At 44.4% G+C, this 144,179-nt stretch overlaps 1 protein-coding gene and 2 long non-coding RNA genes across 18 annotated transcripts; 1 reads left to right on the top strand and 2 right to left on the bottom strand.

Moving 5' to 3' along the window:
- Positions 1-32,785: 32,785 nt before the first annotated feature.
- BCOR (BCL6 corepressor) lies at positions 32,786-101,486 on the top strand. Of its 15 annotated transcripts, none has more exons than XM_039535740.1 (15): positions 32,786-33,293; positions 53,526-53,655; positions 55,178-55,256; positions 56,401-59,226; positions 59,912-59,965; positions 60,369-60,552; positions 70,972-71,253; positions 71,691-71,942; positions 77,929-78,257; positions 78,842-79,111; positions 85,747-85,913; positions 97,405-97,550; positions 99,117-99,194; positions 99,432-99,582; positions 100,921-101,486. In XM_039535740.1, the coding sequence occupies exons 2-15, from the start codon at positions 53,570-53,572 to the stop codon at positions 101,213-101,215; spliced, it is 5,199 nt and encodes a 1,732-aa protein (XP_039391674.1). In that variant the 5' UTR covers positions 32,786-33,293; positions 53,526-53,569; the 3' UTR covers positions 101,216-101,486. The 15 variants fall into 15 exon arrangements, with proteins under 15 accessions (XP_039391674.1, XP_039391691.1, XP_039391664.1 ...); XM_039535642.1 differs by having other exon boundaries at positions 32,787-33,293; positions 71,589-71,942; XM_039535751.1 differs by having other exon boundaries at positions 32,788-33,293; positions 71,589-71,942; positions 78,974-79,111.
- Positions 43,385-47,777, bottom strand: LOC120403882. Of its 2 annotated transcripts, none has more exons than XR_005597777.1 (3): positions 47,418-47,777; positions 46,851-47,003; positions 43,385-44,270 (listed from the first exon to the last, which is right to left on the bottom strand). It is a non-coding gene; the product is annotated as an uncharacterized LOC120403882 (long non-coding RNA). The 2 variants fall into 2 exon arrangements; XR_005597778.1 differs by having other exon boundaries at positions 43,385-44,267.
- Positions 101,487-130,368: 28,882 nt separating the features above from the next.
- LOC120400318 lies at positions 130,369-136,281 on the bottom strand. The gene is made up of 3 exons (XR_005595723.1): positions 136,208-136,281; positions 135,294-135,349; positions 130,369-130,574 (listed from the first exon to the last, which is right to left on the bottom strand). It is a non-coding gene; the product is annotated as an uncharacterized LOC120400318 (long non-coding RNA).
- Positions 136,282-144,179: the final 7,898 nt, after the last annotated feature.

The raw sequence follows: 144,179 nt of genomic DNA, 5'->3' as shown, positions 1-144,179 counted from the left end.
GTGTGTATGGCGGTGTATTATATATACATAGAACGTGTGTGTGGCATGTACCTGGACCTGTACGTGTGTTTTGGGTGAAGGAGGTGCAGGCTTATGTTTGCCTGTGTACATTGGTGTGTAATACCATTGTCTGCCGTCTGAATTTTCTCCTGGCCATTCTAGCCTGTCCGTTGTATCCACGTCTGCCCTTTTGCTGCGGGCAGGAAGCTTATCGTCTGAACGCTGGCTGGGTAGGCGCCACTTTGTGAATAGCTCAAGGACTCCGTCTCTTTCTCTCGCTTTCTGTGCCTTATGTCCCCGCCGCCCCCACCAAATCTCTCGCCAGCATTCCCCCAAGAGCCGCATGCCACACAGCAGCTTTCCCTCCGCCATAGCTAAAAGAAGAGTGGTGTTCTCCAAAATAGATGCTCAAGCCTTTTCCAATGGCCGCCCGCAAAGCCTACTTTCAGAGGGGTGGCTATACTGCGCTCGCTTTATAACCCTGCCAGGGCGGTAGGCTTCATTTACTGGGAAGGAAACTTCTAAGCGGGGTGCTTGTAAGCGGGTTTTTTTGGTAAGAGAAGCTTAGTTACAAAAAAAGGCGTACCCCAGAGTAATGCAATAATTGTAAGCGCAGCCAGCGAGCCCTAAAGAGGGTGGAACGTGCTCGTGTCTGGGTGATTTTCCCAGCTAGCACAGAGAGAGACTGTGTACTGAGAGTGCCATTAAGAGGTATTGCTGGAAACTCGCAAACCGCAGAGTTATTTCAAGATACCTGATTATTGTATTTGCTGGAAAAGCAGCTTGGTTTGGTCGACTTTTCGATCTTCCCATCTGAGACGGAGAGGAGGCCGCTGTTGGCATTAGCTGAGAAGAGCACCGCTTAAAGAGGTCACATCGGACACAGGACCCTTGCACGGAGCTGGAAGAGCTCTGGCTATAGCGCGAAATGACAAGGGTCAGGTAGCTGAGAGTACAGCAGGTCAAAGGCCATCGCCCTGGGCTCTTTCTCTCGAGGCAAATGTCTGATTTCATGCTTGTATCACTATATGGCAGCGTGCTTGCTGGAGTGGGCGGATACGTTGCATGTTTCAGAAGCACGCTCGCCCCCCGCCCCTCCCAAACACACCTTCCCCCCTCCAAATCCTGCTCCTTCCCCGTGATCCCCGGAGCATAGTCTGTGCTGCCTTGGGAGATGAGGGCGCTGGGTGACTTTGTGGCACAGTTGAATTAGAGACCTGCCAACTGACGACGCTTAGATTCAGTTAAGTGTTGTGCTTTATGCGCGGTGCTTTCAGCTGCAGCGGAGCCTTTACCAAGCCATGGGCTTCAGAAGCAGGGGATGGCAAACGGTGGCTGCAGCTCTTCTCTCTAGACTGCCACTGGCAGCGAGGAGAATCGACTGGGATGTCCCAAAGCGTCGGCACTGATGCTGCACCCCCACCCCTCCTCCCTTTCCTGCAGGATGGCATTAACCCCTCTCTGTTTTAGGGCTTCTCTTGTTTCTTGGTTGGCTCTGCTAATTGGATCAGCTGCTTGTTGAATTTTCCAGATCGCAATCGTTTAGCCTTGTATATGCCCCCTCCCCCCCAGCCCATAATGAGCAACTTGTTAGCTGCTCGTAACGTCAATGCCTTTCAAGGGAAGAAACAGCCACCAAATCTCCTTCTCTCACACACACACAATTCCCTGCTGCAGCCCCCAGCCCGAGAAGGACCAAGAAGGCAACAACGTAATGGCAGGAAATAATTTGACTGGTCGGGGAAATAACCTAGTAAAGCCATGTTATAAACCTAGGGTCATAACAGATTTGTTATGGAACTACAGGGAAGAAGGGTTCATGCATATGACATTAGCCGTGTCTGTAACGTTTATAACAGCAACATAGCGATCTCCCCTGTTTCACCAGTGCACCCACGAACCTTATGTTCGATAATATATGTCAAAAATAAATGAAAATACGTGTGAATACTTTAATAAACATTGCTTTGTTGGTAGAAAATAAAAGCTCCGTGTGCTTGGCAGCCTTCTGTAATGGCCTCGGGTGGTGGGTGGGTAGGGGGACCAGTTGCAAGTTAAGATCGGAATAAAAGTTTTTATATCAAACCGGTTACCACTGTAGTTCCTGGAATAGCAAATTGACATGGTGTTACAACGAGCGTACCCACCGAGACTGCAGTCTCATATAGCTAGCGACCTATGCATGCAGGGGTGTTAATCCAGGGAGGGAAATGAGGGAAATGACTGTACGGTGCAAGAAAAGCAGAAGTCAAAGTCTGTAGCTTAATGCAAGATACTGGAGATAAGGAGCTGGTACAAAATTCCCTTCTTATGCCTTTGCAATTTTGCGCCTGCGCACTGCGGCTGTCAAGGAACGGCTGTGCTGGAATCGTTCACTTAGCTGGCAGAGCTGCCGGTCCGGCTCCGGAATCTCGCTCCATCATGGCACACCGTGAAACAGATTGCTAAACCGAAGTGAATTTGTCTCAAACGGGAAATAAGGTGTTCCTTGTTCTGATGCGTATGCACCTTCAAAACTTCCTGTAGTCCTTTATTAAACCAGTAAATATGGAATCACAAGAGATCCGTAGCAGTATTATTATCATGCGCTGTACGCATGGAGGTATCTACTCCCATGAGCCCAGGGGATCTGGATCGGCGATAAACCTTGTGTTTCACTTTTTGGACCACACGAGAACCATAACATTATAACCATTCCATTTACAAGTTTCTACTTTGCATTGGGAAAAAATGAGATAAACTACTGCTAAATTGCAAAGAACTGTGCCTGTGCTTGGTAAATACTTTAGAAATGTAGCAATCATTTTACTAACATATGTTTTGTCAATCTCCAAAGTTGCTGAGCAAGCATTTGAAAAAATTGTTCTGAGGGCAGAGAAACCCAGTAACCGTGTGTTGGTGATGGTGTTTTTTTTAAAGTTATTTCCTAAGTCGATCAGTATTGACTTGAAGTTTATTAGCATGAATACTGCACCTTGGCCGGATTGGTAATATATTACATTATAGTTTGATAGCAGCATATTGTGTTATGATTAAAAATGCAGCATGTTTATTTACATGTACTCAGAAGTTATTTGATAAGTGCAATATTAAGGTAACTGTTTTGTGCCTTACACTTCCAGATATACAGTGCTCTGTAGTTGTGCTGTCCAAATTATGCCTTAAATTTCAATATTCAGCTATTTTTAAAGTGTTATAATGTTCTGATCAAGCGAGCGCTAACTTGTGTATCCTGGGCTCTCAGAGGGATTATTTAAAAGTGTGCTAGGAGCCCATGACTTCAGTATTCCCCTATTTGTTATTATGTGTATGGGAGTAGTACCTAGGATTCCCAGTCAGGGAACAAAACCCCACTGTGCTGGGCGCTGCACAAGCACAGAACCAAAAGAAAGTCCCTGCCCCAAAGAGTTTACAAACTAAGTAGAAGACAAGAGGCAACAGCTGGATAAAACAGTCATGGGGAGCACAAGAAAACAATGAGACCATATTGGTCAGTATGGTTGGCAGGAGTCGCTGTTCACCAGTAGCCTAAACTGTTGTCAAGTTTTTTGTTGGCGTCACTGGCAAAAGAGAATTTTAAGGACGGCTTTGAAAGAAAAGGATGAGATAGCTTGGCAGAGGTTTAGAGGGAGCTCTTTCCAAGGGAGAAGGGTAGCGTTGGAAAAAGCACAAAGAGGCTTGTTTGAAATTTGAAGAAGTGGGCAATGAAGGCTGCTATCATGAGGGTATTGGAGAAAATCTCCATAGGGTCTGAGAGACGATATTTGGTGGGAATAGGCCAGGGAAAACTTTGAAAGTGAAAATAGTTTATGGTTGATGGGCTGGAGAAAGGTGAGAGTGAGAGAGGCAAAGGGAGGTCAGACATGGTCTAAGCTAGAGCTAAAGAAATGATCATTTGCAGTATTTTGAATGGATTTGAGCAAGCGGTATTATTGAGTTTGTCAAGGCCAGAGATTAGGATGTTGCAGCAGTTAAATGGCAGATGATGAGATTGTGGATGAGAGGGTAGGAAAGAGCATACACAGAGATTTTATGTGACTATCTTTTATAAAATCTGGATTCTACCTCTGGTGTCCATGTATGCCAATGTAGCAGGATTCTACACTTCCTTTTCTTGTAAAATGATGTAAACACTGCCTGATCCCTGCATTGCGATTTAGAACAGCATTCTGATTTTTAATAGGTTCTGATTCCTGTTCTGATGTCATTTTCCTGTGCACGGATAAGTCAGGTTATTCAGATTTCTGTTCTGCTATAAGGACATGTCAATATATTTTGATTTGATTTAACAGAATAATTAAAAAACAACACTCCATTCAGCTTTACTAAATTAGACACGTTTCCGGCAGAACTTCTATCTGGTGCCTGCACACTATTTCATTAACAATCCCCTTGATGTATTGATGTTTTAATATTTGTATTAAATGTGATGTAAAGTTGAACTCCTGGGTTAGAAGATATTGTGCAAATCACAAGTCAAGACTCTCACTTGATCGTTATGTTTCTGTCAGGAAACAACAGTTGGAAACAGGCCAGGAAGTGAAAAAATTCTCCATGAGGCTGGGGATGGGGGAGATGAAAGGCTGTATTTGGGGAACAGCAGGGTGTGTGTGTGTGGGGGGGGAACGGGACAAAAACACTCCTCCTTTCTGAAAACAGTGAGCCTGGCTGAGGCCCCCGGTATTTTCTATCTGCAGCCACCGCCGCGCAGCCGGAGTCACCATCCTCCCAAGATCAGGAGGCACGTAGACTACTTCTCAAACTTTCCTGACGCTCTCCCTGGCAATTCGTGCTCCGCTCTCTCCCCCGGTGCTGTCGCTCAGCCCCCCCCCTTCCCTCCATGTTGCCTCGCTCCCCGTTCCGTTCCTGTGCTCTCTTTCTCGCTCTCTCCATGTCGCCTCCCTCCCGCTCCTGCTCCATATGGTCTCTTCCCTCCTCCCCCCTCCATGTTGTCTCGGTGACTCTCCCCTCTCCATGTTATGTCTCTCACCCGCTAGGTAGTGTTTCCCCGCTGCTCTGCTGGCTGGCTGGCTGGCTGGGCGCTGCTAGCCGCCGAGTGAAAGTGACTAGAATTGCGAGCTGTGAAGCTAGCGCCTGCCGCAGAGCGCTGCCGAGCTCTAGATTTTAGTCAGTTTCACCCTGTAGCCACCAGCACACGCGGAGCCGAGCGGCAGGGAAACACAAAGCGGGGAGTGGAGCAGGGGGCAGAGAGGAAGGAAACAAGCGGAGGAGGAGGAGGGGGTATCTGGCAAAGTGTGTGCCGGGGGGAAGGGGATACGTTACATAAAGCTTCCAGCAGGAGAGTTGTATCGGGGAGATCGGTCTGAAAAAGTTACACCCCCTCTCTTTTTTTTTCTTGAACATGAACATTCGGAAATCAGCATCATTCACCTGGATCAAAACCTTTGCCAGCCGAAAACTAATGGCTGCGCTGAGAATAGTGTTTGGTCTTCCATGCATCGTGTGTGTCAAATAAATGCTTGACTGGGGCCCTCAGCGGAGGAATTAGCTTTCCTTGTGCTGGAAATGCAGAATAGAAAATGTGCTGAGGCGTCCTTCTTTCATAGTTGTAACTGATCCCCTATGCCTGGATTCGGTTCTTGATGTGTCTCTTTCTCATCTGCGACTCCTCTTCTCCCCCTCCATCAAGAAAGGGCGTGGAAAGGCGGCTCAGTCACAGGAGTGTCAAAGTGAACTACAACTCAATCTGTGTGGACAGAGGATTCAGTTTAATTAAACAGACAGCATTTGATCACCAGACTCCCACCATGGGGGGCCTAATCGCTGTACACTCCTTTAACCAGCCACAAGGCCAACGGGATGATAAAACTCAGCAGAAAATGGGCAGGACGTTTGAAAGTGTTACGCTGGGCTCAGAAAGGGAATCCCAGATGTTTTGATGGTGAATAAAATGAACATGCTATCTGAATATAAAAGGGGAGGGCCTCATTTAAATCCGTCCAAGCCAATAACCATTGGGTAAAGGTTTAGGATTTCATCTACTGTCCTCTGAGACTAGGTATTGCTCGGATCTTCCATTGTCTGCCCGAAGCTTGTCTCTTTCCCCAACAAAAGTTGGTCCAGTACAAGATATTACCTCACCCACCTCGTTATGTACCTTCTGCCTTTAATGGGACTGATGGGGCTCCATAGCAACTTACTTTTATTGATGTAGTGGTTTAAGTCAGATCTCATTTCCCAGAGGAAATGAATGCTCAGGTGACCTTAAAGGCACCAACTAGTTAATGTTATGTAAAGAAAAACTAGTTACTGTAAATTAACAGCTTATTACACGTATTTTTAGAGCCGAGGACCATCGCTATAGAACAATGGCTCCATGTGTATTGTCGAATCTTTGGTTTGTGGATTATTGACAAAGTTTGTAAGGGCTTCTAAGCCCCTTGTTGTCCATTGGTCCATGCATACCCCCAACTACAAAACAGTCGGTATAACTCTTCGCTTTCCAGTGCACCCAGACAACAATCACACGGATTAAAGAAATAATGCCTGGCGGGAAAGCAGCCCAAGGCACTGTGCAGCAAATGCTTTCCAAGCCCCAATATCTGTCGTTTCCAATGAAAAACACCGCACCCATCCACAATAGGCTCCAACGACCTGCACTTTCCTCTTCTTTTCAAACTGAAAAATAGCCAAACTAGTTTAAAGTTAACTTAGGGGCGCGGGCTGGGAGGTGGAGCGGGGTGAGGGTGGAAATCAGTCCGGGCTGCGATCGCTGTGTCAAGCTTCAGCCACACCGACATTTCTGGCAGACTTCCAAAGTCAAAGAAATTCGAAAATTGGGCCGGGGGGGGGGGGGTTGCACGGGCCAACGGGTCAGACCCCTTGGCAGAGAGGCAGTAGCGAGCGGGCGCTGTACGAAAGGGATGAATCAGTCAAGCCATCTGAGCGGCGCACAGGCATCTTCCGCAATCCATTCATTCATTGAAGCGCGTGAAAAGCTGCTGATCGCTGCCATTGTTACTCACAGGCGATGTGGGAACCGGAGCCTCCACTCTGGCGAGAGATAAATAGCCTGTGACAGCGCCTCTTCGCAAAGAGATCTCATCAAATTTCACAAGGCGGACGGTCACAGGTCTGTGTTGCTCTCTTTCATGTGAGTCCCTTTAAATCTGCATTCTCTCCCTCCCGCTCCCTCTCTGTTGTTCCGACCCCCCACCCCTCCGATCTCTCCATCCCTCCCTTTAATGTTTTTCAGTCGGGGCTGGGAACGATGTACAGTATTTGCCTTCGGAGGGCTTGGCGTGCCGGAGTCAGGATGGAACTAGAAAATGCGGTGTTAAAAGGCTAACCCGGCACGGAGCCCTTAGGGGAAAAAAAAGTCTCTGTTGAAATAGTTTCCGCAACCTCCGCGTTTGCAGACAGAGTATTGCCACTGGTCTTTTGTCTCGGGCCTTAGGGTAGGGCTCCCTGGTTATTGACAGATTTCTGGAAATACCCGTCCTTGAGCTAGATGGATAACGTTACCGTGGAACTATGTTGTAAATATTTTAAAAGTATTGCATGAGGCTGTTATCATGGCTTGTGCGGCGGGAGGAGGGGCGTTATAATTTCAGATGGCTCAGATAGGTACACCGGATTAGACTTTTTCGCGCCTTTAAACCAACTCCCGGACTAGCAGAGGTTAGTTATCCTGATTAGGAGTAAATCACACTTCCACGCAAACCCTGGAGTTACTGCTTGGCGGACAGCTCAGGCACATATTTGATTGCAAACGGAAATCAATGTTCAGCTTTACAAACCTAATGGTGCTGGGCGCCTTCCCTTAACATTTGCCATCAGCGCCGGGGGAAGAACACAGGGTTACGTGTAAATGGAGCTAGGCTGAGACCGGCCTACTGCACATCTCTCCCCAGGCGGGACTGTAGCTCAGGTAAACTACAGCATTACAGCTCTTCACCTCGGCCAGGGAAAGCAGGCTGCCCGGACTCCGCTTTGAAGGGGGGTTGGGAAATCACGGAGCCTGTGGGAAATCGCAGTCAGTCACCATCCTAGGCTGCGTTTCGGCTCGAGATCCCGTCTTTCTACATACTCTTGCGATGTAAAAGATGCGCCCCAGTCTGTACAGCCCGGGTTTGAATCGGATAATGGAAGAACATGTACTGAGGTGAACATCTGATCCCTTTCCTAGCTTGTGCTGCTGCCCAGTCCTCCCCCCAGCACATTCGCTGGCAGCCTTTGTATTGTGGCCAGGCAGCCAAACGTGAGCTTGGCTCCCGGAGTAAACCACTGCGTCTCTGCCTCAAAGCTTTTCCCACACAGGGAACTTTGAGAAGTCCAGAAGATGCGCTGCGATCCCGGCAAGCAGGCTTGAAAGGAGGTCTCTTAACAGGAGCTCTTTCCGGAGAGAAATTCGCTGTTCAGTTTCTGTCTCCTCTCGGGCTCCTTTAAGAGCTGGGCTAATCGATTCGACAATTGCTGTACAGGAGTCCCCGGGCATCAGGAAGCGCCTCAGATGCAAACCACAGAGGGGAAGATGCAGCAATGTCATGAAATATTGAGAAAAGGCTGCACTTTTGCAGAGAAGAAAAAAAACAAATAGGCCGATCTGATGTGAATGTGTAATGCAAGGTCATCGCGCATATCGAGTGAGTCATTATTTCCAGCCTGCTGCTTGGATAGCACATTTCAGGTACAACAATCCTGGGAGACAATACCTGGGCAAACAAAGCAGGAGACTGGGATCTTCTAAATGAATGGAGCCTGCTTTAAGCGGGGGACAACTGTCTGGCTCAGCTAGATTTTCTTTGCTTGCAGTTTTCTTAGGACAAGCGCCGTCCAAGGGACGCGGGAAAGTGTTTCTTGGCAGGATGTCAGAATGTGCAGGATTTGCTCTGTGCATTATATACCCACGGGAATGCAGGCAGGGTTTTCCAAACGCGTCTTTCCAGTTACCTTTAATATACTTTTAGGCGATTGTTTTCCCTTTTCACTTGTTTGTCTCACGCTAGTCTGGTAAACTGCCTAATGATTTATTGCCTAAACTAAGTGCTTAATTTGTGAATATGAAACAGATTAGAAGGAGATCGGCACATTTTAGCAGGCAAGCCAAAGCAAGACCAGCAGCTGTTTCAGATCTGTAAACGTTCTCAACCTCGTTTAGAATTTAAACTAGCCAAACTGGAGAAGAGGTCTATTCCGGTTCCTGTGAGATTGAAGGCCTAAGGGTCTCTTCACACCAATTTCTACACTGGAGTGACTCCATTGCCTTAAATGATGTCACTCGGATTTAGATCTCTGTGGGAGGAGAATCAGACCCCATCCGACTACAGGGTATTGAACTGGTTGCAGAGATCGCTGACTGAAAAAAAGACAAGCACCCAGAGGGTTAATGTATACACTGTCCTCTTCCACTCAGAATTAACTCGAGATAAAGTAAATACAGGGATCTGAGGGGTGGTTACTGAAAAAGACACATGGTACAAAAGTAACACAAGCACACTGGAGAACAAAGACAAAAATAATGAGAGTTAATTCTGCAAGTAAACTTTAGCAGCGATAATACAAAGAAGAACGGTGGAAGTTGCAGCCAAAAGATAATTAAAATAAATACCTTTGAGGTAGCCCAAGCTTGCTACTTTATGTATACTTCCTACTCTTAGCTACCTAAACAAGGAACTGGTACAATCAAAACTCTTCCTTTGAAAAGATTCCATGCACAGACAGTAGTTTGGCTTTCCTCATAGACAATGTCACACATCAAAGGATAACAGCATGTTCCTTTAGCTGCTTATTGCTATTCAACTCAGGCAAGCAGATATAATGTCCACAGACCGGACTTCTCTGGTTGTTGATTGATTATCTCGATAGGGCATCACTGAAAATCTAATGTTTTTATGGATTATGATGGGGGGGGGAAATCTAGGCCACTGGATCATTTCAGGGAAGTGCTATAGGGTGGTGGTGGGTCTTCTAATTTGTAATGTATCAGAGGGGTAGCCGTGTTAGTCTGGATCTGTAAAAGCAGCAAAGAGTCCTGTGGCACCTTATAGACTAACAGAGGTATTGGAGCATGAGCTTTCATGGGTGAATACCCACTTCCTCGGATGCATGTCAATTTGTAATGTTAACTTGCTGAGGCTTAAAGAAACTGTGGACAGAAGAAAAATATGGAGGGAAATAGACTCAGGGTCACATTTGGCTGGCTCCACTACTGCAAAGAATCACACTGGCTGCCGTAACGGGGGCAAGATTTAGCCTTATGGTTTAACTTGAACATCGTCAGAGAGTTGCCACTGGCCTTTTTGTCTGACCCAAAGGTTCCTGCTAACGTCCCTCCCCGGTCCCCGCTCCCATCTTTCCTTCCATTACAGTTTTATTAGTGAGCCTCTGTCTTTCCATATGCTAAGGTTCAGGAAAAGGCGCAGAACGTGTGAATTATATGTTCCTTGCAAAGTGACTTATCATGCCTGCCTAGCACATTGGAGGAGCTTGCTGGTTAGCTTCGCACTTGTTACAAATATCCTGTTTAAAATTCCTAGCTTTACTGAAACACATAAAGGTATTAAAACCTCTCCCGGCGTAGGAGAGGGGGCGAGAGAACGTTCTTGCACAAATTTGACACGTGGAACGGGTCCGTACAATTATTTTGGGCAGCGCTGTGCAAGTTCTGCAGCCTTCCCGGATTTTCCATCACTAAGTGCCCGAGGCGATCATTAGCTGTGAATGGACAACAACATTCTCTACCGGCTGGCACCCCAGCAGTTACCGTGCTGCGAGGAGGATTCTCTCCTTCCTGAGTTTCAGAGCCCTTTTCTAGGAAGGGGAGAAATCCCTGCCTCTTCATTGAAGGCTACCGATATAACAAAGGGCCCAGTTTAAAGAACAGAGGGTATTTATGGGTTGTGGGCACCAGCCTTTGACAAATCCTTGCAAACGAACAAACAGAAGGGTCTTCTGAGTACAGCTACTAAAGCCGAGAGAGAAAGGCAAACATTTATAACCAGCCCTATATCTCTATACATTGCTTAAGAACATCTAGCAAGAGTGGATCATCCTCAGCAGAGCAGAACAGAGGGCACTGGCTAAGAGACAAATGACTCAAGGGCCCTTGTGGCACCCCCAGGTTAGCACTTGTGCCACAGATGTGTCTGTGCCAGAGCTGTAGAAAGAGCTGTAATGGGAGAGAAAACTGACTTTAGCCAAAGCACAAGGACCAGGTGTACAATGTAACTGAACAGATTGCAAGAACAGTTGATCCTTGGTCATATGTTGCTGCCACTGACTGGGAGAGAGAGAGACTAAGTGCATCAGTTTAAGATAGAGCCATAAACACAAAAAAGGTGTTAAAATAACTGTATCTGGGATAAAATGTAATGTCATCTATGACATTGAAACCAACAGGTGTATGTTGACATGGAAATAGATGTGTGCATGTTAGAGTGTGAGAACACACACCGATGAGCAAGGGAGCACATGAAGAATCTGTAGGTAGAGTAAACAAGGAAAGGAGCATGTATCTGGCAGTGAACCTTCTTCAAGATGGTTGAAGACAGTGCCCCTCTTTCTTGTTCTTGGCAGTGTCCACTCCAAATCTCAGTGTTCACTGATAAGACAGTAGCTGAACATTTGAGTAATGAAAAGGGCTACGGCTGAGATTCACCTCTAGGGTCTATGCATCTTGTGCAGGCCTCCTGCAGAGAGCAGTTATTTTGCCATGGACATTCAACATCATGAGAAATAATTAGGTTTGCACCAACACAATAAAAATTGTCTATTTTCTTTTTAAATATTATAATTCTCATAAAGAAGTAGCATTTAGAAAGAAAATGGCAGACTAAGAGGCAGAAAATTTTCAAAATTCTTGCCCTGGCCTTAACAGTCCAACTACCCTAGCCTATACCACAAGGTCTACTTTGCCGAGAACCACATGATCCTTTTAGCACACTTGTAAAACACATCAGACCCACCCGGTTTATATGCATGCCAGAAACCTTTTGGATTAAACTTGCTTTCAACAGGGTGCCAGTTCAATCTGATCCAGTATCAGAGGAGTAGCCGTGTTAGTCTGATCCAATTCAGCCTGCACTGCTTTAATGCCAGTGCAGATTGTACTACAATGGTTCAGAACAGAGTGGTTCAGATAGTCCTCCACTACTGTCCCATGATGCCCTGGTGGCATTTTCAGATCTCCCTGGAGATTCTTCTGAGATCTGTGCAGGGAACTGTGGGCTATTACCTTCATTTTAATGCCAGATCCAGTCAGGAGTTTCAGATGAAGACAGAAACTCTGCAGCCATCCCCACACTGAGGAACAATGTGCTTCTTATCTCCTTCCCCTTTCCCTGATTCTTCTGCCCACTTGTCCCAGCCCAGCCCATTTTTTCCTCCACTTTAAAGTCTGATCTCAGCTTGAGGCCCCACCTACCCTCATGCTGAAGTGGTCTGATCTCACAGTACAGGGAGAAGACAGAAAGGAAGAAGCATGGAGATCAGATGTACACCATTTTGAGGAACAGATTATCTTCTTCTGATGCCCATGGACATTGTCTGGCCCTAAATTAAAGAAAAACAACTTAAAGTACAACCAGTCTCAATACAGGTGTTCAAAGACCAATGCTTCCACGGGCATAGAAAAACTTTGAACTTGTTGATGTGTATCTTAATTAATTTTTAAGATATATTGGAGTGCTATTTATTTATATAATATTTAATAGGAAAACACTGAACATTTTTTAAAATAAAGACAAGGTGTTCAGAGAGCAAGCGCATGACCTATGCATCTCTTAAATCCCACTTATACCTTCAAAACAGGACTTAAGTGAGGCCTAGGCCTAGTGTTAGTCTTCAGGGGTGAGCTTCACCCACAGGGAAGGATAAAGTTCTATGAAGTTGTATTGGCTAAGTGACACCTACATCAGCCAGCCAACAGCTTGCAGAGAACAGTACAGATCTGGGTTGGATGAGTGAGGCCTCATCCAGGCTGTTGGGTCTCTAGTGCTTTTAAAAAAGAAGCAATAACTTGTAGGGGAACAGTTTTGCTGGCCTAGGTTCCTGTGGGCCCCTCTGATGTAAGATATTTAAACAAGGGTATGTCAATATTGGCTTTAGACACATGTGAAACTGACAAAATCTCCAGAGAGTCAGATGGGAGCAGGAGCAGGCCCAGAAACAGCACATCAAATTAGAATAACTTTCCTCATAGCTGAATGGAAGAAAGAACATGTTGTAATGAGCAGTTTGGCTATGTGCAGCAATAGGTAAACTAGAAAGGATAGAAATGATCCTGAGCAGTGACCAAAAACCGCAGGTCTTCTTGTATTTAGCTCTTTAGCTTTATAAAATTATAAATTGTATTTTAATGCATTGAAATTAACGTGGAGCCCATGTGAGTTACCTACAACCCAATGGTGCTTTATAACAAAGGTGACTACTCCATGTCACTTGCTATAGAAAGGGCAAACTAAGAACCTGCTTTGAATGTGAGGTCTGCATAACAATCTTTTAGAGGGCAGTGATAACAACTGTGTGAGAGGACGTCCATGATCAGGGTAGACAAATATATCTATAGACACAAGCTTTCTCTTAGCTAGGAAAGTTTGGGCTGTATGTAGACAGGCCAAACCTGTATGATGTCAGTCATAAACTGTGAGTATCTGAATATACAAATGAATGATTGCTGCTGTTAGGAGCTGAAAGCTGTACCATGTGTCACTGCAAAAGTAATTTCCCCTACATGTGCAAATATAAGGGACCAGAACATCTGGGGTAGTTATGCTGCACAGAGCATTTTTCAGGTGTGTGTACAAAAAGGTGGCTTAAACCTCACATTTGCACTGCCCTGATCCTGGGGCTGTTCCGTGCTGGATGATCCCCGCTGTGCTGTGTTACAGCAGCCTGAGGCTCCTCTACTTTACACCAGGTTTTAAAGGTCACATGGGGACAAAGATGCATCTGGGGATTTGCATAATGCAGGTATAGCAGTGCCATGTCCCCTTTCCTGTAGCCACATCCCATTTACACAAGCAGCAGGGAAGATGAGTTGCAGAGGAGACCCTAGTTCTGTGCCACTGGATGATCACCCTTACATAGGGTGAGCTTTCCTGGGCCAGCTTTACTACCAGACCATGTGAGTGGTGCAGCCACACCACACCAGCTGATCTGGCCAATGTCTCCAATTCATACTATGACCTCTGACATGGTATATATGTATTATTGGTCCATTGTGAATATATGAACGATTGGTCTAGATTGCAATTCCTAGGTCAATAAGCTTAGTATTGATTGTAATCATCTCTCTAGGATGGTGTATGACCAATATAAGAGTGTATGCTCATTCCCTGAATGGGTACTTTTCCTAAAAAGATATAAAGAACCAATCTAGAACAAAACTTAGTCCACCGTCATATTTGGTAGAAAGGGTAATATAATATTAATGTATGCCCAAGCTGTGTATGCTAAAGAAGCAACATTTGGAGGAGGGCAGAGGGGAAGCCTGTTTAAGAGACTCAGGACAGGTAATTTATAAGAAAGCTCTTCAGGGTAGAGACTCTGTCAATGTACCTTTGTACAGTACCTAGCACAATGTGGCCTTGATCTCTGATAGAGTGGCTAGGAAATACTGTGATACAAATAATAAGAGGCAGCTGGAGTTCAGTCATAATTTATTTGATGTAGGTGAATCTAATCTTTTGGCATCCATTGAGGTGACCTGTTCAGCTGTCTGAGTTAAACTGCAGGTGTAGCTTGAGAATAAAGAGGGGAGTAGGGAAGTAGGTGCAGTGAAGTTAAGATAGCTATCCTCCGGGAACCTTTGACTGATATTCTCACATACTTGGACAGGCAAGTTGAGCCCCTAGATAGGGTCACCCTGAGCTCAAGAAGATGACCTAGAATATAAAAAGGATGAACATAACGAGGGTTTGTTGAGTAATGTCAACTATCGCCTCTTTTCTCATGTTTATAATTTACAGTTACAGCTGGATTCAGGTGTTACTGATGAGGAAAGGCAGAAAATGCAGGAATTCTGCAGTGGCTTCTTTGTGCTTCAATAGATTCACAGATCTCATGGGTTAGCACTAATCTGAAAGCCCTGTAAGTAGCTAGTTTTGAGAAAAAAGCACTTCACTATGTCTGTAAGACTTCTGCAGCCACTGTGAAAGTTTATGGTGGTCAACCGGTGTAAAATAATGCCTAGCTCGTAAAACAAATGCTCCTTAGTTTGATCAACGGATGTCCAATATGCTGAAAACAATATCCTACATGCAGATGGGTGACTTCTAAACAAAGTCAGTGTTTTTAATAGAGTCTATAGTGCTGAGAACAATTATTAAAGGTGATCTGTGAAGGATTTTAAACATGGATTTGGACTCATTTGCTTCTTTATCCTGGGGAAAGAAGGCCTGCATGACATCTTTACTTTATTTCTCAAAACAAAGCTTTTTTTCTGTTTCTTTGTTTTCTGTTTTTTTTTAAACCTTAGTAATATCAGAAAGGAAATATAAAATAATTGCTGGCAAAGTTTGCAGATGATACAAAAATTGTCAGAGTGATTAATTATTGTAAGGATGGGTCTTTTCTACACAGTAATCTGGATTATTTGGTAAACTGGACTCACTTTGAACTACATGTTTTAATACAGCCACATGCAACACCATACATCAAGGGACAAAAAATGTAGGTTACAGTTCCAGCATGAAGGAACAGTATTTTGGAAAGCAGCGACTCTGAAAAGACTTTAGAGGCCATGCTGGAAAACAAATGAACATTAACTCCTAGTGTGATAGTGTGGCTAAGAGTAACACTATCTTTGGGTGTGTAAAAGGGGAATATTGAGTAGATATAGGAGGTGCCTTTGTTTCTGTTTCCAGCATTAATGAGACCATTACTGGAATACTGTGTCCAGTTCTGGTGTCTGCATGTTAAAATGGATGTTGAGAAATTAGTATGGCTTCAGAAGAGAGCTCCAAAATGATTTGGGGTCTGGAAAACCTGTTTTAGGGTAACAAACTAAAGAAGTTCAATCTATTTAGTTTACCCAAAGAGGAGGATATGAGCTGTTTTGACATGGTATTTACGAGTATCTAGAGGTGGAGATTTCTGATAGGAGAGAGCTCTTTACTCCATCAGAGAAAGGCATAATTAGATAAACTGGTTAGACACTGATGATATGAATTCAGACTAGAAATAAGAGGCACATTTTTAACAATGGGGGTACATAACAATTGGAACAATTTACCTAAGGATATGGTGGATTCTCTGATGCTTAAAGTCTTTAAATCAAGACTGGATACTTTCCTAAAAGTTCAGGCAGAAGTTATGGGCCTGATGACTGGGTGAAATTCATTGGCCTGTGTTATGCGGTATGTCAGACTAGATGATCATAACGGTCCTTCCTGGCCTTCGAATCAGCTATTTCAAGTCTCTTAATCCCTGATATTCCCAAAGGTCTAAAAGATGTGTATTGTGAACACTCAGATCTTAATTTTAAATAGGCAAGGGTGTTACATCTGTTTAAAATAGACTCCTCTTTCAAACATTCATTGGGCAATGGAGTTAAATAGTGGTTAACAAACAAGACAAAGAATTCTAAAACACTCTGACAAAAACCACTTCCAGTTGCGCAGCTTTGTCTTGTGATGCCACAATTTCACTAGTTCTCTAACTGCCATAATATTACAGGTTACGTAAGAGCTGAAATGCTAAGGAAAATAAATAAATAAGCAGGCAACACCCCTGAGTGCCACCCCTTTGCCCCATAAAATCTCCTTTCAGCCCTTCTTTATACATCACAAAGAAGCAGAAAAAGGCAGAAGGCAATTTGACCTGTTTTAAAGATAGAACTCCATTCTCTAATAGGACTGGTTTCAGAGTAGCAGCCGTGTTAGTTATCAAAAAAAAAAAACAGGAGTACCTGGCAGCAAGAAAAGAAACACAAATTTATTGTAGCATGAGCTGTGAGCTAGCTCTCACTTCTTCTTCTTCATCCGAAGAAGTGAGCTTTAGCTCACGAAAGCTCATGCTACAATAAATTTGTTAGTCTTTAAGGTGCCACAAGTACTCCTGTTTTTTTTTCTAATAGGACTGGTATTTAGCCTAAAGAGCCCTGCAGCTTGTCTGAATGAATGGCAGGGGAAAGGGTAAGGGGGTTTAGAGAGACACCTAGATATTCTTGAGATTATTTAAGCTACAGTATTAACCTTTATGAGGTTTCATAAAAATACCTCCAGCCAATTGTCTTTACTAAACCACAATATTTTTCTGAAGGGGGAGGAAGGAGGTAAGTTTTCAAGGCACAGCTTGGTTTCTAGTCCCTAATATGAAGAGAACCTGCTATGACTCTCCCGGGTCTTGTAAATCATACCTATTGTTCTGTGGAGATACTAAATATAAGGTACATTCAGTGCCTTGTTAATCTTCCTAATCAAAAATGGAACAAGAGATGGTAATTGGTGCAACAAAACACTGAGTTAAAAGTGTCTCAGAGACTGAGCTCTGTTATTTGATGTCTTAAACACACACTGGAGTGTTTCATGTGCAAACAGTGAAGAAGGGAATGATGTCAGGGAAGTGTTGCAAATTCACTGGGCAGGCAGATGGAGCAAATTGTCCACTTTGGATAAAATTAATATGACTGACCACCAACTTCTGGTCAGCTTCATGCTCTCTAGTGACTTGTTCATGAGCTTCTCTTAGTAGATAAGAGGGTATCAACTTACACTCACTGCACATGGGAGAGATAGGGAGGTCAATGGTGATGGAAAACAGCCCAAGCAAATGTGAATTCCTAGCTGGATAGGGGCGTAAACCCATTAGTTGTACATAATTTGAGAACACAGATCAACTTGTCATAACATACTACCGTAAATCTATGCTGCTCTCAGAATAACAATGCGAGAGTCCACACCCTTTGGGATCTGGAGGAGTAAGCAGGAAGTAAAATTTACATCCAAGTCAATGACCTAGGTCAGGACACGATCCTTCAGTCCTTCCCCAAACAAAACATCCAGCGGCTGCACAGAGTGGCCCCTAACATAGTCATGGCAGAGAAGTCTTGTGGAAGCTTATTTCATTCAATTTCAAAGAATTTAAGAGAGCAGGGCTTGAGAGACTATTGTGAGGAATACAACACAAGAGGATGAAAGGAGCTCTGTAGTTCATTTTACATGTCCAAGAGGCATTTTCATACTCCGTAATGAGAAGGGATAATTTTGAGGAAGTTCACATCAAAGGGGAAAACATCCCGAACATTTGCATAATTGCAGGATTTTGGAGAATAAGAAGACAAGCCTGCTGCTTAAGAACCTGGCCATGACATAGGCCTTCAACTGGACTTAACGTCTGGGGCTAGTGGTGTATGTTCCCTTACTTGTTCTAAGACCTCCTTGGAGGCCAGAGAGGGAGATCTGGAGATGTGGCTATAAAAATAACTTTGACCTCATGGGACAAAAGGGATTAAACATAGACTCTCTTAGCTAGCTGTTCCTACTCCCAAGCACTCCAGGCCTGACTGGAAGAACTGCAAGCCTTCTGCAGGGCATAGCGTCAGGGCCCCAGAAAATGCAGAGAGGCTAGATCATTGAGAGAGCAACAAAGAATCCTGTGGCACCTTATAGGCTAACAGACGTTTTGCAGCATGAGCTTTCGTGGGTGAATACCCACTTCTTCGGATGCAAGAAGAATCCGAAGAAGTGGGTATTCACCCACGAAAGCTCATGCTACAAAACGTCTGTTAGTCTATAAGGTGCCACAGGATTCTTTGTTGCTTTTACAGATCCAGACTAACACGGCTACCCCTCTGATACTTTAGATCATTGAGGGCCATTGCCTTGTTGAAGAACCAGCTCCATTTGTTGCTAATGACTTGGAATGCCAAACCATAATCTGGGTGCTCAGGAAAAAGGCTCCAGGTTAAATGCACATAGTTTGAATTAGCTGCTGATAGCAGAGGGCGGGGTAGTCAGGAACATCTAGTGTTTATGCGGCAACAAATGCAGTTTAAACAAGGTGCATCATTTTCCCCAAGAGTCGCCCCTTGGGGCACAATAGAATTAGTCAAACGTTTTTCTCCGAACTCAATGGTGTAAGAAGTAGGCGAGAACCTTTAGTCTCAGGGTCCAACAAGGGGGGCTCCAAAGAGTCGATTCGTTAAGGCTCCGTGTTTCTAGAAATACGCAACAGAAGTCTAGACGTCTGAGTGTGTCAACTCTGTGCTGCCAACTGAGTCCTCCCTTTTCAGCGAAGACTGAGGCAAATGCCAGTCAGAGCCTCCTGCCCCAGAGTTAGAGGTAGCTATACACCACCCCGCTGCAAGATACATCTCTGCCAAGCCAGCGAGGACTACCGGTGCTGAAAGGACACTGGAGAACCCCCCTCCCCTTGGCTGTCACTATCCATTTGATACTTCTGTGGATTACTCTGTGCTCTGACTATGTGACATATGCGTCACGTAGCAAACACATTGCTTACATATAGTCTCCTCCCAGCCAGTGCTCAGAGCCTCCCAGTCCTCACCAACCACTTTGCTGACACAATCACAGGAAGACTTGTAGACATAGCTTAAATAGCAGGTTCGCTTTAGTACAGAGAAATACTTCGCCCAAGGATCTCTGCAACGTCAACGCCATACTGCCGCTTTCTTTAATCTCTTCTGTAACAATCTCCTAAATGCAATTTGTCCCATAACTGGTCTTTGAGCATCGCTTTATGAAGAAGGGTAGCGCTTACCTTAGTTTCCTCACCCCAGAACAGATATTTGGTAGGGCCCTACAGATAAGTCATTACACGCTTGTATAGATTTTTTGTTTTTGAGACGCAGCCCTGTAACACAGATATAACCCTGGCATCGAATAGTCAGGCCAGGTGACTTAAATGTGTTTATCCTTGCTTGGGAAATCCAGCCTGCGTGTAAAGCCCCATCCTGCTTTCATGACCCAGGCAAAACTGCCATGGCTACACACGGGGTTGGGCCCTCAGAGAGCAGAGCCCGTTTCTGTTTGCTCGCTGTAGCTTCAGCTCTTGTCATTTCCCTTGTCATTTATAATCAACCCCACCCCAGCCCCCCGAACCCGTCTGAGGAGGGAGTGAGTCGCAGGGAGAAGGGTAGAACGGTGAAACTAAAGGCAGCTGCGCGCAGAACAAAGGTGTTGGAGAGTGGCTTTAGGGGATAGAGCAGAGCCTTGTAAATGAGCGAGAGATTTCTGTCCAGAAAACTCCGCGTGCACCGTTTCTGTCCTGCCCTTGAACTGACAAGTGAATATCTGCCTCACAACCAGAAAGTAAATCACATCGAGCCTGGGTAAAGGGAGAGCGTACAACGCTTCCCTCGGTTGCTAAGTGCTAAGACGTGGAAGATTTCTGCTTTCCAACACAGTCTGTTTTCTATGCAATATTTACTCTGGGAGCCCGCAGAAATGCGTTCGCCGTGTATTATGGTGAGCGTGAGAGCAGCTCCCATTTTCCTGATTACAAATCAGCTGAGGAACCCCCGTGGCGACGAATATCAAAGTGAGATCGGCTTGGTAGTTCTCCCAAATCATGTTTTTACTGCAGCTCTCTGGGGACTTTTGAACAGGGTGGATCGTAGTTAAGTGAAGGTTTGGGCAACTCTTTCGCCTTCCACTTTACAGGCAAAACCTGCCTACCCTGTGCTTGCTTAGCAGTGTAAACTTCTGCCTATTTACTGCCACTGTTTCCTTAGGCGCAGAGAGTTTGATCAAACCTTTATGATATGCCGAGAAGCAAATGCAAATGGCATTTTGAACATTTAACTGAGTCAACAGACAACGCACTTGCCCCTGTAAGTGTATCGGTTCAGTAATATGGCTCCGAGGGTCAGCCTGCATGATTTTTAATCTAAAAAATTATCTAAAACTAGCTCTGCTGTAATCGTATTAGCCCAAATGCCTTTAAGGAGGAAAGTGCTTGGTGTCTGCCTTGCCAAAAGCAGACAAAGGTCTGAAAGGCAAGGCCTCCGGGTGTGCCCCAGGAGGTCGAGATTTGTTAATGTTCAATCTTGAATGAGAGACCAGGTTAGTGAAACGTCTGGAGATTTTTCTAACCCGCGCGTTATTAGACGGTGTAGAAATTTGCTTTCGATTAACAACCGAGTTTGCCAGTCAGGCTCTTGGCAAAATTTAAAATGGAGGAAGTAAAAACCCAACATATAGGACAAAGTATCCTCGAGTGCTGCTTTTCCTTCTGCAACTTGGGTATAATTTCTCTTTGGAAATTATGCTAAAATAACGTGCATAAGTAAACGATTTATTTGGCTAATAACGTTCACATTCTCGCTTGTATTTATCTAGGCTAAAGGACATCTGTAAAATGCCCCCAGCTGTAGCCAATGCTAAGAGTGCCTTGGAACCAGAAATCAATGTCCCTGAAATGAACAAGTGGACAAGTTATTAGGTTCAGTCACTCCACACACCATTTGATCACCAAATAGATGAAGTAGGCGTCGGAAACATTTGAAAAGGCCACATGCAAACCCTTTCGCTGCCGCTGATTTAGACAGGCTAATTTTACAAGTCACAACTGACCACGCATAAAAAAAATAAAAAATAAAAAACCTTTGGTCGGAAGAGGGGATGTGAAAGAAATCACGCTATCCAGATTTACACGACGATAAACCACAGAATTAGCTATGATAATGACGCCAGAAATCATTGATAAAGGTGTCTTATTTCTCTTCTTATACAGAAGGCAAAATACTGTGGACACTTTCAGTGAAATCACACTGTGGTACAAAGCCTCTGCCTAGAAACACCAGCACTGATTGCGCATTTTACATGGGGGGGGGGGAGGGAAGAGACTATGTGCTCCTTTAATGCAAATCATCATTACACAAATAGATTTGCAGACACACAAAGCCCCTGCAGACCTGACCTCTCCCTACATAATTCGTAGCTATAAGCCTGGGCAAGCGGCTAACTCAAAACACCACGTCCCTAGAGCAGATATTATCCGTGAAAACGCCTTGAAAATCAGTCACAACTCAGGGCTGTTTTAAGAAAAGTCCGATTAGGAAGGGCTGGAACGAGCCTGCAACTAATGGCCTTCATGCATCCCTGGCGAGCGGCGCCCCAATGCCATGTGCAATTAACAGAACAGGACTCGGAGAGAGCAACGCTGAATTTAATTTGCAGATACAAAAAAAAAAAAAGTTAGCACTTGGGCAACTCTGAGGGTGTCGTACAGGGGGAGAGAGATCCCGGAACTGTTAGATCAGCGAGTCTGTCTGCCCTGGAGGGTGCCACACTCCTGCCGCGAGTTCCCCCAGCAGAGCAGGTTTAACAGGGGCAAATGCAAAGCGCCAAGGCCGCCTTTCGTGTGCAGCCCCATAAAACAACTCCGGGCAGGTAAAACTCCTCCGGGCCTGGCGTGCCTCTTGCCATAGCAGGCCACCAGCGCGGCGCACCTCCTGCCCACTGCCCCAGGCGCGCACCCACGCACAGCACTTCTTTTCCCCGTCAGTAAAGGTGTTGGGAGACCATGGAGACGGGAGGAGGGGGAGCCCGGTCACATACAAAGCCCAGGGCAGCAGCAGCAGCAGCAGCAGCCCAGTGCGAGCCAGCTGGAGCCCAGCGAGGTCACGTTGTGTCTCAAACCCAGCCAGATCCCCCGCCAAAGGTTCCGGCCGCGAGGTCTGACCCCCGCCCTGTTGCCCGTGGGGCGAGGAAGGAAATAGGAGGCGCTGCTGGGAGAGTCCCCCCCCCCAAAAAAAAACCTGTCTCCCCGGGCAGAGAGCAGAGCGCCAGACAAAGGCGAACCCTGCCGAGAAAGGGGGCCGCGCCAATGCCGGGCTGGGAAAGACGGGGCCGCGCCGCGCGGCTGGGAGGCTAATGGGGTCCTGCTGAACAAGGGGGCTCGGAAACCTGCCCGGCTCAGCTGGCCTGGCGGGGAGGAAGAGGAAGCCGAGCGAGCGAAGGGGGGAGGGGAGACAGCGCCATCTTTTCCTGGCACAGCCACACAGGCAGCGCTCGGCTCGGCCACGGTGTCTCTCGGTTTCTTTTTAGCAGCGGAAAACGTGCGATTAGCAGGCAGCCAGGCGGAGCCGCCCTCCCCGCCCCGCGCCCACACAGCCCGCAGCTCGCTCCCCCCCTTCCCTCCGCGTGATCCCGGCGCTCAGCCTCTGGCTGAAAAGCCACATAGCAAAACAACGCCTGCCCCAGCCAGCCAGGCCCCGGGGTGGGGGGCAGCTGGGGGCCCGCGGGCCCCGACCTCCCTGCGTGGAACAGCGCTGCTGCGTGGGCACGCGCCCCCTGCTCCGCACAGCTGGCCCCGGGGGCGAGCCCGAGCCCTGCCGCACCCAGGGGTGGGCTGCGCGGTCACCGCTTCCGACAGCGGGGGCGGGGAGCCAAGGCCCCTGATTCCTCTCGCTTTTCACACCCTGCACCTTATCGCGGGGAAGCAGCTGGGCGATCCCCGCCCGCCCGCCGGGCAGCAGGGAAAGGAGGAGCCGGCGTTGCAACCCTAGAGCTTTACGCTCCCTCCTAGGGGAGGGGGAGCCAAGGCCCCGCGCCGGCTGCTGCCAGCCCTTCGCAGCCTTCTCCCCCGCGGGGCGAGGGTGGGGTGCGCTGCGAGTTCTCCGCCTCCGGGGCCCGACCCTGGCGGGGGGGTCTCCCTGGGCGAGAGCTACCGCCCCTGAGCCGGCAGCGCACCGCTGCCCACAGCCCCCTGAATAGCGCTTTATTATCCAGCGCTCAAACCCCGCATTGTGCTTGGCAGAATCACCTGCCTCCACTGGAGCCAGGCGCGGCAGCCCGGGGGGTGCGGGGCGCGGGCACCCTGAACACGGGCTCGCCGGGGGAAGCCTCGCGCAGCCCGCTCGGGCAGCGGCAGCTCTGGCTCCTGCTAGTCACACACAAGCCAAGCGCGCGGCCGCCTCGCAGACCTGCTGCTGCCTGGGGGTGGGTGGGGAATTTAAAGAGGGGGCTGAGCCTGGTGAGGGGATTTGATGGGTGGTTGGCTGAGCCGGGGGAAGGAGGGGGTTGGGTTGGCTGCGCTTAGTGATGGGGGATTTGAGAGCCAGAGAGAAGGGGAGGGAGGTGTTGGCTGCGCTTGGTGAGGGGGGGGGGGGACGGCTGCCGCTCATGCTGGGGAATTTTTTGGAGGGGAGGGCTGCGCCTGGTGACGAGGGGGATGTGGTGTGGGGGTGTTGATTGCGCCTGCCGAGGGGTATTTGATAGGCGGTGGGAGAGACAGCTCCTTGTTTCTAATAAAGGAAAGGACTTTTATTGAAGGATAAATGTGGGGAACGAAAGTCGTGTGGGTTGCGTCTGGTGGGGGGGATTAGATGGGGCCAGCCACTGCCCTTGGTGAGGGGGGATTTGGTGGGGGCAGGGATGTCTGGCCCTGGTGGGGGGGACTTGATAGGGGGAGGGTTGGCTGGCCCTGGTGGGGGGGATTTGATGGGAGAAGGTGGCTGGTCCTGGTGGAGGGGATTTGATGGGGGAGCATTTGATGGAGGGAGGGTTGGCTGGCCCTGGCAAGGGGGGATTTGATAGGGGGTGGCCCTGGTGGGAGGGATTCGATGGGGGGAGTGTGGGCTGCCCGAGGTTGGCGAGTTGATGGGGAGCGTGGGCTGCCCCTGGCCAGGGGCTGTGTGTGAGAGAGAGCTGGCGGGGGGGAGGTGTCGGCTGCGCCTTGCCGGTTGGGATTTGACAGGGGCGGGTAGGAGACAAGTCTCCTGTTTCTAATAAAGGAATCGGCTTTTATTGAAGGATAAATGCAGGGAACAAGAGTCGTGTGGGTTGCAGCCGCCGAGCTTCGTTAGCTGCTGATGTGACTGTGAAGATAAAACGCTTCGCAATCATTTGAGAGCGAGAAACGCCTGGGAAGGAGCCCAACACCCACTCCTGTCCCCCTGTATAGCCCCCCTCCTCCTCCTCTGTCGCAATCGCCCCCGACTCAGTAGCTGAGGGTGCCTGGGGAGCCAGGAGACGCAGGCCCTGCTAACGGCTGGGCTTGGGGGCTTGCCAAGTTGCTGTGACTTAGGGGAACTCTGGGGATGACTAATCGCCTAGGGCTAGGGTTTAAGGAGGTGGTTTTTTGTCATCAGCTGCTGACCCACTCGCTACGAGAAAATAACTGCGGCGGGTTTCTGAGAAGGAGGAGACTGGGGCCGCGCCTGGCCTCGGGGAACTCCCCTCTCCCGGCATGGAGATCAGCTCTGCGCCCTCAGCAACTGCCTCGGCAGAGCTGCTAAGCCGGCCGGGCCGGTGTGCTTCCGTGTGTGTCCTCCCAACCAGGAAGGGACGGGGTGCGGGGAGGGTATGTTATGGCGGAGGGCTGCGCCCTCTGTCTAGACTGAGCCAGGGTTTGGGAGCTGCACCCTGGGGGCAGGACTGGAGGGAGAGAAGTGAAGAAGGGCTGCTGAAGGCTGAGACTCAGCAGGCCCAGGCCATGTGGCCTTGGCTTCTTGGAGTGATGGGAGAGGGTGTCTTCATGCATGGGCCCTGTTCTCAGCATGTGTGGGAAGGGGAGGAGGTGGAGGAGATGCCTGGCGCTGGATGTGCAGTATGTGTGTGTTCCTGGATTAAAAATCTGGTGCTAGGGGATGAGTGAAGGGATAAACATGTCCTGCTTCTGTCCTGGTGGAAAGAGGGAATGGGGGTTGCTCTGAGGAGTGTCACTTCTTATCCCAGGCTGGTGGTCCTATGCCTGTGTGTCTGGTGGTGGGGGCTGGGGGCTGTATGTCCTGCTTCTTTCCTCACTGTCTGCCAAGTTCACAGGTGCTGAATGTCTCCAAAAGTTACACTGGATAAATTGTGTGTCTGGGCCCGTAGGTCTAGAGAAAGGGGCTGCGGTCTCTGGGGATGTACCCACAACAGGGAATGGGAAGAAGCCGCCTTCTGTTAGCTCCAATGAGAAGCAGATAGTATATACAATGGGGTGAAATTGTAGAACTTAACTAAAGGTATAAATCTGAGAGAGCCCTCTCTTTTGTGAACTTTTTTTAAAAATCCACTTCTGCACTAGTTCAATCTGCAGCCAGTCCTATGGCATTTCCCCCATTTTTAACTCTAAAAAGGCCTGTAAAAAGTCAGTAGAGGCTCTTATTTTGTATTAACAATCACCATATGTTGACACTGTTATGTGACCCTCCCAAATACAGCTACCTGTTTAGTTTCAACTCAGTGAGTGGTTAGTAAAACAAAGACAGGTTCCTTAACTACTAAAATAAAAGCCTGGCTTGTAGCTCAGTGTACTGAGTGAGAACAAGAGCTCTGATGCACAGTAAATCTTAATTATTCCTAGTTTTATTTAATTTAATCAATTACGTGAATAATTCTGGCTTCCAACAGACACATTTAGAAGAAAACCTTTACTGACTGAGCCACTGCTTTGTTTTTGTGAAGGAAACCGGTGGAAGGGAACTTGGTTATGAATGCCTTTTTTAAACTGAAAATACTTTTATTTTCCTTTGGCTTTTTGAAGCTGCTTTCGAAATGAACATTTTTGAGATAAGAGGTGACAGATCAAAATCGCTGGGGGGGGAGGGAGGGGGGGAGGTTGTAAGCGGACGTTTTGCCCCAGCTTACTGTTATCTTATCTTTCACACTTGCAGGGCGAAAAACGTGGTTTATCTTTGTACCCACCCCCCTCTTGCCTTACTTGCTAAAAACACTGCGAAGTGTTAAGTACAGGACTAAGGAATCTCTCGGTGTCTTCCATGAAAATAATTCTGTTTACAAATTTGGAGACGTTGTTCTCTGTACAAACACAGAAATCCTCGTATGCTTTCCCCCCATCGTGCTTTAAGGCTGCACATTTCCATCTCGTACGTGTGCATCCAAGTTAGGAAAACCGCTGCTGCTGGGCTTTCAGCTGAACTGAAAATCCAGTCACTTAATACCAGTCAGCCCACAAGGACGATTCATTGGTGCATTCGACTGACTCTGGAGGCCTCAATACATTCAGTCGTTTTCACGTTTAATTCTAAAGTGTGAACTTATAGTCACCTCTAAAATAGATAGAATAAACTCACCGTTTATGAAACCAATAGCAGAATTGTACTGGTTGTTCAAAAACAGGATTATCTCATGGCTTTCCTCCCCTCACCCCTTTAAAAGAAAAGGTAGCTGGAGGTGATTCACCGATTGTATCAAATTATTAACATACAAGCTAGTGTCTGCAAAAACACGCTTTAAAATAATGGCGTTTCCCCCTTCCATTGTATGATATTTAAACTCTGGAGCTTGGTGGAGATTTGGTCGTTTGTCTGTGTCACATGCAGGCCGCTAATGGCTGGGATTCCAGGCGCTGTGTATTGCGCATTACAGAGATGCCTGGTACATACTGAAGGGTCTGATCAGTGTTTCTAGTATAAAACCCCATCACGGAGGGTTTATAAATCAACTGCAAAAATTAGCTGCAGACTCAGACTTGAGACGCAAAAGGCTTTAATTTAAACACGAATTTTAGCAAGCGATTAGGGCGCACAGAGATTGAATTGCTCTGTTTAGAGCTCAGATTCTCTCCGTAGTAGTTTCAGTGTCTCCATGTACAGTTCGTGTATGCTACCAATATTTAGATCATTGCGTTCCGAACTAGAGTATAAAAAGGGCTGCAAAATCAAAATAGTGTATTATATTTTTTATCCCCTTTAAGAATTCTCAGCCCCCTCCCCTTCAGGGCCCTGCTTCGCAGCTGCATCTTCCTGCTAGGAAAACTGGACAGGATTTCAGACAGTAGTCCTTTCAGAACCTGTCAACATCGCTCCTTGATTGGTTGTCAGAGCACTGGGAGGCGAACCCTCCCCCTCAGGATGGGCATGCCGCTGCTTCTGCGGCACCCCAGAAGTGACAGGCAGAGTCTGATAACACAACTCTGCTTTCCAGTGTGCCAGCAGAAAAAGCTACTCCTTGCTCATCAGTGCCTTCCCTAACTATTTCTAGTGTTTTGAACCAAGCAAACAATCAAAATGGCTGAAATATTAAAGTTCAAGAGGTGGGTACTGTTCACTCGCTATATATGGTTTTGTTTTGGAGATATTAATCATGGTTTTTCCAATATGCTTCCTAAAAGAAGAACTCGAAGGGACAGCCTTCTTTCTCCAGGAAGCACATATTTTTATGTAATTTACCTATTCAAGGAGCTGATCAGGTATATGATACATAAAACTGTCTAAGTAGTGAGAATGGAGGGTTAGATGTACTAGTCTGGTGATTACAGAGTATTTCAGGAAGGTGGGAATTATTAAACTATAGTTGTTACAATTTTTTGTGGTTTGTGCCATGTACCAAAACCAGCCAGGAAAAAGACAAACAAGGCTGACATACTATCCTTAACTTTTTTGCTGGGTTTGTTTCCTTAATATTATAAATTAAGGATAGAAAAACAGCCTCAGCTTTGAATTTTCTCTCTGTTGTGGATGAGTGTCACAACTTTTACAAAACCTAAACTATTTTTCCTATTTGGTTATTGAATTATGCTGATCTGTACAAGCCATAGACGTTACCATTATAATAGCTATTATTCAGGATTTTTAACTGTGAGGTTCCAAGTAATCATACCTAAACCTGAAACACAAATTATAAAAGTGAATCTTTTGTTGTTAGTTAAGATGGTTTAAAACATAGCTGGGAGATGTCAAAAACATCAATACTGTTTAATTGGGTGGGGGAATGGTGTGAAGCAATATTTTTGTCACTTCCCTTTGGAAACAATCTCAGATGCTAGCCATAAGGAACTAAAAATGGATCTACTATGAACAGAATTGCCTTGTGCTACAAAATACAATTATAGTAGTTGTAATATGCAAACTCCCTTTGATTTCAATGGGAGTTTGTAGGAGTTTGTAACAATATGCTGGCGTTGTGTCAGGCCTGAAAGAACTACTGTACAGACCCTGCATAAGGCCGACTGAAGGTTGTCTTGCTTTGTTATTCAGATTTCTCCACTTCCATTTAAAAACAGACTTACAATTTGCAAGGATAAAGGTTTGGTTTAAGACACATACTGGCAGGACAATTCAAAGCTCAGGATAGTGATCTGTTATTTGTAGGCTTTTTCATGGCACTAATCATCATAGTTTCTGAGCACCACATATACATTATTTAATGTATCCTCACAGTACCTCTGTAAGGTGAGAAAGTATTATAATTTTGCCGATGGAGAACTGAGGCACACAGATATTAAAGTCCCAGTCTAGTGCACTAGACACAAGGTTTTCTTTGAGTGCTGGTATGGGATTTAACCATCACCTTCTAGTCTAGAAGTAGAGTGATAACAGAGGTACACACAGATTTCAGAATAAGGATTTGTACTATTGTGAACCATGGAATGGCAGGTAAATTAAAGAGGGAGTGAAATAATCCCCCTTTTCAGGCCTCATGTTAGAAGTCCCATTCTACCGTTAACAATGGATTTGTCTTTAGGAGGTTGTTAAGTGCTTCACGTTGTTGGAACAGTTGTGTTTGTGAACGTAGTCTCACCATACTTTATAAAAACATCAGCTCAAGGACCCCAGCGTCTGTGTACGGCGGCGCTCTCTCTAAGCTTTCATTGAAATCCTCCCTTCACTGAGTGCAGTGTACAGCGGCCTGACCTCCAGGTCAGCTCCCTTAAGGGCTTGTGGGAGGGGGGAGTCGGCCTGATAGTCTGCAGGCAACACTATGCTCCGAATGTACCGAGGCGTTGCCTTTATCGGCTTGAAGGAAATGCAGCCCTGTGTGTTCAGAAGAACCGAGCCAACCCGGTTGAGGGATTGAACTGCAGCTCCAATGGCTTCACAGAGAAGTGTAGATCACATCTGCCACTCTCCAATTGCAAAGCTTTGGGAGTGAAAAAAACAACAATAAAGCAGACAGAAGAACAAACACGTTTCTGTTCCTCTGAACAACGAACAAAGTTAAAGAAAGTTGTTTTAAAAAACCAAGAGTGATCAGTTTGGTCTTTTCTCAAGATAATTTGAACGGAATAGTTCTAAAAATATGTGTGAAACAGGGCCCTTTATAAACTAAGGGCGGGGGTAACTGTTTCATTACAACATGTAGAATTTATATACACTGTGAATTAGGAAATGTAAAGAAAGAAAATATTTTTGACAGACAATTAACTCAATCCAATAGCAGACTTTACCCACAAGGAGAGGGGAACCTATAGTTCTACTTTTCAAGTAAAAAAAAAAAAAGGCAATTTAATTAGGTTTTTCCCCGGGGGAACAAAAATACCAGAGGCCTTTCCTCCAGCTCTGTGTCTGTAACCACGTGTGTTCAGTCTAATAACTTTTAATGTTTAACCCTAAAACGTCTTTATAAAAAAAATAGCTTTACAACGTAATAGGCCAGGTGTCCTTCTGCTCGTTATCAGAGATTAAAAAAACCTGTGGGATAGTTTTCAGACGTAAACCCGATAAACCTGGAATAAAATATAGAAACTTTGTTCAGTGTTTGAACGTGAACTCTTAGTATCATCACAGCAGAAAACATCTCAGATGCTCAGTATATCTGTAAGGCACTTGCAACTGTTTCCTTAAGCCTAGGTATCTACCTACTGCTTAAAAATCCCATTTCATTTGCATCAGCTGTTTTTAAGAGGCTCCAGGGCAAGGCAATTCAGTTGTGTGTCTAGAGTTTCGAGTTTCAAACAGTTGATATTTCACTTCTGCTTTGAAAGGGACGATATTTTTTAAATAGATACATACCGAAAGCTAAAACAGTATGAATAAAACCTCACAGAATACCAACTCTATGGTCAGAACTTTTTTATTTTTTATCTGACGGGTAAAACACTGTTGGTAATTAAGATTCACAACTTCATTTGTTTTTTAGTCCAGTCTCCTTTAGGGAACCTCTGTTTTTCCACCTTTAAAGATAAGTAATTCCTGTCATTCCAAAATAAACCTTTATGAACCAATACCTTTTGTGCCCATATTGAATAGGCACCTTTTAAAGTCAAGGTTAAAGGTATGTAAAAGTACTAAGGTAAACACGTTATTAAATTTCTCACACTGAATCCTCCGCGTAGAGATGAAAAATATAATAGGCTAAATTGCCTATGTTAACCGTGCTCTATCTGGAAAGAATTAAAAACGAACAGTACTAATAAAGGCCAGATCCTGCTCCCATTAGATGCAATGGCAAAACTCCAAGTCACTTCTATGGGACCGGTATCGGGCTCCAAAGATTACTTGTGTAAGTAAAGCGAGCAGGAATTGTTCCTGAGCATCCTTAAATAGGGCGGGGGTAGGGCTATGCTGTAGTCTCTCTTCTACTGTTAATTTCAGCTACTAACGCTATGAAAAATTACCTAGCCCTTCATATAACTATACCGCTAACGCAGAGCAAGCAAATGTATGAGTATCTGTCAAGTCGGGCGTTAGGAACATGAAATTTACCAGCTGAGCTGCCTGAGCCGAAAGCTGCGCTGCCAAAGTAAATAGATGCAGTAGATAACCACCAACCCAGCGATTGAAGGGCTCCCAAACCCATGCAGAAATCTTAAATCAGCAGTAGAAAATCCAGGAAGGAGAACTGCGTTCTTCACGCGCCACCCCGCCGCACTATTTCCAAAACTTCACACGCTATGAAAATGTGTTAAGGGGTCTCAGACTTGGATCAGGCAAAAGATTGATAATCAGGGGGGCCGTAGAGAAACGGGAGAAGAAGGGGAATGTGGGGCTAAGCAGAGCAGTCCAGTGGATGGGGGGGGGTGTTGATGGGAAGGGGAAGCTGAGCGCTGCGATGTGGAGAAAGACATTTTTGGGAAAAGGCTGGTGGACGCAGTACGGGAAAGGCGGGGGGGGGGGGCGAAGTGGAAAGTGTGTTTCGGAGCGGGGGGATCCAGGCAAGCTTCCACTCGAGGATGATTGTGAATGAGAATGTAACGAGTGGCTGTGTTGTGGCGCTGGGGGGAGGGGGAAATACACTTGTGAGGGAAAAGAGGGGTGGGGGGCTGTGGCCGAGAATGAAGAGTCTGATGGGGCAGCGGCGGGCTTGCTAAGGAAACCGTGTACTTCGGGAGGGCCAAGGGGAGCGGGCGGGAGGGAACAAAGAGACACGCCGGCTGGGGAAGGGGTGCTGCGAGTGGGGCCGGGCCGGCTGAAGGAAAAGAGCGCTTCACCTGGGGGACTGGGCGCCCCCTCACCTGAGCAAGCGCAGGCGATTCGGAGTAAGGCTGGCAAGTGGGAGCAGGGAAGAAAGAGCCGCCCCTCCCCCAACCCTGCCACTCGGGAAGGGGGGTGCTGCGAGAGGTTCCGTGTCGGGAGCAGCGGGAGGCCGGCGAGCCAGGGGCTGCTGAGTGACGGGCGCTGGGGGCAGAGAGGAGACTGGAAGGTGTGCGGCGGGGGGAGCCGCGGAAAGGGGGCCCCAGAGTCCACGCCACGCGCGGGAGCGGAGCGGGGCTCTCCCCGGCGGCATCCGGCGCGCGGTCGGGCTGAGCGAGCTGCCGCCGCTGCCGGGCTTTGACAGCTTGGCGGAGCGGAGTGAGCGGAGCTTTATGGTAATTGCGGTTCTCCACTGGCCTTCTGGGTAGCGAGCGAGGGGAGCAGCGGCGCGGGCGGGGGAGCCACTTTCCTCTCAGCCGCCGCTGGCTGAGGAGAGCGCGGAGTCTCCCCGGGACGCCCTCAGCTTCGGGGCGGGGGCAGGGGGCCGAGTGCCAGCCCGCAGGGGCGGGAAGGGGGAGCGGCTGGCCGGGGGCTGGGAGAGAATCAATTAAGGGACGAGAGAAGCCTCGGAAGGGAAACGCGGGCGGGGGGTAACTTGCTCCGGGAGAGCGCGGTGGCGGCGCTGCTGCTGCTGGCGGCGGCTCCCTGAGCGCAGCGCCCGCCCGCGGGGGGGGAGGCGGCGGCGGCGGCTGGAGCAGGAGGAGGAAGGGGGGATGTGAGGGGAGCGCGGCGTGCAGCACACGGAGCCCGGGCTCCCAGCGGCAAGGGGAGGAAGAGCGGCTTTCCCGGCGGAGGGGGATTAAATCCCCAGCCACACACACAAAGCCGCGGCCAGGCCACTGGAGACGCCGGCCCCGCGGCGGGAGCGCGATGTAGGAGGGCAGCCGGCGCCGGCAGGGGACACTCGGCCCGGAGCAGCCAGCAACATGGCGCTGCCAGCCCAGCGCCCGCAGCCCGAGTGAGCCTCGCGGGCAGCGGAGCCCAGGCAGCAGCGCAGCCCTCGCGGCGGCCACCTGCCCTGCCAGCCTCTGCTGCCCCCTGCGCGGCACGGAGCGCCGCCAGCCCAGCGCCGCAGCGCGGACACACGCCCCGAGAGGGGGAGGGGAGCAGCAAACTTTTTGCATCCACCCAGCCTGAGCCTCCCTTCCGGGGAGAGGAGGGGACTACAGCCCCGGGACCTGAGCGGCCGCACTCGGCGCTGCTGCTCTCCCGGCCGGAGCACAAGGTCAGTGCTGCTCGAAACCTCGGTGCTGCGCGGAGTCCCGAGCGTCCCGGCCCGCGGGCGGCTGGGCTCTGGGGAGCGGCCCGGGCCGGCCCGCCCTGGCGCTCCCCTGGGGGACGTGGGGCGAGGGCTTGCTGTGTGGCGGGGCCAAAGGCGAGGAAAGGGGCAGCGAGCGGGGCGAGGGGGTGGCAGGCGGCAGGCGCTGGGGGCGAAGGGGCCTCCTGGGGCGCGCCTCGCGGGCGTGGGTGCCGCGGAGTGGAAGTTTGGCGGCTGTTGGCTTGTAGCGATGCCCCCGGGGAGGCAGGGTGGGGTAAGCGAAGGGGAAGCTGCCGGTCGCGCTCTGTCTGCTCCCCAGCCGGAAAGAGGAGGTGGGGGGTTCCCGTCGTGTCTCGCTTTCCGATCTGGAAAGGGCGGTGAAAGCCCCACCTCTGGCAGCCGCCACGGCTTGGCTCCCGGGGGAAGGGGGTGGGGGACACTTCTAGATCAGGGGAGAGGGAGGGCACGTATTCTGGGGCCTCGCGTCCGGCTTCCCCTCCACGCCAGTGCAGCTGGGGGAGAAGCCCGAGCGAGACTGGCCACATTCGTGGGGAAGAGGCTGGGGCTTTCGGGCGCTGTTTGTTCCACAGCCAGGTAAAGGGTGGACTTTTAACACTATTTTTAAAGGAGCTGCTGCTGCGTGAGGTTTTCTCGTTGATTTGCGAATGCAAAGGGGTTTTGTTCTTTGAAGCTGGGGCCCGCGGGGTGGGGGAGGAAAGGGAGCCAGTCACCGTGGTTACCCGTTCAAAGATCATTGCTGGTGTGGGGTCCAGTCTGATGTAGAAGTTTATTCATTTTAAAGCTAGTTTTTAGTGGAAAGAAAACTAGAGGGAGGATAGGAACTTGCTATCAAAGGCCGATCGGGGGAAGACAGACAGGTCTATTTTCTGCAAGCCCTCGTCAACTCCGTGGCTGGTCTGTGCAGCATATGGGTCATGTATTTGATGTTCGTGAAGCGAGTCCGGGGGCGATATTTGCGAAGGTTTCACGTTCCTCTTTTTTTTTCTCTCTCTCTCTTCCTTTCTTCTTTCCGCGATGTGTGTAGGATCCGAGGTTGCGGGCGGGGGGGCAATGACTGGTGTAACACTGACGAACGGTGGGATTGTGTTTAATGGTCTAGCCTCAGAGCTTGTTGCAGCATTAATTTCTTCTAATGAATCTTTTGCAGAAAGTCCGCTCATTGCTTTCATGTGCTCCGCGGAGCCTGCAGCTTTGCATTCGTGTTTTGTATTAAAAACGAAAAGAGCCTAGCCCGCCTACAATCTGGTAGCAGAGCCTGGTTGTTTCAAGGCTTTATTAACTTTTCCGTGGTGAAGAGGTCATCGCTCCCTATAAAGTGGGGATTGGCAAAGGGCTGCGTAGCCGACCCTACTAGTACGATCTGGGAACAAAGATAAAAAGGAAACCTCCCCATAAGGTGGTGTTAAGTGCAGTCTTGAGTATTTCTTGCCGTGGCGTTGGAAACAGACACCAGCCAGTGAAATCAATTGTTACTAGGTGTTTAATTCAGCTTTGCCAACAGAATTGCATTTTCCCCCATATCGCAGAACATTTACATTCTGTTAACCTTGGAGAATCGTGTCTAGCTGCTTCTGTCACGCGAGTCCATTAATGTGGCTTCTTCACTGAGACGTTGGTGCTTATATATTTGTCTAGGATTCGGTGCAATTGCATTGGTGTACACGGATTAATTTTCCTTTCAGTTTTTAAGTGGAAGTCGTCGGTTTTTCTGAGAGGAGGACAAGGCAACGGGCACCTTAACTGCTTTTAGGGGATTAGGAAGGCGGGTGTGTGTGTGTGGTTGGGTTTTTTTTTTTCAGGCAGGGGTTGCAGTTTATCTCCAGTTCAGCTCTTTGACTTGCTGTCACAAATAGGTGACTGAGAGTTAATTAGGAAGTATGCTCTGGATCAATGAGTTGCACAGCTCATTAGCTATTCCCCAGTTTTTTGCCGGATTGGACCTCCACCTCTAATACCGTCCCTCCTGAATACACAACTCCTAGCGAGAGCTAGAGACAGAGCAGCACTTCGGTTGACTATAGATGGGTGTGAAAAGGGCGTGATTAAGAAATATTTAAGTTTTCCGGTTAATAGGTTTGTTCACAAGGGGAGGGGGCTGTTCTTCTGCCTTCCACGCTGACCCTATCTTTCTCGAAGGGCGGGAAAGGCCCTGGCACTTTGAGCTAAGTATTATGATCGTGGAATAGAAAAAGTGTGTGTCGTAGCAAGCGCTACAAGAGCAGACAAAATCCTATTTGTCAGGCATGAAGGTGGGCTGTTTTGAAGGCTACACATGTACAGTGAAGGATTATGTTGCGGACACTGTTTCTTTATTTCCTTCGCCATTTCTAAGGTGAGTGGCGGAGGCTGAGGGACCGGGAAAGGGCTTCTCCTGGTATTGTTTGTCCGTCTGTGATAGATCGGTCTAGACAGCCGTTCAGGCTCCCTGCGAGCTCAAGAACCGGAGCCTGAAAGGGAGAGTGGGGGAGACCGAGAGGAAAAGGTCACCGCGATATTTTTTGTTAACCCTTAAAGATGAGGAAAATCTAGATGGCTGGTGCGGTTAATAGAACCGGAGAAGCGATTGGAATGAGCCCGGAGGGAAAGGGGGCAGCGCTGTGGATCGTGGGCTTACCCCCGTGCATCTAATTGCATTTTAAGAGCTGTTTCCCACAACAGGAAAAGAGTTTACGAGGCGAGTGCCAGATTATTTCGTTCCCAGAAGTTTCCTCTGTTTAGAAACTCCGAGGAGCGCGTTAACCCCGTGTCAGATTGGTGCGGGGCCAGACAAACACAGAGAGGCGCACGCAGGCTGAGTCTGGCGTGCAAGGGGCCCCGCGAGCGAGTGGAGCGCGCTGTTAGTGTTTCCCCATCTCGTCCCTCCGCCCCCCTCCCCCGGGTCACGATGGAAAACCCACCGCGGAGATTCACAACCACTCCGGGCGAATACCGAAAGGAAAGCGAGTTTCCGCGAGAGCTCTTCACATCGGATCATCTTCCCCCTCCCACCCCGGAGCCCTAATGACCTGGTGGTGGGGAGGGAGTCGACTTTGTTTTATAGCACCGGGCTGCCCTCGGGTTGTTTAATGTATACACTGAAAGGCAGGCGAACCTACCTCAGGTTGTTTTGAAGCACAGCGGACTTCACAGGGAGGGTCATACCTAGTGGCACGAAAAGGCAACCAGGGACTAAGGCTTCCGTTCCTGTTTGGGTTACTTTGAGTGGCGTATGGGTTTTCCTTTTGTCACAAGACATTGTCAGTGGAATACAGGCGATCGTGTTGTGTAAGCCTATGCGGTGCAGATTAAAAGGAGTTAAAGGCTCCAGAGCCGTAGATAAAAGCTGGTTTGTGTTGGATTTGCCTGCAGCGCAGACCATCCTCATTCCTCTTTGTCTGAGCCCTGGCTCCGGGCGCTCCAGCCTTATTGGAAATATTCCCGAGGAGTCAGCTCAGAGACAGGGCAGCAGGCAGCTCAGCGTTTATTTACACTTTACATCTAAATACATCTCTAATTAGATAGAAGCAACACCGGAAATGGTAGATTGGTTGCATATCTAATAGAGACGAGTAGCAATAGGCCCTACAGAATTTCCCTCTTCTCTCTCTCTCCCCCCCCCCCAAAAAGAGCCCATGAAAACCAAGTAAAAATTTGGAGACTGAACTGAAATAACCTCGTAATAAACCACACAGACCTATTTTGAGGTTATTCTAATGTTAAATAAATACTTAATGTTGGAGAAGTGAGGGCCCAAACTGCAGTGTGAGCAGTTATCGATGTATGTCTGGGGTCTATAGTAGGCTGGTGGACACAGGCTAGAGTGCTATGCGCACTGAGTCCCTATCCTTCAGTACCAGGATGCGATCCTTATCTGTAGACCTTGCGATTTCGCTAATTTCATAACAACCCTGCCCAAAACATTTCACTTTCTTCATAAAGAGGGGCTTTAAAAAATCGGGACGGTTCATAGCCATTCTAAACTAGTATTTAGAAGATTCAGCAGAATCATCCATGGATAATTTTGGTTAGTCCTAGGATTGAAAAACAATACACAAGGTTTAAATCCCATTGGTCCTTAATTTGTGGACATAAAAAATGTAAAGCCACCATTAAAAAAATTGAACAATACGACACTAAAGTCTGAATTATAGGAATGAAAATCTGTGACTTTTTTCCCCCCAGAGAACCTTACAACTTTGAAAATGGAGTGGTTAAAGGACAAATTCAGTCTAAAGGCCTCATCTTGAGCCTGGCAGCGGGGGTGTAAAAATACTGTAATTCCATTGACAAAGGAGTTAATTCCTATTTTACTCAGGCCTTTTAATGTTGGCTGATGTACACAAAAGGCCACTTCATTACACGGATGACATGTGATACTGTCTCTTACGTCTACATCTATAGCACATTTTAGTGTGGGCCTTTAAACAGCAGTACATAGGGTATGAACAACAGGCTTTACACTTTCTCCTTAAACTGATGTTGTTTAAAAATAAATGGTAGCTAGGATGAATGTTATGCTTCTTGCTTTTTGCAGTAATCTAACCACTTAAAGATCAAGTAGATTCCTTCCAGCGAGCCAGACTAACCCCTTTTAACTACGTAGAAAAGCTCTCGCTGTGTGTATAATGAGAGGCAGAGGAGGCCTCATCTGCAGATAGGGGGAGTTCCCTTGTCCGTGAGCAGCACTGGCTACATGTAATCCGTGTGTCTTTTCACCGAAGAGGCTGATAGGGAGTATTACTCTGAATCGACCTTTCCCTCAGACCTCTTTGGCTGTCAGGACTTGAACCTTTAGCTAGAAGCCTGAACGATCTTTCAAGCAGAAGTTAATGAATGTTTCACAAGGGTTTCTCCTCATGTGTAGCACCTTTTAATGGATGAGTTGACTAGTTAGGGACAGAAAGCAAGAAGGCCACCAGCTCAGAGAAAACAGTTCTCTTAGAGAAGTTCTGTTCATTTCCAGGACGTGGTTCTATTTTTTTTCTTTTTGCTGCACAACAAAACAATCTTCAGCCAGTATTAAGATTTTCCTATATATCTTTCACCAGTGGGACAAGTTAAGATTTTTGCATTACTACCTCTCTCTCTCTAAATAGCAAACGCATACTAAGATGATGTAGGGGTTATTTTGGTGCTGTTTTTCTGTATGAAATTTACCTTTATATATTAATAGATTTGGTGCCCTATGATTAGGCATGCAAGGAAGTCCGCTTGGAGAAGACCCTGGCAGCATAAAATATAATTTGTGATCTGAAAGACAGTTTCCAGTATAATCTCATTATGCACCACAGACTCCCGGTGTTATTTTGTAGAAGGCGGACAATGATCAATTTACATTGACCTGGGGCTGGGCGAGCTTTTAGATGGTAATTGCCATATTGATTTGCATGCAGAGAGGAGACCTGCTAAAATTAAAGACCGGAAGCTAAATTAAACTAAATTTATTGTCTAGGTGCAAACTAAAAGACCTGCTAAAGTGTAGGGTAGAGTTTAAGAATCTGAAACTTGGAGAGGAAAGATGTTTACATTGCTAGTCCCTTTAAAAATTACATATTCTTAAAAAGTGGAATGTAAATACCTAGTTTTGACAGAAAGTATATATGCCAATTCTATGTCATGTAAGCATTGCTACTTTAAAAAAAAACCTGTATAATAAAATCCTTGCTTTTTTTTAATCCCCTCCCCCCAAGTCCCTTTGTGATTTGTTTCCTTAGTGTGACAGTAAACCCACACGTGCTTTATTTGAGTAGAACAATTAAAGTAGAAAGTACAGACTCCACCAACTACACTGGAAATTCTTTGTATAGAGTTGAGTGCAACCCTTAGGAAAGAGAGTAGGCTAGAAGTTCCGCTCTACACCAGCACTCACACCAGTAAGTACTTCATGCATGTATTATCACCTTAATTGATCAGCAAGATCACTTTTAATACTAGCTAGTTCTTATGTAGTGTGTTTTATAAGTAGATCTCAAAGCACTTTACAAAAAGGTCAATATCCTTATCCCCATTTTACAGTTGCGGAAACTGAGGTGGGAAAGCAGTGAAGTGGTTTGCCCAAGCTCACCTAGCAGATTAATGGAAGAGACAGGATTAGAGCCTAGGTCTGCTGAGTCCCACTCCAGTGCTCTATCCAGTAGGCCACAAATTAAACTTTCCCCTTAAATTATGCTTAGCAAACATGTGGAACTCTCATGCCATTAAAAACTGCAATAACATAAAGCTCTATGCTGTCATTCACTTTACAGATGTCTCAATGTATTTTAGTATGGCATAGGTATGTCAATACTGCCATTTAGCAGTTACTTGTAAGAGTTCTGTCTCAACTTTTAAAATAGATTAAAATTTAAAAAAATAGATTAAACTCTTATCCTAAGTGTTCATTTAAAATACTCTGGAATATATCACCTAGTGACCCTGGCCTTTAAATAGCTTTATACCACAAAATACTTAGGCTTATGTTCTTAGTTTTAAAAGTCCAGGCAATGGGACAATTGAGCACTTCAAAGTAATTGATATTTGCATTTACACATCATCAGGAATCATATTTTTGTACAAGTCCAACCACTCAGTAGTTCTGTAGTATAGGCATTAAACCCTATAGACATTTTACCTAAATAACTAAGAAAATATTAAAATTACATCTAGGTTCATGTTTTGTGTTAGAACTAATACCCAAAGAAAAACACTACCTGTGTGAGGGTTTCTTGTGTACCCAACGGGAAGGAGGAAAGAATTAAATTCATCCAGTTTTATATTTGGTTAGTTGCACTCCCTCTGCTGAGGTTGGATATTAGTTGATGTTAATCTGTTTTTTGTTATGCTGCAGCATATAGACACATGGAAGTGAATTAAGGATTGAGAGGCAGATTCTCAGTGTTGCTTTGAATTCTCAGAAAACTTTTTAATGGTATTAGAAGGGAGAGAGACAAACCCATTTTCACTGGAAGATCTGATGCTGCTGTGACCTAAACATCTTCCACATGATAGTTTAGGATTTTGGATAGGTACCACCAGGGTTCCTTAATCCACCCACTGGTGCTATAGAATCTAAATTTATAGAGACCTTTTAATGCACATATTATTGCTAAGACAGACAGTAACATGTTTTTAGAGTCACACTATTGAACATTTAGGAGGGTATTTAAAATCACCTATAATCAGGGTACCGTAGTTCACAACTATTTTAGAAGGTAAACAGATGTGTGTGTGCTTGCACAAAAACTGCACTCCGAATCTCCCTACCTCATTCATCCCTATTAGCTCTCATTGTGGGAACTACTTTTAACATGTCACTCCCAGCCATTATATGTTGTTAGGGTCAAATTTAATTGGCCCCTCAGGAAGCAGTACCTTTTACATACATCCCCGAATATATCAATCAAAACACTTTACAGGTTTATGTAGGGGCTTCATTAGCACAGTTAACTATAGAGGTATCAATTTGGAACTCAAAAAAGGCCCATATACTGTACCTTGGCTTTCCAAAGTTTGCGTGGATATAAAATCTGGGGAAATAACACTTCCCAATTCCAGCCAAAGCAATTAGGTAGATCAGAACGGCACTGTGCAGCAGGAAGTGGTCTTCCCCTCATTTCTCCACTTCTTCTGGTCCAGTGAATTGTGTCCTACCTATGTGTGGCCAACATTTGCTTCAGCCATTTTAGCACGTCCTCCACAAGGCCTATGTCTTTATCGGAAGATGGGCAAGGTCTGAGCTCCCACAGCTTGGCCAGGGGGCCTGAGTGGAAGGTTGGCATAGGCATGTTTGAGGTAGACTTCAGCTAAAGCTGACCCAAAGTACATCTGCCTTTTTAAAAAAACCAAACAGCTGTAATGTGTTTAATAGTAAACATTTTAATGGCTATGTGACTTGACCTTAAAAAGGCCCATTAAAAAGTATCTTTTTGGTAGATGAAGTCAGATGATCCAGTCAGAGAAGAAAATATGTGAGATGTAAGTTGTAAACTATCACTTTCCCCATAAGTTAGTGAGGTTGGGAAAGAGGAGAGGGCCCTCCTCAGCAGACATTTCAGGGTTGTTTTATTTTAGCTATAGAAAGAACCCCTTACTATGAGATCGCATTTTCAATAAACTGTATTGGCTCTCCTCTTTATACAAATTGCTGGTATGAAAGAAAAGCAAGCCTATATGCATGGAGGCAGGCATAAGCTAGTGAGATCAGGTTTCCGACTGAGCTCCCGGAGGAGAAGTGAGCATTTGATTGAAGCTACACTTGGTTCTTGGTTCCCAAGGGACAGCAGCCCTGAAACACGAGAGCTCTCCCTCCCTCCCGCTCTCTTCTTCCTCTAAAAGCCTTTGTGCTGAAAGAGCTTCAGTAGGCACGAATCGCTGGTCTCTCACAAGAATGTGTTGCAGCCTTTGCTGACATTGTTTTGTTAGCAATGGGTTTTACCAGGCAAGCAGATTTTTAGCTCCGTACAGGCAATGAATAGTCGATGCCACCAACCTGCAAATACCTACTGGAATAATTTACAGGGGAAGCTGGCTGGGAAGTTCAGTGCAGACCCACCATGTCAGTAGTAGCCACTGTGCCTGCCTTGAGAAACGTTAACCTATAGCAATAGCTGGGCCGAGATGAAAATGCTCTTTAAAACAAAACAAAAAATCGTCAGTCTTTTCTTGCAGCCTGTCACAAAGCTATATATTGTGCATCCGGGAGCTATATATTGTGCATCTCAGTGCCGGTTCTCGTAGTCTCTTTATCACATTTAATCTATTTTTAAACTCTTAGGCAAAATGGCTCACTGTTAAACATTTCTGTAAAGATATACATTCCAATTAATCATACATACTGTAGCCAAGAATAAATTAAAGGGAGAAAATATATTTTGTCAGTTCTAGCGAAATCTCCACCTTTCCCTTCCTAATAGAAAATTTACACAGAATGGGAGAGATACTAGCACAAGTGTAATCAATGAAAAAGCAGGCAACTTATAGCTAACGTGATGTTTAATTATTGTACAGAGTATTTCACAAGTAAAGTCTGATTTGCATCAGAATAGTAGATTTTTAAAGTAGGACAAGAGAAACTGCACGTGCATGATTTAAGATTCAGTTTAGAAACATTCTTAAGACTTGAGTGGAATCAGTAGAGGTGACAGTTTATTTTAACTGGACATATGCAGATAGAAAATAAAGTACTTCTTCTGTTCAAGTGTTTGGGACAATAACGGATGTCTATCGTGGGATAATCAATATATGTGCAGAGCTCAAAGCAAGAGGGAGGTGAAAGGGTGCAGGAAACCCAAAGGTAGTCATGTAAATAGGAGACACAGCCCGTTTCATTTGCTATGTCAAACTAAAGGCAAACAGATTTGACTCGATATCTTAAAATCTAATCGTAGTTGCCTTACTCGCTCCTAAAGTCACTGGGGATATCTGGAATGGTCCATTATGTAGAATCGGTATTGTAATACAGCAAAAGAGGTTTGTTCTTTACTGTAGGCCTTCATGATGGGGAAACTTTATAACAAAAATATTTTAAGTCATAAAGTGAGGTTTATACTTAATTAAAGACGAGCTGGTGTGCAATTTGCTCCGATACCGACGATTATGGAAAGTCAGTCTAATACAAAATAAAGGAAACGTATCCTCACCCCCCGCGCCCCACCCGTATGGGGGGCAGTCAGTGGTATTCATTCAGTCATGACATTTCTGCAGCAGAACAAGGGGCCTTCAGCTTCCAAGCGCTACAATGACCGAGACATAGTAAGGGGCACGGCGTACTTTACACGAGAAAGTCAAAGCTGCAGCTGTACTTTGAGGCTTCTTTTGACGGGAAATAAAAAAAAAACAATTGTAGTTGTGACACAACTTTGTTATCAAGGAGAAGAGTGTGTGCGCGTGCCTGGTCTGTCTCGAGTTTGGAGAAAAACCGAAATACCGTCTGGTGGGGAAATTAATAAAAGGAACTCCACTGTATCGGACAGCAGCAAGATTCTGTTTGAAAAATCGGATGAAACAAACACGGTTCTCTCCACAGTAGGAGTGGGGTAGAGGGGGTTCCTTGTTTGGACTAAACCAGCTGCAGTAGTTGATGCTACAGCACTGAAGGCAGACACAATGCTGCTGTTGTTGGTTTGATCTCGAACTGTGGATTGTTAGTCTGGATTTAACTATGCGTTAAGGGGAGGGGGGGAATGTGAAGGCTGTTTACAGCTAGTGCAAATAATGTGACAGCTGTTGGAGCGCGAGTAGCCTGCGCCTCTTCGGCACCTACAACAAAGCTCTCACTATGCAGGCAGCAGTTGCACTTCAGAGCGCTCGCACAGATAGCGGCCGCGCGGATTAAGAACTAATAAGCTGAGCTGGGGTGTGTGTGTGTGTGTGTGTGTTGCTTTTTAATGTAATAGTTCGAGAGAGGTGTGATTTTTTTTTCTCATCATAACTTGTGTGCACATACCTGGGCTAAATTTCAGACAGACCCCCTTGATATCGGAGTTGAGCAATACACCTGTAGGGGAAACGCTCTTCCTGGAGTTGGAGGGTCTCTCTAAAACAAGAGACTAGATAATGACTTCAATTCATTTTCTTAAGCTTGAGAGTCTAAAGGTCAGATTCTGCCCTGGCTGTCAGCAAGGGCAAACGCAGGGACAACAGCAGGCTGCTTGGAGTCTAAACCAGCTCGGAATTTGGCCAAAAAAAAAAAAGTTGGCTACTAAACCCTGCTCCCTTTCCTGGAAGTGGGTAGAGTGCTGAAATTTGCATATACCAGGCCAGATCCTATTGAAGGCAATAGCAACGTTCCCCTTGAATTCCGTGAGAAGAAAAGCAGGCCCTGTGGTGCAGGGGATTGTACACATGGGATGATGATGTTCTGAATTTCCCATGGACTGAGCTGATAATGGGAGATGACTTCAACTTGGACAGCATTTCTCAAATCAGTATGGTGAATCGCATCCTTTGTTTTTAATGCAGGTGCTGCTGTAAAACAAAGTTGTTATCCTGAGATCAGTTGTAGGCATTTCTCTGATCAACTAGACAGTATGTTGTCAGGACGGTATGTAAGATTCTGGGTCAAAAACAGCTCCAAAAAAAGTAAAAAGGAGAAAGTAATTGGTCAGGCTAGATCTCTTAAAACAAAGGCTTTAAAACTTAAAGAGAAATTCACTACCTGATTCTGTCTGTCCTTAAGATTTCCTTATGTATCCAAACCTAGCCCGCAGCCTTTATGGAAGTCTCCCAAAAGTCAGAGGGAGTTTTGTATGATTAAGAACTGTAGGATCTGGCCTATATTTTCAAATTAGGTAGTTTTAACCGCAACAGAGAATTGTTATGTTTTTACACACAAAGTAACCTCTAAAATTTATTTTCATTTGGCCCGGAACTCTTTAGAAAGACAAAATTTCACATAGTGGCTATAATCTTGGTTTAAGGGTGACTGCCTTTATTATCTATCTTCAGTCTTTCCCCCCATATACTGTTGGGTCTTTATGAATAATGTGCTGTTGACGGCGGAAGTTACTCCAATAGTAATTCAATAATCTTAGCGTCAATGCTATAAATTAATCTTTTATATGATGTATGTCATTTCTGTAGGAACGTTGCTTGCGAAACTAGTTTCGCCTTGAAGCTAAGGTGGAAAGATAAACAAGTCTAGATCGCCAAAATACTGGCACTCTCTTCCTTCTTCCAAATCTTTTAAAGTCACGGAGCAGTATTTCCAGGATTATAGTGCTGCCTCTGCGGTGGGACTGTCACTGGCTTTAAAAAAAACTAATGCAAATTAGAGAAAAATAATTTTCTTTCAGAGATATGCAATGTATTAGTCACTTGTTATCGTGCTTAGAGGCAGACCTCATTTGCGCGTCTGCCAACTCGCTCACATCTGCTCAGAGCTGTTCAGGGCATTTTAACCTTGGCGGTGTAGTGTCGTAGTCCCACGGATCAAGAGCGAGTAATTAAAGCTCTAAGCAGCAGCAAAAATTCATAGCCGCCCATCTGCATAGCAGTTGCTTCAGTGCTTTGTTTCGGTGCTGAGTTCTAAGATGAAAAAGCAGAGATTGCAATGGTCCTTAGTCTTTCCCTGTACGACCGATGTCTGTGCGAGTCTTCATACAACTGGGGGGTATTAACCCAGAGGAACATCGCAAAACTTTGTATAGAAAGCCTGACGTTGCTTTTACAGTAACTTTCGGATTCACGTGATAAACGTACGTTTCTGCTGTTTGAACAAGAGTTGTAAAATCAGATGACCGGTACATCCCTACCTGCTCTCTATAGGATAACTATTTCTTTACACGGTCTGGAGAAGACGATGTGAGGGTTTGGGACCAGTAGTTATGTAAAAACGTATAGCTGTGCGCGCAGCTCCTTGTTTATAACCGTTGTCTAAAATGTTCCGTGATTTTCAGAAGTACTCGGAAAGTATTTCCCAGGAGAGGGAAACAGTCGCACTGGAAACACTATTTATATTTTGAGGCGGGGCGGTACTCTCCAAGTATTGCTAAGCATATGCCGACTGAGTTGTTTATAAGTCGCTCCAACTTCCGAAGCGCATGTCTTAAATGATCGCTGAATATAACTGTCTATCTTGTGCCTAAAAGAGTGCATTTAGTTACGCCCCCCCCCCACAAACCTCGCTGCACAGACAAAGTCCTGCAGGGAGCAGACGGACCCCAGGCTAGTTAAGCTAGATATGCTAGACAGGGGACCAAGTTTAATATCTCGCTGTCGGCGCGCCGGCCATTTGCTGTATAATGAGGAGCTGCTTTACTCTCCGGAGAGAATCGCCTTCAAACTGCCTCCACTTGGTGATGGGTTGTGTGTCTGTCTGGGGAAAGGGGGGGGGGGAGGGGGCTGTTCCTAATCAATCAGCCTCTCAAAGCTGTTGCTCCGTAAATGAGGGAACCACAGGCACTGTCAGCCACAATTATGCAAAATCAACTCGTCCCTGATCAATATCTGCTAAAGTCCCCCGTGGATACTGCGGAGGGAGGGGGGGTCCTCCCCCACCGTACGGTACAGCTTGAGCTGGTGACTGCGAGAGAAAGCAACGTGGATCAGGGGCGGTCAGAGGAAAACCAAGGGCGTATGTCCCATTAATCATTCTAGCAGGGGGTGCTGTGTAGGGAGAAGGGGCCCAGAACGGTGGTATTTATAGCCAGATAATGCTGCGGAAATGAGTGCACCATTTCGCTCGGCTCTCACAGAAACAGGCGGACTTATCTATTCAATGTGTGGGGGTATTTTTTTTCCAACCTGAAGTTTCCTGTCAGCAAAATAAGCGGGGAAGGCGGGGGGGGGGGGAGATGGAAAATGCGTTTGTACAGGGAGCGGAGTTAGATGTGCGCAGCGAGCCTCGCCAAAGCCAGTGGTGTGTGTGGAGGGAAAGGTGGCTAAAGGTGTTTTTTTATTCTTCAAAGCAATAGCGATACGAAATCAACCCAGCATAGAAAGCTCTTGAGCTGTAAGGACTCTGAAGGGTTAAGGGGGGGGGCGGCCCTGCGCGCTCTCCATTCTCCCCGAGACTGCGCTCGGCGGATGCAATGTTAGCTTAATTACCTGAAATGCACATTTGTGCCAGGCCGGCTGTATCTATCTCTCTTCTCCTACTGCTCCTCCTGCGCAGCTCAGGCTTGGCTGCTGCCTGTTGTCTCTGGCAGCAGCAGCGGAAACCCTCGCTCCTCTGTGTGTCTCTAAAATGGCGCGGACGGTCTAGGAAGTGAGAGATGCAGAAGAGGGGGTCGGTGGCACAGGGAGCCTAAACTATCGCTTGGAAAGGGGGGGCCAGGAGGTGGCTAAGGGCCATCGATAAAAGGGGTTCAGATCTAGTGGCTCTGTGGCGTATGGTGCAGGAGCTCCCTTCTCTGGCATGTCCGCCTAGCAGCCTCTCTCCCCAGTCATCTCCTCCCCGCAGGAGGAGGAGGGGGCGTTATTAATGTCGCTGCTGGAGAAGTGGCAGGATGAAATGCGAAGCTGCCCTTCGCGATTTATACTCTATAACCCTCCCCTCCTCCGCGTGGAGCCGAAGCCTTTTCCGCTTCAGCTCCGCCATTCACGCAAGGGAAATGTGTGGCGGGGGCGGGGGGAGAGACGCAGAAGCGCAATGGAACTGGTATCGCCACTTACCGCTTGCCAAGTACACGTTTCGGCGGTGACCCTTATAACACCCTCACAGGGTGGCCCGTGGAGGGTCCGCTCCCCTGTGTCAAGGCCCCTCTTCACCCTAAACAACCCCAACTTGGGTGCTAGCCGTGTCTCTGCTTCAGCAAATAAAATGTCCTCCCTCCCCCCACCTCCTCGATGTTTGTCAGTGGGGGGCTCAAGCATGTGCTTCATCATGCTCCAGATCTAATAACCTGCAGACATCGGCACCTCTGTGAACTCTCCAAAGTGAGCCGGGTGCTCCCTTCCCCGCCCCTTTTGCCGCGGGGTTCCCCCTAAAATAGGTGCGGTGGTTCCCCAGCTCTGGCAGAGAAGGCTGGGACTCTGTCGCGTTACGTGGGCGAGACGGCCAGGGTTATTTGAAGGATCGCCAGCCATTTTAACTTTCCCTCGTTGGCCTCCTCTCCGCCGCCCTTCCGCCGATCCCAGGTTTATTATTAATTTAAAACTTTTGTTTGCAAATGGCGGTGAGAGCGCGGCACCGCTTCGCCTGGTAGCGCAGGCAGCGGGGGCGGGGGTAGGGGCAGCGGGGCTGCCGCCGCGGAGTTACTTTCTGTGGGAGGCTCGGACGCTCGAGAGAGCGAGCGGAGCGGACGCACGTGAACCAAGCGCTGCTGCTCTGCCTCCTCCCGGGCGCATCTGGCGGTGAAGGGTCCCCCTGCCCGCGCCCCTGATCACGCAGAGGCGGAGGAAGGGGTGCATGCCGGAGGGCTCCCTCATGGGGCAGGGAATCGTCACTGGGCCGGGCAGGGGGGACAGTGCCTGGCCGTGAATGGGGATCGATTGAAGTCCTCATTGCCTGTCTGCCTTCCCCACGTTTCCCGCCCCCGGGAGCCCCTCCTAGCCTTCGCCTCAGTGGGAAACACCCTCCTCTGACCCCCAATGTCTAATCCTTCCTCCCCCCCCTTTGATCCTCCGTGTCTGTCCCAGGGGCGGGGGCTTGCCCTTTGCGGCCCTCCCCCGCGACTCCAATCGCTGGCAGCTGGAGAGCCGCAGACAGAGGCCACAGTCATCTCTGCCTCCCCACTTCCCCCTCCCGCGGCTGCAGCGTCTGTCTGTCTGTCTGTGGGTGGAGTCCCTCTGGGCGCACCCCTGTCCCCGTCCTCTTCCCAATGTAGCTGATGCCGAGTAGCAGCTCTGGCTGCCCTCAGATGGCTCCGCCGCGTTTTGTTTACACGGTAGAAAGTCCTGATAGCCTCTCTACACGTGACTGTGTGGGAGCCTCGGCAGGAAAGAGGAGTCAACACGCAGAGGAAAGAGGTTGTTTTAAAATCTTAAAATAGTCACCGACCCTCGTGTGTGTGTGTTTTTCTTAAACCGAAATGCACTAGTGTTGTGCATGACTCAATGTGTATTTTAAATCGGTTTAGAGACCTAGCAGGCACATTGTACTTAGCTTTATGGTTAAATGAAATGCCACACGTCCCGGGTAAAGGTCAAACTTCTTTTTCTAATCCGCAGATCCATGCGGCGGCTACTTAGCCTGCTGCTTCGTAGCCTGGCTTGCAAAATGTGTGTCAAATCAGTGATGCTGTGTAGATCTTGCAAAATATACCTTGGATATTTTTTATTTTAAAAAAAAAACCCTCCCCTTTAACCGCCTGTCTAATATTGGACCGCCGATCCCAAAGCTGTACACTAGTTATCCTAAACTGTGCAATATGGTGTCTTTAAAGTAATTTCTAACGTCAGTAATTGTATAATTTGTAAATATATTAGCCATGGGTATAAGAGAAACGAGGTGGCTAAACACGTTTATAAGTAGCTGTGTCCCTGTTTAAGCTTATAAATACTGTAGGAGTTCTGCCCTATAAATCAAAGTCCGGCTGAACAGTTTGGTCTAATCGAAGTCGATTGCTGTGAATCCCCAATTGCTTTTCACTTCTCTTAGGGATTTTCACAAACCTAGAAATGATCCTTCCAGTGGCCTGGAGACAATCAGGACGGGGTAATTTATTGCACTATTTTCATTTCCGAGGGCCAGATTGTTTGTTTAACTACCTCTTGCTCTGTCGGTGCCACTCGCTTACTACATTACTCGCAAACTTTAACCCATGCAGCTTTCTAGCCGCTTGCAGTCGCACTGAGGGTGGGTCTGTGGCTTTTGCAGTGGAAACTGGCGAGCTGCCAGGAGCTGGAGGTGGAAAGAGTAAAGGCGCCAAAAGGGAACTCGTGCGCCGTTGCATTCTCTCCCCTTCCTGGCTCTTTGCAGCTGCCTGTCCCCAGCCGGGCTTCCTCTCCTTTCCTTACCCTGCTTTCACCTTTTCCACTTGTTTCTAATCAAGAAAACGTCCTCACAATAGTGACTCCAGGGAAGGCGGGGGAGGGGCAAGGCGCTACCACTTTGCACGGGCTTCCCTGCCCGAGAGGCAAGAATGAGCGGCGGCGTCCCCTGGCCCCCGGCATCGGGCTTTTCTAGTTTCCAAGCCAGGAGTGTGTTAACAAAACTTTGCTGCTGCTGGCGTCAATGGCTGCCAAAAATCTGTTGACGTTGCGAGGGAGACCCAAACGTTTCCCTTTTTTAATCAAATGCCCAAACAGCGCTGTGTGTGTCTGTGCCTGTCTCTGCATCGCGGAGCTCTGGCTGCGTGCGGAGAGCGCCGAGAACTGGGTGTTCCGGGCACCAGCGCTGCCCTGCAAAGCGAGCACGCCTGGCAGGGCAGGGAGGGGAGGGGGGCAAGAAGGCAAAGGGGCAGCTCAGCGGTACGCTTGGAGCCTGGTTAGTCTTTGCAAGTGGTTCTCGCACGCCGGCATTGCTCTGAAATTGTGTGTGTATCACGCGCTATATATAGCGCCAAAGGGCTCGCCCAGCCAGACACCTCCGGGAGGAAATTCCGTGCTCGCTCATATTAGGCAGAATTCTGCTGGGCACCCCTCCCGCAGCAGGCTAGTTTGCGAGGAGTTGGCGGAGCAGCGCTCGGTAATTCCTGCCCCCGAGGGGAACGGGTTTTCCAGTCCGTGCTGGTACGTACGTGAGTGCGGCATGGCAGCAGCCAGCAACTGCAGCGCTGACTCTCGTGCGGAGGCGGCGGGGTCTCGCACCGACTGACTCCGGGCTGGAGAAACCAGCTTGCAAATAGCCGGCCGTGGTTTAGTCTGTGGATGGTTCGGAAAACTGGATCCGAGGCGGGCGGGCAAGGGTTTAAACGCGTCCTTTCCTGCCCTGGCTGCAGTCCCAGAGGCGCACCGGGCTGTGTTCGGAGCACGGCCGCGAACGCTCCAGGTTAGAGATCGGGGCGATCCGCGGAGGAAAATACCAAAAGGAGTCGGATTTCTCCCTCTCTCTGCGGGGAGGGTGGTAGACCCGCTGTAAATGGAAGGCAGGAGACCCCCCCCCTTGCGTATTAAATGCTTCAGGGTTGGTGGAAGCGATAGACGTTTTACAGAAGGATTTGCCTGCTGATAATGGGGTGCTGGGGGAGGTGGATTATTTGTAACGCTGAGGGGAGCCATCCCCCAGGGCTGTGGGTCACCTTCTTTCATCTTGCGACCCCTTGTCCGCAGAGGGGAAAAAGGAGTCGTAAGAGTTAACGTCTCTTGCTTGTTGCAATGAAATTATGGCTGGCAGTGGCGCCGCTGTTTGTTCAACAGACCTCCACTTTTAAACAGTTCACAAAAAGTTCATCAGGGCGGCGATTATAAATACAGCCACACGTACGTATCCACAGCACAGCTCGACCCCGAAAGCGATCGCAAAGCCACTGCCTCCCCCCTCCGCTCCGAAAGGATAACTGGGATCAGTGTAGCTCTGTTAGAGGGCATTAATATTGCACGCCTCGGAGAAGCTGCTCAGTTGCACACGCAAAACGATTGTGTGTGGGGGGGGGGAGGGGAGAAGACGTTTGTTCGCAGGCTCAGGGGACTGCAGTGCTGCTTCGGAGAAGGGATTGCAACATTTTTCTTTGCAAGCGCTCAGTAGCAGGTCTGTGCTTCCAGCCGCACGCAGCCTGCCGGCACAGACACCTCGGCCTCAGGCAAACTTCGTGCAGCTGGCGGAGGAGGGGAGGTTCTTGGCTTGCAGTCGAAACGTAGGTTTTTTTTTTTTAAGTTAAATATTTCGGGCGTTGGCTGCCTTTTTATTGGGCACTTTCAGTTTGATCTCTCGTGTTGCCCGATCCAGCGAGCCATTGAACCTTTAAGCCGCGAACGTAATTTTTAGTATTTCATTATTTGCAAATGGCAGGGGCTTGACAGGCTTTAATTCAGGCACCGCAGCTGATGTTAATGATACACTTCCAGCGAGGAAACGAGGAGCATTAGCAGTTCCGCTAATGAGTAATATCAGTCTGCCTTTCGTGCCCTCCGTTTAAAAAAAAAGGGAGAGCAGTGGGCCCCTTTACACACAGCCCTATCTATTTGGACTTTGTGTCCATTCCTTACAGATGAGGCAGCGCACGGGGCGGCTACTAACCGTCTGTAAAACCCTAAATCACTCTCTCCATGCTGCTGCTCTATTGAAAACATTACGAGCCGTGCATCTGGAAACCAGTAAATCTGTCCAGAAACCGTCTTTCCAGTGAAATAACTCCTTTTGAGTGATAGTGCGCTATCTAATCTCTACAGATTTTTGTGTCCTCAGCGCAGTTTTTGTGGACTTCATTATTGAAAGCTAACTATTCTGGAGGGAGGAGGGGGAACGTGTTATTGCATTAATATACATTTGTTCCAGGCATGGGGCTTTACACAATAGACTTCTCTAAGGGGGGGGGGGATGTTTGAGAACACGGGGCTTTCCTGCCGTTTTATTTCCTGAATCTCGCTGAACTGGTGTGAAGTGTTGTGTTAAACACACAATCTGGGATTCTTCCTCCTTAAATAGCAAAGTAATCATTTGCATATCGTGGACTCTGACAAAGGAAATGAGTTTACTCGAGAAGCATATATGCTTTGGGAAACCATCCATTACTGGCTTGTATGCATGGGTAAAAAGAGTGCCGTGCCTCCCGTTTGAAGGACTCTATTTTTGTAAGAGAGGAAGAGCTGAGGGATATCCTGTGCATTAAAGTCTCCCCCTACTTATTAACCCAGCATTTAACAGCAGGATGCAGGCTGAAGCTCAGTCAAAAGAAACGACTCAACCTCCAAAGAGCAATTAAAATCCTGCACTGGAATAAATCATGCGCCGCGATAATCCTGTTAATAAAACGCAGCTTGTCCTGACACTTCACTCATGCAGCAAACTAGAATTTAATGGGGGTGGCGATGGCATAAGAAAGGAAGAAAAGGCATTTCCCCCTCCGCGACAATCCGGTTACCTTTCACCTGCCTTTGCTTCTGCACCACACAGCGCCTATCCTCTCGGACTGCTAATACTCCTCCAGCGAGCCCGCTAATGATTTCTTTCCCTGGAGTAAGCAGGCGTCATTTGAATTACTGAAAGCACTCGCAGCAGCTCCAATGCAAAAGCCATCAGGGTTTGGTGCTTAATCAAATCAAGGGGTAGGGAGCTCAGAAACCCACTTGCTATTTTTAACCCATGTGCAAACTTTAGAAGGGAGTTTTCCTTTAGATCCGTTTCACAGAGGCACCTCTTCAGTTTAACTCGTACTGTACAAGCTTTCTCAGCAGTTAGTAGGGTGGGTGATAGAGAAGGTATATACTAGTTATTGTAATGCGCTTTCTGCTATTGTGTATTCCTAATGTAGATTTTTTTCCAGTTTAAAACGCACTACCTAGTGTGCAGAATCTCTCCTTATTTGGGTGTACGTAAGGTGCATGAGACATGTTTGGGACTCAGCGTAGACTTTGCCAGTCCAATCGTTTCTTAGTTCAAATTAAATGCATTGGAGAAACTTTTTTTTTTTTTAAATTGTCGATAGCCTGGAATGATTCTTAATTTTGTGGCTGTGCACTAGGGAAAAGATCCATCTCCTCTGACCTATAAATGCCCTCAATTTGCTCCTTTATTACAGGGTATCTCTCCCTTAGCATGTTTAGCCTAGGCAGCTCACTCCCTACACCAATCCTGCATTCATTATTAATTACCCGGAGGGAGGGAGGCTGGCTGGCTGCTCCACTGTGCTGTTTGCCCTTCCTCCTAGACTAATCTTCTCAACTTTTGTTTTTTAATAGAATATAAAATCGTGAAGAAAAAACAGCGCTTTTAAGACGACGTCATGCTTTCTGCAACTCCCCTGTATGGCAACGTTCATAGCTGGATGAGCAATGAAAGGGTCCGCATGTGTGGAATTAATGAAGACAGGTAAATATTTAAGCTTCTGGCAAGTTAAACCAGGGTGAGATTCTGTGATGTGAGATTTCAGAGTTCATTCGCTTTCCTAATGCCTGAGTAGATAGCTGCCTTCTTGCATCGAGATCAGGCCAGCATTGGGGGGGAGACATGTGCGTGACAGCAGTAGACCAGCTAGTGATTTACTGTTTAACAGGCAACCTGGTTCAGTGAAGCAGTAGCGCCCTTTAAAAAAGATTACTCCCCTAAGCAGCCTTTAAATGCACTTTTACACTTAATTTATTATTTCGTTCTTATGCAGGAGTATTAATCCAAATACATATTCTTTAAACTCTAAGTGCTAGGCATGCCAGTACCATGTGATTTGTCTCTCAGTGCCTTAAAACAAATGGCTTGCCCAGTGATTAAAAATTGAAACAATGGCCTTTTGATCTAGGTACTGGATTCCTTATTGTTACCCCATATGTTATTTTTTTCTCCTGATACTATTAATTCAAGACTTAGTTATGCTTCTTAATACATATTTTCCAAGTGGACTCTATGGCTAAAGGGACACCACCAACTTGAAACCTAGTTTATTTAAAAACAATAAACCTCAGTAGTACTTTCAGAGGCTACACTTAACTTTGAGTAACCCTGCCAACTTTTGTGATATATATTTTTTTACAATAAAAATTTTCCTGTTTCTTCCCCGCTCCTCCTCTGTTTTTTAAACAACTTTCTCCTTTGTTGCTGACTGGCAGCCCCAGAAGCAGGGTGTTTGTGATATATACAGGGGAAAACAGCGAAGGTGACTATGTGCTAGCTCTGTGCAAACACAAAGTAAACAAACTGGGTTAAAAAGTTTTGCTTTTGTTTTTCCTAATTGTTTCCAGGTATAGTAATATTAGGCGTATTTGTATCATTAACAGATTTATAAAATCAGACGTGTAATTTTAATTTTTTTCAAGTTATTGTTAGTTCTTTAAATATCAGATGATTGAAACTGTCTCTTCTGGGTAATGATGAAACTTTCATTCTGCTTCATGTCAGCTGTTTTATTCATGGGATTTGAAAGTTGGCACTAAGGTATATTCTTGGTGCTTTCTGTGGTAACAAGTCCCAGCCCTGCAAAACTGGTATGACGCAGATGTGGAGCTTACTCTTTAGCATGGACTAGGTGATGCTTGTATGATGTTAGTGTGTATTTAATTTTCTCTTCTCTAACATTTAGAGATGGTATGTGAATATGGTACATTAAATTACATAATTGTCACTACATATGAAGTTTTAAAAAAACTAACAAAGAAGCCACTTGCCTTTGGGATAAGTTCTTTTGAAGTGGACTAAAATTTTCTTAATGTCAAAACCTCTTTTACCTTGAATCTGTTCTCAGGCAGTATTTAAATATCATTTTTTTTGTGAGTTAATGTAGAGGATGGAGACAATTTCATATGGGATTGTTATGGGGAAATTGAAATATAGAGCCTCACAATCTTTTATTAATATTATATGCAAGGAATATTTTCAAATAGTAAGCTTACATTTTTAATAGGAAAATTCCAGTAAATGATGGCGATGCTCCGAAAAGCAGACTGGAATTGAGGGAAGAAAATCACCTGAATCACAGTGTGGTAAGAGATTAATAGCTTTAGACTGAAATAGCATCTGATTATTTTTTATTTCATTTTTGTATGATGACATTTCACTTAAAGAAATTATTAAAATATCTTGAGTGCAGCTAGGACTACAATTAAGACACAAGATGCTTCAGGTAAGAGGCCTTCTTCAAGCTGTAGTAAAATATTTTTATTTTTTAAAGATGTGAAGAAGTCCTCATGTTAGAAACAATTTCCTTCAGTCTGTTCTGTTATCTTGTTAATTCTTTTGTATGCAGAGTGGTACACCACCAGCACTGTTATTTCTAAGCCATTAGGAATAATGCGTTGTGGCACATTTGTGATTTGGCAGGATTAGTTTATAAAGTCACTAAATAAATCAAAACACCAGCTAATTGGCTCTCTGTTTAAAAAGTCAGAAGTGGAAATAAAAAAAATTTCAGCACGGTTTCATTGATGTACTTTTCATAGAGACATAGTACTGGAAGAGACCTCCTGGGTTATCGAGTCTATCCCCTTGCTATCATTGTCGACCCCCTTATATAATCCTGTTAATAAATTTATTGAGCTCCATCTCCAAACAAGTCAGATTGTTTTCCCCCCACTACTACTGTTGTAGAAAAGGGGTGGTGAGTTTGGGTGTGGAGCACATGTAGCCTCCTATCCTGGATTTTCCCTTGCAGACAGACTTGCAAAAGTGATGCCTGTTGGATATTTCAAAAAGCTTGTGCCCCTGAAAGGATTGCATTTTTGGGATGACCTAGTTGCTGTCTTCTGCCTTGTAGTAAGGGTTTCTGCTGAGAAGTGGAAATTTAAGGAGATGATTATTTAAAGGCAGTAGTAACATAGTTAGGTTCCAAGTGTGAAAGGGTCAACACATCTCCTCAAATTATTCATTTTTAAAACTTGTTTTACTAAATAGTGCCCCTTTACAGCTTGTCAGGTTCTCCAAGACACACATGAAGCAGCCAACATCTTAATTAATTAGATTTATTTCCGGCAGTCATGTTCACCAGTTCAATCAACCTACATACATTTTAACAATGAACAGTGTATTTGTATTAGTATTGTTTCTCTTTGAAATTAAAGATGTGTTTATAGTCTAGAGTAATGTTGTTTTAACAACATGCAAAAATAATACATTTCTTATTCTACAAAGGTGGATGCAACTACAGCACATCGCATTGACAGTCTCGCAGCTCTGAGCATGGACAGGTCTGGACTTATGCGGGAAGGACTTAGAGTTCCCAGTAGTATTGTCTATTCCAGTTTATGTGGACTTGGCTCAGAGAAAGGACGGGATGCTACAAGTTCTATAGCTGGTCTTGGATTTACTCCTGAAAGAAATCCAGAGATGCAGTTCAAATCAAATCCCTCTGAAGCAATAGAAAATGCAGCTGTCTCTGGAAAACCCCCAAATGGCTTCAGTGCTATATATAAAACACCACCTGGAATACAAAAAAATTCTGTTCCAACAGGGGAAACACTAGGCTTGGACAGAGCTTCAAGTGACAAACAAAGTCCTCTTAATGTCAATGGTGCTAGTTACCTAAGGCTTCCCTGGGTAAATCCTTATATGGAGGGTGCAACACCTGCTCTATATCCTTTTCTTGACTCACCAAATAAGTATTCATTGAACATGTATAAGGCATTGCTACCTCAGCAGTCCACATACAGCTTACCACAACATCTGACGTATTCACCTGTATGTACAAATGGTGAACGTTTTTTATATCTGCCGCCTTCTCACTACGTTACTCCCCACATTCCATCATCTTTAGCTTCACCAATGAGGATCTCAGCTGCTTCAGCATCTCCAGCAATTCCCCCACTAGTACACTGTCCAGATAAAAGCTTGTCTTGGAAGATGGGCGTCAGTCCTGGAAATCCTGTTGACTCTCATGCCTATCCACATATTCAGAACAGCAAACAGCCCAGAGTCCCATCTGCAAAGACAGCTGCTGGTAATATGTCGACAGACCCTGCTATCTTGTTATCTCATTCACCGAGACCATCTCCTAGAGTTCATCTGCCCACACAAGTTGGGGATACCTACTCAGAGTATCACAAACAGTTTTCCAGAATTTCGACGTCCCCTTCTTCAGTTACGCTCTCAAAGCCATATGTGAGTGTAAGTAATGAATTTCCTCCTTCACGACTATCTAATGGAAAAGTTCCCAAAACACATGACACTGGTGAAATTTCACAGCAAGCTACAACACATGTAAGAAAAACAGGTCACGATAGAAAGGACAGCCGGTCACCTCTGCCACTAGAAAAACAAACAACTGCCAAAGATGTCATAGACAAGCCGTTAGACTTGTCATCAAAAGTTGTTGATGCAGAGACAACCAAATCTGACCTTATTAAAAAAATGGCACCAACTGTTTTAGTTCATAGCCGAGGTGGAAGTGGATTAGTTTTACCTGGCAGCGATGTTCAGAAAGAAACTATTTTTCCTTCGGGAAATGGTTGTCCTCTCTATAGACCTGAAATAATTAGCACTGCGCCCTCATCCTGGATTGTTCCTGGTCCAAGTCCGAATGAAGATACCGGTGGTAAAAACATGCAGTTGAAAAACAAAGCATTAGACTGGGTGATACCACAACAGAGAAGTTCTTCTTGCCCCAGGATGGGTGGAACAGAAGCAGTAGTCAGTAATATTTCAGGGTCTGTGTCAAGTGGAGGTCGGCCAGCATCTGCTTCACCAGCCCCAAACGCCAATGTAGATTGCACCAAGACAAACAGGAGTGCTATGGAAACTACTGCATCTGTCATACAGCATATAGGACAACCTTTAGCAACATCTGCAAAACATAACAGTAAAGTGACTAAATCCAATAATCAGGAATCTAGTTTCAAAGCAAATGAGAATGCCCTTGCATCAAGTTCCATGTTTTTACCTCCAAATGAGGCATTCCGATCTCCACCATTGCCATATCCAAGAAGTTATCTCCCATTTCCGGTTCCAGAGGGTATAGCTATAAGCCCTTTATCTTTACATGGAAAAGGACCTGTGTATCCTCATCCACTTTTGTTACCCAATGGCAGTCTTTTCCCTGGGCATCTGGCACCAAAACCTGGCATTCCCTACACCCTGCCAGCTGCTAGAGGAGAGTTTATGACCTATCAAGATGCCCTGGGGATGGGGATGGTACATCCTATGTTGTTACAGCATTCAGCTTTGGAAATAAATAAGGATGAAAAATCAGAAAGAAGATCTAGATCACACGAAAGGCTCCGCTATGAGGATCCTGCTACAAGAAACAGATTGCCAGAGATGCTGGAAACCAGTACAAAGACACATTATGAAGTACCTATTGATAAGAACACAAAATTACACCAAAGTTCAAGTCATAGTAAGAACGCGGCCAAAAGTGACAAACACATCTTTTCAGATTTTCTGCGAGACGAACAAGATGTGAAAAGTGAAACAAATGTAGCAAAAACTGGCTTTACTACTGAAAGCAGTAATCAAACTAGTGACGCCACGAAGCGCAAGGTAGAACAAGTGTTTCAGCGCAGAGATTTTATTGTAATGAGAGAAGAGTTTGGAAGAAATAATGATTTCCACGAAACCTATAATTTTAAACAGGCCCAGAATTCATCACTGTTCAATTTAAGGAAAGAGGATGTATCAGGAAGCCAAAATAAAGAAAGATTACCAGTTCAGCCTTCCTCTGCTTTCTTAGAAAATACTCATGGAAGTGATGGTCCAGCTATGTGTTTTGGCAAAGTACAGGATGGTGCAAAACAACTTTGTATGGGAAATATACAGTCAAATATTGAGTCTAATCAGACATATACCAAAGATGGAACTGATGATCTAGAATCTACAGATGGCAAAATTTTGAAACCCAAGCCGTCTAAATTGGCAAAAAGAATTGCAAACTCTGCTGGCTATGTAGGTGATCGATTCAAGTGCGTTACAACTGAACTGTATGCAGATTCTAGTCAACTCAGCCGAGAGCAGCGGGCACTGCAGGTGAGTCTGTGAGGTTTAACTACCAAAGCATTTTTTGTGTTTTTGTTTATAAAGTCACAGTCAAGTATTAAATTTGATATATCCTACACAGGTGGGGAATATGTTATTTGGTCTAGATGTTGCCAGAAATGGTAACAATAATTTGTTGTTTATAAAATTGTGAAGCCAGGTTATGTGAATAGTAATAGATGTGAACTATATGTATTCACTAGTCAGTTTAAAAAATGCTTTAAATGAGAACTGATAAAGTGCTGATAACATAAGTATTAACTATTCTGCAGTTAGGGGAGCTGAAGAATGCATGATATGTTAGACTAGTGGTTGCTTTAGCTTCTCAAGTAGGTCTGTACTGTAAGATAGCAAAGGGTATCCAGAAGTTCTGATTGCTATACCATACATGACATTTGATGGAGAGGAGAAGCAGCCATGTGTTGGTGGGTTTTATGCAACTTCTATGCAACCTTTTCACCAATCAAGAATGTAGTAAAGGAATAGAAGCAGTATTGAATTTGATGTTGAGCGATGACAGATATTGTGTAGGAATTTCCTTAAGATACTTTACTTTTAATTAAAAGATGAGTTAAACCAAATTGTTGTGCATTGTTAAGAAAAGAATTGGTTTATGCTTATAAAAATGGATGAAATTATTTAAATGATCCATTGAGTGCCCATTTTAATTACATAGATGGAAGGATTACAAGAGGACAGTATTTTATGTCTACCTGCTGCTTACTGTGAGGTCAGTTCTTCAAATTTTTATTACTAGAATCTTACATAAACCTTTGAGTTAAATTTCATTTCCAAATACACAAAGGGAAGTTTGTGGGCCATGGTCGTCTTTATTCATTGTGCAGTTTCTGTTTTTATGTTTTTGTTTTGTTTCTTATACCTCCAAAACAGAATGTTTTTGTTTATATACAGTATATCTTTATATATGAAAGAATTGTGTGGATTTTTACATATAGATACTAGAAATTTTGAATATTTTTATACAACTGAGATATTTTAAACTTTATATATTAGATATCTATCTCAAACTTTGGATTTGAGCAGATTTTTCTTTGGAAATACTTTCATATAAGGTAAGGTAAATAGAGTAGCTTTTATTGTGAGATTTTTTTTCATATCAATTCTCTTTCTAGCGTGCAATGATGCGCTTCTCAGAGTTGGAGATGAAAGAGAGAGAAGGCCACACAGCAACCAAAGACTCAGAGGTCTGCAGATTCAACCAGGCAGACTGGGAAAACTTGAAGGGAAATAATGAAAAGAAGCCAAAGTCTGTCACTCTGGAAGATGCCATTGCTGATCAAAATGACAATGATAGATGTAAGCACATTAAGATGCCTTTTTGAAGTGTATGTGCGTGTGTATGTATGTATACTATAGCAGTTTGTCCTAAAACTACATAATACATGGAAACTAGTAGAATTTTTATCACTACAGAATGTTGTAAATAAGAATGATTAATAGTGACAGCAGTAACTAATACAAATTTACATAACAGTATCCAGTCACATTTTCAGATATAGAGTGGTGACCTCTGCTGTTTTCCATGCATTTTTTGTTTTTTTTTATCTATGAATGTCTGTTGAAAAGTTGTACCTTTCGGCAGTGTCGCTTCTGTGAAAATAGCAGGTTATTGTCATAGCACTTATCACCCTACACGGATCTACTTTGCAGTAGATGAACTAGTACCTTAACAGCTGAAACTAAAAACTCAGGGTCTTATTGCACCATTAGTTTTTAAGTAGAACTTTCCCATGTTCCCTTTGTGAAGTTCTGTTTAAAAATGGGTGGCACTGTTAAGTTCCAATAATGTAGCTTTCCTTCACTATATGGAGGCAGGCAAAATGGAGGGGTTGCAAGGGAAGTCAAGTAAATAATCTACCACATCTACTTATTTATAAATAAACTGTGAAATTGAAAATGCATTTGTAACTATCTCATCCCCTCCACTTATTACTGTGGCAGGGTATGTATGTGTTAGACCATCAGAAGTCCTGAAGGGCAGTCACCATGCTGTGAAACTGTCTGTTGCTGATGTATTGTTGTTTGGGCCAAGGGAAAGAGGTTTTGCAGTAGCGTTGGACAGTGCGTGGAAGTACTGTCATTGAGCTCTATTGCAAAAGGCACAAAGCACTTTTTTCCTAAGTCATATTACTTTTTTTAATGGATATTTGTAAAATTAGTTCTAATGCATAGCAAGTAGTCTGGGTTCCATCAGTCTCCAAACTGTTTTCCTTGCAACAGCTTGTAACAAAGTAATTAAGGAGCAGATCACTGTTTTATTCTGTATTTGCAGAAAATTCAAAGTTGCAATTCAAGAAAAATGTTAGTAGAACACTGGATGGTCTATGTATATGTATAATTTATTGGGTTGATGTGCCCCTTCATAGTCGAGAATTTAAGAGTAGGGCTGGTAGAAAATGTCATCTAAGCAATTTAATAATTGTGAGTTATTGTCCTGGTCTTTGTTTGTTTAATAATTTTGGTGGACAGGATGATGATCTGCACCTGCTCAGTTCCTCACCTCAGTCAAGTTACTATGGTGCTGTGGCCACTAAAATAAAAATATGTGACCAAAAAGGTAGCTTGGCAAAGTAACAGCAAAGATTTCATTGTTAATCTACAGCGAGTATCAAAATGGCAACCAAGCTTAGCTTCTAGAACCCTCAGCCTTCTGTTCCCTTCAAGGTGTATTGAGTGAGTTTCCAAGAGGAAAGAGGCTTGTTGTTCTACAGTATCCCATTGCCTGGTCATAAGCATGATAGACTTTCTACAGGGTGCTACTGCTAGAGCTTTCTTCAGTTCTCAGCACTACTCACACCTCAGAGTGCACTGCACACTTGTAATGCCCTCCACGAAATCCCCCACACTTTCTGAAGTATCAAAGTGTTGTAAGAGCAGCAGCATCTGGGTCCTGCCACCTGGATGCCACTGTTGGAGGGAGGGCAGGTCACCTAAGTGCTCACAGGGGTAAAGTGAAGGGAAGAATAGGCTATTGCCAAAAGAAGATCAAGTTGATTGAGAGAGAAAACAGGGAATAGTCTGGAGGGTGAGGGAAGGAGAGAAAAAAGTTTCCTCAGATGCACTTGTTTTCAGATTCTCGGACTTGTTTGAGGATTATCCCTCACTATTATAATGTAATCTTAAAATTACACTTTTGATTATGCAGAAAATAGCAAAAAATGAAACCAAACCCCAAACAGTACAATTTGCACTTTTCTCAAATCCATAACTTAGCAGTGTTCTGGCTCATGAGACTCCATTGGGTGAAATGCATTTGGAACTAATAAAGAATTGTTGGGAGTGGGAAGGGTATTATGACTTTTTGTGAGTATGTTCTTGTGCGTAATTAATTAGCTATGAGTTGATGGGAAGTTTTATAGGCTTGTTAAAATTGCTAAATCTATCAACTTTTTAAAATGCAGCTTTCTTTTAGTAAGGGAGTTTCTCTTGCACATGATGGGCTTTGCAGCGACTACACTTGCAGATACTAATTCGGTTCTCAAGGCAGGTCTGCACTTAGTCTTTGTTTACACTGCTGAGTTAGGTCGACGTAAGCTGCCTTGCATCAACCTAACTCTCTAAGCATCTACACTAAAATGTTGCTCCTGATGATATAACTCGTCCAATATGCCAACCAGGGCCGGCTCCAGGCACCAGCATTCCAAGCAGGTGCTTGGGGTGGCAATCTGCAAGGGGCGGCAGTCCATGTGTTTCTGCCACCCTAAGCAGCATGCCGAATTGCTGCTGCGGGCAGCGGAGGCAGTTCGTGTGCCCTTAGGGTGGCATGCATGTTTCCGTGTGTCGGAAATTCGGCGGCAGCTTCTATGTTCAGCTGCCCGCAGGGGCAATTCGGCGGCTTGTCTTCCGGCTGAAGACAGAAGCTGCCGCCGTGGAAACGCTCGTGCCGCCCTAAGGGCACACGGACTGCCTCCGCCGTCCGCAGCGGCAATTTGGCGCGCTGCTTGGGGCGGCAAAAACAGTAGAGCTGGCCCTGATGCCAACTTAATAACTTCACCTCTGTGAGAGGCGTAGCACTTAGGTTGACGTACGTAGGTCGACGCAGTGTCACTACATTGCTTACATGGACTGTTGCTGGCTTTCAGAAACCATCCCACAATGCCCCACACTGATGGTACAATTGGTGCAAGCGCTCCTGGTGAGGTGGTGCGCCACTGACACGAGCATATGTGGCTATGCAAAAGTGATTTTAATTACTGCAGTGGTTGTACGTCAATGTAACTTAAGTCAACATCATTTTTGTAGTGTAGACATGCCCTTCAAGTGCTGCAGTGGCCTAGCCGCGCTGTTGTAGAGCTTCAGTGAAGATGTTACTAGCTGACAGGAGAGTTTCTGCCATTAGTGTAGTTAATGCACCTCTGCAAGAGGTGGTAGCTATATTGATGGGAGAAGCCATCCTGACAACATAGCATTATCTACAGCGGGGGTTAGGTCAGTGTAACTGCGTCATTCAAGGGTATGGATTTTTCATACCCCCGAGTGACTTAGTTATACTGATGTAAGTCTATAGTATAGACTTGGCCTCAGTAAAACTTTTTACTACCCTGTTTCACCTTCTGCTCCTTGGTATAGCAGCTGATTAAATCAGGGATATGAATTTTGCACTTCTTGAATGCCTCTAGCATAGTCTTTTTGGTGCTCTGGTGCAGCTTGAATTGCTGGGAATCCTGACACATCTCTCTAACAGAATAACAACTGGCAAAGATGTGATAAACCTTGCCTAGTGTTCTCCTCAATTTACCAGCTGTGGCTTTCAACAAGGATGATCACAGGAGAACATGTAAATACTTTCATTCCTTTCCCCCCACCCCCAATTCCTGATCTCTGGTGAAAGGTTTAAAATTGAATAGAACTCTAAACAGCTGTATTTCAGAACTTCCCCCAGCTTATGTTCTGCCTCCTATGTTGGATCTTGATGCTGAAAAGATGCTACAATTTTTTTATACATAAATTGCTATCTAATATTAGGCAGTAGACCTTCCTGATGCTAGCAGGAAATTCATGAACAAAATTAATTGATTAATCAGTAATTTCTGGTAAAATGTTAAATTTGCACCCTGCTGTGAACCTTTAGCTGGCTAACGTGCATTTGAAAGAAAAACAAATACAATTTAAAGCCTGATCCTGTAACATGTGGTATGCAGCTTGACTGCTGTGACCTTGCAAGGCTCCAGTCATGTCAGTGGGGCTCTGTGCTGGGTTCAGTAGTCTTTGTGCATAGAACATAATACAGGATCATTGCCTTAAGATCTAGTGGCTGTTTCAGACATTACTTCTATAACCCTTGCCTCTTACAGCAATAATAATAGTATTATAAATATTTTTGCCACTTTTCTTTTTCTAAGAGAATTAGTACAGCCATCTGATAACCCCAATTTTTTTTTCCTGGGCTGTCTTGGGGATTTAGTCAAGTGGCACATGGATAAAGCCTTGCCCTCTCAAAAAACCCTATGATAACTTAATAAACTGGTCCACATTGTCTAATGACTTCTAAAATATTTCTTCAGTGTTTAGAATGCAGACTATTGCTAGGAATAGTCTCTCTCTCTCTCTCTCTCTCTCTCTCTCTCTGCAGAAGGGTACAAAGATTCAAACTTGGTTAAAATAGAGGGATAAATTGTAAGTGTCTTAATACTCTTCCATCTTGTTTAGGACTCAGTGGGAAATATGAAAACAGTAGTGAAGCTGCTTTGTTGCTAAGGTGACTAGTAAATGTTGCTGTGGCAATGCTTCTATGGAGCATTTCCATAGCACAAACACGATAAATTATGGGATGCATGTGTCGTGAGTCATAGAATTGTTCAGTGATCAAGTGATTTAAGCATACAGATACATTTACTTCAGAGTAGGTCATGTGATGCAAGCATGTTGGTAGATAACCACAATTTTTGAGCAGTACTAAAATCATACAAAAGTATGTAAGAGTAAATAAATTCTACAAGCTGCGAATGTCTTGATAGACAAACTGGTAATTATGCTCCTCTAATATTACAGTAGAGAAATACTGTTTGATCCTTAATAGAGAAAAATAAAAACTGGTATGTTAAAGGCCAGAGATTTTGGGCAATGTGGGTGTGAGGAGGAGATTATGGCAATTCTGTGCATAGAAGTATAATGCCTTTATTTGCAAGGAGGTTAAAAGTCAGATGTTAACAACTGATCTGCAGTCTTTTTGCTAGGTGTCTATGTTCCTTAGCACACAGCATAGGTAATCCTTCAGTTTCTTGCTTGTATGCATGCTGAGTAATGAAAGATCAAAATGGCAAACATTCTGTTGTTGTCATTTGGCCTGGTCAGAATTACCTTGCTATGACTGGCAGTGGTGCAAAAAAGCATCAGGATTCTGAATATAATGGATTTAGGTGAAGGAAACAAGGATGGAAGACATCCGGGAAAAGACTTCCAGAGAGTGAAAATGCAAACTTTCCTGCCCCTGTGGGATAGTCAGAACACTACTTGTTTTATCCTGACAAGTGGCTTGGCTGAAATGTTCTATTTTTGTTGTGATCTTGGTGACAAATGCTAGTTCATGTTCAGATAAAGTGTCCTGTGAAGAGTTGGGATGAGGACTAAAAGGCATCTTACTTAAATACCTGTAGTGAGAAGTCACTGAAGAGGAGAGGAAAAGCTGGTTCTAGTTGCCACTTTATCTATAAAGAAAGAACTGCAGTTTAAAAACTAAAGTATGTGTTTCCTGTTCATATCGTATGGGAGATGTGTTGTTAAACAGTATTTGTGTTGGCAGGAAAAGGAAGATGGAGAAAATGAAGAAAAGTTTTTAATAATAATTTCTTCCTCACAAAATGTGACCAGTGCACTGGGGATACTGCTTCAAGTAGAAAACAATACGTGTAGAGTGGTCATTCTTTCCAGTTTCCAGTTTTACAGGATAGTAAAAGGTGGTTTTTGTTGCTGAGTTAGTATGACTGGACTGAGGTTAGTAAATGATGTCAGGAACGTGTTGCCCTTCACTGTAGCAGCATTTTCTGTTTTAGAGTGAACCTTCTTATGTGATGTGTTGATATGAAAACTAGCATTTACTATTCTATCAGTCTCTTTCTGCTGCTTATTATTTGAATAGTGATAATGATTTGAAAACTCCGAAGTGTGTGTGCTGTTTGCTTTCTTAACAGAGTAAAAGGTACAGGGGAGGAGTGAGTGCCTGAGGAAGACCAAACTCTGTGTATGGGCCCAAAGAGGGAGACTGTCCTTGTGCTAGTGCACTTCTGTTTGATATTCATACCTGGATTTTGGGAGTCCTGTGTCTTTGATCCAGATGGCTTTCCAAGCCAGATTCAGGACAGAGTGGAATCTGGTGGTAAAATATGAATAGAGTTGTGTTCTGTGAAACTACTGCAGTTTTTCTGAGCAAAAAACAAAAACCAACAACCTCTCGGCATTTGACATAACTAGACCTCGTAACGATAATGCTTTGATGCAGGGTACATGCCTGAGAAGACTGTGCCAAACTGTGGGCCATCTGACAGCTCAGACTTTTGTTTCTGGTTTGTCCTGTGGATTTGTCATTCACTTAGGCACTTGTAGAAAAGTGTATTTTTGGTAGTCTGCAAATACAGTATAGTCAAGATGCTTTCCAAAATATTTTAATAACTTTACAGTTCTGCCTGAATATCTCTTCCCTCACTTTGCAACATTGGTATAGGCAGATTATAATGTCACACGTTTTATATACATTGAGCATCTAATATTCCTAATCTTTTAAAATGGGTCAGTAAAGGACTGGCCTGCTAGCTTGGCAGCAATAGGATGTCACGCTCCCATCATGGGGGCATTTACTGAGTTTCCTACTGCCCATGTGGTAGAATCAGGGAGAGGACAGGAATGAGTGGAACTACTCCCATCAGCTATTTGCTACAGACATTGACTGGTATTGGTAGTTGTTTTGCTCTTCTCTCTAGAAACAATACACCAGAAAAACTCTATGAATGAAGGACTAATGATAATGAGACTAAATTGAACATCGCCACTTCTTCATTCTTGGGGCTATCTTTTGCATGGCATAGTGGGGCATTCTGGGTTTCTAGGTCAGATCCTGATTGGAAAAAAAAGAATTAGGGAGTTGAATTAATTTGATGTCACTTTGTTTCATTAGTAACAAGGGGGTGCTAAATGGCTGTTCCCTGCAAATCCTATCTGCAGTCTCTGGATGGTCACAATAAGGACTGCTGCTTCTCCAGGTCCTTACAAGGATCTCTAGGAAATAATCAGGGTGTTCCTCCTCTTTCTCTTTCCAAAGTGCATTATCAACAGGGAGACCGTTCCATAACAGTGATTTTTCAATTTGAAAAATGCTACATAATTTGTGGTATTGGTGAGCACCTTAAAAAATGTAACTATTAGAAATGTGATGAAATTCCCTCTGACTTTGTCTGTTCATGGAGTTAAATATAAAATAAGAGTGTAGATCACTTTATCAGATTTTATTTTGTTTTTAGAAACATTTTTGAAGTGATAACTTAAAATGTTGCCGGTCCAACTTTTTTTAAATTTGTGCACAACAAATCTGATTAATACTGATGTGCTGCTGATATACAAGGCTGGATATTGTTAGTACATTGTTACCAGATGTGCAGGGGTCTAATATTTACAAGTGCATTTTGATTTTGGACAGTATACTCTTTCTCCAAAAAAAGTTAATAAACTAAGGTAGCTGCTTCACTCTTTGTATTTTGTTAAAAAGAAAAAGACGTATCAGTGTTATGTATATGATGAACAATCTAAAAAATGGGTTTCACTTAATACCAAACAGCCACAGAGAGGTATAGTTTGGGCATGAGCATTCCATAGGACAAATATAGTGCTTTCTTGAGAAAGTGCTTCTGGCTTTTACCTCTTGTCCTTTTATTGGTTGAGTTGGTAACCGTCTAAATGGAGTTTAAACTTTTTATGCAGTGTTTTTTCTGGAGCCTGCAGACAGCTGAAGTGCCCTAACTGCTGCTTAGAGCTTTTCCAAGTTGCAGTAAGTGGAAACTGACCAGAAGCAGCTTCACTATCACTGCTGCTAAAGGAAACCCTAAGGGCAGCAGTAAAACTGACCAACATGAGGTCAATTTAGCTTTGCTTCAGCTGGGAAAAACTGTGGTCAGCAGGGGACAGTAGCTTTGGAGCTGCTCAGTGGTGTGGCAGAACATAGACAAAGGCTAAGTACGAAAGGATTTGATACCATCCTTGTAGTAGTTAGCTCTGAGGTAGAGGTTGGGGGAACACACACACTCTCTCTCCCCCACCTTCCTTCCAACAGCCAGACTATTTGGGTGCTTGGCTTTGTCAGGAACCTATTAGATCGAGGCTACAAAAGATGATGTCACAAGCAGGGTCCAGGTTCCTACCATTCTGGTAGGAAAACCAGCATAAACTCCTCAGGGGGGAAAAAAACTTTCTCAAGCTCTGTTCACTTATGACACACTATGATGGGGTAGTCAATAGGCAGACCGTGGGTGAAATCCAGACCACCAGACTGAACAGACCATTAAATACTTTAATTTACTACTACTTATTTATCATAATCATTTTGGGTTTTTTTATTGTTTTCTCTGGAGTCTGGACCTTGACTATACCTTGACCAAAAAATTTGGACCTTGACAAAAAAAAAAAAATTGGCTATCCCTGCACAATGAGATGCTGCTTGTAGAATACCTTTGAGATTTTCATAATAGGATAGTCCTCCTTTGTGTGCTTTAAACAGCAGTAAAATAGTAAATAATGAAGACCATGTAAATGTCAACATTAGACTTCAGCACCAGCACCCATTTAAGCAAATAGTGTGCGCTACACATCATTATTTCATTCAGTCTGCAGATTCAGGTAGACATGATTGAGTTGGTTTATAACTGATTCACATTTTGAAGGTTGTCTTTGCAATCATGAGAGCTAGGAACTAAAGGGCTAAGCGTTCATTAAAAAATATATTTAAGTTCAGGAGCAGAGGAGGCAGGAACCAAGGAGATGTACTGGCAAATGGAATAGTGGCAAGCCAGCTCAATTTACCCTCTGCCTTTCCCAGTCAATGGGGCCTGGCTTTGCTTCTTGCCTGGGCATCGCCAAAAGGAGAGTGAGGACCCTTAATCTAGTTCACAGACAGTTGGGTTTCTGGAAAATGTGTCAAGCCCTGTGTAAGAAGGGGCAAGCATGAGTAAGTAGATGGGATGGGTGGGGATGAGTAAATGGGGCCAGGGTGAGTGTAAGGAAGAGGGTAGTGGGTGAGCAGATATGGTTGAAGAGAAGAGATTGATAGGATAAATTAGAAACTAAGTGGGCTTTGTGTGTGTACATGAGAGCAGTTTTGAGGGGAGAAATGAGAGAGACTGAAAATAGAGGGGCTGAGGAAGAGACGACAATGTATTTGGAAGCAAAAGGGATGTGAAATGTTGGGAGATGGGGGACAAAAAGAGGAAATGGACTGTAAACAATACGAGAACAAAAGAGAGTGAGCCAAGAAGGGTAAGACTTATGAGAGACCTAAACTCTAATATATAAAAGTGTGTGTGTATATAATATAAAAATTCAAAGTTGATTGACATGTTACTTATGTATAGTGCATAAGCAGTAGTATGCACCTATTTTGTTTAGGTCCTGTTTCAAGAAATAATCTCTTTTCAAAGAATTCCTGTACAATGCTTAAGCTGATCTTGAATCACGGTTCTTAAGTTTGAAGGGGCATGGTAGCACAGGTGTTTTTCTTCTTGGCTAGTAATCTTACTCAAGTAGTGTCAGGTAAATTTTACAAGGCTTATATGGTCACTGTAGCTGGAAAGCTTCATGGAATAAGTGAGTGCTGGATTTTTTTGAAGGAAGAGATGAGGGAACTTTGCTATATGGTGACTGGGAGATTGTTACAGGTATACAGGGCTGCATATAACCTTCACATAAATTCAGGTAGCATTTTATCATTTCACAGCTATTCTTGACGTGTTTTTCCTATCAAAGAGTGAGTGCTAGAATCTGCATTCACTTGTTTCCCATTTGTACATCCAAGGACACACAGTAGCGGGGTTGAATTCTTGTAATCAGGCTCTGCAGTTTGGCATGATTAGTCTTGCATTGACTTAAAGTATCAGAGCTGCTGAAATTAATTTTATAAAAGCCATTGCAGAAATGAAGCTAGCATTGCTATCTGATTTTTAAGGTTACTTTTGAGTATGTGCTTTTGATATCTAAAGGTGATTCTTTAAAGTCATGGAAAAACCCTGAATTAAAAAGAAAGGTGAGTATACTGTGGCATTTCTATGGCTACTTGTATGGTGAAGTGCCTGATTGGATGTTATCTAAAAATTGAAGGCCAAAAATTTGAATATGTGCTTGGTTTTCAACTTGACTGCTGGGAAAGTTCCTAACTGTCAGGGTGGTTAAACACTGGAATAAATTGCCTAGGGAGGTTGTGGAATCTCCATCTCTGGAGATATTTAAGAGTAGGTTAGATAAATGTCTATCAGGGATGGTCTAAACAGTATTTGGTCCTGCCATGAGGGCAGGGGACTGGACTCGATGACCTCTCGAGGTCCCTTCCAGTCCTAGAGTCTATGAAAGTTGCTGTTTTACAGCTGACTAGCAAAATTAGATCTAAAGTAAACTATTTCTTGTTTGGTTCAGAAATCATAAGGATATATTGTTAGGAGATGGACATTGAAGAGATCAGAAATGAGAGTTATTTTACAATAGACTTTTTTTTGTTTTTGTTTGTTTTTTAATTATTTTTAGGTGATTTTAATAGTGCAGAAAACAACCAAGATCATTTTCTTGAAACCTCAGAGAAAAGAGACCCTCCAACTGAGAAATATTATCTGGAGAGACATCCTCTCTATGAAAATATAGGGGATCAGTCAACAGAAGATATCAGTCAGCATCCGTGCCCACGTCTGGATAGAAAGCGTAAACACTCTGGCGAGAGAGTACAGAATGAGGGCAGCCAAAACGAAAACTCTGTGGATGACCTGCAGGATGAAGCTGTGTCAAAGGCAAAAAAGAGGAGAAGCTCCAAAGGTAACCCCATTGCTTTGGTGTCCCTTAAGGAATTTCTTGTGAAAGGAGTATCCCTATGAATTAATGTCTCCATTTATTAACTTGATAGTTACCAGTCTGAGCACTGTCATTTCACTTAAAATAATATCTTGGTATCTGAGGGTAAAGCACTAGTCACTGGACATGGTAGCCATAGCATTGGAAATGACCCTAGTGCATGTGACCCTTAATGACCAAACCTTTTAAAATGCATAGTGTGGTGGTAAAGCTGAGACTATATGCCCCGCAAGTGAAATGTAGCTTTTGTTTTAAGTTGAGGGGGCTTTTTGATTAATTTTTAGTTATTTTTCCATTAGATGACTGGCCTGAGAGGGAAATGACAAACAATTCCTCTAACCACTTAGAAGAGCCCAATTGTAATGAGGTGACCAACCTGAAGGTGTGCATTGAATTAACAGGGCTCCATCCCAAAAAGCAGCGTCACCTGCAGCATCTTAGGGAACTATGGGAGCAGCAGGTGTCACCAGAGAGATCCCCGTCCGGCAAGTTGGGCCGGCAAAGCAGGAAAGATTTAGCTGAGACTGTTCAGCCAGAGGCCACTGCAAAGGTCAAAGACTGCACAGAAGAAAGGCACACCAGGAAAAGGTCAGAGGTCAAAAGCAATAGAAGTTGGTCTGAAGAGTCCCTCAAAACAAGTGACAATGAACAAGGTATGCAGAGACTACTAGGGAAACATCAGCTGGCATAGCATTAGTAGTGATGCATGCTGCCACCACTGTTAAGGAATTGTCAGCAGTTTTTATAGAAGTCCACGTGTATAAGGACTTACAGCTCCACTATTTAAAAAAAAAAAAATCACTAGCTAAAATTTGTCAGATGGGTGTGTATGTGGGTTTTTTTGTTTGCTTTTAAATTGTGGTTTAAATGACTTTAAAATTGAAGTTTTGTGTCTGCAGATGTTTTGGCATTCTTATAATTCATGAATAGTTCTGATTTAGAGGAAAAAAAACCCTCAGGTTGTTAGTCCATGTAAGAATACTTACTGCATGTATAGCTAAATGGATTAGTGCCTTTTGGGTATAATTAAAAACAAACAAGAAGTCCAGTACGAGTAGCATGAAGACTTTGATTCTCTATCATGGGAATCTGCTGTTCCATCAGGTTAAGAACTGCTGAGTTTTTCTGCTTTCTCAAAGGCTTAGAGGCAGTCAAGAGGTTACCCCTGTTTTTTCCCTTAGTGCAGTCTGCCTGTCTGTTTTCTCTACAGACACGCCTGATGAAGAGCCCTGATGTTGCTCCCCAGTGTTCTTCCATGTGCACGTGCAGAGCTTTCCTCAGTGACTCACTGAGGGCTCTGTTCTTCAAGATATTTTGCCAGGTTCTTTCTGTCTTTCTCTCCTGCTTCTCTAGTTCACTCTCCATCTCAGGCCGGGTCTATGCTGTAAACTTACATTGGTATAACTACGTCACTCGGTGTGGAAAATCCACACCCCTGAGTGACACAGTTATATCGACCTCACCCCTGTGTAGACAGTGCTATGTTGATGGGGGGGATTTTCCTGTCAATATAGCTACTGGCCTCTCGGGGAGGTGGATTAAGTACGCCGGCAGGAGAAGCTCCTCACTGTATCACTGAAGCATTTTAAGTGTAGACCTAATCTCAGAGGGCTCCTGGGAGGTTGTGTGGAGGGGCTGGGGGTGTTGAGTGACTCTAGGGATTCCCCTTGACTAGCAGTGTGATTCCTTAACACCCCCACAACTGCTTCAATAGCTGAGCAAGGCCCAGCCGCATCAAAGGCTACTGTTCCTGTGTTCAGCTCCACATGCTGGCAGTCTTCTCCCACAACCTGAGCTTCTATTACTTCATTCTGGGGGCTTCTCCTAAGCAGGACTGTCTCCCCACTTACTCCAGTCTGGGGCTTGCTCGCTTCTGTTATTTCTGCTCCATCACCATGGCAGCCAGCAAGTGTTGAGCCAATCGGTGGAAGAGGTGGGCTCCCTGGGACCTCCCCCAAACTGTCACAGTGGCAAGCTCCAGCTGCCCACAGTATTCCAGGGAGGGGCCAAGCACGAAGGCTCTTTCCCTGTTTTGCTGCCCCTCCCTCCCACCATTCACCTGCTGCTTCATTTCTGTCTTCTCTCTCCCCTTCCCCGGCTCTCAGACCTCAAGTGATTAGTTACCTCAGTCACTTGAGGAGGTATCACTCCCACAAACCTACGCAACTTAAAATCTCAGCTGCACTCAGATATCCTCAACATGCTTTGTGCTGTCTTGACTGGCATCCTGCAAACCCAAACCATGTGGCTGTTTCTGCTCACAGAGCCTCCACATCATCTCAGATAGCTCTTCCTTCTCCCTCCATCCCATTCTCAGAAGGAGAGGATGACACTCTCCTTCTCCCTTTCAGGATTTGCAGATCAAAGGCTATAAGCAGTCTCCTTCTCCTCCGCCCTCCCCAAAGCAAATTTAGTCTGTTTTTTTCTGAGGACTCCCCTGAATGTAACTAAGGCCTGGGTTACATGAGGAAATTAGGTCAATATAACTATGTTGCTCAGGGGGTTTGAATTTTTCACACCCCTGAGCGACGTAGTTAAACTGGCCTAACCTCCAGTCTAGACAGCGCTATGTCGACGGGAGAATTCTGGCATTGACCTAGCTACTTACTGCCTCTCAGGAGGCGGATTACCTATGCTGATGGGAGACTCCCTCCCATTGTCGTCGGTAGTCTTCACAGAAGTGCTGCAATGGTGCAGCTGCGTTGGTGCAGTGTTTTACATGTAGACAAGCTCTAATATTTGCCCCAGTTCTTGGAGGATGAAGAGGAGCTTCGCACCTGCTCTGAGCACTCTGAATCAGATGTCCCAGGTTGCTTGTTCGCTAACAGACTTGGTTGATTTGATACATTTCACCCTCAACATAGCCAAACCTGCAACTCAACCAAGCCTCAGTCAGAACCCCGTCAAGATGAGGCATAGGTAAAGCCGCTCCACTTGCCCCATACCAGAATCTCTTGAGAATTGCTGAGGCCAGGTGGGAAGTCCAGTCAATAAGGTTTCTAAAATGGTATCCAGTCCAATTGGATAAAGTTACCAACTACAATTCATAGAATATCAGGGTTGGAAGGGACCTCTTGTCCATCCTTCATCTCAGTCAGGATTGTTTGCAGGGGGGAAAGAAAAAGATCTTGATGGTAAATCGATGGGGTAGGTTTTAGTGGACCTGCCCCACAGTGTCGACAGCTGTCTTAGAAAAGTCAAAGACTCTTTTCTATTACTTTGCGAGCTACCATGGTGTGTGTGGCACTGGCTCAGACAGACCTGTTCATCTTCTGCTCCTTCTTGTGCTCTCAGAAGAAGAGGTCTTGTAGAACTCAAAAGAGGGGAGGCCAGACAACATTACAGAATCCAGCTGATGCGAGCTTTCCTTTGCAATGCCTGATATGATATTGCCTGATCTTCTCTTCTCTTTTTAACATGTTGGCTCGAAGAAATATGTGGTTTTAGATTCCGATGCTATTTCCAGAGGCATCCTGGCACCCTTTGACAATGTGAAACAAGAATAAGCCCTTAATAGCACCTTATACCTGTTTTAAATTATCCCCGGCCAACCCATTCTCGAGAGACACTTAATGGCTTTCAAGTCATTTTGCTGCAACTGCTACTTCCATCCCCACTGAACTGTAAATTCTTTGATTTGTTTTTCTCCATTTACCAGGACTTGGAAATTCTTCCCCATCGTTATCTAGATAGGCCTCTCCATGCACAGAAGTTGCATGAGGAGGAAGTCGGCCTTAGCTCTTCTGATCCAATAGTCCCCCAACTTTTCTCATGGTTCATAGATCTCAAGCAAGTTTATCTTATATGTCCCTGTGACCCAGTGGCTTCTATGTGTTGCAGTGCTGGGGCAATTGGGAACAAACGTATCAGCTCCAGGCAGTGCCCTTGGACATGTCATCCTCTCTTTGGGGATTTGTAATGGTGATGGCCATCTAGGGAGCTGGACTGAGACAACAGGAGCATCTAGATCTGCCACTACATGCACAACCTGCTGGTGACTGCTCAGTCATATGAAGTGACAATATGCTTGCCAAATTTGGTCCTGGAACATCTTAAATTCATAGAGAATGACCAGAAGAGCTCCCTTATCCGATCTCAAGACTTTTCCATTTGGGAGCCCTGTTCAAAATCAAGCTGGGCCTCATGGTTTTGCCAGAGGAAAAATTTGACCAAATTTTACCCCACATCAAGCAATTCCCCAGTGCCTTCCAGTCAACAGCACACCAGTACTCTCAGCTGGTTAGCACCAGGTGGCCTATAGGGCAGTTCCCACTTCCTGATCAGGCACTGGAGCTTCCAGACTTAGGATATGGACTGTTTATTGACAGTCCTTCCAGGCACGAGTCCCTTTTAATGATGGTGTCCACTCCATTGTCTCTTCAGGGGCGGACCTGTGCCAGAGCTATTAGCAATCTGCATGGTGACCAATGCTGGCTTCTCAGGATAGGGAGCGCAGATGGGTCCTCATGTGGCTGAGAGCAAGTGGTCTTCCCAGGAATCCCAGCTCAGCTTTAGCCTCCTGGAGTTGCAGGCAGTGAGGAATGAAATAGACCTTGTCCCAAGAGTCCTTCTGGGAATTGCAGCCACTCATATGCAGGATAACCACAGAACCACTATGGTTTATCACTGCCACTAGGCAAGACAAAAAACAAAAGCCTGAATAGAGAGAACAGAAGGATTCTTTTGTATCTGGAATGCCAGCATCTGCCCCTCAGTCATGTACATCCACAGCAAGTCTGCCTGGCTCAGCAGTTCTAAGATGGATGCTAAACAGTGGCCATTCAGTCAGATTACACAGAGGTGGTTCCTTCCACAAGCAGACCCATTTGTAACTCAGTCCACCAAAAAGAAAACCAAAATCTGCTCCCAGCATTGGCGCCAACATAGGGTCAATGCCTAGTTATTCCCTTCTATGGGTGTCTGAGGATATTCCTATCCACTCTTTCCCCTCAAATTCAGAGTGGCCAGAAAGATCAGACAAGATGGAGAGAAGGTTATAGAGTGACTTGATTACAGTCTGTAAGTACCTGCTTGGGGAACAAACATTTAATAATGGGCTCTTCAGTCTAGCAGAGAAAGTTTTATGGCTGGAAGTTGAAGCTAGGCAAATTCAGACTGGAAATAAGGTGTAAGTTTTTAACCATGAGAGCAATTAACCATTGGAACAATTTTCCAAGGGCTGTGGTGGCTTCTCCATCACGGACAATTTTTAAGTCAAGGTTTGATGTGTTTTCTATAAAAGATGCTGTAGGGATTATTTGGGGAAGTTCTGTTCCTGGTTCTATACAGTTGGTCAGACTAGATGATCACAATGATCATTTCTGGTCTTAGAACCTGTGGATCTAGGAAGAAGAACTGCAATCTCTCTCACTTCCCCCAGTGACTCAGAAAGTGGTTCAGTATAATCTGACTGAAGTTTTCCTTCTTTGTAGCCATCAGGATGGGAAACTTTTTTGTCCCCTTTCATCAGACAGCTTTGCTTTAATTTTTTTTTTCAAAGAAGATGGTTCAGAAGTCAGCCCCAATTCTGTTTCTTAAAAGAAATTCAGATTTCTATTTAAAATTATCATGTTCTTTGTCCTCACTTTATCCTAGACCCCCTTGTATCCTACACACTTTACATGTGGTCAGGGCTGTGAAATTCTACTTCTGTAGAACTAAACCCTGGAGGAAGCCCAATGCTCTGGGAAATGTAGAAGGGGTATAAAGCATCAAAATGTTTTGTATCTAGATAGTTTATTTAATTCATCCTCCAGTTTTCCAAGGCATCTAACCAAAGTAGTCTTGAAGATATAGTTGCTCACTCCACTAGGAATCCATCTACTTTGTAGGCAGAAAGTCACAGCAAGCCTATTTCAGAATTATTTGGAAAGCATTAAGAAATTGACCTGGTGCTTTCTCCATCCTTTGTTGTCTTTGAGGATAGAGTCCTTTCAGTCTTCCCTCAGTGCTCGCCTCCAACCATCCTCTCTGACTGCTAGATGCTTGGACTAGATGATGGGCTGGATCGCTTGATAATTGTTCTGTTCATTCCCTTTGACGCATCTGGTATTGACCACTGTCAGAAGGCAGGATACTGGGCTAGATGGACTACTGGTCTGACCAAGTTCTTATGTTCTTTAACTAGAACACAAAATATCTTTCCCTTCCCATATACCTCTTGCCTGCCACTTAAACTTAGAAAAGGCAAGAAAAAAACAGGAGTTCCCAGCCTGAAGAAGAAGGTGAGTTCCCATTCAGATAAGACAATTACAGGTAAGGAAACTAATTTTGTCATTTACACCCACCAAACCAGGAAATTCACAGTTGAGACTTTCTGCTCCTTGTTTTGCCCATTGAGGCTAGAGGTTCCAGTGTGTAGGTTGCATATCAGTGCACTGATAGGCCTCTGCAGGACCTAGGCACAATAGTAATAGAGAATTTCCTATAGTAGTTTTATCAGACAATTACAACTACTTTAAACTTAACATCTTGTGAGTTCACATATTTACATTTTGAATGTAGAACATTTAAAATATTAATGACTTGAAAATGTAATTGGTGAATCTCTTAAACAGGAAAGGAGTTAGTGTTAAGTGTTAACAATGTGTTTTCCTCTCAACACACCATGCAACATGTAATGCCTTTCCTCCCATTTAGGATTGCCTCTATTCATGGTCTCTCCGCCCGCGAAGAGCCTTTCATCCACCAATGCAAACAGCAAAAGGCAGACTCAGCCAAGCTATACTCCAGCCTCGAGGTTGGCTGCCAAACAGCAGAAAATTAAAGAGAGCCGGAATACAGATGTGCTGTGCACAGATGAAGAGGAGGATTTCCAAGCTACATCCCTGCTGCAGAGATATTCTGAGTGTGAGAAGCCATCAGGGAAACGTCAGTGTAAAACAAAACACTTGGCACTACAGGAGAGGAGAAGGAGGTCATCCCTGACAGGGGAGGACACCACAGATATTGAAAATGCTGAAGATAAGGTATCTTTATTTAGATTTAATCATCCACTAACCTCACAGAGTGTACAGCAGAGCCAGCCTACTCAAGCTGACACATTATTGTGCTATGTAGCAATACAGGACACCCTCGCTGTAACAAACCCATTGGGATCCAAACCATTTGTTCATTAGAGCTAGGGGTTTGTTATAGCGAAAGAGTCCTGCCTCAGGGGCAGGAGGGCGGCTGACAGGTCCTTCAGCCTCGGGGCTGACAGCTCCTCCAGCTATGCTGTCAGCCCTCGCCACAGCGGTGGGGGTCAAGGTGGGATCTAGGCATCGGGGTTGTTTATAGCCAAAGGGTCATTATTATGAAGGACGTTCTAGCGAAGGTGGACTGTTATTTTATTCAAACTCCTCCTCCTTTTTACTATTTGCATATTCTGAATTTGTTCTCTTAGTCTATCTGAGATAAAACCTAGTGCGGACATAAAGACTGAGGAGTTGTAAACTTAGTAACAGTAGTAGATTTTTGTAATGAGAACAGAAATGTAATTCTTAACTGGCAAAATATATTCCCATCAGTGTATTGTTAAAAAGAGGGGGAAATCCAATAATGATTTTGACAGGTCACAGTAACAAGAAGATTCAGAAAGCGACCAGAGCCTACTTCAGACTGTGACTCTTCACCAGCCAAATCATATGAGCAGAAGCTGTATGATTGCCTGCAGCAAACTTCCTCATTATTACCTGTCTCTCAGCCCTCGCAGTTGCAGATTGCAAGCACCCCTCAGGAGACCACCCCAAGTCGTCCCATGCCGCCTGAAGCACGAAGACTTATTGTCAATAAGAATGCTGGCGAAACTCTTCTGCAAAGGGCAGCTCGTCTGGGATATGAGGCAAGAATCCCTTTAAATATTCTGAATTGAGATGCGGGAGCTGTTTGCCCCCTTTTTTTTTTTAAATCTTATTTGTACACAAGATTAAAGTCACTTTGTAATTCTAGTTTATGTAATCCTGGTGCACTGATGAGGTAGCTACAAACAGATTTGTAGTTTATGCATTTCTCATCTTCGGGGGGTTATTTTTTTTTATTATTTTAATTAAAGCGTCATTTAATTTGAATGTTTACAGTGGTGAGGGGCAAAAAACTTGATAACTCTCTTGGTTATAGTGTTCAATACCGGCCTAAATCTGTGGTGCTGTGCACCCTGAACTCCTGTTATAGCTGTTGGGAGTGGAGGGCGTGCAGTGCCTTGAGAACTGGACTCCTACATAGGAAGGTTTTATAAGGGGTTGAAATCCCACCACTATATTGTCTGACACTGTATAAAATCACAAATTAACGTTCCGTGTGGTGTATGGAGAGCTTTAATGAGCTGTGGTTTTGCTTTCCTTTTATATTAAGGACATGTAATTTACAAAAGAAAATGGACAGTTTTGATATTTGAGCCTGAACGTAATGTTTGGTGTGTCCACTTGCGTGTTTGGATATATTGCAGAAAGTGTTCTAAATGTTTTTAGAGTTTGACCCTTCTCAGCATCAATACTGCTCTAAACAAACAGACCTGGCTTCTACAAAAATCAGTAGTTGCTGAATCCACCAGCTCTGCTGTCTCACAAACATGGTTTTATTTATTGGGGGAGGGGATATTTTGTAATATCATATTAGGGTCCCAATCCTACGAAGTATTGCTGTGACAAAAGTGGTTCATCATGAGTGTGATTACTGATTTTGATGGTATTAGTCAGAGCAGGGATAAGGAGCTATAAAACTTGCCCTAACTTTGAAAGAGACAGTTTGGCCCGGGAGCTGGGGTTAGACAGAGGCCTGCTCCAGTTTTGAAGATTGAGTCAGCCTGGAAGTCAGGTTTCAGCAGAGGCCTGTCCAGCTTGAAAGATTTGCTCCAGCCCATAAAGATTTTGTCTTATTTGGAACCCTAGTTTAGGCAGAAGCCTGTTCCAACTTTGGAAGGCTGAATTTAGTCTGGAAAATCTTTTGTTTAGCCTAGACCAGTGATTCTCAAACTTTTGTACTGGTGACCTCTTTCATATAGCAAGCCTCTGAGTGCGACCCCCCCCGCCGCCATAAATCAAAAAAACTTTTAAATATATTTAACGCCATTATAAATGCTGGATGCAAAGCGAGGCCTGGGGGGGTGGGGGGCTGATAGCTCACAACCCCCCATGTAATAACCTCATGACCCCCTGAGGGGTCGCAACCCCCAGTTTGAGAACCCCTGGCCTAGACAAACACACATTCTAGTTCTGGGTTTTCTTACTTTAGCTAGGAGTTATATTACTATGCAGTTGCTGTGGGAATCTTTATAATTTACATTATTTCTGTTTCCATGGGACCTGAAATTTAAATGTTTTTAATGCTCCAGAGTCTTTCTCCCTCTTGCTCCTTCACAGTAGCTAAGTATCTGACCCACAGTTCCCATGTCAGACTGCTGTGTGATGCTCATGTGCACTCCGAGTAGTCTCATTGATGCCAATGGGACTACACACAGTGCATAAGGTTAAGCACATGCATAAATCTAGGTAGAACCAGTTCCTGGCCAATGGGAGCTGCGGGGGTGGGGGTAGTGTGGGGAGCGGAGCGGAGCAGAGCCCCCTAGCTCCTGCTATGTGTAGCAGCCGGAGAGGGGACATGCTGCTGCTTCTGGAAGCCATGTGGAGCGCCGGAGGGGGGCAAGCCCCAGGCCCCGCTCCCCAGCTGGAGCTCGAGGGCCAGATTAAAACAGCTGGCGGGCCGGATCCGGCCTGTGGGCTGTAGTTTACCCACCCCTGATCTAGAGAGCATATATCCAAGTATACTGAGAGAGCTCAGTGTAGCATTCTGTGAGTCACCAGCAAATAACTCCAAATATAAATTTAAAAGACACTTCATCTGTCTCTCTAGGCAGGACTAGCTCTGTGATTTGCAGAGCTCTGTGCAAAGCAAGACAATGAGGCCCTTTTCAGCTTCCTCTCCACCTAGGACCAGGTCCTCCTATTGTAGTCCTTGCTCTGGGGCTGCATTTGCTGAAATAAATTATATGTGCATGCAGGGAGCCTTCAGTAGACATGTAGTTGAATGATGCATAGCATAGGTCTAAGAAGAGCCCCATTATGCTTATGTTGCATCTAACTGTAATTTGCTCTTTGTATCTAGTGAAACAGTAGGATAGACTCATTGGAAAATGGGAGTTTAGCTTCATCCAGAGAAATTACTGGAACTCCCTATTCAGTGTCCTTGTAGATAGAGGCTCTCAGTAGTTGTTACTCATTCCCTTGCCAGTTCTGCACACGAACATGACATTGAAAGTGGGGAGGATTCCTTGGAGTTATAATGGTATGTCTACACTGCGATGATAAACCCATGGCACTGGATCTCAGAGCCTGGGTCAGCTGACCTGGGCTTGGGTTGCAGGGCTAAAAATAGCAGTGCAGACGTTTGGACTCAGGCTGGAGCCCAGGCACTGAGACCTTCTTCCCTTCGTTAGGGTCTCTGAGTCCAGGCTTCAGCCCAAACCCAAAAGTCCAATTTTATAGCCCCACAGCCTGAGTGTCGCAAGCCCTATTCACCTGACCCAGGCCAGCCGCGGCCATGCTATAGGTTTTTTACTGCAGTGTAGACAAATCCAAATAATCCTGAAGAGGGTACAACACTGATGTAATGTTTTAAATGAAGGCAATGTATTTGACACAGCTTACAAGTCTTTGATAAAACTATTCTCTCCCTCTATGCTTTCTTACCAGGTAAAAATGTGCTTTTCTCTCCCCTCTCTCCCAAAACCTTGCCATTCTGAATGATGATTTGTAATCCTGCCATCAGACCCCGTTGTAGGTGGCTAGTATAAAGAACATGCCTGGAATTTCAGAAAGTTTAGTGGTTTATGTTTGGTAGTAAAGGGGTCTCTTTCTGCAATAGGGCAGAGGAGCACTGGAAGCTATAGAATCTCTGCAGGCCCCCTACCCAGGATGTCCATTGACTTGTCTTTAAATGAAGCCTTACTTTACCTCCTTGACCATGTTTGAACATTTTCAATTCTAATTCTTGTGTAGTACAGTGTAGATGACTTTGACAGTGTCACTTTCCCTAGATTGGAGCATTTGTTTGTGTTTGTGAGTGGGCGTAAAAGCTGAAACGGGGGTAAAGTATCTAGTGATAAATCTGGCATGCATCTATGCAGATGTGTAGCCTGGCTGCAGCCAATAGGGCTACGTAAACAAGTAAGATGGAGTAGACTTTGGCCCTGTATGTCTTTAGGGCCTGATCCAAAGCATGTTGATGGGAGTCTTTCCATTGACTTCAAGGCGGTTTGGATCAGGCCCTCAGTTAACTAGGATATTAGTATTACAAATACATTCTGTACGGGTCCATTATTTAAATATTTATTTAAATGACTTAAGTACAATTTTAAACACACACTTCTCACCCCCCCCCCCCCCCCCAACCTACAGGGAGCATAAAACCGCACACTAAAGGCTTGCATACTGAATTTGATTTGAGCTCAGCTGCTACTTTTCATTCTGCTTGGTGCTTTTAATTAGTGTTTGTACCTGAAAGTTTTCAACAGTCTTTGCCCTAAGCCAAATCAGGATTACATCATGCCAGGAAAGGCAGTGGCATTAGGGAGACACCTGGTAGCTGATGAGGGGAGGGCAATAAATGCAGGAGGAGCCTGGGAGAAGAGGACTGAAATTCCCCTCAGGGACTCTACCCATTGTTTCAGTGGAGACAGAGGGTGGGGTTTGTCTCATGGATCATGCAAGAGGTTTGGCCTGCACAATCCATGGATCCCCGTGATGCCCTGAGGATAGGGTCATCTTCCCAGAGCCTTGTGCTTCTGTGCCACCTCCCAGCCACATGTTGCTCTCCCCAAGTCCCCTTTCCACGAGGCTGCATTGGAGCTGCACTGGCTGCTTCCCCTGGGTTTCCTTCCGTTAGGTCAGGAGGAGGCTACCTCCATGGTGCAGAGTGGCTCAGCAGAAAAGGAAATACAGACTTCAGCTGTATTATCTTATCCCATGGTTTCCACACTGGATTGTATGGAGGATAATCCATATAGTCCGTGTGTCCAGGGTGAGAAAGCATGGTGCACAGAGAAAGCTGACCTGCATTTTCATGTGGAAAGGGAGAGATTTCCATTTAAGAGGGGGGAGGTGGAGGAGAGAGATCTGCCCTCATTATTTTAAATATGTTAAAGTTGTGGTGTGCATCTTACTTACACTTTATAATTAGGATGGAATTAAAACCTAAAGCTTTTTAAATGTGTGGTGGTTTCCTTACCATTACTGTTTACTAGTTAGCTAAAGAAACTGCAGGCAGTGAAAACAGCTATGGTGTAGCTTTTGCTGGTGGCAAGCTAGCTGGTTCTTTGGATTTATTAAGCATGTGATGTTCCGATCACTGCTTTAAATGGGCCATGTGAATATATCTAAATTGACCCATGCGAGCTCGCAACCTTTCTCTAAGGTTAAAGAGGGGGGAGGCTTATGAATCCAAAATGTTTGTGCTGCCACATGTTCATACATTTCAGCAGTGATGGTTAAATTTTCTACGAATTGAGTAAATCATGTTAAAAAAATGTTAATGAGGCATATAATTAATTAACAATGTAGTTTTATGGTCTTCATGCTTACATTTTGTGGTTAATAACCTTCTTCTTGTTGCCTCTTAAAATGAACTTGTCCAACAAAATTAGCTTTTGGTCCAGTAAATGTTTTGTCCTAGAAAGTCTCCTTTCCTTTTTACAAAAATAAAAATAAAATTAATAAAAACTAAATTTGGAGGCTTAAAAATTGTTTTAAAGAGTAACTTCATTTTAAAACTACAGCTCAATATTATAGGAAGTGCTGTTAGCAAAAAGGCAGCTAGCTTGCAACCAATAAGGGCTTTATACTTAGTCCAGTAAGTGGGCTACATGCTACCCATCTTTTAAAGAGGATTGTGTCATATTCCACTTTCAAATAAGCACATGCAAATCTGAGTGCATAATTTGGCCCATTGTGTTTAACTATATACAGTTGAGCAGTATTATATTTGAAACCAACATTATTGAATCTTTACCTGTTACAGTGAAAAATTACTACCAAAGTAAAAATCCGTTAGTCTGAAAATTTTCAATCAACATTTTTTATGTTTTAAAGCAAATTCATGTGCCAGAATTAATTATACAGACCCTTTCAGGTAGACATGGGGGAATTCAGGTAAAACCATAGTTCTTTGATTTTGGCCTTCAGAATTATTAATAGGAACAATAAAGCTTTTGGTTGGTGAGACACCAGACTGCTGGAATCGAGGTAAATTGATCGGTGCACCAGCAGTAAGTGGCTGATGCACTTGATCCCAATGTCATGTGACTGGGTTTCTTTCCTGGGCTGGGATAGACAGCTCATTAGCTTGCTGCTATCCACTTTAGTCTGGTTAGTGAGGGCCTGCTAAAAGAACAGCTTCATGCTGTATCCTAGATACCAATTCTCAGGTCAGGTATACCAAGAGCACAGATTATTGTAGGCTTTCCGGTAGATTTTGAAACTGAAAGAATATATGCATTGCACCCAGCATTTTATTTCTTTCTGTCTGAGAAAGGAAACAACCCCACATTGCTTGCAAATAAACATGCAGATACTTCACTGCTTGACCTTTAAAAGTAGAGAATACAAAATTAATGGATTGCAGCTAATCTTAGAGCACGTGAGCTATTTTACGTATTGCATCATTTGTTTGTGCATCCCACAAAAATAAATGAAACTTGCCCCAATCCCAAATTTTTGGTTGAGTGATGGAGCAGTCATTGTTTCAAGGTTGCATGAGAGCACAGAGCTGAGGATGGCCTAGGCCTTCAACCATGGTACATTTGACTGCAAGATGAATTGTGTTAAATCCACATGGCTTCCCACAATGATTGGTTATTTATTGGAAACGAGCATCTGGCTCTAGTTCTGAATGAAGAAAATCACTGTGAGTGAAATTCTGGCTCCATTGACTTCATTGGGGCTAGGATTTTCTTATGATTAGTTTTCTAACAGAAACCATTGTCCTTCATGTCTTTAAAAACTTTTTTTTTATCAAGCTAACATTGAATGCATTACTGCTGTGCTTGGAACATTTTCGTATTAATATTTTAATACATGGGGGGTAAGATTAATAGCCTTTCTAACAGTTTACACCAAGCAAATTCTGAGGAAACAGGCCAAAGTTTAGTGTGAAATGGGTACATCCTTTCTCTGTGTTTTCTACCATTATTTAATGCAGAAAATCCCACTAGTGTGCATAGAGATCTTAGTGCTGCGCAATACAATGCTGCCTTGATTGTGAAAAAATAGCAGTCTTTGACTTTCAAAATGATACTTCTATGGGATGAGAGCCACATGATTCTTTCCCCTCTGCACCCTCCCCCCCACCACACACACACTTACTTTTCTTTCCAACCTGAGACAGCCCATTCAAAGAGAGATAACACAAACATGTTAAAGGTATGCACATCTCCACAGCAACAAATAACATGACCTATCTATTCTCTCCCCCCTTCTCTATTTTCAGGAAGTGGTTTTGTATTGTTTGGAAAACAAGGTCTGTGATGTAAATCATCGTGACAATGCAGGTTATTGTGCCCTCCATGAGGCCTGCGCCAGAGGCTGGCTGAGCATTGTGCGACATCTCCTAGAGTATGGGGCTGATGTTAACTGCAGCGCTCAGGATGGAACCAGGTTAGCAATGTTATAGTTACTAAGATAAAATAACTAGTGCTTTGTGGCACATGAACGAAATAACACATGGTGGGATTAATGTCACATACATGGTATTAGCTGTTTTGAAAGAATGATTAAAGGAAATTAATTTCTCCAAAAGTTGGTGTCCTTTCTAGATCTCTCACTCTTTGGTCTTGTAAGTTCTGGAGTTAGCTGAAGTTTATACACAGGAAAATTTAGAACTCCTCTGAAATAGTTGCCATGTTTCTGTAGCACATATAGCCTCTGACTGCCAGTTCATTTTTTTTTTCTGTTGTCCAAAACTGACGAGAGAATCTTCACTCTCATATCACTTTCTTTTGCACTGTGGGAAACACATTTTTGTATTGTGGCTTGAGTTTGATTTACTGCCTGTTCTACCTGTGAATTTTAATAGTGTTTGATATACTGATATTTTTCTAGGAAATAGTATACTTGCTTTTCTGGAGCTTTATGAAGTTTCTTATTGAACAGCCAGAGGAAAAAATACCTGAAGGCTATGATCCTCTTTATACGTTCCACATCCTTTATTTTTGCTAAAGTTGTGTTTTTCCTCCATTAAAATTTGTGCTCAAGAGAGCCCCTCTTGAGTTAGCTGTATTTGTGTGTGTTGATACTCTAATTTGATTTATTTTTAATTTAAAACAAATTGCGTTTAATTTAGCAAACACGACTCTTTTTTAAAGGAGGTCTGTTCCTTTGGTGTTTTGAGTTGATGGTTCCATATTTTGCCTTCCTCAGAATCCCCGTATGCATTTAGTTCCTGTTTTGAGTAGATGTTGAGCCTTTTTCTCTAATGTGGGGTTGAGGAAGTTACCATGCATGATTTCTCAAGCTTTGAATGTATATCTCTTTGTGCTAAGAAAGTTCTTTATCTAATTTAATCATAAATGGTTCATCCTCTACTGTTTTGGAGGAACTGATCTGATGACAACTTTTCTTAAATGTATTAAGGAGCATGATTTCTTGGGGGCAGGTTATTTTATCAGATTTGAAAAATTTTATTAAGATGTTATAAAAAAAAAGTGAACAGTACAGAGTTTAAGCATAGAAGTTTCTGGTTATCAGGGAATAACATACAGATTATCGAGGGTGCAAAGTTTGGTTTAAGATTGGGTGGCATAAGGAATACATAATCTGCAATATCTAGTCTTCTACTTTTAAAAATCTAGGGGGTAAGGTGCTACTGCAGTTAGTTAACTTGAATATTTTATCAGATCTCACCTTCTAGCCAGGATATAAAATTAGCATAACTGTGAATCTGTCTCTTTTGTTTTTAAAGTTTTTGCATATCAACTTGAAATTGTTGGAGGGAGGATTCAGAAAAACAAAGCTCCAAGAGTCCTGCTAGAGATGGTCCATTAGAAGTCCATGATGGTCTGTCATTACCAGCCCATCAGTTTGGAAAGATGTTTCTGGAGAAACATTGAATCTAGGGCTGAATAGTAAAAATTCCTTTCCCATGACCCACCTCTTAAAAATACAAAGGGGAGAGAAAGGGGGAGATCTTAAAGATGCAAACAAAAAACCCTCCACCAAACTGTTTCCTATCATCTCTGGGACTCCCTAAATCAGTCACGCATAAGTAAGGTTGCCATAAAAAAGAATTCTAAATGGTTTCTAGCTCACTTGCCAGGATAATCCGTATAGAAAAATATCTTAAGAAAGTTTCCAAACAGTTGTTAGTATGTATAAATTCAAATTCACAAATGGAGATTATTCCAGTTATGTCAGGGAAGAAATATTACTACATATGCACTCAGGAGCCAATCATATTTCTTTGCCGTGTTTTGGAAAAAATGTGTCTTAAAATACAATTTATCATCATCTTGTCTAACAGCTCACTCATAGGCGTTGCCCTCAGAAATCATCTTGTGGTTCCCTTTGCTTCCTGGTGGCAGAGATTCTCTTAGCTTTTTCAAAGGCTTCTGAGTAGGATAGTGTATTCCAAATCAGATCTGCTTAGGTTGTTTCTTGGAGTTCAGCAGGATACAGAGAGCAGGCTTCTGTGAAGGATTCCTTGAGGAGGATCATCATCTCCTCCTTTTTGGCTCGTATAGCCAAGCTTGTATCTGAGTATAAGATAAATACCATTTCTCCTTTGGAGCCTTAACTGTATTTTTCCCTGTAAGCTTGTATGTGCGCAAAAAAAAAAAAAAAAGTTCTCTGCCACCTTGTGTTTTTCATCTCTTCTGCTGCTGAGTATGTTCTTCACTTATCAGACCAGGAACAAGAGTCAAATACAAAATGTTGACTGCCTTATTTTTTACTGAACTAAATTATGCATCATTGCCCTCTGATGGGGAACGCTGTTGTTGCCAACCAATGATTCTCAGAGTTCCATCACATTGTTGAAGTGAGTTCGTTAAGGCCAACCCACAGTGACACATCTACGTGCTCTATCTGTTTTTCTGGTCTGCCTCTCTTGGCTTTCAAATTGATCCCTGTTAACCAAATGTAGGATCTGAATTAGTTATTGCCTTCTACCTTTGGTCAGGTCTGTTGGTTGCCTCTGTCAATGAAAAGATGTGACAGCTGAGGTTATTGCTGGAGTCTGAATGATATGATATTTTCTTTGTGTCTTCCTGAAATCTGAGGGTTTTATGAAATCACTGTAAAGTCTGCTATGGACAATTGTCATGCATATAATTTCCCTCATGTTCAGTGCCTGGGTACTATAGTGATGTGCACTTTTAAAAATAACTTAGGTTTGATAAGTCACTGGGTGGTCTCTTCTTGTCTCTGGCATTTTTAGATATACATATTTAATATAGAAAATAAGGCAAAGAACATGAATGGAAGAAAGTTTCTTGAGTAATACTTGGGTGTTCTTGTTTATTACTTATCTATATATTTTTGAAGGGTCCAAATCCTTTGAAATATTGCTGAACTAAAGAAATCTGAGTAACAGAAGAAATTAGATGGTGCAACTGCGTTTTGGTGTCATGAGAGGGCACAGTCATGTTACTCATACTCCGACTGAGTAGTAATTTAAATCAGTGATACTGCTTGTGAATTAAAGTATCATTCAGTGAAAACAAAGGTGGCAGAATCTAGCCTGTATTGAATACAGTGATTTTGGATGTTAAATGTGGTTTTAGAAATCCAGTGCTATGTGAATGTTCACTAGAATACTTGTCTTTGCTGTAGTGTGTAATACATGTCTATTTTGTTGCTAAACTATTGGCTAATCAAAGATTATTGTAGAAAACGTTGAGATCTTTAAGTAATGTCTCAACTACACTCTTAACTGTATTCCCTGTAAATAATAGTAGTAGAGAGACTATGCGTAAGGGGTTCTGATGAACACTTTCTTTCTCAGATAGGAATATATTTGCTCAACAATGGATGTAAGACAGCCATCTGATATTTGCAAGTACCATTGTTGGCATGTTTGGCCTTATCTCATCCTTCTTATTTGTAAGAACCTATGTGCACTTTTCCATTTTTTCATGAGGAGCAGATATTCTTCAGCTGAGATGCAGGCTGTTTTAAACCTAAAAGTTTTAGGCTTTGGATGTTGAAGTTTGATGCACATTGCAACCATACATCTCTATTACCAGGCTCTATCTCTTATCACAGATTCTGTGGTCAGTTCTTTAGGACATTAGATTCGCTCTTCACAGCTAGTTTTTTGTTGTTGTTTTAGCAGCGGAATTTAGTCAGTCCTCTTCCTAAGAGGACCATGCCAAAACTGGTGTCTTCCTCTGCTTTTTCCTGTGTTAATCTTGACAAGATGATCTCCTGTAACAGCTAATTTTACTAGAGGAACTTCAACTGGAATAGCCACCCTCCAAGCAGGTTGCACCTCTCATATGCTCTATAGGGCAGCCCCTTATATAAACGTATGTATTTAAATAAAAATCTGGCACAGAGACACTACAGTGCCTAATAAAATAACAAACTGCTAAATTACAGAGCTATCATTGCAGCAAGGGAATTCTGATGGTGTCATAAAGACTGAGCACAAAATTTGAATGGCTTGCATATTGCCAGAACCCAGTGATGGAATTATAAGTCCCTGCTTGCAAATTTCCCTTTAAGAAGAGATAAGAAGAGGTGATACATGGTAGAGAATTTGAATCCATGCTTTGTGTAGGATGTTACTGCTTTGGCAGCCCACCCCTGTTCCCAAGGAGGGGCCTCCTGCCTTTGTAAGGGCTTGTCTACACACAGGTTGTACCACTTTAATTGTACTTGTAGGTATAGGTAGCAATTCTTTTTGAAATTCCCATAAAATAAATACTTGGAGGAGGTAGTGAATAAAGCCCTGTATGGGGATTCCAAGGGAACTTTTTTTAAAATAACTATTATTTCATGTAGTCTGGTGTATCTTTATGGACCAGAGGTAAAAGTTGTCATCCCTGGCAGAAGGCCTTTAGCAGCTTACAGAGAGGGCAATAAACTCCACTAGAAACAGGAAATCTCCTTATATCTCCCCTTCATCAGTATAAATATTAGTACCTGCTTGTGCCTTTACACTGTTTTGGTAGGGGCTTCATTTACTAACCCCATATGCTGACAGTGTTACAACTGTCCATATTTTATTCGCCCATCTTTCCGCCTCTTAATTTTCCTTTTTCTACCCTGTCTCTGGGTATATTTTCCTCTTGTTCTGAGTGTTGTTCTCTTTCCTTTTCCTGTGTCTCTCGCTCTCTCTTCCTCCTCCTGTGTCTCTCGCTCTCTCTTCCTTTCCCTGTGTTGTGCCCTCCCCTTCTTCATGGTCTTTTTTCTCCCATTTTTTTTTCTCAAGCCACCTTGACTTGTCACTCCTGCTACTTTTTTTTAAAAAGCAGCATCCTCACCTCCCTCACTCAGGCACACTCTCTCACCCAACTGCAGACAGCTGAGGGAGACAAAAAAGAGGCGCTTCTCGGTGGCAAGCAGGGAGGGTTAGGAAGCTCAAACAGTTCTATTTGCCACTGGGGTGTGTGTGCGTAAAAAAGATAGGGCTCTGAGGTGCTGAAGAGCAGCTGCTTCCTGTGCAGGCTTCCTGCAACACTAAAGTAGGGGAAACCGTTCCTGCAGGTCACTTGCTGGTGTGGGGGAAGTTAGACAGCTGCTTTGCACAGCAAGCTGCAGTCATCACAGGCCGGTAACTAAGGAGGAGATAGAGGAGCAGGGCTGGTCCTCTGAGCCCATCTCTAGTGGCCTGAGCCAAGCCTGCCCCCAGAGGAGTGACAACGAATGCTGCAGGTGTTCTGATCTCGCCTCTGCTGAGTCAGACCTGCTGTGACAGACCTCTTCACAATCTGGGTGACCCATGGAGCAGGAGCGGCATGCTCCCATAGAAGATACAGCAGATCTGTGATACTGCTTCCCCTGTGCAGGCCCTCTCAGGGCCACTACATTAATTTAGTGACACTAGTGCAACTTTTGGACAATGTTCCTTATGTAGACAGGCTTTCAGGGACATCTCAGACAAATCACTTCTTTAAAATGTAGTTAAGATTGTAAATAAATATCACTTCAATAAAATCATTGTTAGAAAATCATAATGATAAAAGCCACTGAAAGCCAAAGAATTCAAAGTTTAAGGCTCCAATAAATTTCACTAATTTTATACAAATAGAAAATTTGTACGTAATGTCTGCAAACAGCGTGACTCTGACCTGCTATCAGGGTTCATTCTCCCCCCCCCCCCCCAGGCAACAAGTATCCGCTTTACTCCCCTACAGGTATCAGACCTTGTGTGCATTTTCATCATAGTTCAGAGGTTGTCCCTTCTGCTATTATCAATATAGATATACACAATAGCTCAACAATCACATCTGGGCCAGTGACTCAGACTTCAGCTTCTCTTCTATATACGTTCTTATACCAGGCTCGTCACCAGAGTATTGGAATGCCTTATAGTAGTACATGAAGCCACTTGGCTATACATCTGTCACATGTTGTTTGTTCTCTCATCCTCCCCAGCAGGAAAAGCATGGGTAGTGGAGTGTCTTGTTTTGGTAGGGTTTTACACTTGGTTGTTTCTTTTTAATGCATGTTGCTATGTGTTTGTGTTGGAGAAGGCAAGGTCAAAGAAATGTGCCTTGTGCTTGGAGTGGAAAGTGGTGAGATTTGTGGTGATCCTTGCTTTCTGGGCGAGCTCACTCCACTGTCTCAGACCAGCCCTTGAGAAAGTTCTCTCCAGCACAGACAAGCTTTGCCCTTATTGAACAGAGTTTCGTTGTGCCAGAGGAGCGTAGAAGCAAGAAACTCCAAAATTTCTTCTTCCCCATAGTAGCCTCAGCTGCATGGGCCACCAGAAGCATATTGAACTGGTTCTCTGCTCACTACACTACGGGCTTGAAGTAGGAATTACTGGGTGATGTTCTATGGCCTGTGCTATGCAGGTCATAGTTGGTGATCATAATGGTCCCATCTGACTTTAAAAATCTATGATATGACATAAAATACCATATCAACTTAATGGTCTTAATCCACATTTTCAAGGCATTCATTGGTTTGGGACCAGGATATCTTAAAAGATCTCATAAAGCTGTGGGAAGAGGACCAGAGTTGACAACTCGATTCCTCCGGCACAATTTGTTTGTATAGTAGAGGCAGAATTTTCTAAGTGGCCTGTAAAAAAAAATAAAATAAAATAAAATTAAAATAAAAAAATTGTGGGACAAGTTTCCATAGGAACCAAGAACCACCTCAAACCTCACCAGCTTCTACACCAAGTCTAAGGTGCATATCTTCCACTTCCTTGTCTAATATCAACACACAGAATAGTGTACATAACATTTATAAAAGTAAGACACCACACTAACACAATTTTCCATCTGGGGAATGAGACAGAGAATGAATCACATGTGACGGATGTTAGTCAGATTGCATCGTGTGCTTCTGGAAGGTACTTGGATGCTACCGTGATGAGGGCAGTATAAGACACTGTATAATGTAGAATTGAATAAAAAGCGCAAACAGTTTTGGTAGTTACACTCTAAGGGCTTGGCTACACTTGCAGATGTGCAGCGCTGGGAGTTACAGCTGTCTTCGTACAGCTGTTTAGGGAAAGCGCTGCAGTGTGGCCACACTGACAGCTACCAGCGCTGCAGTGTGGCCGCATTTGCAGCGCTGTTGGGAGTGGTGCATTATGGGCAGCTATCCCAGCGTTCAAGTGGCTACAATGTGCTTTTCAAAAGAGTGGGGTGGGGTGGAGTGTGATGGGGAGCGTGGGGGAGACAGAAGAGAGAGTGGATTTTTGGAGCTGACACTGTGTGAGCTTCCTGCCTTGCAAGTTCTAAGGACTGGAAGATACACAGCACCAACCTTCAACCATTTTAAAAGTTTGAACCCTTCCCCTACCCCTCTCTTATTCACTAAATGCAAATAGCCTTCAGACCAGATAAGCAACTGCTCCAAAACGGACTCCCCCTCCCCCCGCCCGCCATGTTGCTTCTCTCCTCAAGCAAACACTAGCCGTGAACATTCCAAAAGAATCCCCCTGCCTGCCTCTGCTGGGGCAAACAGGAGCTGTGTTTGTTTTTTAGATAAGCAGCTCCGGGAGCCCGGAGTTCACAACAAAACAGCAGAGTGGCTGAACAGGCATTCTGGGATACCTCCGAATACCTCGGAGGCCAATTACAGCGCTTTTGGTGGCCACACTTGTGGAGCAGCGCTTCATCACCAGCGCTGCAATCCTTATACCCCAGGCAGAGCAGGAATACAACCAGTGCTGCAGCCAGGGAGATGCAGCGCTCTATGTGCCTTGCAAGTGTGGACGGTGACTAAGTTGCAGCGCTGTAAACCCACCACCAGCGCTGCAACTCTCCAGTGTAGCCAAGCCCGAAGATGGACAACTCAATTAACTTCATCCACCAGAAAAACTATGGAGTTGCTGGAAGACACCACTTTACCTTCCTTTTCCAGCACTTCTGATGCTACACCATTATGATATAGCCACGTCCTCTCCTGAAGTTACTTAGAAACTGCATCATAAGATGATTATTAATTCAGGAAGGACTTCACCCCTGTGTGGATGGTTAGCACAAGACCTGTGCATCACCAGGGCCCCATTTTGAGGATGTAAATGGCCCTCAGCACTTTCGTTGGCCCTCTGCATGGGGGTGAATTTCATACTCAGTTACTAGTGAGGGGTGCACAGCAGGTCGGGATGCAGAGTCAGAGTTAAGAATGTTTGCTATTTTTCCTGGTTTCACATTTTTTTTAATTACTATAATCTTCTGAGGGTTTTGGAAAGTAATGATTATATGGAATACTAATTGTAAACAGTATCTTACTTTTTCTTGTCTGGAAATACTTGAGTTTGAAAGCTTAAGTTCTCTTCTGTGTCATGTTTAGTAGTAACAATGCTCCTACCTGGGAGTCTAAAAGTGGAAGTCTATAAAAGGACTCTTACTTTTTGGAGAAAGCGAATTTACTCTGCTCTAGAGTCTGTTGAATGTAAACACCTCTTCTGGATCCACATGCCTCCTCTACCTGCTTCCTTCTAAAAGCTGGGATTTTAAGACATGTTTCTCATTAGATGCTATGGTGTAGTATGTTGACTTAAAATAACTCCAGTTACATGTACTCAATATTTTTAAAGACAGAAATTAATTACAATTTAAGAGGGGTCTTAACTTAGAATTACGGTATATGCATGCATAATAATTACTGCATCTGTAGGCTCAAAGGGTATTTTTAGGTTTTTTCACATTCTTAGGCCTGGTCTACACTACGCATTTAAACCGAATTTAGCAGCGTTAAACCGATTTAACCCTGCACCCATCCACACAACGAGGCCCTTTATATCGATATAAAGGGCTCTTTAAACCAATTTCTGTACTCCTCCCCGACAAGAGGAGTAGCGCTGAAATCGATATTGCCATTTCGAATTAGGGTTAGTGTGGCCGCAAATCAACGGTATTGGCCTCCGGGCGGTATCCCACAGTGCACCATTGTGACCGCTCTGGAAAGCAATCTGAACTTGGATGCACTGGCCAGGTAGACAGGAAAAGCCCCGCGAACTTTTGAATTTCATTTCCTGTTTGCCCAGCGTGGAGCTCTGATCAGCACGGGTGGCGATGCAGTCCCAAATCCAAAAAGAGCTCCAGCATGGACCGTACGGGAGATACTGGATCTGATCGCTGTATGGGGAGACAAATCTGTTCTATCACAGCTCCGTTACAGAAGACGAAATGCCAAAGCATTTGAAAAAATCTCCAGGCTATGATACAGAGTCCACAGCAGGGAACCAGCACAGTGCTGCGTGACAAGCGTAACAGAAAGCCAAAGAATCAAATGGACGCTCATGGAGGGAGGGAGGGGGTACTGAGGACTCCAGCTATCCCACAGTCCCCGCAGTCTCCGAAAAGCATTTGCATTCTTGGCTGAGCTCCCAATGCCTGAAGGGTCAAAAACATTTTCCCCGGGTGTTTCAGGGTGTATGTTGTCAATTTACCCCCCCCCCCCCGAAAGAAAAGGGGGAAAAACGTTTCTCACCTTTTTTCAATGTCATCCTATGTCTACTGCATGCTACTGGTAGACGGGGTGCTGCAGCGCTGAACACCAGCATCCCCTTCCCGGTGGCAGACGGTACAATATGACTGCTATCCATCGTCATCATCAGCCCGTGAGTACTCCTGGCTGGCCTCGGTGAGGTCGGCCGGGGGCGCCTGGGTAAAAATGGGAATGACTCCCGGTCATTCCCGGCAGATGGTACAAAACGGCTGGTAACCGTCTTCATCATAGCAACTGGGGGCTGAGCTCCATCATCCCCCCCCCCCCCCTTTCATGTCTAAAGAAAAGATTCTGTACTGCCTGGACTATCATAACAGCTGGAGGCTTCCTCCCCCTCATTTTATCTCACTAAAAAAATCAGTGTTTCTTATTCCTGCGTTCTTTATTACTTCATCACACAAATTGGGGGACACTGCCACGGTAGCCCAGGAGGGTTGGGGGAGGAGGGAGACAACAGTTGGGGTTGTTGCAGGGGCACCCCCTAGAATGGCATGCAGCTCATCATTTCTGTGGGATCTCTGGGGCTCTGACACGGAGCGGCTGTGCTCTCTGATTCTCTAGTACACTTGCCTCATATTCTAGGCAGGACTGACTCTCTATTTAGAAAAAACATAAAGAAGGGAATGACCCAGGGAGTCATTCCCATTTTTGTCCATGCGCCCCCGGCCGACCTCAGCTAGGCCAGCCAGGAGCACCCATGACAGCAGCAGACGGTACAGAACAACTGATAACCGTCATCTCATCGCCAATTTACAGTGGCATGGCAGATGGTGCAATAGGGATGGTAACCATCTCTGCTACCTTGCAAAGGCAAATGAATGCTGCTGTGTAGCACTGCAGTACCGCGTCTGTCAGCAGCATCCAGTACACATACGGTGACAGTGACAAAAGGCAAAACGGGCTCCATGGTTGCCGTGCTATGGCATCTGCCAGAGCAATCCAGGGAAAAAGGGCGCGAAATGATTGTCTGCCGTTGCTTTCACGGAGGAAAGATTGAGTGACGACATTTACCCAGAATCACCCGTGACACTGTTTTTGCATTGGGATCTCAACCCAGAATTCTAATGGGCGGGGGAGACTGCGGGAACTATGGGATAGCTACGGGATAGCTACCCACAGTGCAATGCTCCGGAAATTGACGCTAGCCTCGGTACCTGGACGCACACCGCCGAATTAATGTGCTTAGTGTGGCTGCGTGCACTCGACTTTATACAATCTGTTTTACAAAACCGGTTTATGTAAAATTGGAATAATCCCATAATGTAGACATACCCTTAATGTTTGTTGCTGTAAAACTTCTAACTTTATTTAATAACTTTACTATGTATTAATCTTAATGCAGCATTTTTTATTTTTAGATTAATAGTATTCTGCAAGTAGAATTTATTAATCATGGTGTGATATATAAACTACCACTTAAATAAATATACTATGCCATATTAATTCATGGCAAGTTTTCACAGATGGCTCCTATGTACACAAGTTAGAACCTTTGGGTAACTTTGACTTTCAGTTATCCTCTGGGTAGATATGTAAGTGTGTCCTCCCCGGCCCATCCAATTAAGTTAAGTTGGCTGAAATTTGGAATGTTATTGTGCTTTGCCTATAGTGAAATATATTGTGGTGATACAAATTTGTTCGATTTCTGCACTCCATTATATCAATGTAATTATTACAGTAGCAACTGAGAGGTGCTAGGCAATGTACAGGCATATAGCAAAAGTGCCTTTTCAAAATTGCTTTCGCTCTGAAAAGACGAAGTGTGGGGAAAGATGAAACAATGATGCACAAGCAAACTGTACAAGGCAGTGATTGGTAGATCTCTTGATAGTTCTATGTTGTTGTTTTTTTAAATTTGTCTTGTGTATATATTAAGTGTGTGTATACTATATATATATAACCCCAAACTGAAGTCAGTGGAGTCACTCCTTAGTTACGCTGGGGTAACGGGGGGGTGTAAACTTGGCACACTGTTTCTAAAATTTTAACAGTAAGACTTTTTTTTTTCTAGGCCTATCCATGATGCAGTAGAAAACGATCACTTAGAAATTGTCCGCTTGTTACTTTCTTATGGCGCTGATCCAACACTTGCTACCTACTCAGGTAGAACTATTGTGAAAATGACACACAGTGAACTGATGGAAACATTTCTAACAGGTGAGTAACTCTATACTCTGTCTGCTATTGTGAATGTAATGTGACATTTCCTGTCTCTGCCTCCTAGGCGCCAAACAGCCAAAGTTTTATTGTTCAATGTAAATAACAATTACTAGAACACACTTAAGTGACTTTATATTTTGCCAGCCAAGAAAACACAGAGTAGTAGAAATTAGAAGCATGTCTATGGATACTGTCTCCTTATAAGCTATGTGGGATGTATGATATGCTGCCATCAGATTTTATTGTTTGGAGACCAGCTAATTGGACATTGATCAGTGTAGTTTCTATTAGTGCATAACATTTTGCTTGTAAACGAAAATAAAATTACCAAATGTAATAGCAGTATGTTAAGTATAATAGTTACAGCTATTGAGGTGATACAGATTTTTTCCTTTTAGTGTCAAGTTTTAGAGAATTTTTTTAATTCCCCCTCTTAGTTTTTACCTTTATAAAAGTTCAGCCTACCATTTTATTTTTTAAAAAGCTATGATATGAAGGAGTTGAACATGTAAATGCGGTGAGTGAGTGTGGAATTATTTTAATAAGTTCACTTTCCCTGTTTAATGTAAACACAATTGAAAATCGTTTTGTCACTTCATTGGCTCACAACTGAAAAATATCCTATCCTTTTATTGTTTGTAATGAAGGAGTTTAAGTACTTGTGTATAAATACAAAATGGTACTGTTTGTGGAATGGTTAGTTGCTTTAGGACTGTATTGGAGTCCAATGGGTTGACGTTCCCAAATTAATCCTTATGTACTTCAATCTTCTTCTGGTAAATGCCCCAAAATTAAGGCTATAAACAAACTAAATATTGCCTCTGGGTGATGGAACCTTAGGGCTTGTCTTCGCTACCAGGGTAAGTTGATCTAAATTACGCTACTCCAGCGATGTGAATAACGTAGCTGGAATTGACGTAGCCGAGGTCATCTTACTCCGGTGTTTTCACTGCACTGTGGCAATGGGAGATGCTCTCCCATCGACTTACCTTACTTGGGGAGCTGAAGTACTGGAGTCGTCCAGAGAGTGCTCTGCCATCGATTTAGTGGGTCTTCACTAGGCTTGCTAACTCGAGTCCCCACTGCATCAATCACAGCAGCCTGGATCCCTAGTGAAGACCAGCCCTTAGTGTGAAAACCTTTTCCCTTCTCCTCATGTCTGCTATTTACCTCCCACATTCCTTTATCTTCGAGAATTGTGGCAGATGAAAAGTTTGAACTTTTTCAAGGGTCAGGATTGCATCTCTCAGAAAATTAAGATGCTGCGGCTTAAAGCTCAGGAATCCATGGGTCAAAATCTGTCGCTGCAAAGAATTGGGTTTTGTTGATGTTTTTGAGTGGGTGGAAGGGACCCACCGGGGCTAGGGGGAGATGAGAAAAATGTATTCCAGGAATATTCACAAGAATGGTATTCTTCATAGTATGTGCATCAAGAATATGTTTTGGATTTTAGATAGGAAATATGAAATATGCATATTGGGACTCTGGCAAGCTTAGCAGGCAGTGTATCATACAGCTTTCCATTCTGATTAGTTTGTTTTTGTTGTTGTTTCCCCTCTCTAGAGTATTTAACTGACCTGCAAGGTCGAAGTGTTGATGACCCTGGTTTGTACTGGGATTTCTATGGCAGCTCTGTGTGCGGTGAGCAAATGTTATCCTTTTATTTTTTGTATGTGAAGGCGTTTCAAAACATTATCTATCATGTGGGGGGTTTCTTTTGCTATATGCCAGAGGAAGTTTTGAAGGGAAGTGTCTAGTTTTATTTACTGCATCAGTTACAGGATGATAAAGAAAGACTTGCAATATGTTCCTAATGCTGATTGGACCTGCCTTTTTTTCTTTTTCTTTTTTCCTCCACCCTCCCACCCCTCCAACTAGATCCAAAAGATGAATCTGGATTTGACATCCTGGCAAATCCCCCTGGCCCAAGTGATGAGGATGAAGATGGCTTTAGCGATGTCTTTGAATTTGAATTTTCAGATGGGCCTCTCTTGCCATGTTACAACATCCAAGTGTCTCTTTCTCAGGGGTAAGAACTGATGTAACTTTATGAAATAATCTGTTTGGGGTAGCAGGAGTCAGTGCCTGAATGCTGCTTTTAGAATAGCACAATTTAAACTGTATGTTGTATTTCTGTACAATTATTCATACACAGTGTGCTACTGTGCGAGGTGGTAGGGAAGAAAGTCATATGTCAGCTCTAGGGTGGAGTTCCAAAAGTGTAAGGGTACGCAAAGATATTGCAGTCTAAATATTCTGTGTGTGCTAACTGTATTTGCCACAGTATAAAGTTCTTTACAAAATGCTGTTAGCATAGACAGCTGGTTTTACATCCCAGAAAAGAGTGAATTACTGTTTTAACCCAAGACATTTCAAACGTCCTCCCACCACCCAAAAAAGGATCTTGACGGTCCCAAAATAACACATTTGCTTCTGACAGATTAATATTAAGTAATTTAACATTTTATCTTGAAATTTTTCCTTGTGAATTTGCATCTCTTTATCACTTAATAGACACTTTATGAGTGACATGGCAGCGTTACTACAGTTTTAACGCTCAGATGCAAAGCTGGATTTGACCCATGAATAATGCATTGAATCAAACACATTGAGAAATGGCTTATAGCATGTTGGTTGTATACTGATATTGGAACACTGTTAGCCCAGGTATCTGCTTGTGATTGTTTCAGTTGTGTAGTCTCTCCTAAGTGTGAATTAGCTCAGTAAACAACTGTTCATAGTTGCAGCAGTTGCATAACTTAAAACTACAGTGTTTCTTAACCTATTATCTCTGAAGAGTTTATAAACCATGTTGGATTAGCTTTTTTGACTGTGGTTAAATGCCCATTAATCAAAATTTGACACACATGAAAATTGAATTTAATATTTAGTATTTAATATTAATCTGAAAAATCCAGTGTTTTTTCTCATTAATTGTCTTTATAATTCATAGCTGCCCAAGATACTGATTGTTTAACTGTAAGCTAATTCTTGACTGCTAAATAAAAAGCAAGGCTTCATCGTGTAAACATTTACACATGTGAGTAGTGCTCAGTGTGACTATTCACCTATGTAAAATTATGTACCTCAATTTACAGGGTCAGGGCCTATGTTGGTATATCATACAACCAGCCTGTCATCCAAAAGCCATGGATGACATTAATATGCGTATGTCTATCTACATGCATCTGGACACTGCTAAATTCTAATCCCACAGCTACTCTCATTGATGCCAGTGAAAGTGTTTGCAGGAGTATGGTGAGCAGGATTTGACACACAATGTAAGCTACTGCTTACATAACCAGGATGATTATAACTTCATGTCAATTATTTAAGACCCCCCCCCCCCCTTTCTTTTGTTCTGCAGACCACGAAACTGGGTATTGCTGTCGGACATAGTAAAGAGGCTGAAAATGTCATCCCGCATATTCCGTTGCAATTTCCCTAATGTAGAAGTTGTCACGATCGCTGAGGCAGAATTTTACAAACAGACGTCTTTGAGTCAGTTGTTCTCTTGTGCTAAGGACCTTGAAGCTTTTAATCCAGAAAGCAAGGAACTCTTGGACTTAGTAGAGTTTACAAGTGAACTTCAGACTTTACTTGGATCTTCACTTGAGTGGTTGCATCCGGATGATGATAATCTCTCTGATATCCATTGGTGAGCCACCAGGCCATTTAATGTATAGTACCATATAAAGTTAATTCTTTATGTATATGTGTTAAAAATGCAATTGTTTCTGTAAAGAAAGGACACTATTAAATATTAAAATATCTTTCCTTTATATAAGAGATTTGAATTCCAGTTTGATGGACTTTGGAACATTTTTTTTTTAAGAACTTTAATCAGTTTTTACAAAATTGTTATATAATGTTTCTTTAAATGCACACAGGCTTTGGGATACTTTTGTTTTTACTTGGAACACATTTAAAAAATATAACACATCCACACATTGACTTTGTTTCATACAAAGCACTGATTACACAGAACATACTTTTATAGGTGATGTGATCAAAGTCATGTGGCTTGTTTGGGAGATAGAATTTGGTAAGGCACTTCATGATATTATTTTTGTTTACAGAATTACCTGCATGGCCAGGTAAGCGCTATTGAATATAATTCAGTAGCTTGTAATATAAATTAAAACCATATCCATATACACCAACTAATTGTATGAACTTTTATATCCTAATTTAAAAACTGTGAAATTTAGTTTTCACACATCAAACCGGATTGTTTATATATGTTTAAACATTTTATGCTCTTTATTTAAAGAAGACCTTGAACTATTTTTTCTGTATCTTGTAAAATATTGAAAAACTAACATATGTTGAAGTTGCTTGAAACTGTACATAAACTAAAATTTTCTGAATTGTGTGTTTACGTTTGAGATCTGTGTTTTAACTTTGTAAGTAAATTCTCCTGCCTTTGTATTTATATTTTACAAAAATTTTCTTAAAGGCAATAAAACTGTTGAGAAAATTAAGATGTTGAAATGAGTTTTATTCTCTGCACGATTAGAAAACAAACTGACTTATTCAAGTTTGTAAAAGGAGGATCTGATCTCATTTACTGGAGCCAAGCAGGAATGGCGCAGGTGCTGGGAAGCAATTTATAAAATATGATGTGGAATCTATATTAGCCTTCTACTAGCAAGGTCAAAAGAAAAATATCTCACGAGCCTTTTACAGGGTCAGACATTTCAAAACCAGTAGTCTCAAGACTTTCTGGGGTACATTTTAGTTAAAGAACGGTGAATCCATTTAATATGTTTTTCCCACTTGTCATCTTTAAAGTTGGACTGCTTTAATTTTTTTTTTCTCAGTGGTTCCTAAGGGGGCGAGGGGAGAGAAAGGATAGATATTCTGTTAGATAATTTCTGTATAGATGCATCAAGTATGTGGGCACACTGTGGGCTTTTCATGTGCGCTCTCCTGTTACATTAGAGACAGCCTTGAACCAAATTCCTGGTTCTAAACTTCATACCTTTATGAAGTGCCTTACCAAAATATCCTGAAACACAAATCCTTCAAAATCAGGGGTTTTGGCCTGCAAATGTAGATCTAAACCTTCCTAATTGTCTTGGTCTTTTGATTCAGTGTTCAAGTTTGGTACGTTAGAGGAACAGGTTCCCACTGTGAACCAGATCCTGAGTTTTGTTTCAGATCCATCTCTAATATTAAAGTCAGCCCTGTGTGAAAATCAAACACTTAAACCTCCTCATACGTCTGTTTTGCAATCTATTGGATGTGATCTCTGACCAGTACTACCATAATGTGCTTAGATAGGGTTAGAAGCAGTGCAGTTAGCCAAACCAAGTAAAATGCCTCCAGGACTGACATCTAAAGGAACTGTTGAGGGCTGTCATACAAACATCTGACTGTCTATAGACACAGTAAGGTTTTTATTTTTTCTTGGATTGGTTTCTTTTTTTTGTACTACTGCACTGTGACACTTCCTCCATTGTATTAAGATTTGGGGAAATAAAGCAAAGATTCATATTGTGCCATCTGCAAGTTATAACTGAGTGTTTTTCCTGAAAAAGAATATCTAAATTTCTCTAAATGCATGAGGACTGAAAAGGAGGTCAGAAATGGATCCCTGAGAATACCTCCTGTACCCTTGAGTGTTCTCCCCAATTGCCACATAACTCAGTGTCAGCCCCAGATGTACAGGGAAGCACAACTAGTGGCATGCAGGGGTTGTGGCTGGGTCCCTGAGAAGCAGTGAAGTTAGTGCAACCTCAGAGATGCACCAACTGATGCTAGAGGTTGGCTGACTCCTAAAAGGGCCGAGACTATGTGAAGCATTAGGGTTAAAGCCTGTTCTGGCACCTTCTCCCATTGACTCCTCCCCCCAACTAGGAGTGGTGTTACTCATAATGGGCTGGTTCTGATCTGGGCACCAATTTAAATCTAGACTACCTCCTGTCAGAGGAGTTATGACAATGTGAGATCAGAAATAGGCCCAACACCCACATGTTGTGGGTGACGGAAGCCAAGATGCCTCTAGAACAGGGGTAGGCAACCTATGGCACGTGTGCCTAAGGCGGCACACAACCTGATTTTCAGTGGCACTCACACTGCCTGGGTCCTGGCCACCGGTGCGGGGGGGCTCTGCATTTTAATTTAATTTTAAATGAAGCTTCTTAAACATTTTAAAAACCTTATTTACTTTACATACAACAATAGTTTAGTTATATATTATAGACTGATAGAAAGAGACCTTCTAAAAATGTTAAGGTATTACTGGCACGCAAAACCTTACATTAGAGTGAATAAATGAAGACTCGGCACACCACTTCTGAAAGGTTGCCGACCCCTGCTCTAGAAGGTCATAGGATATCTAGCAGAAATGCACTCACTTTGCACAAAAGCAACTTATACTTAAAATGCAAGTTCCCCTGCTTATTTTAAAAAAAAAAAAGTACACGTCTTAGAGCTCCTCTTTTGAATGCATAGTCTGAAGTTGGATTTTGGAAACAGGCATTTTGCTTTGCTCGGCTGTCTGCTAACAGCTGAAAGTGGCAAGTTCTTGTTCTTAGTTGCTGGTTACATTTCTACTCTTGCGTGGAAATGAGGGTTTGAGCATAGAAATTATGTTGTGTGTAAGTATTAAAAACAAATGTTTCTTGGACCGGTTTTCTCTGGTCAGCTGCTTGCTGATTGGCTGGTGATTTCTGGGTATTCATCAGCTGTATACCACTTTATGGTGTATTGGCAGAGACCACATCTCGGCATGGAGCGCAAAGGAGGGAAATCTCTGGGTTTCATGTTCAGTGGGTAAACAGGAAATGGAAGTATATTTCCTTTTCTGAACCACCTCCTTTGGAATGGTCTGAAATGTGCTCAGAATAAATATCTGCCTAATCAGAACCTTCAGCATCAGCCAATGGGGTCCTTTCACAATGCTCAGTATACACCCACACCTTGTCCACATCAGGACTTTATTTTCAAATACAGTTAGAAACCTGCTCTGTTGTAACAAAGTTTGTGTGCACATTAAGGATCTGTCTATGCTGTATAAATACAGTGGTGGTAGGGGAATTCCTTATAACACTTATCCCCTGATGTGGTTTTGAAAAAAAATAGTTGTTCTCTTTTATGATGCAGCATGTAGGACTACTTCCTTTCCAAACACCTGCCAGAATGTGCTGTGGTGATCTTGCTGGCCCAGTTGTCTTCGATCAACATCTTTCGGAGGCAGTGGGGCTGCGCTCTAGTTCTGAATCTGCCCACCTGCTTGTCTGGAATCATGTTGCTCAGAATCTGGCATTGCCCACAACAGTTTCCCTCAATTCCCATCAGTAATTAGTCAGATTCAGCTGCTTACAAACCAAATGGGAACTGTGGTGGTGCCTGTGGCTACTTTTGCTCTCTCAGATCTCTCAATGTACAGTTTATTTTGGTTGGTGTTTACTTGGTGATGGCTGAGGAAGTCTAGAAAACACCCTGCTCCAGGCTAGGTGAGGAGTAAGCCTGATCCTGGAAATGGTTCCTTAGAGTGATGCACAAACCTCAGGTCTGTGATGCTTAAACCTACCTTTTGCCCCCTTTAGCTCCCAACAGGGCTGAATATTTCTTTAGGTCCCCGAGTACAAATTCAGTCTTCCATTTGAGATCTTTCTCCCCGAAAAGGGTGCCCTTCTTTCTGCTGGCTCGTTGGTTTTTTTTGTTTTTCTCCATCCATACACACTGTAGAATCCTGCGGCCTGGCTGAAGCCCTGTTCCAAAGAGCTTTGAAAGTAATACTTCTAGCTATAGACATAGTAACTGGCACAAAAGAATCTGAGAAAGGTATCTGGTGGCTTAAAGGTGGTGAAAATGGCCCTTGGGGAGTGCACTCCATGTAAGGGAGTACCCCCGCCACACAGCTATTGAAGCAATCCTATAGTAGCTCCCAGTGTAGAACTCAGGGCCACAGGAAGCAGAGGGTAAAGTAGAGCAGCCATGAATCTGCTCTAACCGCAGCTAGAGGCCATGCTGATCCCATAATAGAGAAAGCATGAAGATGGCTACTCCCCTCCCCCCTTTCATTTCTGTGCCAAGCACAAGTTGTACTTGAGAACCGATCTGTGGACTAAGCATTAACATTAACTGATCAGTAAGTCAGAGTAAGGTAAATATAGGCAGCAGTAGCTGCAGTCCCTTACGGATTCTGTAATACTTGTTGAAACGGTCTTTAAACACTAATGTGTCTACGCTACAAAATTAGGTCAAATTTATAGAAGTTGATTTTTTTAGAAATTGATTTAGTACAGTCGAGTGTGTGTCCCCCCACTTAACACCATTAAGACAACTAACTTGGCGGAGTGCATCCATAGTACCAAGGCTAGCGTCGACTTCCAGAGCATTGCACTGTGGGTAGCTATCCCTCAGTCTCCACCGCCCATTGAAATTCTAGGTTGAGATCCCAATGCCTGATGGGGCAAAAACATTGTTGCAGGTGGTTCTGGGTACATGTTGTCAGGCCCTCTGTTCCCCATCGCTCCGTGAAAGCAATGGCAAAAAATTGTTTCGAGCCTTATTTCCTGGGTTACTCATGCAGATGCCATACCATGGCAAGCATGGAGCCCGCTCAGCTCACCATCACCATATGCCTCGTGGGTGCTGGCAGACATGGCACTGCATTGCTACACAGCAACAACTCATTGCCTTTTGGCAGCAGACGGTGAATTAAGACTGGTAGCCGCCATCGTCATCTCCTGGGTGCTTTTGTAGCCAACCTCGGTGAGGTTGGTCAGGGGCGCTTGGACATAAATGGGAGTGACTCCAGGTCATTCTCTTTTTAAGCTTTGTCTCATGGAGATTCAGTCCTGCCTGCAGTCGTACTGCACTGTCTTCTGGTGAGCAGCCAGGAGACAACAATGGCTAGTAGTCGTACTGCACAGTCTGCTGCCAGCCTAAGATGTATGAGAGAGATGGAGTGGATCAAAACAAGAAAGAGACCAGATTTGTTTTGTATTAATTTGCTCCCCCCTCCCTCCCTCCATGAATAGTGGGGGGAAGGATAGCTCAGTGGTTTGAGTATTGGCCTGCTAAGCCTAGGGTTTTGAGTTCAATCATTGAGGGGGCCATTCTGTGTGACGGTTGTGTGTGTTTCTCCTTGATGTAAACCCACCCCCTTTGTTGATTTTAATTCCCTGTAAGTCAAGTCGCCCCTCCCTCCATCAGAGCAATGGCAGACAATCATTTCGCACCTTTTTTCAGTGCAGACACCATAGCACGGCAAGCATGGGGCCTGCTCAGATCACCACCGCAATTATGAGCACTGTAAACACCACGCACATTATCCTGCACTATATGCAGAACCAGAACCTGCAAAAGCAAAACCACGTGAGGAGGTGATGGCAGCGCTGTGATGAGGACATGGACGCAGACTTCTCTCAAAGTACGATCCCCAGCAATGTGGCCATCATGGTGTTAATGGGGCAGGTTCAAGCCGTGGAACACCAATTCTGGGCCCAGGAAACAAGCACAGACTGGTGGGACCGCATAGTGTTGCATGTCTGGGATGATTCCCAGTGGCTGCAAAACTTTCACATGCATAAGGGCACTTTCATGGAACTTTATGACTTGCTTTCCCCTGCCCTGAAGTGCAAGAATACCAAGATCAGAGCAGCCATCACAGTTCACAAGCGAGTGGCGATAGCCCTGTGGAAGCTTGCAACGCCAGACAGCTACCGGTCAGTCGGGAATCAATTTGGAGTGGGCAAATTTACTGTGGGGGCTGCTGTGATCCAAGTAGCCAACACAATCAAAGCTGCTGCCATCAAGGATAGTGACTCTGGGAAATGTGCAGGTCATAGTGGATGGCTTTGCTGAAATGGGATTCCCTAACTGTGGTGGGGCGATAGATGGAACCCATATACCTATCTTGGCACCAGAGCACCAAGGTAGCGAGTACATAAACCGAAAGGGGTACTTTTCAATGGTGCTGCAAGCACTGGTGGATCACAAGGGATGTTTCACCAACATCAACGTGGGATGGCCAGGAAAGGTACATGAATCTTCAGGAACTCTGGTCTGTTTCAAAAGCTGCAGCAAGGGACTTTTTTCCCAGACCAGAAAATAACCATTGGGGAAGTTGAAATGCCTATAGTTATCCTTGGGGACCCAGCCTACCCTTTAATGCCATGGCTCAGGAAGCTGTACACAGGCAGGAGCTGTTCAACTATAGGCTGAATAAATGCAGAATGGTGGTAGAATGTGCCTTTGGATGTTTAAAAGTGCGCTGGCGCAGTTTACTGACTCAGATAGACCTCAGCAAAACCAATATTCCCATTGTTAATACTGCTTGCTGTACGCTCCACAATATCTGTGAAAGTAAGGGGGAGACGTTTATGGCGGGGTGGGAGGTTGAGGCAAATCACCTGGCCGCTGATTACGCGCAGCCAACCACCAGGGCGGTTAGCAGAGTACAGGAGGGCACGGTGCGCATTGGAGAAGCTTTGAAAACCAGTTTCATGACTGGTCAGGCTACGGTGTAAAAGTTCTATTGATTTCTCCTTGATGAGCCCCCCAACCCTTGATTCACTCTACTTCTCTGTAAGCCAACTGCCCTCCCCTCCCCCCTTTGATCACCACTTGCAGAGGCAATAAAGTCATTGTTGGTTCACATTCATGCATTCTTTATTAATTCATCACACAAATAGGGGGATAACTGCCAAGGTAGCCCAGGAGGGGTGGGGCAAGAGGGAAGGACAAGGCCACACTGCACTTTAAAACGTATTGAATGCCAGCTTTCTGTTGCTTTGGCTGGGGTGGAGTGGTTGGGTGTCCAGAGGCCCCCCCACCGCGTTCTTGGGCATCTGGGTGAGGAGGCTATGGAACTTGGGGAGGAGGGCGGTTGGTTAGACAGGGGCTGTAGTGGTGGTCTGTGCTCCTGCTTCCTTTCCTGAACCTCAACCATATGCCGGAGCATATCAGTTTGTTCCTCCAGTAGCCTCAGCATTGCCTCTTGCCTTCTGTCACCAAGCTGATGCCACCTATCATCTTCAGCCCACCACCTGTCCTCGCGTTCATATTGTGCTTTCCTGGACTCTGACATTGTCTGCCTCCACGCATTCAGCTGGGCTCTTTCAGTGAGGGAGGACTGCATGAGCTCAGAGAACATTTCATCGCAAGTGCGTTTTTTTCGTCTTCTAATCTTCGCTAGCCTCTGGGAAGGAGAAGGTAGTGTAAGCGTTGAAACATTTGCAGTTGGTGGAGGGAAAAAAAGGGAGAGTGGTAATTAAAAAGACACATTTTAGAGAACAATGGGTAGACTCTTTCATGGTAAACCTTGCTGTTAACATTACATAGCACATGTGCTTTCAGTACACGGTCGCATTTTGCCTCTTATTGAGGGTATGCTGGTTTGGTGTGAGAGATCTTTCATGCAGGGCCACGCAACAGAATTTACAGTCTTTTGGCTTCTTTAACCTTCATAACATGTGGGAATGGTTTCAAACAGCAGCACCCTCATTTCCCATACCAAGAAGCCATTGGGTTGGCCATTTAAAAGGAGGAGGGGCTGCGTTTTTTGAGTTAACGTGCAGCACAAACCCAACTAACCCCCCCCCCAATTATCTGGGATGGTTGCTTCACCACTCCCCCCACCGTGTGGCTAACAGCGGGGAACATTGTTGTTCATCCACAGGCAAACAGCCCAGCAGGAATGGGCACCTCTGAATGTCCCCTTAATAAAATTCCCCTATTTCAACCAGGTGACCATGAATGATATCACTCTCCTGAGGATAACACAGAGAGAGAAAGAACAGATGTTGTTTGAATCCCAGCAAACACCGGGACCATACGCTGTTATGCAATGATTCCAGACTACATGCTACTGGCCTGGCGTGGTAAAGTGTCCTACCATGGAGGATGGAATAAGGCTGCCCTCCCCAGAAATGTTTTGCAAAGGCTTTGGGAGTACATCCAGGAGAGCTTTATGGAGATGTCCCTGGAGGATTTCTGCTCCATCCCCAGACACGTTAACAGACTTTTCCAGTAGCTGGACTGGCCGCGAATGCCAGGGCAAATTAGTCATTAAACATGTTTGCTTTTAAACCATGTATAATATTTACAAAGGTACACTCACCAGAGGTTCCTTCTCCACCTGGCGGGTCCAGGAGGCAGCCTTGGGTGGGTTCGGGGGGTATTGACTCCAGGTCCAGGGTGAGAAACAGTTCCTGGCTGTCGGGGAAAATGGTTTCTCCGCTTGCTTCCTGTGAGCTATCTTCAACCTCCTCCTGATCTTCCTCCTCCCCAAAACCTGCATCCCTGTTGCATGCTACTCTATTGATGGAGTCAAAGCACAGGGGTGGGGTAGTGGTGGCTGCACCTCCTAGAATTGCATGCAGCTCATCATAGAAGCAGCATGTCTGGGGCTCTGAACCAGAGCGGCCGTTTGCCTCTCTGGTTTTTTGGTAGGTTTGCCTCAGCTCCTTAAGTTTCATGTGGCACTGCTGCGGGTCCCTGTTACAGCCTCTGTCCTTCATGCCCTTGGAGATTTTTTCAAATGTTTGGGCATTTTGTCTTTTGGAATGGAGTTCTGATAACAAGGATTTGTCTCCCCATACAGAGATCAGATCCTGTACCTCCCGTTCAGTCCATGCTGGGGCTGTTTTGCGATTCTGGGACTCCATGGTCACCTGTGCTAATGAGATCTGCACTCACTTGCAGATTGCCACGCTGGCCAAACAGGAAATGAGATTCAAAAGTTTGCAGGCCTTTTCCTGTCTATCTGGCCAGTGCATCTGAGCTGAGAGCGCTGTCTAGAGCGGTCACAATGGCGCACTCGGGGGTGGCTCCCGGAGGCCAATACTGTCGAATTGTGACCACGCTACCCCAAATTCAGTACAGAAATTGATTTTATGAGTCCTTTAAGTTGAAAAAAACAGCTTTGTCATGTGGACGGGTGCAGGGTTAAATCGATGTAATGCTGCTAAATTTGACCTAAACTCATAGTGTAGACCAGGGCTAAGATTATTTTGGTTTATAAAAGAAAACTGAAGGCATTACTATTTTTAACTTGTACAATGTAAAGTAGTTTTAAAAATAGTGTCTAAGTTTAAAATTATGTCTGTGAGCACTATATTTTTACATCAATGTTGATTCACAGGCAGAAAAGGGGAATTTTTGGTAAAAGATTTGATGCCACAAATATGATTGTATAATTTTTGATATTTTATTGGAACAGATTTGTATTTACACTATTTCATTTCTACATATTCTGGAGATACACCTATTTCGGGGAGGAATTGGACAGGACACACACCATGAGATTGGGTTGGCTCATTACGGGATGAAAAACCCCCAGAGATCTAAAAGAATTGTTGCATGTAATGCTTCTCAGCATGTATGTGTGTGTGTATAATGTTCACTCCTAGGTTAATCATGCTAGTTTTGTATTCCAATCTTTTGTTTGCTTTGTACTGGTTCACTTTGACTGCAGAGTGGAGCAATTGTATCTTCTTGCAAGTGACAACCATGATGAACTGGTACAAGAAGCACTGCCTTTCAACTTTGATTTCACTAAGCGCTCTCAGAAACCTTTTGCTGCTTCTGATGCTTTATACAGCTGCAATTCTTACCTCATTCTACATGGTACATTTCCTTGTTCTCCTCCCAGCAATGCCTGTGCCTCAGTTTCCCTGATCTGTAAAATGGAAATGATAATGCTTTGTAAAGGGCTCTGGAAATGGTGAAAAGTGCTATACGAGTGTTAACTCACAGCTGGGTAAATAGTGTAGTATGGCATTAGTCTAGATCAGAGGTGGGCAAACTACAGCCCGTGGGCCACATCTTACCCATGAGACCCTCCTGCCCGGCCCCTGAGCTCCTGGCCTGGGAGGCTGGCCCCTGGCCCCTCCCCGGCTGTTCCCCCTCCCCTGCAGCCTCAGTGCACTGCATGGCGGGGCAGCACAGCACATGGCCTGGCCCAGTGCTCTGTGCTGCATGGTGGTGTGCGGCTATAGCACTGCCAGCCACCGGTGCTCCAGGTAGTGCGGTAAGGGGGCAGGGAGCAGGTGGGGTTGGATAGAGGGCAGGGGAGTTTGGGGTGGTGGTCAGGGAGTGGGGGTGTGGATCGGGTCGGGCGGTCAGAGGGTGGGGAGCGGGGGTTGAATGGGTGCAGGGTTCCTGGAGTGCAGTCAGGAAGGAGAGGGGGCATTGGATGGGGCAGTGGGGGCAGTCAGGGGCAGGGGTTCTGGGGGTGGTCAGGGAGAAGGGGTGGTTGGATGGGGCAGGGGTCCTGTGGGGGCCATCTGGGAATGGCGGGGTTGGATGGGGCAGGAGTCCAGGGGGGGACATCAGGGGGTGAGAAGAAGTGGGGGTCGGACAGGGGGCAGGGGCAGGGGCAGGGGCAGGGGCAGGGCCATGCCTGGCTGTTTGAGGAGGCACAGCCTCCCCTAACCGGCCCTCCATACAATTTCTAAAACCGACTGCGTCCCTCAGGCCAAAAAGTTTGCCCGCCCCTGGTCTAGATGTTAACTTTCCCCACCCACACACATACACTCCATAAGACTGAAGTGATGGGAATTGGCTGCTCTCTTTCACCAGATATGAAGTACAGTTCTGCCTCTAAATAGATTTTCCTTTTGTTGTCACATTAATTTGCAACTCATTAATAGTGACAGAAGTGAAGTATTGCACTGATGCAGATTTACATATTCATGAGGAAATTATTATTAAACAAATAAGATTTTCCTAGCTTAGGAAGCACCCAAAGTAATGCTACACAGTACATTACAGCAGCCTGGATGGTTTATTTTCTCTTAAATATGTTAATAGATGCAGTTGTGTGGGGTTTTTTTTTAAGTAAATATGCATCTATAAAATAATGTAATTTAAAAAATCAGAATAATTGAAATACTAAGCCAGTCACAAAATTGTCAATAATTGAACAGGAATATCTATTTAATACAAGAATCAATTTATACATTTTAACTTTGGCTAATGACTGCTATACTGGCAACGTCAGCAAGAGTACAGCAGAATTTCTTCAACAGTGGGGTGGGCAATAGGCAGATTAGTTGCTACTGTATTTTATGTTTCAGACAGGCAAACTGAAATTACAGTCAAAAGTTTGGTACTGTTTTTGTCCTGTCTAGGGTGGTTAAAATGTCCACCAGTGCTGGGAGGGCAGAGGAAGACGAGCGTAACACGTCCATCTCACTTGTCAAACATTTTTCAGGGTTCTCACAGATGTTACATGTTCAGTGCGGTGTCTGTTTTTAAAATGGAAAAAGACAGTTACACACACATCCAGGAGCTTGACTGCAGCACGCAGAGCTGCTGATGAGAAGCTACTCACCACTGAACTGACTGGCTCAGCATGCACTGTTTGTTTCCGCAGTTTCATCTTACTCTCACTTCACCATAGCTTGTCCTTTGCTGTCATGGGGAAACGTTTCAATCACAGCTAAGCAGGGACCTGCACCACTCACCCTTATCTCTGCAGTCAGGCACTCCCCACATGGAATCTGTTGACATTTACTAGTGTTCTGTTAAGTCAGTCCCCCATAGGAAGAGCGGTAGGTAGGACTAGACCACCAGTGTGGTGTGGCAATGTATTCAGCGTAAAATAAGGCGAAGCTTTTTAGAGTGGCTGGCCATTCGGAAATGTAAGGTTCAGCCAAAGGTAGGATCTTAGGCCTATACACCAGTCAGGACTGGGGAAATGGTGCTAGCTGCAGCGCCCCTTCTAACTCACAGGACACTGGGTAATTGTGTTTCATCCCTGACCACTGATAACATGCCAAGCAGGGAGGGTGAGCAAAATAAGGGAAAATGCCCATGTGCAAAGAATATGCTATTAAAGCACCATTATTATTTTATGCTCTGCAGAAAATCAATTTAAAAACTCAGAAATTCAATAGCCACTTGAACTCTACTGGCACATTCTAGGGGAGAGGAGATGGGATGCATATGAAGGGCTATGTATTGAATAGTTGTATTGTGGTTCATCAGCTAGTAATCTGTGTTAGTCACTTTCAGCATACTTACACTTTCTTTTTCTGTGGGCCTATTTAAACACAGAGAAACACAAGCTTTCTTTCCCCCTGAGCATGGCCGGCATTTTAGAAGCAGAGAAAGAAGAACAAAAATTGACTCCACTGAGGGTGAGAAATGAGGGTGATGGGACGGTTTCTTCACTGCCCCAGTGCATGCTGAAATCCCTCTTAAATACCTCATTGAGCCTATATTTGAGTTGCTTTCTGGCTTTGTGAATTTGATAAGGTAATGAGTATTACTAGGCACATGGGAACACATTGAGCAGAACTTTGCAGTAATCAATCTTCACATGTTGTTTTTCTCTCTCTAGAATTTCCAGATGATTTTACAGAGCTAGCCAACTATTTGACTGGAAAGCGGGCCCTATAGCTCTTCCTTTTTCTGGTGCCCTCTGACTTAGCCCCCACCATTTCCGGACCAGACACGGGTCAAAGGCTGAAGTCAAGTCTCTTTTGGACATGAAACCAAGCCCAGTCTATTGCTGGCTAATCTCAAGATACCCAAGGACTTTATGGCCCTGGTGGGATGTAGTTTCACTCTCCAGGAAGAACATATACTAGAACTGTAATCTCAGGCCTACCCTACACTTAAAAATTAGATCTACTTAGCTACATCACTCAGGGCTGTGAAAAATTGTGCACACTACTCACTGTATTTGGGTTAACCTAACCTGCAGTGTAGATGAGGCCAGGGCACTGGAAGAATTCTTTCATTGATCTAGCTACCACCTTTCAGAGACGGGGATTAACTACGCTGATGGGAAAAAAAATCTTCCATCTAGGAAGTGTCTAGCATGCTGCTGTAGTGTAGGCATTCCCTCAGTGGTTGTATCCCTGGGGGCATGGTGCAAGGTGGGGCAGTTTTAAGGAACATTTTCAACCTTTACATCTCCATGCTTTTTCTCTAAAAGAGAATAATTTTGTTTTCAAGTGCAGATGGTTTTATCTTCATCTTATCGGCTAGGTTTTTCTCCAGCAGAGGCAGGAATTCCAGCCTGTTTATTAGAAAGACAAGGTGGTTGAGGTAATATCTTTTATTGGACCAACTTCTGTTGGTGAGAGACAAGCTTTTGAGCTGACACAGAGCTCTTCCTCAGGCCTGTTCAGTGTCAGTGGTTCTAAGGGCTGAATCCTGGGCTCCTTGGTTGGAGCCATTTTAATGTACTGCGGATGTCGATGTAGAGCTAGTCAACACAGGGAGCAGCCACTCATGATGTCAGAGCTACAGTTCAGTATTTGTAGCTGTAGACATTTCAGGGAAAAGGCTCTATAATGAAAGCCCTATGCCTGTGTGCCGTAAAACCATTGTTGATGTACAATTTACATGAAGGCCTGTCCTGACAGCCTCTGAAATGAAAAGGGCAGATTATTTAACAACTCATCAACATTAATGACCCTTGGCAAATAAACTATGCAAATGTAACTCCATAACTAGAATGCTCAAAAGATGTGGGCTTAAATAGTCTGCCTTAGTCTTGAATAGCCCTTAAATAGCCTGCATAAAGGGCAACTATGTTTTTCTTGGTAGAGCATGGTGTTGGGAGTCAGAAGACCTAGCTGCTAAGCCTAACTTTGCCATGGATTTGTTGTGTGATCTTGGGCAAATCATGTAACCTCTCTGTTTCGCCGATACCCCTTCTGTACAATGGGGATAGCAATGGTTGGCTTTGAGAGCTGTGGCTGGTAATTGCTATAACACTACAAAGACACACACTTGGCTTTAAACGGTTTGAGACATCACATGACCCCCCCTTGAGATGATCAGTTCCAAATACTTCTGTGTTTAGCCCCAAAAATCCTGCCTCTTAACACTTGGCCCAGCAATGGCTAGGTCCAAGCACACATCTACACGTACCACTTCACTCCTCCCATATTGCTCCTGGCCATATTACCACAGGACATTGCACAGTAAAGTACTGTATTGCACAGTAAAGTATAAAAATTGTACCTAAAGTGAGGCTTTGAGTTTGTCAAGGTTCCTTCCCCACTCTGAACTTCAGGGTACAGATGTGGGGACCTGCATGAAAGACCCCCTAAGTTTATTTACCAGCTTAGATTAACAGTAAGATGCCATCACCAAGCGTGTTCCAAATCTTAGAGGAGAGCGACTTGGAACTCTGCCTTCCCCCAAAATTTCCCAAGTCCCCAATCCCCCCTTTCCTGGAAAGTTTTGAGACTAATTCCTCCCCCACAAGTCCTTACACCCCTTTTCCTGGATAGGCTTGAGAGTATACCCTCACCAATTAGTCCTGATGAACACAGATCTAAAACCTTTGGATCTTAAAACAACGAAAAATCAGTCAGGTTTTTAAAAGAAGAATTTTATTAAAAGAAAAGGTAAAGTTCATCTCTGTAAAATCAGGATGGAAATAACTTTACAGGGTAATCAGATTCAAAGAGCCCAGAGGAACCCCCTCTAGCCTTAGTTTCAAAGTTACAGCAAAACAGGGATAAACCTCTCTCTAGCAAAGGAATATTTACAAGTTGAGAAAACAAAGATAAACCTAACACGCCTTGCCTGGCTGTTACTTACAAGTTTGAAACATGAGAGACTTATGCAGAAAGATTTGGAGAACAGGATTGATGTCCGGTCCCTCTTAGTCCCAAGAGTGAACACACACCAAAACAAAGAGCACAAACTAAAAGCCTTCCCCCTGCCCTCCCCCCAAGATTTGAAAGTATCTTGTCCCCTTATTTGTCCTTTGGGTCAGGTGTCAGACAGGTTACCTGAGCTTCTTAACCCTTTACAGGTAAAACGATTTTGGTGCCTCTGGCCAGGAGGGATTTTATAGAATTGTATACAGGAGGGTTGTTACCCTTCCCTTTATAGTTATGACAGCGTTATTCATATTTTATTTATTCTTCTCAGTCACAATGCCAATGATGAGTTTGTAGATACAAGGTTGCAGCAGATGATTGACACTGCCTTATGTGATTACAGTATACAGTGCCGTCGGAGCTGTGTCAGTCCCAGGATATTAGAAAGACAAAGAGCCGGGAGGTAATATGTTTTACTGGATCACCTTCTGTTGGTGAGAGAGACAAACGTTTGAGCCACACACAACTCTTCTTCAAGACTGAGTGTCACAGCTAAATGCAAGGTGTAGCAGATTGTTTAGCATACGTAGTTAACACATAGCCTAAGGGCTCATTCAAGGTAGAAGGGCCCCCTTAACACCACTGCAATTCTAGGACAAAAAGCAGGGGTTAGTGGGCGACGGTGTGTTGTAATAAGCCATAAATCCAGTGTCTATGTGCAGCCCATGATTTCTAGTGTCTAGCAGAGTTATGAATTTAAACTCCCAGACTTATCTTCCGAAAATGTTGTGCAGGTTTCCTTTGAGGATGAGGACTAATGGGTCAGATGTAGCATGATCGCTTTGTGCCTAGTGTTCAAAGACAGGCAAGAGGTTTTTTGTCTTTTATCATTTTACTGTGAGTTCATTCAAGAGCGTTGTGATTATATGGTTTTACCCACATAGTTGTTATTTGAACATTTAGTGCACTGGATGCGGTATACCACATGTTGTGACAGGCATGTGTAGAACTCATGGATCCTGAAAGGTGTGTTGTGGGAGTTGTTGTAGCAGTGGAGAGATGTCTGCAGGTTTTGCATCTGTTGTTCTGGCAGGATCTGGTGCACCTTTGAGTTGGTGCATCCTGGGTGGTGCGGAGCTTGCTTCTGAGGATGAGCTTGGAAAGGTTGGGGGTGGAGAGGGATTGTTTGAAGGCCAGAGGAGGGGATTCAGGAAAGATTTATTTCAGGATGCAGCCCCCCTATTGGGTATGTAGTTATTTGATGATACCTCGTGTGGGTTCCAGGGTGACAACTAGAGGTGTGCAATTGGAAAAAGTTTTATTTCTGTGTTGAAGCAGAGTATTTGGGTGTCCCATTCCATGGTGTGATCTACTTCTCTGGTTGCATGTCCTTGTTTGGTGAAGGTGGTTTTACATGTGTTAAGGTGTATATCCCAGACTTTCTCCTCGAAGCATATTCTGTGGTATGGTATCTGAGTGCCTGGCTGTAGATCACAGATTTCTTGGTGTGCTTAGGGTGGTTACTGAATCTAGCCAGGTAGATGTGGTGATCTGTGGGTTTCTTTTATATAACTGTTTGTAGGGTTCCATTGTGGGAGCTGATTGTGGTGGAAATCTATGAGGGAGTTTAAGCCGTCCATCCAGAAGCTAAAAATATCATCAATGTATCTCAGGTATCTCATTGGTTTTGTAATGCATTTGTCCAGAGATTCTTCTTCAAGGTGGCCCATAAAGAGGTTGGCATGTTGGGGAGCCATCTTAGTACCCATGACGGTTCCCATGGTTTGGAAAAAGTGTTTGTTGTTGAATGTAAAATTGTTATGGGTGAGGATGAAATGGATGAGTTTGATGATGTGTTTGGGGTTGATATCTGAGGATTGTCCATTGTCTTGTAAATATTTGAAGCTGGCAGCTATGCCATCATTGTGAGGGATGTAGGTGTACAGGGAGGTGAGGCTGGTGTTCTGAGGGAGGTTGTTAATGTTGAGGAGTTTGTGGAGGAAGTCAGTTGTGTCCTGGGGAAAATGGCCCTTTGTGTGGTGAGTGGTTTGAGGATGATTTCTACGAGTCCTGATATTCCTTCAGTAAGAGTGTCATGGCCAGATACGATGGGTCATCCTGGGTTCCCTTGTTTGTGTATCATGGGAAGCATGTAGAAAGTCCCTGGGTGGGTTCGTGGGGGATGAGTTTGTAGAGTTTTTCTTCCGGTTGTTTGGGGAAGGATTTGATGATATCCCTAAATTCCTAGTAAATTGCGGTGTGGGGTCTTCTTTGAGTTCTTTATGTAGGTGGAGTTGGCAAGTTGTCAGTTGATCTCATTAACCTACTCATCACGGTGGAGCACTACAATTACAGTTCAGCCTTACCCCAGGGCATTGAGACACCCTGGATGTTGTTAGAAGCATTTCAGAATTCACATCCTTAACTCTAGGGCTAGAGTTAAGCACAGCCACTTCACCAGTGACATCAGACACTAGCTGGCTTCACGTAGTCTTCCTCACCATTAAAGGCAATTTACCAGGGGATGGCCATTGTCAACACCAAGGGATCAGAACAGAACCATGTCACAAGTGACTCTAGACTCTGAGTGCTGCAAGGACCTGAGACTCAGCTGGTGTAAATTGTCAGAGCTCCAGTGGTGCAAGGTGTGCAGTCTCTACAGTGATTGAAATGGCAGCTGTGTCCAGAGAACAAAGGGCCTTTGATTATGATTGCTTTCAAAGCCTTAAAAGTAAGTTTGATTAGCAAAGTCAATAAATAGATATCAATACAATGCATTATAAAGGCACATTATCTTCCTCGAGGCAAGCAGTGATTGTTGGTGCTGGAAAGTACAGAAGAGGAAAGGGTGTGTTATTTGGGAGACACTGGTGATTCAGACCAGATCTTATCTTGATGTAGACAAAACAGTTTATCTGTCACAAAAGGTACATCTATACTACCCGCCCGATCGGCGGGTAGTGATCTATCTATCAGGGATTGATTTATTGTGTGTAGTGTAGACGTGATAAATCGATCCCCAATTGCTCTGCCATTGACTGCTGAACTTCAGCTTGGTGAGAGGGGGTAGGGTGACCAGATGTCCTGATTTTATAGGGAGAGTCCCAATTTTTGGGTCTTTTTCTTATATAGGCTCCTATTACCCCCCATCCCGTCCTGATTTTTCACATTTGCTGTCTGGTCACCCTAAGAGGTGGAAGCGGAATCGACGGGGGAGCCACGGCAATCGACCCCGCGCCATGAGGACGTGAGGTAAGTCGAACTAAGATACGTCGACTTCAGCTACGCTATTCTCGTAGCTGAAGTTGCGTATCTTAGGTTGACCCCCCCACCTCCCAGTGTAGACCAGGCCCAAGATTATTTCATAGCACACAACTGCTGTTTGAAGTAAATAAAATCTACCCATTTGGGCACCAAGCCATTGAAATGTTCATATTTTCATTATTTCCAGAATGAAAGGTGTTTCAATGAAAACGAAACAAGACTGAGCCCCAAGAAAAGCCCAGTTCCAGGATGGGTTTACTTCTGAGATGAGTGTTCAGGGCTAAAATACACTATTCTGCCCTTTTCAGGTATATATATATATATAAATTCAGTGGAGTTTTGAGGGGGCAAGTTGCTTTTTAACAAGGTTATTGTGTTTTGCAGTACAACATTTGCAATATTATTACTGTCTCTTCAGAAACACCCAAAGTGTGTTAGGCACTGCTGCCACAGTGCAACAGATAGTCCCTTTCCAATAGTTATTATTTAATCACAAAAAAGGGCTAGTTTATTACTTATCTTAATTCACCATTTTTGTCACTATTCACTCAAACCCCCAAAGTGATTCAGCATCTCAGTCAGTTTCTGTGAGAGAACATGTAAGATATACTTTTAAAATACACAGTGAGGACTCCTCCAGTGCCAGACCTCTCTGTAAAAGAAATAAACCTGTCAAATAAATTTACTTATCAGGTATTTGTTTAACCCCATGACACCAGGAGAGTTGATTTCCTGGTACTAACCTTAAAATGTAGCCTCTCAAAGTTACTACCATAGCAGTCAGAGTCTGCAAACCCCAGCCCCAGCGCTACAGGTTTAATGATGTATCCCGGGTAACTTCAAGGCAACAGCTACAGATTCCAGGTATTCATGTTAACAGTGCATTTTACACATATCTCTTTGGGCTGGCATGATACACAAGACCTGTGAAAATAAAAGTTTGTAATAATGCTATTGTAAACAGGTCCAAATTAGCTCTTCACTAACATACATTTCAGAGTGTTTTCTGAAGTCAAAAGTGGGAACTGGGGATGGCATTAGAGGGGAGGGATAGCTCAGTGGTTTGAGCATTGGCCTGCTAAACCCAGGGTTGTGCGTACAGCCCTTGAGGGGGCCACTTAGGGATCTGGGGCAAAATCAGTACTTGGTCCTGCTAGTGAAGGCAGGGGGCTGGACTCAATGACCTTTTGGGATCCCTTCCAGTTCCAGGAGCTAGGTATATCTCCATTAATTTATTTTATTTTCTGGATCCTATGGAGCTAAAAGAAGAATGTTCACATGTGGCTCCTAGGGATGGGAGCATTAAGAACACATACAGTGGATAAAGTTTCTTATTTACCATGCCCTCAGTTTTGCAACACTATTGACTGAGCAAATACAAATATCTAAATAAAAAATCAATGTAATTAAAATCAGATTTATTTACAAATTAGGGATGGGCATTAAATAACTTAGAATATGATTCTGTAGCATCAATGTGGAAAACTCGTGAATAGTGCACCTTAATCAATTAAAGGAGGAAGGTGGGTTCCTTATTTATTAAATATGCTAATTTCTTTTAAAGATATCTGATAGCTTGATTAGTAATAATACAGTAATATCTTATATCATATCCTTCATCCAAACATGCATTACAAATAGGCTTGGAAGGATTATTTTTTACTGGTAAATATTAATAAACATATATTTCACTGCATACACATACAAACCAGTGAAAAAATAGTTCAGTCAATAATGATCAAAATTTAGAGATGAGCAAAAATAAGAAAAATGCTGCTTATTAGAGTTTGAAGTAAGGATATTTACTTTGTATCTTTTGACATGGGATGTTGACAATTTGTGTTTTAATGGTTACCAAGCTTTAACTTTTTAAATCTCAACAGCTACTGTAATTAAATAATTATTGTCTGACCTCCTTCATAATTTCTCACAATTATGAAATTGTAAATCAATACAAAAATTTAAAAATGAACAATTTTGTGCAACTGTGAAAATTTAAATTGCTAAAAATTTAAAAAATGTTTACAAATAAATAGCAATATTATCTGTCAAAATTAGGTGACCAGACAGCAAATGTGAAAAATTGGGATGGGGGTGGGGGGTAATAGGAGCCTATATAAGAAAAAGACCCAAAAATTGGGACTGTCCCTATAAAATCGGGACATCTGGTCACCCTAGACAAAATTATGAAAACATAAACTTGAATTCTGCTAAGCCAATTTATAAAGTATAGACCTGCTAATCCCCTTTCATGCAAATTTTGTGCAGAATGAAAAAACAAACATTTTTAAAAAACCCACAAGGCTTTGGAAATCTATGGATTTTGAGTATTTGAATATGAGGCCTGCAAATCCACACTGCTGCCAGAGACCACCTTGCCCCTGCAGGGCACTCACCATTAGGACCCCACCTTGCCATTGTCCTCCTCTGGCTGCATCTCACTATAGAAATGCCCCATTTCCTGCCTGCACTGGGGTGAATGAACTGCTGCATATTGCACTGGTTCAGTGCTTATTTCTGTTCTGCATGAGGAGCTGTGAATGTGCCATGCTGGGCAGGAGTTACATCCTCTGCACATGCCTTGGTAGAGGATCACTGGCCTCCCTGCTGGACTGGCTCTGAGCCTGGAGGCCTGCTATGATGAAGGGAGGCTACCAGGTTTGGGTGGGAGGGATTGCAGAGGTAAGGGGCTTGATTTCATTCTTTTAATTCATCTCTTCAGTAATTCTTTTCATTGTAATGGTGTGTTTTCAAGTTTTTGGTTTGGTTTGCAGCTGAATTAACTGCCCTTCCGGTGATTCCTTCTAAGCTCCAAAAAGAGGAGTGAGCCAGCCCCACATTTGGAGGGAGTGCCGCCTTCCAGAACTCTCCCTCTTTCTTCCAGCCCACATGTAATGCAGAGGGGACTTGGGATGACAAATGGGTGGTAGCACATCCGGGGAGTTAAGTGGATCTACCTGGGCTAATAGGAAGGATGGGGGAGGAGGGGAAGAAGGAAGCTTTTAATTTAGCTGCAAAACAAACAACAGAAAATCAAACACAAGGATAAGAATTACTGACTAAAAGAGCAAAATGAATGAAACCAGGCCCCTTCCCTCCTTGACTCCTGCCACCCAAAAGGAGTGGTGCTCCTCATTATGTATCCCAGGCCTGCAGTGGCTCAGCGGCCAGACAAGTGGTTCTTCACCAGAGTATCTGCACTAAAAGAGGCAGACGGGTGTGGCCTCTGTCCCTCACAGCACATGTGTAGCTCCTGGTACAGGACAGAACCATTCAAAGCATCCATTGGAACAAACCACGAATGTGAACAGGTGCAAATAGGGACTACTGAACCAGACACTATGCACATGCTCAAGGGAGCTTTGCCAAGCATTATGGGATAGATGCAACAATTCACAGGCCCACAGTGTTGGCCGGGAGAGCTTTGAGTAGCCATGCTGCATTGTGTTTACCCGAAACCGGATGGCTGGTGTAGACACACTAACCTGACACACTTGCATGAGTTTAATGAGGCTATTATGCTGGTGCAATTCTTTAGCAGATACAGCTTGTGTGAGAGCTGGTGGCTATTGCTAGTGGTTTGTTTAATCAGGCTTTTACAGAGAATTCTAGGAGGTTCCTCTTTCTGGACTATATTAAGGAGCACACAACAGTTTAGGGGTGGAGGTTAGAGTACACAAGAAATTGTGAAAGAATAGCAAGCTGGAGCCATCGAGTAAGTAAGACGATTTGGCAGCATTTCAGAAAATGGGGTGGTCCAGTAAGGGAGTACAGGAAATTGTCTGAGCTAGATTAAACATTTTCTAAAACCTTATGGGTGCTTGAGATTTGACTTGAAAGTTGGCAAAGTTAAATTAAACAAAAGTTAACACATTCCCCTCAATTTATTTTGTTATAGAACGCGTATAAAGTCAAGTCTAATTTTCATTATTTTGAATGTATTCTTTAATATGAAGATATGAATATATGCACGATAAAATCCAGGGCTACTTCGCATATCGGCTGCAGGCCACAAAAGCTTTTGTACACATTTCAAAATATTTAACTTTTAGGCATAAAAGTGGATTGTTTCTAATGGCGCTTGGTTTTAGAAGAATCTCAGTGGGTCTGTGGCTCACTGCTGTATTACTCCTGCACAAAATCCACGTGAGAGCTACAAATGGTTAGTAGCCTGCACAGACGTAATGGCGGTTTTCCAGTAGCTCTACTCTGGTCTGGAACCAAACCACTGAGTTCCGTATTCCTAGTGCCGGTTCCAAGCCCAGACAACGTTGGAAAAAATGGACATAAAACTTAAGTGGTTTCACCTGCTTTATCTGCTTTGGCAGTTTTATCTGCTACTCACAGCAGAACTAAGCTCCAAGATTAATCTGTTCTGTGATATGTAGAGGAGTTGGACTATATGATGATGGTGGGGGAGGAGGGAAAACATCTGATATAAAGAGTGTATGTTTACGTCTTCAGCAACGTCAGTATCTGAAAATGGGATTGTGGAATGTTCAATCATTAAGAGCGGTGGAACAATGACTGTGGTGTGCAGGAGACATGGTGGAATTTGAACATTGAGAGCACAACTCTGACTCATAGTGGTCAGAACTTTTGATTACTGCATGCCTGTGATACAGCTGATGGACACATTGCAGTTGCTCTGGTTTTGTCCCTGAGGGTGCAACCTGCACAACTGGCTTGTCAGGCTTATTCTCCATGCATAATAGCTGCCATTTTCAGGTTGAAAATAGGACACAAGGTAGTTATTAGCAGATATGTGCCACATGATGCAAGGCTTGATGCTGGAAAAGATACTTTTTGTGTCATGTTAGGTGGTGTAACTAGAATGTCACCCTAACTTCATATTGTCATCTAAACCTTAAGGAGATGTGAATTCAAGAACTGTCCATAACAGAACTAGATATGAACTGGTACTGGGATCACAGAGCTGAGCAGAAGAGAGCATGGGGCACGGGTCACTTGCAGGTTTAAACTAGCGTAAATGATGGATTGTCTGTAACTCAAAGTCTTTAGATCATTATTTGAGCTCTTCAGTAACTCAGCCAGAGGTTAGGGGTCTATTATAGTAGTGGGCTGGGTGAGGTTGTGTGGCCTGCAATGAGCAGGAGGTCAGACTAGATGATCATGATGGTCCCTTCTGACCTTAAAGTCTGTGAGTCTGAGATCACATAGTAGTGTGCATCTACAGAATTTGCTTCCACACACGGACTATTTTTAATAGCTGCCTGGTTCCAGCACAAGAATTGTCATAAGAATACATTCGGATATCCATTGGGTGACAAAATGCAACCTTGGATCACATTCTAGTTTGGAAGCCCTTGATTAAAGTCATCCCGGATGTACATGTGTTTAGTAGTAGTGACCTTGCTCTGGAATCTGATAGACTCCTAATAGCAACAGTGATGTTCTGTTTAATAAAGTTCCAGAGATGGGTATCAGTTGCATAGAAACACTTCAGTGTTGATATGCTTCATGATTAAATGATTGCTAATAGTTATGCAGTAGAGAGTTCCAACAAATATTCTAAAGTAGGTGACTAGCTGTCCACGCCAGAGGAAGAGTGGACTTTATTTCAGGATTCTATTGCAGAGATTGCTGGAGGACAGCTGGGACTAAGAAAACTGAAAAAGCAACGTTGGATTACAGATGATACCATCTAACTGCGGGAGAGGAAAAAGAAGTGTGTGCACAATGGATGCACAATAAGCTCAGATTTGAGTCAGTAGAAGAAAATAAATGTCTTGAACAAGCAGCCAAGAGGACCTGTCAGAATGATCATAATCAATGGTGAAATAGTATGGTGGAAGAAGTCTCTGAAAGACATGACCAGAAATGTGTATTTGAGACTCTGAAGGTGCTAATTGGGCATCCATTCTTACGGTTTCTGCCAGTTAAGGACAAAAATGAAGAATACTGCCAGGCTGTTGATGCACAACTTAAGTACTGGATGAACACTTTTGTGAATTAATGAACAGATCCCCACCAAGATGTAAATTTACCACTTAATCCAAAAATGAATCCAGCAGAAAATAGACCAATAACATCAGAGGAAGTGATGCTTGCAGTCAAACAGTTATAAAATGATAAAGCGCCTGGTAGTGACAAAATGTCATCAGAATTGCTAAAGAGTGGAGGCCTGAATTTAGTTCACTGGCTTCATAGAGCTGTCTTAAAAATATGGGAAACAGGTCACATTCCAGAAGATTGGATAAGGGACTGCATCATCCCTTTAAAAAAAAAATTATAGATGAATAGTGCTGCTGTCAGTCCCAAGGAAGGTATTTATGCTCATACTACTGAACTGACTGAAATAGTGTCTCAACCCAAAACTGAGAGATAACCAGTGTGGTTTCCACACAAGTCGATCTACAGTCCATGCTATGTATGCTCTGCAGAATGTTACTGAGAAATGACTAGACCGACAAAAAGAAGCTTTTATACACTTTGCAGCCACTTTTGATACAGTGCATTGACCAGGACTTTGGAAGCTGCTATGCCAGTCTGGTGTGCCAGAGGACTTAATGTGAGTAGTGGAGAGGAACTCTCTCACAGTAACTTAGCTGGGTATGGGTCAAGGGATGTATTACAGACGGGTTCTCAGTAGAATCAGGAGTATGTCTGGGATGCATTCTTTCACTTACATTATTTAATGTTCTAATAGACTATTTGATGACAAATCTGATTGAGGCCAAAGTAGGAGGTGGACATTTATAATTTTAAGGATCTTGTGTATGTGTATGGTATTGCCTTACTTGAAGAGACCAACTACAGCTGGAAGAGCTGCGAAAACTGCAGAATCTATGGGACTTAAGATCAATGGTGATCAAACCAAAGATATGCATGCCCCCTACAAAATGGAAATGAATGACCTGCCAACACTGCATGTAGCTGGCAATGACTCTGAGCGGATTAATAGTTTTATTTATCTGGGTAGTCAGCTGACAGCAGAAGGTTCTATATCTGAAGTCACACATCAGATTGGTCTTGCATCAATAATATTTCAGACTCTTCAAAGGCCTCTGGGTGGTGGGATGTCTATGTGACAACTAAGATATGAGTGCTCATAAGATATGAGAGTTCAGTGCAGTAGTGATGACAACTCTGTTATATGGAGCAGAGCAGAAACATGGCCATTAAAAACAGCTGAGGAGAGTAAATTAAACAATGTTCACTGTCAACAGTTATGGTGTATTCTCACCATCCGTTGGTTTGATATTGTCACAAATGAGGAGATATTTAGATGATCCTGAACAAGATGACTGCAGTGGTGGGGTCATGCCCCATGTGCAGAAGAGGCCCAGGGAAGCAAAGTAGAAGGCCTAGCATGACCTAGGCTGGAAGCAGGGGCGGCTCCAGGCAAGAAGCCGCAGGACCAGTGGACCCTCTGCAGGCAAACCGCCGGAGGCAGTCTGCCTGCCGTGCTTGGGGCGGCAAAATCCCTAGAGCCGCCCCTGGCTGGAAGATGCAATTTTGACAGATTTATGAAATCTAAATCCTCCCATACTGACCCTTGCCAAGATGGAAGTCCATTCTGTGCACCACCATAGCTACATCATGGCCATGTGAATCTGCTGCTGCCGTACTCTGTTCTTGAGCAAAAAGTGCTGCCACTGTTCAGACTGGGAAAGTGAGGCATTCCAAGCCTGATGGTCCATTGTTTCTGAAACAGAACCAATCACAGTACAACCACAGAGCTCAAGGGTCAGCTAGAAGACATTTAGTATAACAAACTCCATTCTAGGATTTACCTGTCAATGTAACATGTGACAAGTGTTTGCTAATGGAATCAGAATTAGTGTCAGACAGGGCATGCACTTCCTTAGTTTGACAATTCCCTGGAAATAATGAATTAAGGAAGCCACTTAAACAAATAAAGTCACAAGTAAATCTTAGACTAGCATTTTTTGCCTATGCTAAATACCAGTTAGTTCCTGTGATGTAAGGGGTAGACTGAACACTGCTTCATTTAGCCAGCAGAATATTATTAGTTGTAACTGTATTATAGCTGAGCTCTTTTGGATGGCTTTGTGTGAAGAAAGAAAGGCAGTGTGACCTGAAGAGAAATAAAATAAATGCAGGTATAAATCAGAAAAATGCAGAGAGCAGTAACAGCCTCTTAGAGGGTATATTAGAGAGAAAAAACCAAAACCTCTTATCACTGTAAGAGCAAAGGAGGCCATCCCACTGAAGAGAGGCGACAAGGAGGACAGCTGACATCCTGCAGAGAAAGAATCAAAGGTCTGGAGGAGGGAGAGTATAGCCTCAAAGAGGAGGCAGCTGTAAGAGGCTGCAGCTCTTAAAGGGGTAGTTGCACCAGCTACACTGCTTCAGAAGCAGGGGTGCTGACAGGCAGTCTGAGCAAAACAAGCAAAAGAGCAGTTATGGTACAGTTACCAATGCTGATGGTGGGTGTGAGCATGTATGTTTTTAAATAATGTGTTTTATAGATTCTTTGCTATCCACAAAGTCCCATGGGAAACTGAGAGTCTAAAGAGCCAACTGGAATCTGTTCAGATAATGGTGAATTATTAAATGAACAGATTTGGTGCTCTTTTATTAACACAATGGGGAAAGCAATTGTGAATTCTCTATATCTACAATGGTAAAAGGAACATGGAGAAAAAGAAAGATCCACCTTAGAACCAGGGAGAAGCCAGGGACCTGCCTCTGGACAAGTAGCAGTCAATAATGTCAGTTCAAGCTTGGTGCCCAGTGTATTTTGGTAGACTGCTAGCTTCAGAGGGACAGTGCAGTTGGAGCAAGAGAAAAAGCTAAGGACACATCTCCTACCAAACATGGAAGCTGTAAGGCAGTCGCAAATTATGAGACGTCAGGGTAAGTACTTCCATACTAAGGGCTGCACTGATCAGCATTTGGAGGATGACACCCTCAAATCCACTGTCAACCATTCACTCTTCAAAATACTATCTGCTTGTAGAAGGTGATCACACTCTGGCCTCCATCACAAGAGGCCCAGGGTGCTCATGGGAGTCTGGAGGGAACACTGGTCTGGGGAAGGAGAAACTCCATTAGAAGGGAAAGGGCAAAACAGAGAAAACACCAAAGAAAAAAATAGTTAGGGGAGAAGGGACAAATCAAAAAAGAAAAGAGTCTTTGAATAAAGACAAACATCTTAAAGAGGATGAAAAATTCTTGAAGAATTTGTAGGAGAAACACTGAAAACACTGACAATATCATGATGGAGATAAAAGTGAAGAATAGTTGCAAGCTACTTTATTTTATAAAGGGTTTATTTTATGCAATATTTTGATGCTATGATTTAATGGGGGTTTGGCTGTTTTTAGAATTTAAAAATAAATCTGCAAATGTTGCCAGCATTGGCAGGTGAGGGGTCATGACACACACTCTCCAGCTTTGAACCTATCAGGGATGCTAGAGAGCAACATAATTTTATTTTTGGAAAAGTTGACATATGTATTGCACATATGCAAAAGAGGCTTGGGTGAAGGAGGGGAAATGAAGCACCCTATACACAATGCTCTTACATAATGTATTTGGTTGAATATAAGTAAAAATTATTAGTGAAAGGTTTAAAAAAGCTGATTCTAAGGACACTCACCCATTAATGCTGCTAGCCAGATTGTGATTGCTTTGCTTTATCTGTCCACAACTTGATGACTATCTAAGTACATAGGCCATTTTGGTTTATCTACTGCCTGGAAAATAGGACTTAATACAAAAGGTGTTAGATGAAGACAATTTTAACATTCCATGATGTCTGTTTAATTTCAGGAATTCACCTTCTGGTATTCAGATGACACTGTATAGGACTCACTAAGACAATGAGCATCCAGTGCTTGCTGAAGTGTAGAACTGTAATCTTGCATCATATTACCTGCCAGAAGTATACAGCCACAGCCATCCTGTTACTCAGAAGTATTCATTATACTTCCTTCAGTGTAAGACTGCCAACCTGTCTGTAGCACCATATAAGAGAGAAATATTTTCTAAAAAACGTTTATATTATTAACTTCCCAGAATATACGATGTTACAGACACTTCAGTAAATATTTTCTGGTAGGCAGTAGAGATGGTAGGAAGTCAAAATTAATACTTGCTGTGTATACCTCTGAAATACCAAGAGATAGCAATTACCCCTCAAATTTGGATTCCACTGTTCAGTGCCTAAACCTACTGAAGTGGATGAAATGGTTTGTCTTGAGGGAGTTCTCACATTTCTTCCTTCTTTTTGAAAAGGGTGCTAAACACTTTCTCTGATGGCAAGTGTCTCTTGTCCATAGATAATGTTCCCTTGAGTGAAATCCTGGCCCCACTGAACTCAGTGGGAATGTTGCCATTAACTTTAAAGGGGCTAGGATTTCACCCTGTATTTATGATCTTATGTTCACCTGCTTTAACTGTCTTTAAAAGGTAAAGCCCCTCTTAACATGCACAAATCCCAGTTAGAATGAATGAATGATAAAGCTGCAGCAGCATCACATCTCCCTCAGTCACACTTTTTGACTTTTCATATGCTGTACATTTATGACAACACTGCATGGGCTAGCCCCACGTCCAAGCTATGTGCAAAAAGCAATTATTTCAGGGAAGTCCTATGTCCTATGTTAGGCCGGAGCTCAGACTAGATGATTTCAGTGGACCCTTTGTTGGGTAGGAAAGGTTCCATTTATTAATTGTACATAGTTGCCATTTTGGACTGGTAAAAGGACAACCTGTCCTCCATCTTGGCGTCCCTTCTCCTTCAACTTTTGGCGCTGTTTTTGGAGTTTGGCGCCAAAACAAGGAAAAGGCGGGAAAGATAGTGTCTCGTGGCAGTAGAATCAGTCTAGCAACAGAGAATGCATATAAGGGAGTGTCACCCTCTGAGAGGCGCTCTGTGTCTCTGGATGATATGGAAGTAGGTCATCCCAGTGAGGCATAGAAGCCCTCCCACAGTGCACCAGTCCTGCTATTAGCTAGAGCCCTGAGGGATTAGGACTGAGGTGAACCAGTAACATCTACCAAGGTTCCCTTAATTTACTTCCACTCACCTATTCCATCATCACGTGAGACAGCATTCACATTCAGCATGCAGGATGACAAGATCGAGAATAGAAGACAGAAGACAACATACTGAAGATCTACTTACCTGTCACTGAAGTTCCTGAGGTCTGGTTCCTGTTGTGTTCCTGTTCCTGCCACCTGTCCCTCGGATCCTGGTTCTCGTCTGTGTTCCTGTTCTCCTGTCCAATGTCTGCAAGATATGGTATAGTCCTTCTTGTTTAGTCCTGTGTTCCTCATTGTGTATAAGGTTTGGGGCTGTGGGGTTCACTCCCATTTACATCATTGGTGTTAACAACCGAGCTGTTATTGTGTTATCTTAATTTGCAGGGAGTCCTAGCCTGTTATTGTTACTCTTAATAAATGCCACCTGACTGTTTGCAACCTCAGTCTGCCTTTGTCTTAACTCAGAGGTGGGCAAACTTTTTGGCCTGAGGGCCACATCTGGGTATGGAAATTGTATGGTGGGCCATGAATGCTCACAAAATTGGGGGTTGGGGTGCAGGAAGGGGTGAGGGCTCTGGCTGGGGGTGTGGGCTCTGGGGTAGGACCAGAAATTAGGAGTTCAGGGTGCGGGAGGGGGCTCCAGGCTGGGGCAGGGGGTTGGAGTGCGGGAGGTGAGGGCTGCGGCTAGGAGTGCAGGCTCTGGAGTGGGGCTGGGGATGAGAGGGTGGGGGGGTGCAGGAGGGTGCTCTGGACTGGGACTGAGGAGTTTGGAGGGCAGGAGGAGGATCAGGGCTGGGGTAGGAGGTTGGGGCACAGGAGGGGCTCAGGGGTGTAGGCTTCAGGCAGTGCGGACCTCAAGCAGCTCCTACACAGAGGGGCAGCCAGGCAGCTCTGTGTGCTGCCCCGTCCACAGGTGCCACCCCTGCAGCTCCCATTGGCCGTGGTTCCAGCCCACCGGGAGCTGCAGGGGCGACGCTTGGGGCGGGGGCAGCGTGCGAAGCCCCCTGGCTGTCCCTATACGTAGGAGCCGGCGTGGGGACATGCTGCTGCTTCCAGGAGCCATGTGGAGCCACAGCACACGCGGAGTGGGGCAAGCCCCTGACCCCACTCCCCGGATGGAGCGCCGGAGGGGCAAGCCCCAGCCCCTGCTCCCCAGCGGGAGCTTGAGGGCGGACTAAAATGTCTGAAGGGTCAGACGCGGCCTCCAGGCCATAGTTTTCCCACCCCTGTCTTAACGACACAATTACTGATGATAGATGTGGAGGGGGTAGAAGACTGCAGGTAGCCCATTTTCTGTAAAGGAAAATCTAGTTCCAACTGTCTCGAGCTAACACCTTCGGGCCTTCAAATCTATTTACTGGGGTTTTCTCATGAGCTTTTATTTTTAATTTTTCCTCCCAGCTTCTGGGTGCCCTTATTTCATCAGTGTCTATAACAGTTACTTTGCCCATAATGTGCTAAATGTAAATGAAACAATTTGCACAGGTCGATTTATTTTGAGAGTTAGCCTCTTTTCTTGATCAAAGTGTGAATTCCTCCCCTCTCTAATTTAAAAATAAAAGGTGCAAAACAAAATTACTGCCGTTTTGTGTTGTAGCAAAGTCAATCTGGAACCATGGCAAAAGCTGCAAGAGAAGTCTCTCTCTGATCCCAGCAGTTCTGGTTTCCAAACCGGATGGCAATATTTGTGGCATTGTGCATGTGTATGGATGGCCTTCAAACACATTAAGGTACATTTCTGCAGCAGGCCAACCATGCTGATATTTACAGTGTGTTCAGAAACAAAAAATACTTTTAAAAAATAATTACATTGAAAGTGTGTTTTGATGGAATTCAGCTAGCAATTACAACCACAATCAATATGCTCCATTTTTAAAACAATACTGCACCATTAAAAAATCCTGTTGTCTGGAAATGAACAGCTAAGGCAGGGGCGGGCAAACTTTTTGGCCTGAGAGACGTATTGGTTTCATAAATTGTATGGAGGGCTGGTTAGGGGAGGGGGTTGTGGCCCAGCCCCCACCTCCTATCTGCCCCCCCCCGGACTCCTGCCCCATCCAACCCCCCCTGTTCCCTGATGGCCCCTCTGGGACCCCCGTCCCATCCACACAGCCCCGCTCCCTGTCCCCTGACCTCCCCGGACCTCCACCACCCCATCCAACCCCTCCTCTCATTCTTGACGGCCCTCCCGGGACCCCTGCCCCATCCGACCACTCCTTCTCCCTGTCCCCTGACTGCCCATGGAACCTCTGCCCCTGACTGCCCCCTGCTGCCCCATCCAACCCCCCTCCTTCCTGACTGCCCTCCCGGGACCCCTGCCTCCAATCAATCCCACTGTTCCCCCCCAACCACCCCGACCCATATCCATACCCCCTCCCCCTGACCACCACCCCGAACTCCCCTGACCTCTATCCAACCCCCCTGCTCCCTGCCCTCTTACCATGCATCCGGGAGCACCGGTGGCTGGTGGTGCTACAGCCACGCCACCTGGCTGGAGCTGGGCCACACCACCGCTGCCACCATGCAGCACAGAGCACCAGGTCAGGCCTCAGCTCTGCAGCTGCACTGCCCCAGGAGCTCACAGCCCTGCCGTCCAGAGCATTGCACCGGCAGTGGAGTGAGCGAGCTGAGGCTGCAGGGAAGGGGGGACAGCAGGGGAGGGGCCGGGGGCTAGCTTCCCGGGCCAGGAGCTCGGGGGCCAGGCAGGACAGTCTCGCGGGCTGGATGTGGCCTGTGGGCTGTAGTTAGCCCACCTCTGAGCTAAGGGATCCAGCCTGTTTCCCACTGCCAATCTTTTGTCACTCACTCTCAGTCTACCTTGTAGCATCACTCAAATATAATTTTGGGGATGTCTCCATTTGAGCTGGGAGCTGTGATTCCTAGCTCTCATGGGTGTACCCATGCCAGCTCTGCTAGAGCTAGTGTGCTAAAATTAGCAGTGTAGCCGGGGTAGCGGCTCGGGCTAGCTGTCCAAATATTTACCTGCTGCCCACGCTATGCCAGCTACACTACTTTCAGCACACTAGCTCCAGTCAAGCTATAGCAGATATGTCTATGTGAACTGGGAATCGCAAACCTTCATTAGCATTCGCTCTCCTTCCCCCCCCCCCACCACACATCTAGGCCAAGCTGTTCTAGAGTTAATATCAGCCAAAAAAAGTTGGTGAGGTAATTTTTTTAAACACTAACTTTAAAACTCCTTTATTTGGCGTTTACCAGACTGTCCAGTAAAATTCTACTCTGGAATGAAATATGGCAAGTGAAATTTCAAGGAGAGCCATTTCTTTCTGAGGTGGGGGAAGGACTGAAAATTCAGACTTATGATGGGAAGCTACCTTCAGCCTCAACTGTAGAATGGCTACCACCCTTCCATAAGTAAGACTAGACTACACCAGGCTCAGTGTCTAAAGTTTTGAATTAATCATGGGTGTGCTAGAAATACCCGACTCACTCACGGAAGCTCAGTTACTGCTAAGCTCCTTCTCTCCACCCCAGCACCAACACCCCCCCCTTTTTTTTTTTATAAACTACACTAATTAGCAGCAGGCAGTGAATATGAAAAGTGTTTATCTTTCCACCCTCCGTTCACCATCCTGCTGCGTTATGACAGATGGAATGTTAATTAACATGACCTGGCAGGTAATATTTAATACAACACAGAGTATCACAGAACTATCCGACTTACTCAAGGAAGATGACCTACTAATCATCCACGTAAAACCCACTTTTGTGCATTTCCATACCTAGCAGTGTCTGCATCTCTCTTTTAATAGAGATAATCCAGAAGTGGACTTTATGGCTTTGTCTACGCTATCATTTTTCTAAAAATGTCCCTTTAATTACAGTTTCATTGGTGGTAGCACTAGTGTAGACAGGCCACAAATGACCACTGGGTCATCTATACATGATCTGAGCAGTTAGATGCTGATCTATCTATACTACCTATCTATCTTAGGGTTTTAGATTGCACCCATCACCATAGTATTTGGGCTCTTCACATATAAAATGGATAGCAATAGTGAAGTCCTTAGTGGACTTCATGGAGTCTTTGGAACTTCTCTTTTTGGGGTAAAAACAAACAAACTCTGCCTGGTTTTTACTTATGTATTTATTTGTGGGTTGGTTGATGTATTTGTTTCAAAGGCTAATTTTTTTTTTTTTTTGGTGAGACAGTGTCTGGGTAAAAGGGCCTATCAATGGTGCGAGTATCATACTTGCAATGGTGAAAAGGTTTTTCAGAGGAAGGTTTTGCAGCATTTTCTAAAGATGGTCAGACTCTGGATTTGCCTAATCTCTTGTGGAAGTTTGTTTAATAGCCAGATCCCCACAACAGAGAATGCTTTGTCCCCAGCTCGCACGTGCTGTGTCCTGGGCTTTGTGATCTTGTCCTAGAGGAACACAACTGTCTCAGTGGTTTGTTGCTTGAAATTCCATTTTTAATGTAGCTGGGGTTTTAGCCATTAATAGCTTTTGAAGATTGGGACCAAGGCCTTAAACTGGCATCAGAAGCTGACGGGGAGCCAGTGGAGGGATTTGAGCACGGGCCTGACCTGCTCACAGTGGGCCTAGGCCAGGGAGGAGGTGGGCAGCTGCATTCTGTATCAGTTGGAGCCAGTGCATTGTCTTCCCATTCAGCTTCAGATGCAGCGAATTACAGTAATCCAGCCACTGATGCTTCCAATTTTGTTACCACCAGTGGAGCAGAAGCAATGGTAATACAATGTGGGGAAATGGGAGGAAAGGAGATTTAAGAAAAATACCAGACACAGTGTACGACATCTAACCAACCAATCAAAGATACTTGCATTCTGATACAAATAAACTAGATGCCATGTTTATTCAAGTTACCAGGATAATGCATTGTTTTATGTATCTAAATGAAAGTACGGTGTTTTGCCCTTGGCAAGCTTCGTTAACTTCTCTGAGCTTCTGAAAAAAATGTGCAACATGTTTACTTTCTACTTACCAGATCATCTCTCTAGGATACAGCCAACATACAATGGATATCTTCTCCAAGGAAAACTGCAAAGCATGTTGAAAGAGAGAGATATTGTACAAGTATAATTTAGACCAAAATTTAAGTTTTATAAAAATAACCTTTTGTAAACGCTAAGATCAATACAAACATTTACACAATTTAAAAAACAAAAATATCCAGTGGAAGCTTTTTACAAATAAACACCCTTCTTTGTAACATTACATCTCTGTTACTGAGTAAGAACTTGTATGTGAAAATCACTAAAAATGAACTGTAAACAAAAGTAAAACTGACTAATTTATTTTAATTGTTCAAGCCAAGGGAAATGCAGAAACTAGACAAACAATGTGAGTGGTAAGCTTTGAAATTATGTCTGTATTCACAGGTAGACAGTTCTGAACACAAGTCAAGAAAAGTGTTTTTTTTTAAATCATGTTCAAAATTTTCAGATTTGGTTCCCTAAAGTTAGGTGCCTAAAGCCATATTTAGGCACCTCTGATTTTCAGAGCTATTGAGCACCTGCAGCTCCCAATTGACTGCAGAGGAATGGCATAGCCTTCTATGGGAACTGCAGATAGGCAGCACCTCCTAAAATCAGGCTACTTTTATTTTGGTGCCTAAATTTAAGCACCTAATTTTAGGAGCCCACTTTGAAAATTTGGGCCATGATTTTTAAATGGAGTGTCCCTTTAAAACAAAGCATTTCATTTATAAAGAGACATATTGAGATAATAAAGAAGCTTTAAAAAAGCTCCCCCCCATAACTGAACTATCAGAATGTGTGCTAGCTTTGAGATACTACCTAATTTAGCAGAGTAGTAACTAGATACTGTCTCTAAAGAGATTTGGGCCAGTGATTTCTAATAATTTTAATAAACATGAGTAGTATGACACATACAAACCTTCTAGAATTGTAGGAATAAAAATAGCTACTTTATCTGTAAAATCCTATATACTTTTACTGGCATGAGCAGGCTTTCTGACCACAGCTATCTAAAAGACAGAGTGGTCTTTGGGTACTATTTAGTTCCAAAGGGGCTATAAAAGGCAGATGGTCTCATTAGAAACAATTTATGCATATATATTTCTAGGAGTTGAACGCTGCCAGAACAGGTTTAGCTCTTTCACCATAGAGGAGGAAAATATCACCACTTGCAAATGTTTCCAGTTTGCAAAATAATGACCTATCCAAAGTAGCTAAGCAACTAATTACTCAAATACTAGAAGGTTATATGCCAATATTATCACATTGCTGGTCTCCTGGGCAAACAACTTCACATTCCTCAAACTGCCATATAGTGTCATTAGATTTTGCAGGAAAGGCCTTTCTTAATAGTGCAGCAGCAGCCCCAATGCCCTGTGCTTATGCCATCATTTCAACTATTATTTCCAATCTCCAAGTCAAATCACTTATTAATTAGAGAGGCAACTCTAGCAAACTCAATTACCCGCAGGCAGTTTCTTCCCAGATGTGAAGCCCCTCTTGGAAGCAGGCCATGGTGTTCCCAGCTGCAGGGAATTGTTTTGAACTTTTGTCTCTCTCGCTTCCTAGCTGACATCAATGGCCCCCAGAATCCACATGCCCAACCCCAGAAATATCTTTCCCAGCCCTGCCTCCCACATCTTCTCACTGTATTCCTTTTCCTATCCCTGAACCTCAGCGAAGAGGATACATTGTCTTCTTGATTTAAAAATAAAATATATAAATTAGATGGAGGATTTTCTTCAAAGGCAGAGAGGGAAACTCCCTATGCACTAGAGAGGGAGTGTACAGTATGCATATACCTATAGAAGGTATAGAGTATGGATGTGCTGGGGTTTATAGGGAACACATATTTAATTTTTCCCTTCAGTGGTCAGCAGAAGGGAACTTTCAACACCAAAGCACAGTCCTCTACTAGTTGAGTTGAAGAAGTAATGCCATTAGCTGAGAACAGTATGGGGCTGTTCTCTGTGGGTTAGCAGCTAGAGGGGATGTAATGTATGTGCATGTATGAAGCATGCATATGTTCTTTATGTGGGGTGCACATGTATGGGATGTAAAAGGAGCATGTGGAAAGGGGTATATGGAGATTGTATGGGGGTGCATATAGGGTGCCTGTGTTGTGTGTGGGAGGATTTGGGTTACATATATGATAGTGCTTTCTGATAAATATTGGGTGTGTGCATGTGGTGCATATAGGATGTACTGACATGCCCGTGAGTGCATGGAATATGGGGGGTATGAAGAGTTCATATGAGGTTTGTGGGAGGGGGTATCTGCCTGTTCATTCAGATGACCTGATCATGCTTTCATGTTCTCAGGATGGTACTCCAGTCCAGAGATTTCTCTGAGATAATGGTCGGATGAACTAAATACACAAAAAATGTCCTCAGTCCAAATAGCTATAGAGGAATCTGTGTTTGCATTTACACCTCTAGCATCCTTAAAATAGATTGTCCTTTTATTAGGTAGTTATTACTGTAGGCACCCATTGCTGTAATATGTAAGCGCCACAATCGAACGTATTCATCCTTACAATAACCCCGGAAAGTAGGGAAGAAATATTTATTGCTGTTTTACAGATGGGGAACTAACAAACTGACCCCAGGTCACACACAAAGTCTGCAGCACCGCAGGGACACAAACTCAGGTCTCTGAAGTGTGTGGCAGGCATGCTAACCACCAAACCATCTCACTAGCATGCATGCTAATAATGCACTATCTGACTAACAAGAATGTATTCCTGCCAGTCAAATTGGATTTCTCCCTGAGAAATGAACCACTGGTCACATGTTTACCTTACATTTGATCAGGAACAAACGTAAAACAAACAAACAAAGATACTTGCCAACTTCATAGATAGACAAAGAAACTGCTTTTGACTCAGTTTGACCCTCAGGACTGACCCTTAAATTATCACGATATGGCTTTGGTGGAAAAACATAGGGCATCATTAAAAATAAGCAGCTGTCTAAGAGAGAGCAAACAAGGATGTAACCCCAACCATACTCTTTCCAATATATATGCCACTGATCTATCAACCCTTTTGGAACAATTTCCACATCCAGGACTCCCGCTAAACAACTCAAAGATAAAATGCCTACCGTATATCTATGAACTGGTTCATACTATCACCTATGCAAGATGCTCTCCAAACAACGTGTGTGTTTTGGAGTCGGGGTGGGGGTCAGGGAGATGTGTGCTTGGGAGAGGCCCCACTGACCCCAGCCCCTTGGGAGATTAGAGGGATTTAGTCAGCTGAATAGCAATTTCCCCTAGAAAGCCCTCTCCAGAAATTTCTCCGCCTCCTATTTCTATCCCTCACAGATCTGTCTCTTTATCAAAGCAGCTTTGCTGGCTCAGAATGTAACTCTGAGCTAGCAGCAGGGGCAGCTAAATCAACTTATCTAATTTATGTCAGGGGGGTTGTTGTGTGGAAAAGGGGGAGCTTTACTGGCCCAGAATTAGCAGTCCAGAATTAGAGGGGTGCAAGGGTGGCCTGAAACCCACCAACCCCCTGGGCTCTGCATTCTGTGCTGTACATCCTGGAGGCACAGAACAAAATCTCAGCGCAGATCTCTAGGGTAGATGAAGCCTGAATGTTTAGTGTCTTTTCAGCCAAAGCAGCGCATGCTCACTCCACCACAAAGCACCAGAGAATGAAAACTTAAACCCACATGAAAGCACGATCCATTCATATATCACTTCCTGGGCTCAACAACACCAACTTTCTGACCAATGCAGCAAGCAACTCTGCTGTCAACTGAAAAATGACCAAGACACTAGACATCTAAACAACCAAGAAACAAATACTAGGAAGACCAAATAAAAAACAACAACCTAGACTGCTACAGATCCCACATTAGCAGACTATCCCATTGCAATAAAATGTGCAAAGGTACAAGACATTCTCACCAAATACAGAACCAGTGAACATAAACTAGAGATGGAAACTACGGAGAAACAAAGATGAGTAGTGACTACAACCAAAGGGATCAAGAAGAAACACCTTCTTCTCCACTGTCCAAATTGCATTATCAGGAATGACACAAGTCTTTTAATCAAAAAGTGATGAGGTAAAAATATCTAACCCTGGGTGGTGATAGAAGAGATCGGGGCGGCAGGTTTGTAGAAATTTTGGTGGTGCCCAGAATGCCCAGAGCCCGCCCCCCCAAACGCCACCCCCCCGCCTGCCTAAGGCTCTGTGAGGGAGTTTGGGTGGGGGAAGGAGGTCTGGAGAGCAGGCACTAGGCTGGGGCAGGGGATTGGGGTGCAGGAGGGGTGCAGGCTCTGGGAGGGAGTTTGGGTGCAGAAGGGGGGAGAGGTTGGGCTCTGGGAGGAAGTTTGGGTTGGGAGAGGGTCTGGAGTGCAGGCTCTGGTCTGGGGCAAGGGGTGGGTATGCAGGAGGGGGTGAGAGGTGCAGGCTCTGGGATGGAGTTTGGGTGCTGGGTGCAGGCTCCGGGCTGCGGGAGGGGGTAGGGGTACAGGATGGGGGGAGGGGTGCAGGTTCTGGGATGGAGTTTGGGTGCAGGCTCTGGGCTGGGGGTGGGGGTGCAGGCTCTGGGAGGGAGTTTGGGGATGGGAGGGAGTGCAGAGGGAGGGGGTGCAGGATCTGGGAGGGAGTTTGGGGGTGGAAGCGGGTGTGTGGGAAAGGGGTGGTGGGGTGTGACGCTTACCTGGGGCTCCTAGGCAGGGCGGGCCAGGGAGCCTCCATGCGCTGCTACCCCCAGGCACTGCTCCCACAGCTTCCTATTGGCTGCAGGGGTGCTTGGGGCGGAAGCAGCGCATGTAGGCACAGACCCATCCCACCTAAGGGCTGCAGGAGGGGGCCGGCAGCCAAGTGGAGCGACCAGAAGGAAGCCGCTCAGCTCCACTGCACTGCTGGTGGTGGGTGGGGGCCCTGGGCCATTTTAAATCTCCTGGGGGACACGTGGGGGCGGGGGGGGAGTGCCCAGGGGTGGAATGCAGGGCCGAGGGAGAGACCTGGCCTCAAACATTGCTGGAGCTGGGTCCTGGGCCAGGAATATTCCTCGTTCCCAGGCACCACGGGCCCATAGAACTCGCCGCTTATGAAAGAGATGGCATCATGCTCCCAGTGTGTAGCACTCCATCACTAGAAAGAGAATGGACAAATGGATACAAGGAATAAAACCCAAACAATGTGAATCCCCATCCTGCGCAGCTTGTATCTACCTCTAATAGGTAGCTGAGGGAGCTGACTCTTTTAGATTTTGTTCACATACCTATACTGCCTCTGTAATCCTATCTTGGTTCTGATTCCCAGACAGAGACCTGTGGGGTCTTGTCTTTCACTCACACTTTGGCAGGCCTGGCATCACTTGCCCTGGCAGGCCTGGGGTGGCAGGGATATGGTGTGTCTGTGTGTACCAGGGTCAGAGGGTCTGTGTGCCGGGCAGTGGGGGATGGGATGTGCATGTGCAGAGTACAATTTAGGGTTTCTGTGATTATGTGTGTGTGGAGGGTATGTGTGTATGGGGAGGTATAGTGTGGCTGTGTTTCAGGGGTACAGAATGTGAGGGATGCAGGGGTATAGGATGTGAATGAGGGGTGTTTCTGGAGGTGTATGCATGGTGTATATGAGTGTATCGAGGTTGCAGGGAGTTTGGGCTTGAAGTACAAGGTGTGTGTGCAAGTTGTATGGGAGTCACAGTGCAGGGGGTATGAGGTATGTGTCTGTGTGTGGGACTACAGAGTGTGTATGTGTGTGGGGATATGGGCTGTGTTTAGTGGGTACTGGGTATGAGTCTGTGGGGGGTATAGGGTGTGTTCAAGGGATACATAAGAACAAAACAATGGCCATACTATACTGGGTCTGACCAGTGGTCTGTCTAGCCCAGTATCCTGTCTTCTGACAGTGGCCAGGGCCAGATGCCCCAGAGGGAATGAACAGAACAGGGCAATTATCTTGTGAGCCATTCTCAGTCATCCAGTCCCAGCTTCTGGCAGTCAGAGGTTTAGGGGCACCCAGAGCATGGGAGTTGCATCCCTGACCATCTTGGCTAGTGGCCATCACCGGACCTATCCTCCAGGAACTTATCTACCGTAATTCTTTTTTTTAACCCAGTTATACTTTTGGCAACAAATCCCACAGGTTGACTGTGTGTTGTGTGAAGAAGTACTTCCTTATTTTAGTTTTAAACCTGATGCCTTTTAATTTTATGGGGTGACCCCTGGTTCTTGTGTTATGTGTAGGGATAAATAACACTTCCTTAGTCACTTTCTTCATTCCATTCATGATTTTATAGACGTCTAACATATTCCCCCTTAGTTCTCTCTTTTCTAAGATGAACACTCCCAGTCTTTTTAATCTCTGCTCATACAGAAGCTGTTCCATACCCCTAATAATTTTTGTTGCCCTTCTCTCTATCTTTCCCAATTCGAAAATATCTTTTTTGAGATGGGCAACCAGAATAGTATGCAGTATTCAGGGTGGGGATTTGTACAGTGGCATTTGATATTTTCTGTCATATTATCTATCCCTTTACTAGTGGTTCCTAATATTGTTAGCTTTTTTGACTGCTGCTGGACATTGAGATGTTTTCAGAGAACAATCCACTATGACACCAAGATCTTTCTCGAGCGGTAACAGCTAATTTAGAACCCATCATTTTGTATGCATAGTTGGGATTATGTTTTCCTATGTTCATTTCCTCACACTTATCAACATTGAATTCCATCTGCCATTTTGTTCTCCAGTCACCCAGTTTAGTGAGATCCCTTTGTAACTATTCCCAGTCAACTTTGGACTTAACTTTCTTGAGTAATTTTGTATCGTCTACAAATTTTGCCACCTCACTCCTTTTCCAAGATCAGTTATGAATATATTGAACAGCACAGGTCCCAGTACAGATTCTTTTGGGACCCCACTATTTACACCTCTCCAGTGTGAAAACTTACCGTTCATTCCCACCCTTTGTGTCCTATCTTTTTACCAGTTACTGATCTATGAGAGGACTTACCCTCTTATCCTATGACTGTTTACTTTGCTTCAGAGTCTTTGGTGAGGGATCTTGTCAAAGGCTTTCTGAAAGTTCAAGTACACTTTATCAACTAGATCACCTTTGTCCACATGCTTGTTGACACCCTCAAATAATTCTAATAGATTGGTGAGGCATGATTTCCCTCTACAAAAGCTGTGTTGACTCTTCCCCAGCATATCGAGTTCATCTATGTCTGATAATTCTATCCTTTAGTACAGTTTCAACCAATTTGCCTGGCACTGAAGTTAGGTGTACCAGCCAATAACTGTCAAAATCACATCTGGAGCCTTAAAAAAACCAAAAAAAAACCAAACCAAAAAACCCCATTACCTTAGCTATCCTCCAGTAATCTGGTACAGAGGCTGATTTAAGCGATAGGTTACATACCATTGATTGGCAGGCTTCCTGATTCTGAAGTCCTTAATTTTTTATTTTTTGTGCTGTTAGTTTTAGTGTCTTTTTCTAAATGCTTTTCAAATTCTTCTTTGCACTGCCTAATTATACCTTAACACTTGACCTGCCAGAGTTCATGCTCCTTTCTATTTTCCTCAGTAGGATTTGACTTCCATTTTTTAAAGGATGCCCTTTTGCCTCTAACTGCCTCTTTTACTCTGTTGTTTAGTCATAGTGGTATTTTTTGGTCCTCTTACTGTTTTTTTTTTAATTTGGGGGTATGCATTTAGTTTGAGCCTCTATTATGGTGCTTTTAAATAGTTTCCATGCAGCTTGCAAGCATTTCACTCTTATGACTGTTCTTTTTAATTTCCATTTAACTAGCTTCCTCATTTTTGTGTAATTCCCCCTTTTGAAGTTAAAAGCTACTGGTGGGTTCTTTAGTATTCCCCCCCTAGAAGGATGTACGTTTAATTACATCACGGACACTGTTACTGATTGATTCAGCTATATTCACCTCCTGGACCAGACCCTGTGCTCCATTTAAGACTAAATCAAGAACTGCCTCTCCCATGGCTTCCAGGTGTAGCTCCTCCTTTCCCAAAAAGTTCTCCAGTTCCCAATAAACCTAAATCCTTCCAATACCATTGTCTCATCCATGCACTGAGACCTGTAGTCTGCCAGTCTAAGTGGCCCTGTGCATGGAACAGGCAGCATTTCAGAGAATGCTACCATGGAAGTCCTGGACTTTAATCTCTTATCTAGCAGCCTAAATTTGGCCTCCAGGACCTCTCTCCTATCTTTCCCTATGTGATTGTTACCTGCATGTACCAGACCACAGGCTCCTCCCCAGTGCTGCACATAAATCTATCTAGATGTCTCAAGAAGCCCACTATCTTTGCACCTGGCAGGCAATTCACCATGTGGTTCTCTTGGTCATCACAAATCCAAATATCTATATTTCTAATGATAAAATCCCCCATTCCTATTACTTGTCTCTTCCTAATAACTGGGGTCCCCTCCCCTGGAAGGGTATCCTCAGTGCAGGAGGATTCCATGACATTATCTGGAAGGAGGGTCCCAACTATGGGAGCATTGCCCTCCACTCCAGCTTGATTTTCTTCCCCAAGACATTCCTCCTCCTCAACAGCACCAAAGCTGACTGGGTGTGGGACCGTTCTACTATGTCCTGGAAAGTCTCCGCTAAGTATCTCTCTGTCTTCCCTAGCTCCTCCAATTCAGCCACTCTGGTCTCAGGAGCCCATACTGCATCACTGAGGCCTGGTCTACACTAGGACTTTAAATCGAATTTAGCAGCGTTAATTCGAATTAACCGCTCAACCGTCCACACCAGGAAGCCGTTTAATTCGACCTAGAGGGCCCTTTAGTTCGAATTCGGTACTCCACCCCGACGAGGGGAGTAGCGCTAAATTCGACATGGCTATCTCGAATTAGGCTAGGTGTGGATGCAAATCGAACTTAGTAGCTCCGGGAGCT

This window comes from Mauremys reevesii, linkage group 1, assembly GCF_016161935.1.
Source record: "Mauremys reevesii isolate NIE-2019 linkage group 1, ASM1616193v1, whole genome shotgun sequence".
Taxonomy (NCBI): Eukaryota; Metazoa; Chordata; order Testudines; family Geoemydidae; genus Mauremys; species Mauremys reevesii.
Note: the sequence above shows the minus strand (reverse complement) of the source record. Positions and strands in the feature narration are given on the sequence as shown.

Bases quoted from the DNA above. Each gene is read 5' to 3' on its own strand.
- BCOR (XM_039535642.1), top strand. From the start codon at position 53,570: ATGCTTTCTGCAACTCCCCTGTATGGCAACGTTCATAGCTGGATGAGC. The intron at 53,656-55,177 runs GTAAATATTTAA...CATTTTTAATAG, and splicing joins TGTGGAATTAATGAAGACAG to GAAAATTCCAGTAAATGATG. The intron at 59,966-60,368 runs GTCAGTTCTTCA...TTCTCTTTCTAG, and splicing joins TACCTGCTGCTTACTGTGAG to CGTGCAATGATGCGCTTCTC.